The following is a 134,589-nucleotide window of genomic DNA, read 5'->3' as shown; positions in this document are numbered from 1 at the left end:
CTCGCCTGTGGCCAGGCTGAACCAGGGTGGCAACGCAGTGACTTTGTAGCTCCTTAGCCCATGATCGAGTAGCCAACCACCTTGGATACTGACATGAGATTCTTGGTGCTAAATCTCAGGCTTGTTTCAGGCAAACTAGGTGAGTTGGTCATCCTAAGCCATGCCCCACTCCCAGAGGCCTACCTTAAACAGGGCCACAGGGGTCCTCCCATGGAGCCCACAGTTCCCTTTAGACTATGCTCCAGGTTCCTGGGATTCCAGAGTCTCCGCACCAGCTGCTTTCCCAGTCTCTCCTTACTGCTGAAGTGGGGGTGGCCAGGGGGAGTGTGTATGGGGAGTGTATTCCTTGCCCACATGGGAAGACCTCCACAGCAGGAGCCAGGCCAAGGCTGAGAAGAGCAGGAGGGACCTGGGGACTTCTCTTCACACCTTGTCCTGGAGCTCACAAACTCCCAGCTCTACCTGCAAGCTGGACTCTTCCCCCTGGGCAGTGCAAAGGGCTTGAGGGCTCAGGCTGCTATTACAGACAACACCAGCAGGTGGCAGCACAGGAGCAAGTCCGACTGTCCTCTGCCTCTGTGTGGTTCTCACACTTTAGGAGGACCCGGATGACCTCAAGAGACAGTCTTCAACTCTCAAAAGTACTTGCGACACTGAGGCAGGAGAGTTGTAAGTTCGAGGCCAGCCTGGGAAAATTAGCAAGAAATTAAAAAAAATAAAAATTAAAAAATAAAAAGAGCTGGGGATATAGCTCAGTGGCACAGTGTTCCTGGATTCAGCTCAATCCCTGGTGCCATATATACACAAAGTACCAGCTCTCTTCAAAATACTCTCCTCATCTCACAGGAACGTGATGCTCTGTGGTTCACAGTGTGCTTACACAACTCCTCCTGCCAGTCACGACAGCCCTATTTTGAAGATGAAGACAAGACTTAGGCAAAAAGGATTCTTACAAGACCATGAGGCAGGACTCACCAAGCCTTCTAACTTAAGAGACACAGTTCTCACTTCCCCCAGGGGCCTCCCTTATCCTGGTCTGTGTTTCCTTGACTCTGGACACCAGCAAATAGTGACTGGGCTTCTTAGAAACTCCCCTACCCTTGACCTTCTATCCCTGACCAGAGACTCCCTTATCTCTTGGTTGTCTACTCCTGAAGTCCACACTGCAGGTCCCTCGGGGGGCTTCCATGACACCCTCTATCCTTTCTCTTCTGTCCTCTCAATCTTCAGCACAGCTGTCTACGATGGGCACTGTCATCATTCTCTCCATTCCATGACTGAGGAGACCGCTGTCACAGGGTGAGGAAGCTGCTCAAGATTGTCCCGGGCATATGGGAGGGAAGGGGGATTTGGACTCTGAGCCACAATTAATACCTGCTTCCCTGAGGTATGCTGGAGCCAGGTTGGGCTCTGGGAAAGGATCAGGAATGAGCCAGATGTCTCCCAGGAATCCCTGAGGCCATCTCAGACAGTGAAAGCCATGCACAGAACAAGAATTCAGGGCAGGCCGGGATGGGGGCTGGACCTAGAGGTGCAAACCCTGGGGGAGCCTCGAGGAAGGAGGAGAGATGGTGTCTGGAGCCTGGAGGCTTTTCGGAGGTGCTCACGGGGTGAGATATGAGGGAAGCATGGAGGCCAGAGCAAAGGTCAAGGGCCCAGAAATGGAGTGGGAAGGATGAAAACATATTAGGAGGAGCCAGAAGTATCAGGCTGAAAGAGAGCCCCCAATGCACCATGATGTGGTTGTCCTTTTCTAAGACATAGTGAGTCCCCGGCAATGTAAATGGCCTTTCTCACACCTGGATTTTAGTAACTCTTTCAGGAAACATCCTCCAGCAGGTTCTGGGAGTGTCTGCATGGGCACCCGGGGACAGGTGGAGCAGGTCCAGTCCTATGGAATATCCCCCTCTCCTCGTCCTGCCTTCCCCGGGCCAACCCCAGCCTCCCTCTGCACCTGGGCCTGCCAAGTTCTCAGAGTCTACCTCCTGAAGGCAGCCTGGCCAGGTGGGCTATCCCTTCCCATCAAGCCAAAAGGGGTCACGTGACCTTAGATGAGTTATATCCCCTCTCTGGGTTTCAGTTCCTCATTATAACAATTCCTTTGAAACTGTGGTCCTCAAGTATGGGAATGGGTCTGGCAGCGGCAGATTCTTCCTGGGAATTTTCTAAAAATAAAGATGTTTCAGACCCCATCCTCAGAGATGAGAATACATTAAGCTGGGCAGGAGTCCAGGCAGCCGTCGGTTCAGTAAGCCCCAGGTTAGGGAGTCCTGCCTAGACAGCATCGCTGTCCCGGTTCCCACAGTCACACAGGGAGCCAACCTCAGGCTCCCCACTTTCCCATCCTCTCCCTGAGTTGACTCAGCTAGATCAATATTGACCATCAGCCGCTCCCCGCCTCTAAACTCCTGCCAACCCAAGCCCAGAAGCTCTCTGAGACCCTGACCATGGTCAGCAAAGTCAAGGTCAAAGCAAAGCTTAGGGTTCAGATGGTTTTCCTTTTTTTAATATTTATTTTTAAATTATAGGTGGACACAATATCCTTATTTTATATTTATGTGGTGCTGAGGATCGAACCCAGAGCCTCACGCATGCTAGGTGAGCACTGCTACCTCTGAGCCACAATCCCAGCCCATCAGATGGTTTTCTTACTGTGGCCACTCCTATCTTGTGCTCCCCACCTCTCCCCCATCCCCACCCTGGTTCCTACTCGTTTGGCTTGGGCAGACCAGCTCACTGGGGAGACCACCAGAGCTCCTAATTTTTAAGCTTGTCCTGCCGGAGAAATTGAACTTCTTTCCCACCAGGTGGAGCCAATTCCAAATCCATCTCTGAAGAAGGAGGCGTTGCTCCCCTCCCCAGGTCTCAAGACGTGGTCCTTCCAGAAGGCTGAAGGGGTGGGTAGAGGCCAAGGGTCCATTTTGCTCACCTCTCTCCCCAAGCCATCAGTGGAGCCCACTGTTCCTGTTCAATCTGTTAGTTATATAAAAGGAGACACTGAAGCCCAGCTACAAGGAGCCTTGCCACAGTGCTGACAAACCCTGGGCCTTGCTTGTCGGTTCACTGGATCCAGGAACACCCATCCCTGACCTCCTTCTCCCTGGGCTGGTTGGAGGTGGGAGCTGAGCTTGTGTGTGTGTGTGTGTGTGTGTGTGTGTGTGTGTGTGTTTTACCTGTACAAGGAACAGCAGGCTAATGAGAACTATCCCACCAAGAGGGTTTCTACCTGCTAAGCTTTGCCTTTAAGCATGTTGATAAGCTTCTAAAATTATGTTGTGTGTCCAGTATTATCTCATTTAATCTCCTCAAGGGGATAACTATTCTCTCCACTTTACATCTGAGGATGCTGGGGTTCAGAGAGGTGAAGTAGCATATTTGGCTGGGCTGAGGAACCAGGATTTGGCTCTGACCAGCGGATGTCCAAATTCACTTTGGCTCCAGTTCCCTACAACTCCCTGGGGGTTGCAGCTCACAGATGCTGTGGACATTAGCGGGAAAAGGCTTTTTTCTCCCAAACGAGAAGTGATCCAGGATGGGGGTGCTGGAGGAGTCCAGAGGGGGCAGGCTGCTGCTCTGTCCTGTGGGAGGTGGCCAGGGCAGCAGGAAGTCAGGCGGAGATGAGCTGGGGGGGATGTTGGCTGAGGATCCTTGGCGGGCAGGCAGTTCTGGACGCCCTTCTAGGGCAGGACCAGCGTCAGCGAGGCCTCAGTCCCCAGAGGGAGTGGCCTGGAGCTAAAGGAGCCAAACTTTCCATGAGCCACCAGCAAAAAAATGAGTCTGGAAAGAATGGCCACCGCAGACCCTGAGGCTGCACAACCCGGGACACATGAGATTCAGAGGGGACTGCAACTGTCTTAACTCTTTGCTGGTTGCCCCCAGAGCCACCAGAGAACTGTGCTTGATTTTCCACTTCCTCGTGCAGAGGTGTGAGTGACAAGGGAAGTCCAGTCTCTGCTCTGGAAGAGTTGGTGGTGGGGCAGAGACCATGGACACAAATGGGTTCCTTCAATTAATAGATGTGTGTCTTATGCCACCAAGACCCAGGCCAGTGCAGAGGCCCAGAACATTATCCCGCCCCCTTATGAGATTGCTACCGAGGAGGAAAAGGAAAACTTTGAAGAAACGACAGTTTAGACAAGTGAAGTGACCCCCCCGCCTGGATTGCATGGCTCAGGAGGGAGGAGCTGGGAGTGGGCCTAGGTCTGTGGCTGGACCATCTGAGCCCTCTGCACAATCTCCTGCTGCCACCCTGGGCTCTGAGTTCCCAGGAACGTGATAAGAGTCTTAACCACACAGAAAGAAGATGCCTTGTCTCTGAAAGATGGGAGTGCCCTTTCCAGGCAAGGTTGGGCCATCGGGACTCACCAGATGTGGGGCTGAGTCAGACCCCCTGAAGATTCTAGGAGTCCACAGCTGGTTGGGAACTGAGGAAGTCTTATGGAAGAGGCGTCTTCAGGAGGTATCTAAAAGGATGGCTAGGATTTCAGTGGGTGGATGGGAAGACATGGGGACAGGGAGGAAGCAGGATCGCGTGGGTCTGCTTAGGGTATAGCGAGGACTTGAACCTGGTGAGGGTAGTGGAGGGGAGCCCAGAGGGTGGAGCCTGCAGAGGACCAAACACTAAGGTTACCAGTGTGACTCCTGGTGTCTGTTGACCCTCCTCTGACCTTGGGAATCTGGCTGTCCCTAATGGAGTGGTAAGGAGCCCCTCCCCCTCCTCTTCCCTTGTTCCCTCCCTATTTGCACTCTGAGATCAGAAGCTGCCAGTGATCGCAGATAGTTGAGTCTCCTCTCATTGTTTCCTGGAACCCAAGGAAATATTTACTTGAAAAGTCTTTGAGAAAAATGCAGGGCCCCGAAGCACCCTCTGCCACACTCAGGCAAGCATGCGTGCAGCCTCCCAACTTCAGGACCCATAGACACAGACACGGACTGAGCCAAGTAGATGACCACGTGGGGGTGGACAGTCCTGGCACATTCTCACGTGGGACCTCGGGCAAGTTCTGTCCTCTGGGCTCCTCACCCCCAAGTCTGCAGAGCAGTCAGCCTGCGGGAGAGGACTGGAGGTAGAATGGAGCCGTGCTCCTCGCCATCTTTTAAAGGAGTTGCCCACGGTTCAAATTGCGAAATTTCTTACAAAATCCCAGACTTAAAAAAAAAAAAAAAAAAAACAGGAGATCTGGTGGCCGAGACCCACACTTCTTAATAGAGGCCTGCTGCCTTCCCTACTGCTCCAGAGCCCCCCCACCCGCTCCTGTGTCTCCAACACCCACTAAGGGTCAGTTGCCAGTTCTTCTCCCACTTCTACCAATAACTTTTCTTTCTTGGGCTCCCTGACTGGCCCTCTGGGCCCTTGGGATGGCCACCTGCCAGGACATTCTAGGAATTCTACACTGGGGTCCTGCCACAGACAGAGCTGACATTTTCCCAGTCAGTTCCCTCCAGGGGCAGGGCCTGGGTGGGGTCTTTTGGGGTCACTAAAGGTCCTGGATGGATGGGACCTGGATGGGAACAGCTGGGAAATGGTGAGGGTGGCAGAGGGAGTGGAGGGGCAGGAAGAGCTGTCTGAGAGCATCGGAAATGGAAAAAGCAGGACAGAATAAGGACGGGGCCAGGGAAGGCCAGTACAGGAACCTTAGGCCCTGGGCTGGGATGGCACAGAGGGGAGGGGAGGGGAGAGGAGGGGAGAGGAGCTAAGGGGAGGTGGGAGGGGAAGCAGGTGGGACCCGAGTCTCCAAGACCCTCCAACCTCACGCCCTGGTGAGGAGTGCCTCCACGACCAGTGCTCACTCCTCAGACTGGGAACTATGAGCACCAGTGTCCCGACCAGGAGCCTGGCCCTGGCTGAGGGAAGAATGCCTGGTGAAGGCCATTCCCCATCCTCAGCCAGTTAGCAAACTGGAGCCAGGCCTGGTAGGGCACGCTTATAATCCCAGCAGCTTGGGAGACTAAAGCAGGAGGATAGAGATTTCAAAGACAGCCTCAGCAATGGTGAGACACTATGCAACTCAGTGAGACCCTGTCTCTAATAAAATACAAAACAAACAGGGCTGGAGATGTGGCTCAGTGGTTGAGTGCCCCTGAGTTCAATCCCCAGTACCCCTCCCCCTAAAAAAATTAGCAAATGGGTCTCCTTCCCCCACCTGGAGCCCTCATCAAAGAGGGATGGGAGGGGCCTGGCCCTTTGGAAAGGGAAATTTATTAATATCCCCAAAGCACAGCCCCTTCCTTTCCACCCCAATCAAAGCCTTGCAAACACCTGGGCCTCGCATTTGCAAGGCCTGCGGCCCTTTCATATGGCAAGGCCCTGCCTCCAGTGGGTGGGCAGACCAGGAGATTCTTCCCTGGGACCCCCTAGGCTCCTCCCAAGCCTGGTCTTCCAGATCCAGCCCTCACCTGCAGGAAGGGTAGAGGGGACGCTGCAGAGGGAAAGAAGGCAGCTGAGGAGGGTGACGCCTGCGAACCCTGGTCTGTGGCTCGCCCTATGTGGACCTCAGCTTGTCCATATGTGACATATGTAGTTTCTAAGGGCCCAGAGTTCATCTTCCTTCCTCAGCTCCCTGCTACTCCCACCACTGCCACAGAGAAGGGCAGAGCAAGAGTCAGAAGCCAGGAGAGCTGGGAAGGAGGCGGCTGAGCCTCAGTTTCCCCATCTGTCCAGCGGGAGTTGGAGCACCCTGTGCGGCCTGCCTCCCGCTCTCAGCAGTAAGGAGACACTGTAGGAGGATGACCTCATTTGGTATTTATTAACAATCAACCAAGAGAACACAGATGGGTGGGGAGATGCCAGGAGAGGCAGGGCACAAGGGCCCACCATAGCCCCCCCCCCCGGGGACACCTGCCACACCCTGGAGGTCCATGTGCTGGACACCAGCTCAGCAGGCCTGCGCATCTCATTTCTCAGGGACTCACAGCTCCAGGACTGCCCTCTGCCCTCATGCCTGCCCTGGAGCAGGATGGGTGGCATCAGGACCAGATGATCCTGTTGGGACCATCTCTGAGACCCTCGGTTGCCCTTGACATTCACAGCCAAGACCAATTTTCCAGCAGCGCCTGGAGCTGGAGGCGACGGTAGGGGCTGCCAGGATGGGGCAGAGGGGAGAGAAGCCCTGGATCCTAAGACCCCTGACTGAGACTACCTCCACAGCAGAGGCTGTTTGTCCTCCCTGGCACAGGGCACAAGGTCCACTGGGTGAAGGTATGGCCTCTCTGACAGCCTTCCTTTCCCCACCCCCACTCCAAGTCCTAATTCAGGCCACCAGCACCTCCGGCCGGCCCTCCACAGCCTCCCACTTGTACCCTGTCCCCTAACCAACCCTGAACAGGTCCAAAATGATATTCTGTATCATGCAAATCCCCTCCCACCCCCACCCGTCCCTCTCCTCTCTCCTTGCTATTCTTGGCTCTGACTTGAGCCCTCTTGGAACCTAACCCCCCAGCATCTCTGGGCACTCTTGGTTTTCAACCCAGCAGGCTGGCTTCCTCCTGACCCCACCAGGCAGCTCTGGCTGAGGCCCTCCCTTCTTTTTCCTCTCTGCAAACCTCCTCCTCCTCCAGGACCCTCGGCTCCCACCCCCTCAGGGAGCCTGCCTGCACACAGGAACCCACAGGGATCTTTCTCCTCACTTAATTTATTGACCTTTAACTCCCAGAGACTTGGGAGCTTCAAGTGCCTATGGCTGCCCTGAACCCCAGGTTCAAGTTCAGGTGTGTGAAAGTGTGGAAGGACAGCTTCTGGAGCAAAGGAGGATCTGGGCCCTGAACAAAATGGGAATGTGGTGCCCACTGCCCCAAGAGAAAGGGAGCAACCAGTTCAGAGGCTGGGGGCCAAGTCCTCTCGGCCATTTGACCTGGGGCCAGGCCCCACCCTTCTTGGCCTCAAATGTCCATCTGCAAAGTGAAGGCTGAACTGTCTTCTCACTTTGAAGGGTGTGTGTGTGTGTGTGTGTGTGTGTGTGTGTGTGTGTGTGTGTGTAGGGGGCTGGCCAGAGGGTTCAGGCAAGGCAGAGGTCACAGGAGAGACTTCAACTTGTCTTGGGGACACCAGCATCTCTGTAGCAATCTCCCGTAGCCTCTCAGAATCCCGGCAGTCACGGCTGCCTCTTGCAGCCCCCACAGAGGGCCTGTGTGGCCCCAGACAGGGCCTCCCGTCTGCCTGCCTTCTGTCTCACATCATGGACTCCTCCTCCTCGGCAATCTCTCGGTCCACCTCGATGGCCGTGTTCTCGAAGCTGGTGATGCCCCCGTACTTGCGCATGTGCACCATCAGTGGTTTGGGTGACTGGCTCCCAGCCAGCGTGGCCACGTACATGCCTGTCCGGTTCTCCTCCAGCGACGGGCCCCAGTCCATGGCTGGCCGGCTGGCCTGCTGGAGCCTCTGTGACAGAGCAGAGACAGCCGTGGAGGCACCAGTGGATGCTGAGTGCTTTCTGCAGCCAGGCAGCCAGCAAAGGCCTGACCAGTCACCTGGTTGAGTCCTTGCAACAACCCCAGGTGGAGGGGGCGCTCTACTACTTCCCCAAAGGAGTGATTCCATGTCTGAATGAGAACCCTGCTCTGCAGCTTACAAGCTGGGTAGCCTGCAGGTTCGGTCTGTAGCTTGGGAGTCAGGAGCTCTCATAGGGTCATTGTGAGGGCTTTGAGATGATGCATTTGGCAGAGTGCTGGGGACAGGGCAAGGCTATGCAGAATTTGGCTGCTATGATCACGGGGCAGGGTCCTCTCCTGAGCATCCCAAGGTGGATCCAGGAGAGGTCCCCTCCGGGTCCCTTCCTTTAAATGCTGAATCCAATGGGACTGGAGGTTTTAGGAAAAAGCCATGAGACAGGAGAAACAAGGTGGGGGTGACAGCTGGCCCTCGGGCCTCTCTCCGCCCTGACTCTAACTGTTCCCTCTCCGAGCCCCTGCTTCCATGGGAGGAGGGTGCTGCTGAGGTGATGACTAAGCCTGGACATTCCAGAGTACCTCCTTCCTGGACCACGTTCCCAGAGCCCTCTGCCTGCCCTGCCGGGGAGGAAAGCCCCACTCCCTCAGGGAAAGGGAGGCCGCTGACCGTAAGGGAAGCCACAGGCTGCAGGTCCTGGGGGAGATACTGTGTGTAATGCCCTTGGCCCAGGGCCTTGCACACTTGACTTTCCCAGCACGGTGACGCTTACTGAAAGGCAAGAACCCTGCTGCTCAGAAACCTGCAATGGCTTCTCCTCTCACTTTGAATAACAGCCAAAGTATTTACCATGGGGTCCGTCTCCTGTCCCATGAACCTTCCTGACCTTGGTGCCTGCCACTTTCCCTCCACTCCCTCTACTCCAGTGGCACCCACCTTCTCACAGTTTCCAGGGCTTTGCCCCCATCGCCCTAGAATGCTCTCCCCCTAAACACCCACATGTATTACTGTGTCCATTTCCCCAGTTCTCTCTGAACACCCTGGCTATTCCTGAAACTCTGGTTTCTGTTTTTTGTTTTGTGCTTGTTTTAAGTATAGCACTTACTACTACAGGGTGTGTTTAGTGACTGCCTCATCTCCCACCTTAGAACACAGGCACTTTGAGAGCAGGGATTTCATATGTTCCCAGCTGAACTCCAGCGCCCAGACCAAGTTCCTCCAGCTTAATGCTACTGACATTTTGGTCTGGAGAATTCCAGGGCTATGGTGGGGCTGCCCTGTGCCTGGAAGGGTGTTTAGCAGCATCATGGGTGTCTGCCCGCTTGATGACAGTAGCATGGCCTTGTCCCCCTCATCCCCTCCATCTCAACTGACAATGTCTTCAGATGTTGCCAAGTGCCCTCTGAGGACAAATCACCTTCTGTGGGAACTCCTGGTCTATCATTGAGCATTTGGCATATTCCAGCTAAGAGTTAGCTTATTTAATCTTTATAGTTTCCCCGTGAGAGGGGGTACTTACCCTTTACCCACACAGATGTCGTCTGAAAGTTAATGCTCAGAGAGGTCAGTTAAGTTGCCTGGTTTTGAACCCAGGCAGTCTGATGCCATCCTATGTGTTTTGAATATTCTGCTTTTCTGCCCCCACAATGCTGACTACCATAAGCTCACAGAATAGCTATTGCTGTCCTTATTTAAAGCTGGAGAAACTGAGGTTCAGAGAAGTGCAGTAACTTGCTTAGGATCATTCTTGCTGTGGGCAAATGGCAGAATCAGGATTCTGATCCTAAGGAGTCCATGCTGGAAGCCCTGGTCTCTGAAGGCAGCACTCTTGAGCTGGGCAGCGGCTCCTCTGCAGTGCTGACCGTCCCTCCCAGGGAGCCCCAGCAGGACGCATGCTCCACTGGGTTTGTGGGCAGCTTCTGTAGCAGGGAGGGCGGGAGGTGGTGGCTGCAGGGATCCCAGTGTTGCCAGGGGCCCATCAGCAGGGTTAAGGACCCTGGGCTTCCTGGGAGCTGAAGCCGGCACCAGAGCAGCCTCCCTGTGCAGACTCCCTGCAGACCACCCCTTTAGTAGCAAGGTGGTGGGGAGAAGGTCCTAAGGTTCAGAGAAGGGAAGGATTTGCTCATGTCACACAGCAATTGGAGGCAGAGCCTCTATGGTCTGAGGTGTGCGGCCACAACCTGTCTGCTGCTGAGGGGTGGAGGGCATGCACCTTCCTCCAGGTAGAGATATGGAGGTGAGCTGAGGGCAGCGGAAGGTCAGTGCAGTAGGGTGGCAGGGGGCAGTCTTGTGCTGGTAAACTGGCCCCAGGGAGAGGGAAGGTAGAGGGGGAGCGGGAGGGAATGGAAGGCCTACTTTGTAGCTGATTCTCTACCACTATGGAATCCTAGCTACTAATGGTTTAATAACAGGTACACACATCCCTGAATATTTAACCATTAGCTCTCATGGGACAGGACCAGCTGGCTCTATTGCTCTATTGCTGTAGGATAAGGTTAGGGAGGGGATAGGATGGGTGTAGGGAGGGTGGTCTCCAGGCTTTGTCTGGTCTCAGGCTCCCTCCAAGCTTAATTCGTGATGTCAGCCTCTGACCACCAGAGACTCTGAACCCACAGCCTCACAAGTGAAGGGCTCAGTGCATAGATGGTGCCCTGATGCTCAGAGCGGGGCAGGATCTGCTGTGCTCAAACAGCTCACCTGCTGGCCCATAGCAGGTCACGATTTCCCTCTTTGAAGGCCAGTTGACCTCTGTGCCCAACAGCTTGTACTCTCTCTGTTTTCTAGGTCTCTCCACAAAGCCCTGTCCATAGTCCTCACACCATCATTCTACCCCTGGCCACCTATGAGACACAGCAGGACTCTTGGTCACAGGAGAAGATGACAGCCCACCCTCTGGAGTCTCTCAGTTGTCTTTTGACTGAATTCCACATAAAAACTTGGGCTGGCCACCTGAATTTAAGCCCCATTCTCTGTTCCACTCATGGGGGGACCTTGGACTTGGACTGGTCCAGTTCCGTCCTCCAAGGCCCCTCTTGTTGTGAGGAGCCACAGAGCAGAACTTGAGCCCCTGAATCTGCCCGGTTCATGTGGGTCCCTGGATACGGTGTGGGGGCCAGTGTTTTCTGTTCTAGTGGAAGGCCCAGGGCAGGGCACAGGTCAGAAAGGCTGAAGGTGGACAGGGTGGTGCAGACTCACCTCCCAGAGAGAGCCCTCCTCTCGAAGCACAGCCACTAGCATGCCAGCTGGGATCATGAGGCAGGACAGCAGGCCCATGAGGATGCCCAGCAGCTCGGCCCAGGCGGGGAAGCGGTAGCTGCCATACTCTGAGGGCTGGTACTTGACGATGCTATACACCAGCAGGGCCTGCAGGATAGGTGACCTCCAGCATCACGGGGGCCTCAGGTGGGCCCCAGGGCTTGTGATGACCCAGTCTGAGCTACCTTAAAGCCTGAAATAAGCCAGCCCAGGACCATCCTAAGACCTGAGAGAGCTTAGCCCCAAGCCATGCAGTATCCTAAGTTATACCAGATCCTAAGATGGTCCATCTCTGAAGCCTTTGCAAGGTTGGGGCTAGCCCAGCTCCAAGCTGACCAACACACTAAGGCCGGGGACTGCCCAGTTCTGAAGCACAAGAAAGCAAGACCAAGAAAAGACCAAGAAAGCACAGTGCCAAGGCCCCAGCCCTGAGGCCCCAGGGCCTGGGAAAGTCCCACCCATTTTGCCAAAGAACTGTTGAGCTCAGCTCAGCTGAGCTATGAAAGTTGGGGGCCTTGCAGGGGAGCAAGGTCAGAATCTCATGCCCACCCTGCAGCCCTGCCATAGGCTCCACTCTGGGCCAGGGTGGCCCTACCAGACTGAGTTCACAGAGGGGACCCACGTGCTCAGCCTGGGGACCCCAGCCACCAACCCACCCCCCACCCACTCGTGGTTACCAGGAGTGTGGCTGGGGACAGGAACAGCCAACAGGCCCTGAAGTAGAGGCCCGGCTTGAAGCCCAGCATCATGTGGATGTCTCGGCAGAACCTCTGGATGCCTGCATGCGGGGGGAGGGGAGGAGGAGGAATGGCCCTACCCGTAGCCCGAGACTGCTAGAGCCCCTCCTCCACCCTAAAACCCCACCAGAAATCATGGCCTTTGGGGCCAGGGACCCAGGCAATAGGGGCCCCAGGTAGACTCCATTCTCCCACCTCAGGGAGCCTGGACTCTGCCTCCCCTGCCTTCTCACCATACACCCGGGTGACGGCGAGGCACGTGGTAATCACGACCACCATCAGTCCAAAGCTGGCACTGTAGTCATCCAGAAGGACCAGCCAGTACATGCCTCCCTGGAACACAAGGCACAGCTCCAGGGTCCCCACCAGCCCAGCCTCGCTCTCCGCTGCAGCCGCCTGTCCTGGCAGGAGTGAGCAAGAGGCTGCCGGGGGGGAGCCCGGTGACGCCGTGTGGCGTCTACCTGCCCAGCCCTGTACCAACAGCACCTCAGGGAGCCTCCCTGCTCTGTAGAAACCCCCCCCCCCCTTTACCAGTTAGGAGAAACAGGCCGAGGGAAGTGACGTCAACTGAGGTCACTCAAGCAGGAGTGAAGCGTGACCCAGGCCTTTCAGACTAGGACCCTCCATCACCAGGCCAAGCGACCTCCCTGGGGAGACCGGGCCTGGGAGGGACAGCTTCCTTCAAAAGGGGGATTCGTAGGTGGCTCAGTGACCACTCCTCCAGGCCACAGGTACCAGAGCCCAGCTCCCGCCATCCTCCCTGCCGTCCTACTCACGTCGGTGGTGAGGATCAGCCCCATCAGGTACATGGCCACACAAATGAGGCCCGAGAACACAGCTTTCTTGGGCCGCAGGTAGTACGGGAACTCGTCCGTCACAGCCGTCACGATGGTCTCCAGAAAGGCGAACTGGACGGTGGGGGCAGCAGGCTGGGGTCAGGGTTCTGCCTCCCCCACCCACACCCCAGCCCAGCCCAGGCACCAGGCTCACCTGGCTGTCCAAGCCGAGGGTCAGAAGCATGAAGAAGAAGAGGAAGGACCAGAAGGGGGACAGGGGCAGCATGGTCATGGCCTGTGGGTAGACCACAAAGGCCAGGCCGGGGCCTGGGCCAAGGGCACACGGGGTCAGCAGTTTGGGGCATGCCATGGCCCCCACATTCACACTCAAATACACACGATCACACACACGCATTTGGGCATGCTCATTTAGCTCAACTCAGAGACATACACTGAATGCACGCTTCCAACGCTGTCTTAACTCCTAGGACACGTTGTAGGTGCTCAATAATAACCTGACAGAATGAGGGTCTTGATAATGAGTGGATGGACAATCCCGGGATCCAAACATAAAACCTCATTAAAACATACAGTTAGTTTGTACCAAGAATCTCACTAACACACACTTTCACATCCACCAGCACCGCACACTGATCCACAAGATCATCCTCACCCTGATTCACTTACACACAGACATCTCACCCAGGAAGTGACTCATCTGGACAAACAAGGCAGGAAAGATAAGACAATCTCCTACAGAAACTCATTTATCTCCTGACACAGATTAATGTACACTCATTTGCACACCTATGCCTTTGCACCTGGACACCCAGAGATCAAGACATGTTCATTTGCATACACATTTGTACACACGTGTGCACACACACACACACACTCACACAGCATACCCATCCACAACCTCTCTGGTCACACGTATGCTCCCTGGCCCAGCCCCAGCTGTGGCCGACACGTGCGTTCACACTACATCTGGCAGCCTGCCCACCTGCTTTGGCTACTTGGTCCACAGGCACACCCAGTTCCTGAGACATGTAGCCCAGCACGGAGAAGATGGCGAAGCCAGCCAGGATGCTGGTGATGGCATTGCCCAGAGTGACGATGAAGGTGTCTCTGCCAGGAGAAGTCCGGGCACGGGCCAGGGTGAGCTGCAGCCACACCCTCTACCCCTGAGGCCCTCCCTGGCCCGCCACTCTCTTTCCTGCTTTGGCCGCAGGCTGTGGGGAAACTGCAGGCACTGACCTATAGATGTTCTGGTGAAATGTGTTGTAGGAGGCAAAGGTGAGGAGACCCCCGAAGCCCACACCCAGGGAGTAGAATATCTGAAGAGCAGCTTCGATCCACACCTGTGCGGGCAAAGGACAGAGGTGAAGGGCAGAGAGAAGGGGCTGGTTTACAGCGGTGTGCAGAGGCCCAGGAAGAGAAGCAAGGGACAAGGCTGGGCTGGGGGACAGGCATGGGGAAGAGCCAGCCCCACGACACGGGCCAGGAAAGACCCTGCTCCAACTTCCACTGTGGGGTGTGTGGGGCTCCTTTCCCTTCTCAGGGCCCCGGTTTCCCACCTAGCATATAGCTCACCTCTAAGCTTGGTTCAGTTGTAAAGGAAGGAGCACCTAACAGAGTTTGCAGTGGATTCATCTGACAATAAGCCCAGGTAACCCTTGACTTCCTGCCTAGAGTTAGAGGGACCTGGACTGAGTCCCAGCTTCCCCAATTAGTAGCTGTTCAGCCCCAGGAAGCCACATCGTCACCCTGAATTGCTGATCCCAGGGCAGGAAGGACTGCACCACTGCTCCAGAGCTCAATGCCAGGGCACAGTCAGGCACTGTCATGGCCAATAAATAATAAATGTTAGGTGCCGGAACCCTGTTGTTCTTGTCATTATTCCTAATGCCTTCTTCGGGTGTGGAGTTCATCAGCTCTGGGCTGGGATTCCCACTGTCACTCTCTATCTATGTAACTTTAAGCTTGTCACTAATTCTTGTGGACCCCAGTTTCTTCATCCATACAACGGGGAGAATAATGTCTACTTCAAAGGATTTTTTAAAGAATGATAAATGACACGAGTACATAGGAAGGGCCTGCTGCTGGGAGCTCCCCACTTGGAGGTCTCCTGCCCTCTGTTCCCCCACTCCCCTTGCTCTGCACCCCGCCCCGAGGACCTCACCTTGGAAGACAACAGGTGGTGGAACTGGGGGGTGAGATAGAACTGGATGCCCTTCCAGGCCCCAGGGAGGGTCACTCCGCGGACCAGCAGCATGAGCAGGATGAGGTAGGGGAATGTGGCCGTGAAATACACCACCTGAGAAGTGATCAGTGGGAAGCTGAAAGTGGGGGACCCCCAACCCCTCTTTATCCTGAGATCCTCATCAGAGACAATCTCCTTCCCAACCTTCAGGTGGCACAAGCCAGGAACCAGCCATTGTCCAGTGTGTCTCCTCCCTCCCTCCTGACACTCTCCATCTAACCATCAACTAAGTGCTGTCACCCTGCTCCCCAAGTCCACCCCAGGTCCATCTCCATTGTCGCCCCTGGTCCAGGCCAGCATCACTGGTGACAGAGCTCCTCCTCCCTGTGTCCACACACCTTGCCCCTGCAAACCCGCTCTGTGAGGTCATCACCCCCAAACTCCCCTCTGCCCTTCCTCTTCCCTCTCCCAGCCCTCCAGCCACTCCTTCCGTGAACCCTGTGTGAGAGCATCCCTCCCTGCCTTGGCCGTGACCTTGAGCACCCCTCCTCTCTTTCTATATGCTTCCTGCCCTGTCTTTTTTTATTAGCTCTGTTTCTTGGGGTCAGCACCCCTCAGCACTTAGCAGAGAGACAAGTTCTAATTTACAAATGACCGAGTGAGCAGCAGAAGGTTACCAAGTCCTTCGAAAATGGCTTCCTTGCCCCTCCATTCCCTACAGTGGACATCTGTGGCTTTGTCCCCCCAGCATCTAGTTTGTCCTCTTCAGGTAGCAGTACCCCAACTTTCACTAGTGGGGTGGACTCCATCCTCAGCACAGGCACCTACTCTCCCAGCCACAGAGATCTGCTCGGGTACTGGGACACAGCCCAGCCTACCCAGCAAGACTAAATTCTACAAGACACTGAGGGAAAGGTGAGACGTTCACCCAGAAGGTCAAGTCTAAGTCTACAGCTGCTGGGGCAACCTCGGGAAGAATAAAGCCTGAAGCCTAAAGGAAGACCACACAGGGCAATGCATTGCTGGGAGACCAGAAAAGCCAATTACTGATGACATTCATCAAACCCCTGGACCCAACTGTGCCTGAAGCACACCCTCTGGACTCCAACTGAGTGTAACATCTGGGGTCAGGTCACTGGCATCTCCAAGAGCCCTGATTCATATACCCACCCTCTGAGCACTCAACAAACTTGCTGGGCCCCTCCAGAGTGCCAAACCCAGGGTAAGAATGTCAACTTGAAAACCCTGTGGATGCTGCCCTCAGCAGGCTTCTGGTCTGGTAGAGTGGCCTTCCCCAGATGCCCCTCACTTCCACATCTGTCCTCAGCAGTGTCCCCAGCTCAACGCCTACCCCTCCCCTCTTCCCAGTGAAGCCTGTCCTTTCCCCAGCCTCAGGCCAGGCCCTGATTCCTCCAGAGTCCCCGCCCTGCCCCAGATCTCCGTTCCCCCGGGCTTCACCTTGCCCGAGGACTTCACACCCTTGAGGATACAGAGGAAGACGATGACCCAGGCCAGCAGCAGGCAGAGGCAGAGGTTCCAGCGGATCTCCCCAGGGCTGCCGATGCCCTGGCTGCCCTGGATGTGCAGGACATAGCGGCTGTGGAGACAAACAGCATCCTCTGTCATCCTGCCACACTCTACAAGCATGGGGCCAAGCTGTGTCCACCGTGCGAGGCCCCGTGCCTCTCCTCCCAGCCCCCTATCCTTTCCTGACCAGCCTGTCCCAGGAGGCTGGCCTCTGCTGGCCCCACATCAGGCTCCCTTCCTCTTCCACTTCCACTTGGGGTTGGCTGAGGGGAGGTGACAGCAGGAGGCTAATGGTGGAGAGGTGAGGGTGTGGACATTTGCACACACACATGCATACACACTCACACATGCACATGTGCCATCCAAGAGTCCAGCTGGGCCTATGTCCCTTTGAGCCATGGTTCTTGCTGGGCAGCCCTCGTCCAAGGCTCCTATTTCCCTTGATTCCCTCCCCTCGCCCTAGTTCAGGGCGGGCAGGTGCTCACCTGTTCCAGGTGCCCCATGTTTCCTTGTAGATTCCCTGACCCTCTGTGGAGCCCTTTTACTAAACCCCCTTCAGTGCCATCTGCCTCCTGCCCCCACCCATCTGATACAGTGGGCCATGGCATTGCCATGGAGACCCCTGGCAGCTGCCAGAGACACATCAGGTTCTTTGGCTTGTCCTTTCCTACGGGTCAGGCATGCTCTTCAGCAGGCACAGAACTTTGGGAGGCCTCGAAATGGAACAGTGAGATGGACCATGTTAGGGACTGACATATTTTAAGATATGAGGCCCATTTGGGAGAAATTCCTAAAAGCAGCTCCATGCAGAGGCAGGGATAGGGGTACCTCTGGCCAGCCAATACCCAGAGATCAGGCTACTCTAGAATGTTCCACGAGATTAGGAATCAGAAGTCCTGAGTGTCAATACTGCCTCTGCCATTAATTACTGAGCAAGCCTCTGGGCCTTGCTTCCTTGGCTATAAAATGGGGCACAGGGGCAGGCTGATAAGCAGCGATGTCCTTCTGATGGCCTGGCTCCCGGGGCTCACAAGGTGCCTGGCCCTGTGCTGATGGCTTTACACCATTTCCTTGTTTAAATCTCACAGCTGTCCTGCTCCATTATAGACCCGTCTCTCCTGTACAACTCATCTGACATGCTCTTTCCTGTGTATGCTTTTTGCCCTTTGATGTAACAGGTGCCCAATAAATACTTAGTAAAAAATGAATGAGTACATGAGTGGATAACATCCTATTAGCACTGTCACAAAGGAGGAAACAGACTCCAGAGTGTCACTGTTACTGTCATCACCAACATCATCATTATCACCAGGGAGCTTTTACTGAGCCTTGACTATCCACCACACTGGACTGCCTGATTTACGTGCAACGGCCTCGGGAATACCTACTATTATTGCCTTCATTCTAAAGACAAAGCGACGGGCACCAAGCACATTGCTCCAGGTCACACAGCCGGCAGGTGAAGGGCTGGCATTAGAGGCCAGAGTCCTCCCACACTAGCACCTGGACTCTGCCTTTGAGATGACACTGAGCCCCTTGGGGGTGCTGCTGTGTCCCCCCCCTCTTCTGCTGCCCTGCACGGTGTAGGGGCCCCTGGGCCGGTGGCCAGGCGGGGCTGCCTGACCTCCAGTACTCCTCGCTGGGGCTGACGGTGCTGGTGAGGTTGAGGGGCAGCGCCCCGTTGCCCTCCTTGGCGCCCCGGTGCTCCAGGCAGCGGCCTGTGTTCCACCAGTTGCCGCAGTGCTCCCAGGGCAGGGTGCTGGTGAGGGAGGCGAAGAGGTAGAAGAGGACGTAGGCGATGATCATGTTGTAGTAGATGGCCACCAGGCCCACGATGAGCAGCATGGCTGCGCCCGCACCTGCGGGGCAGAGAGGGGCCGCTGGGCCGCTGGGCCACGCCCTCTGCAGAACTCTGCAGCCAGGCCCAGTGGCCCTCTGGGAAGCTGTCACTGCCCAGGGCTTCACGTCCCTCTGCCTGGAGCTTAGCGGGTGCATAGAGCACCCTCCCCGCCTCCAGAGGCCCGGCCCAGGGACCACGGAGGCCTCACCTTTGAAGAGGGGGCTGATTTTCCAGACGGCCAGGGGTCCCAGGCTGGAGAACTGACCCAGGGAGAGCTCGAGGAAGAAGAGGGGGATGCCGCAGATGGCCAGCATGAGGAAGTAGGGCACCAGGAAGGCACCTGCAGGAAGGAAGGTGGGAGGGGCTGGGTGGGTCAGCGCCCCCCATGCCCAGCTCTAGCCACCCACCATGCCCCCGTGGTCAGACACCACCGGCTGGTGCATGCAGCACTGCTCCTGTGCACTGGGACTGTGCCCTCACAGGGCTGTTGTCTCTTCATCCCAGGCCACTGAGAGCACCCAGTGCCCAGAACAGGGCTGACGGGAGCAGACTCTGGACAATGAACCAGGGGATGAAGGGATTTTCTATAGAGTAAGTGTGAACTCCTCACGGCAGAAGTCAATGCTCTGCAGAATCTGGCCCCAGTCCTCCTGTCCCCTCTCCTCCACACCACCTCAGACACTCGTGGCTGCCACCTGTGGTTTCGTGGGCCAACATCCTTTCCCTTTTCTTCTCATATAGACAGCTTTCTCCTTCAGAGAACCGCCCACCACCATATGGCTCTGGAAGAGCTGCCGTCACACCAGCCAGCGCCTCTGCCCTCCCTCCCGCCCCACAGTGGGCACATTTCCCAAGCCTGGGCCATCAGAGATCTTCTCTGTAATGCTGTAGAGACTCATTCAGACAGAGCAGTTCTGGAAAGCTCTGGGGTGGCTAAACCTGGCCGAGGAGCTTCAGAGTCATTCCAGAGATGTCTCCACAGCAGCTCCCCCAACCACAGGGAGGAAGCCTGTCTCAGGAAAAAATGAGGTCAGCACACAGAGAGAAAGAGCAGGAAACAGAAGGGTAGAGGGGCAACTGCAGACACGGGAATTCTAAGAGTTTGGGAGGCCCCTCCAGGCACACATTCCTAGACACAGAAATGTATCTTTGCTTTGTTCATCTAGTTTTATGTGAATTTTTCTCATTTTATATCAAAAAACTTTCTTTTTTTTTTTTTGGTATTGGGGATTAAACCTAGGGGTGCTTAACCACTGAGCCCTATACCCAGTGCTTTTTATTTTATTTTTTTCCCAAGACAGGGTCTTACTAAATTGCTTAGGGCCTTGCTAAGTTGCTGAGGGTGGCCTCAAACTTGTGGCTTCAGTCTCCTAAATCACTGAAATTTGGGGCATGGGTTACCAAGCCTCGCTTTAAAAGTAGGACTGGCAGAGATGGTTGGCAATCCAGAGACCTAGTGGGAGCACATGATCCTGGAGAAAACAGTCTCGAGTTGGACTGTGGGCTCTGCTACTGTGGGACCTTGGGCAAAGAGTCTGGCCTCTCCAGCTCCCAACAGCCTCATCATTTCCATAGTGCCTACCCAGAAGGGGTTTGTTTGTTTGTTTGTTTGTTTTGTTTTGTTTTGTTTTTGTGGTGCTGGAGATTGGACCCAAAGCCTTTGCATGCGAGGCAAGCACTCTACCAACGAAGCTATATCCCCAGCCTCCACCAGGGTTGTCATCAGGGTTAAATAAGACAGGCACTTAGCCCAGGGACCTGGCGGAGGAGAATGGCGCAAACTTAGCTATTGTTAATGAGACTTAGAAGAGTAATATGATGGAGAAGCAGGGGCAGAAAGGAATTTTTTTTTTTTTTTTTTTTTTTGGTAATCTAGGAGAGACTGTGTTTGCATTCTGAGTGGAAGGAACCAGGAGAGGAAGAAATGTTGGAGATTTGAAAGGGGGAATGATTGACAGAGAAGGGCTCTGGAGGAGGAGAGGGGAGGGGGAAGAGATGGGAAGAATATCAAAAGCAGGTGGATTATTTACAGGCAGACACAGGCCTTTATCAGGAAGCCCAGGCAGCTCCCTCTGCCCATCATTCAAGGCCCAGTGGGTACTGAGCCTCAGGAAGACAGCAAAGTGGGTATCCATCCTGGGGATGGGAGGGATGAGAGAGGGGCATAGATGATGGAAAGGGACAGGGCAGAGTAAAGTCCCCCTCCCAGGCCAAGGTCTCCAGCAGTCAGTGGCTGAGACCACATTCTACCTCATTCTACCCTGAGCCTTGGCTGGTCACCCCTGATAGCCCTCCACAGCATGAGGCCCATACCTCCTCCATTGGTGTAGGCTCTATAGGGGAAGCGCCAGACATTGCCCAGGCCCACACAGTAGCCAATGCAGGACAGCAGGAAGTCCAGCTTGCCTGTCCAGTTCCCCCGGTCTGCAGCAAAGTCCACATCCAGGTCCACATCTCCCTGATCGCTGGGGGTCATCAACAGGTCTGGGGTGATGGGCTGCCAGTAAGACCAAAGCAGAAAGCGAGAGTGAGGCCAGGCTAGAGCTGTGACCCCATGACAAGAGTGTCGACTTGAGCAGGCAGAACGGAAAGACACTCTACCATCACACAACCCAGTGCTCTGTGTGGACTCACATGGTCACATGCAGGAGGGCCTCATGGCCTGGCAGGGTGGCTTGCGACACTAAGAATACTACCTGGTCCTGTCTTAGCTAACAAAAGTCAAATCAAGGGATGATCTTGGTTTTATTTTAATGTTGTTGCAGCCACCACTGGTGGTGGAGGTGGAGGTGGAGGTGGAGGTGGTGATGGTGGAGGTGATGGTGGTGTTGGTGACGGTGGAGGTGGTGATGGTGATGGAGGTGGTGATGGTAGAGGTAATGGTAATGGTGGTGGTGGAGGTGATGGTGGTGTTGGTGTTTGTGGAGGTGGTAATGGTGGTGGTGGAGGTGGTGGTTGTGGTAGAGATGGTGGTTGTGGTGGAGGTGGTAATGGTGGTGGTGGAGGTGGTGATGGTGGTGGTGGAGGTGGTGATGGTTGTGGAGGTGGTGATGGTGGAAATGATGGTAGTGATGCTGATAGTGATGGTGGAGGTGATGCTGATGGTGGTGATGGTGATGGAGGTGGTGATGGTGGAAGTGATGGTGGTAATGCTGATAGTGATGGTGGAGGTGATGCTGATGGTGGTGATGGTGGTGGTGATGGTGGAAGAGATGGTCTTACTAATGGTCACCAACTACTGGGCACTGCACTAAACATTTTACTCATGTCACCTGTTTTCTTTCTTAAAACAACTCTGAGTTGAGTACTCAACTAAGGGTCATTCCAAGCATGAGAAAAACTGAAGCTGAAGGTCTTTCCCTGGTTGGCTAGAGAGAGAGAACTAGGTCCTGAGCCCTGAGTTTCCTGGGATTAAGGGCCTTGTCTTTCCCCACTATACTAGAGTTTGTTTCCTTTCTAGGCACTTGACTAAGACAGACACAGACGTGTGGAGCATGTCCAGAGGGCAGATGGCCAGATGGAAGGGTATGCAGGAAAAGAGGTTATAGGGGGACAAAGGGAAGAAGCTGGGAGCCCTGAACACCGGAAGGTGGGACTTGGTGGGACGTGGGCTCCTTAAGGGAGGGACTAGACTTATGCCCTATGGTTCAAGGGGGCTTACTGAGGACTGTGGATTTTGGCTCTTGGGAAGGAAAAAGCTACTTAAGCCCTGATCTGTCTCAGAAAGTTGCAATCTTGCTGTCACAAGAGCAGATAAGAGCAGAGGAGAACAGAGGCCAGCTGTCTCTGACATCCCCTTCCATGACTCCAAGTGAGTGGAGAGGTCCACTGGGCATTCTCCCTTCTAGCTGGGCTGGGAGAGGTGGCCCGCCTCCAGCCACTTGGGATCCTGGACTCAAGTCATGCAAAGAGCCATAGCTGTAAGCACCTACAGGGAAGTCCAACAGTGCCAGGGTGACCATCTAAAATTCTAAGAGCAGTTCTCAGCCAGAGACCCAGGAATGGTCAGGAGAAAGGGCAGCCACATCTTGCCTGCCTTTGCAATGTACAGCTGTGTTGGAGGCCTATTAGTGAGCAATGTCAAGGTCTTCAGATAAGCAAAAGGAGCCCTCACCTCCTGCTGAGCCATGCTTTGGAGGAAAAGCAGAGTCAGGGGACTGTAATTCTAGTCCAAAATCTGTGCTAATACACAGAAGCCTTCTGAGCCACCGTTTCCCCTCTGGACAATGAGGGCATTAGATGGATCAGCATTTTCAGAAACATGTCCCTTGGGATGTTATAGGTATTCTGTGGAAAAAGCATTCTTGAACCAAAGAGGTTTGAGGAAAACTGGGGTTAACACAAAACAGGACATGTTTCTTTGCTATAGGAACTTTAACAAGTCAACATGCATAATGACTCCCAAATAGGGACTAGAATGAAGTATTTCCAAATTCTATTTCAGAAAAAATAGTCTCAAAGAGCAGCATGCTGGGATGTACTTGGGGAAACGTGAGTCTAGACAGTCTCAGTTCTGATGGTCCATGGCAAGATTCACCAGAGATTTTGCTGGAGCCACTTATAAAATCTGCAGGCCAGATCGGAGCCCAGCTTAGGGGCTCAGTACTTGCTATGGTCAGACCAGTTTCTTATTCTAAGATTGTCCATGCCAAGCAGGTGGTGACAGGGGAGGCTTTATGGGTATTGGTCATGTCATCATCGCTGGGGTCAAGATGATGCAAGGAGGACTGGGGCATGTGGTTCAGTGGCAGACAGCTGGCATAACAGGTGTGAGGCCCTGGGTTCCATTCCTAGCACCCCCCCCCCAAAAAAAATGGTGACAGAAAAGTAGAGATGTCATGAGAGCTGCAGGACCAGGGGTGTCTGGCTGCAGTGACAGAATTGGGCCGTGCATCAGGTGGTGGCAACACTGGATAACAGCTTGGGCTGACTCTCAGTGACAGTGGTGACCATAGTAGTAGTGATCTTATCTGAGGCTGGGCAGTGGTGATTAGCACAGCCTAGCATGATTAAAGGGGATGGTGACCATGACAATGACAAAGCTGCTTTTAAAATATCATTCTCCAAGGGTTGCTGGACTGGCGGTTCCTTAGCTGTGATCTGGGACAGGCTGAGGTGAGGGTGGCAGTTCCCACATGCACTTGAAACCCTCCCTTTCCAGAAGGCCGTCCTGGGGCTGGGAGAGCACCAGCTTTCTAGAACCTCTCACTCCCAGGTGGGCTCCTGGAGTGAGGCTGTAGCAGCCAGTAGGCAGGCCTATCACCTAGACCCCCCTGCCCCGTTCAGGCCAGCTGACAGGAGGTCCTGGTAATGAGACTCCTCTGATCCCTCCAGAGAAGCTGCCCTTTCCGTGCTCACAGAGCAGTCCCAGCTCTGTTTCCATGGAGACAGGAGTTCCAAGAGCAGGATGCTGACAGCTCGTCCCCCTCCTCCCCCAATCAGAGGGAAGCTTGTTCCTGCTCCAGGGCCAGGGGATGGGGTCCTCCAAAGCTGAGCCAATCAGGAGCCCACCTGCAGCCCCCTGCCTCACTGTGGGGTGAATCCCAGGAGGTTGGGACTGTTTGGGAGACAGAGGATAGGAACCAAAAAATGGGGCAGGGTCAGAAGCCACAAGAGTCATTTCACACTTCCACCTGTGTGGGCACTCAATCTTGAACCCCCCACCCCACCCCAAGATCATGCAGAAATGCAAACCTGCGTTGTCAGACCTCCGCCCTCTCTTTGAGGGATCAGCAAATGTAGGTCCCTCTGCAGGGACTGGGAGAGGCTGGACTGCCCAAGCCATGCTGTCCTCCCTCCTTCAGGACAGAGATAGACAATAGGAATCTGAAGTTCAAGTTCATCATTGTGTAGGGGAGGAAACCGAGTTTCAGGGAAGGGAAGTGATGAGCCCAAGGTCAGATATTTAAGTTAAAAGCAGAGCAAGACTAGGACCCAGGTCCTCTGACTCCCAGTCCAGTGTTCATCTCTGAAAGATGCTGGTGCTGATTCTAGCATTTTCTTATTCCCTGCTCTCTTCTGTTCAAGACCAAAAGGGACCCTGAGAGAAGGTGGCCCCAGAACTGCCCTATTGGTTCTAGGTTTCTTAGCCTACTGCCAGGTAAGCAATAAGCCTCACCTCTCTGGGCCTCGGTTGTCTTGTCTGTAAAATGGGGATGATAAGACCTCATTTCAGGAATCATTGGATGATTGAATGAAATCAGGTTAGCTAAGCTCTCAAAAAGAACTTCTCAGCACACGGCTGTTTACATAATGTGTGGCCTTGTGGCAGAGAGGGGTAGGGGCTCTTGTGGGAAGGAGAGTGGAAAAACAATGGGTACAGGTTCCAAATGACTCACTATAGGCCCCAAGAAGTCACTCAGGTTGGTCAATTAAAAAGACCCACCTACTGCTGAGGTTCTGAGTCTGGCGGTCCAGGGCAGAGCCCCTGAATGAGTGCGAGTTGGGCAGTAGGTGTGGAGAGGAGACAGGCTCCCTGATGTCTCCTCCCATTCACCTTCCCTCATGCCCACAGTGCCCTGTGTCCCCACCTCACATAGGGGAACAGAGGGCTTTAGTGTCTCTGAACCGGGGAAGGCCCAGCTTAGAGAATGGAGTAGTCCAAGTCACAGGGCAAGTGGCAGCTGCAGAAATAGTAACCCGGGATTCCGACTCCTTGGCTAGGGCTGGAACTATTAACTCCAAAGCCCGAAAGCCTCCCCCAGTGCCCCTCCCCACACCCATAAAACTTGGTGGGAGGTCCATCCCCACCCAGAAAGGTGGGGAGGGGCTGAGGTCTGTGGCCTCGGTCCCCACCCCAGCTCCCACCCTCCACCTCCACTGCCCATCCTCTTGGGCCTCCGATTCCCCCGCTTCCTGCCTCTGTTTCCCTTCAGCAGGACAGAGGGACAGCCTGCGGTCTCACAGGGAAACGTAAAGCTGCCAGGAAGAGGCAGGGGACAGGGAGGAGGCAGGTGGTGGCCCAAGGGCAGGAGCAGGCAGGAAAGAAGTGGGGCTGCTGGAGGCCGGCAGAGGCTGCTCCAGGGGAGTACCGAGACACCGCCAGGTTGATCCCCCACCCCGAAACCAGTCCCGCTCCGGGCTGGCTCGGCTTCTAGGGTCTTCTAGGGTCCGTTACCCTGCAATCAGAGGAGGCGGGCGCGGGGCAGGGGAGAGGCGGACGTGTGCCCCCCCCCCCCCACGGCTGCCCGCTCCCCGGCGCCACCTGGGGCTGCAGCCACCTGTTCGCGCGGCCCGGGCCCCGTGCGTCCCAGCCCCCTCCCTCCCCCGCGCCAGGGCCGACCCCGCCCCTCCCTGGGGTCCGGCTCGGCGGGGCCGGCGGGGCCGGCGGAGCCCCGCGCGGCCAGGCCACCTCCCACCCCATCTTGCCTCCGCTGCCGCCAGGCGGGCGGGCCCGCAGCCCCGGCTGAGGTGCGCCCGGCCCTCGCGCCCTACCTTGCGGAGGTGAGCTCCCTGGAGCTTCTTCATTTCGGAGGGCGGGTGCTGGGCTTGCGGGCTTGGCTTCTCAGGGTGCAGAGAGCGGGCGAGGCAGCGAAATCGTCCACCTGTCCGCCGGCCGCTGCGCCTTTGCCTGGCGGCTCCCGCGCACCGGCTGGGGTGGGCACCGGCACGGGCGCAGGCGCTGCCGTCTGACGGCTGCGGGTGTGGGGCGCCTGGCCGGGCGCTGCGAACCACTTGCCTCTCTCTGCGCAGCGCCCGAAGCTGGCGAGACACCCAGATAGACCCGCTGACCGAACGACGGCGGCTGGGGGATGCGGGCGCCCCCGCACGCAGAGCTGTGAATTGGAGGGGCCCGCGCCAGTGGGGAGGGGGAGTTTCCAGAGAAACCCTCGGCTTCAGCCACCACGGTCTCCTATGTGACCTTGAGAGAGTGACCTGCCCTCTCTGGGCCTCCCTTTCCTTCCTTGAGCAAGGAGGGAGGCAGATGATGCGCAGGGACACTTGACAGCCCAGTCTTGGGATCCAGCATCCCCCCTATCTGCTTTGGGAACTTACTTAAGTTCTCTGCTTCTGGAAAATGGGAACAAGAATCTCACTTCCCTTTCAGAAGTGGAGGAATTCACAGACACGGGAACCAGCTAGCGCAGGGCCTGGCACATCATATGTGCTCAGTTAACATGTATTGGCTGACTGTGGGTTGTTGGCATCCACCATTAGCAGATGTTTATCCAAATATCTAATCTGTCCATATTTATTGAGCATCTAAAATATGCCAGGTCCTGGCGGAGACATATTTTCCCAGCCTAGAAAGGCAGGCGTTCATCCTACTATTTACAGATGAGGAAACTGAAAGAGAGAGTTAAGTCCCTACTCCAGGTTCCAGAGCTAGTGCATGACACCAGGGACAGAGCCAGGCTTCATGGACCTTCTAGGCCAGTGGTGGTCCTTAGTACTCCTTTCCTTGGGGTGAAAATGAAATGGGAACATTTGAGTGAGGAAGAAGGACAGGTAAATGCCATGATATTGTTAGCACCAAGATCTCCGCCACTCAAGGAATGACCTTGAGAAGGTAATGACTTTGCATAAATGACATAAAAAGGTTATGAGTTTGTAAAATGAGCCAGCTGCCAGCCTGCTGGGGACTGACTTCTCAGGATGTTCAGGCAATCCTAGGAGCCTGTGGCTGGGGGTGGGAAATTCCTAGCTAGAGAGATCACATGTGTCCCTTTGCTGGGACTGAGCCTGGGTGTGCTAGGGGACAGCATGTACATTACACACCATGCCCCCACCACTTTCAAAGTGTCCCTGTTCAGACATTGATCATGCACATGGTTGCAGCCAACATGGGGGTGGGCGTCTGGGGAGAGGGAGGATAAGGTTCTGCCCTTAACCTGGGGCTTGAAAGGAGCTGGCCAGGGTTCAAGTCCTGGCATGGCTTGGGTGAAGGCTGCCTCTCCTCCCAGGCCTTGCTCAGCTGCTCTTGCCTTTGAGTATGGCCCACACAGGGCAGGCCAAGGTTCCCCAGACCCAGGAGAAAGGGTCCCCCCTACCCTCTGCCCCTTACCTGTATGAGGCCTAGGGGGCCATGAATGTGAAGAGAAGGAACAGTTATTGGGCCCTACTGTGTGGGTTATGATGAACTTTTACTTCAAGTATCCTTTTTTGGTGGTGGTGGGGTACTGGGGATTGATCCCAGGGTGTTCTATAATTCAGCTACATTTCCAGCCAAGTTGTGAGGCTGGTCTTGAACTTGCTTCAGATCTCTGAGTCACCGGGACTATAGGCAATGCCCCACCATACTCGGCACCAAAATCCAATTTTTAGTCTTTTCCAACAGCCTGAGAAGATAGGTTCATGCATCTCATTTTATACTTGAGGAAACTGACTCAAAGGAGGTAAATCATGTGCCCAAGGTCACAGAGAACACTGAATCTCTGTGCTTTGGAGATAAAGCCAGGAGGGCCACGGGCCATGCCTGGAGATAGGCCAAAGTCAGGTACCCCTGAATCCAAGGAGGCCCTGGCCCAGGGCTTGTCCCTAAGTCTCTTACAGGAGAAGCAGCAGCCTTGCAGAGCCTGTCTCCCTCCCGTTGGCATGGGGTTCCCCAGGCCTTTTGCAAGGTTAGAGAACCTTACGGATGGGGAGTAGCCAGAGACTGTTGACTTGGGAACCAAGGAAACTGACCTCTTTCTGACCCCTCTGAGCAGTACCGGGGGGAAGAGAGGTGATTGGGGCCCTGAAGTTAGCCTTCCTTGAATAAATACATCATGGGGTGACTATTGAGCTTTGGTGACAGTCGTTGGGGCTGTGGCATGCAAATGGTCAAATGGTCCATGCCTCTCAGATGGGGAAGCCAAGTCAGAGGGGGCAGGATTGGCAAAATCCCTCAGTAATGTAGAAACCAACTGAGTCATGTCTGGAATCTAGGAGTGTGGCCCACCCGGGGCCACACCCTCCAGGCCACACCTCTCTGCCACCTTCCCCCCAACACCTAAAACATCTTAAAGATGTTATCTGTATGAATCACCCTCCCACTGAAGTCCCAGTTTTATGATCATACAAGTAGCCAGGATTTAGTGACCAAATTACCACGTACAATTTCCTTATTGGAACTGGAACACCTCTTAGCCCTGGGGTGTCTGCAGGGTCTGACGGGACCTGTTACAACATCCCGGACTCTGGTGGAACTTGACTATTGCTGCCACAATATTCCCCTCCCCTGTGCCAGAGTGGGCTGGGGTATCACTGGGCAAAATCACTACCTAGGAATGCACTCAGGAAATATGTAGCGCCCCCCCCCCCCCCCGCCCTCCGCTGCTTCTCTCAGTATTTCTCCTGGTCTCACATCCAACCTGAAGTGCAATGAAGATGTGAGCTGATTTAAGGAAAGTGTTAGATGAAAATGTACTTCCTTTTATTATATAGGGAGATATTTTTAAATGCATATAAATAAACATTTTTAATTCGCCTAAACGATCAGATTTTATCACTGTGAGCATGTGTTTTGCTACACCAGGAGTGGGGACTGTGAAGAACGAGGTTCCAGACTGCTGGCCCATCTGGTGTGGTGCAGAGAAAGTGGTTCTGGAGCAGCCCCCCACCACGGGGCTGCCCTCCCCAGCTGCCCGGGGCTAGGCCTGCGTGGCTCTCTGCTGCTGCTTTCCTCAGAGATCCTGAGTCTTCCTGGGCCCCTCTTCCTCCTGTCCCTGCCCATCACAGTCACAGATGCGCACACACACGAGGGCTGCTGGAGAGCTCTTCACTCCCTCCCAACCCTCAGTCGCCCCTAGAGCTCAGCTGGGGCCTGCTCTGCTCAGTGCTCCTGGCTGTCAATGAAGACCATGGCTCTTCCACAAGCAAAGGTTCCATCCTGGGGTCGGGGGTCTGTGAACCCCTCAAATTGTATGCCAAACACAGTGTTGACATGCACAATTCTGACTTGTAAAAAGGCTGTGACCAGGGGCTGCGGATGTGGCTCAGTGGTAGAGCGCTTGCCTAGCACGTGTGAGGCACTGAGTTCGAACCTCAGCACCACATTAAATAAATAAATAAAATAAAGGTTTTTTTTTTTGTTGTTGTTGTTGTTTTTTTTTAAAAAAAGGCTGTGACCAGGCTGTGGGCCTTGCCAGGCCAGACCGAGACACGTGTATTTATGGATCCCAGGTCACCAGTACCAGCGTGGGGCCTGCCACCTGGAAGAAGGGGACATAAAATCACCATGTACAGTTTCCTTATTGGAAAGCTGGAACAGCTCTTAGCCCTGGGGTGTCTGCAGGGTCTGACGGGACCTGGGGGGGGGGGTCTTTCTCCTGAGCTGTTACAACACCCCGGACTCTGGTGGAACTCTTAGGTGACAGGAAACTGACAGGTACAAGGCAGCCCTTGGCACTCTTTGGAAGTCACCTTAGGTGGGAGTTTCCTTTTTCTTGGAACTCAAACGCCAATGGACAGGGGACACCAACCCCGCCTGTGGCCTACCCAACCTCCTGAGCAACTGCCACAGCTCACCCCACCTGCCAGGCCTGGCCACTGGCCTCCTGCCATGCAGAGGTCTTCTTGAGGTGGGGGCTAGGCTTGTCCTGCCTCAGATCTGCACAGCCACCATCTGTCCTCGGTGCTGGGGGGTGGGGATGGTTAGAACATCCGTCCAGCCCACAGGCCTTTCACACTAGGAGGTGACAGCCCCATCAGCAGGTGGCTAAACACAAGCACCTCCTACAGACAGCGGCCTGTGCTCCACCCAATCTAAGATCAGTGGCTTTCCCATTGGTCCCTGAGGAGGCTGAGGGCAGGGCGGCCGACTACCCTGCCTCAAGGATCAGTCACTCTGGGACCCGGGCCATCTGACCACAAGACCTGCTGCTCTACGCTGCGTCCCTCACAGGGACTGCCTGGTCCTCCAGTTCAGAGCGCCCATTCTCCAGAGCATGGGGAGTTCTGTAGGAGACAGGGAGGAGTTAGCAGGGGCTTCCTGGGAAGGGAGCCTTCGGAACACTGAATTAAGGACAATCCAAGGGAACTTTTGGCTGGGGGTCTTGTTGGAGACATCAGTGTGGCTCTCCCAGAGTGGTGAAATCTGCAGGATTTCCCCAATTTACTTGACCAGAGTCACTTATTTCTGGAAGACAAACTCCCTAGTTTTACAAGGGGAAACGGAAGTCCAGAGAAGGGAAGCAGTTACCCCAGAGTCACACAGCAAATGGCATTTAAAGATCAGAAAGCTAAATGTCATCATAGACGGCTACCTTTCCACCTGTCTCTCTCCCCTTCTTCTCGGGACCCTGGTCCTCTCCTCTGGTGCCATCTGGTTCTTGTGCCTTAGGCATCTACTGTCACTGATGGGGCCAGGGTTTCTCCTAGACCACCGGTAGGAGGAGAAAGAGAAGCACCTGCTGCTCTGTAGGGCCCGTGCCAGGATCAGGTCCACCTTGTGCATTGTCATCCTGGGCCCCAGGAGCAAAGGGCAATGCAAGCAGGCTGTGCACACGTTTTATGGCCTGGCCACCTCCCAGAACAGTAAACAGAGGGGCAGGCAGCTGGCACCAGAGCTCTCTGGGGAGAGAGCCCCAGGTAGCAGACTCCTGCCCACCTCTGGAAGGGACCTAAGGACAATGGCTTCTCCCTGAGTCAAAAAGACTTGGACTCTAAGTTCACATCCCTCAGGCCCACTTTCACTATTCTTCCCTTCTTGGCCTGACCTCGAGGTCTCAGTTCCAACCTTGCCTCCTCCAGGAAGCCCCCCAGGCCTTCCAGGATAAGCTAGGAGCTGACTCTGTTCCCTGGATGCTCTGAGTCCCGGGATGCCTGGAGCAGGGCTCTGATTGACTCTTATCCTTTTGTAATAGCGCCCTCCACGTACCTGGCAGGCTTCCCACTGGACTAGGAACGCCCGGGTGGCGAGGACTGTTTGCTTCTGGGGCCCAACCACAGCACATGGAGTGCCCAACAAGTGTCATCAGTTGAAAGAAAAACCTGAACTGAATGTGGCTTAAAAATTCAATAGACCGATAGACTGAGTCTGGCGATTCTGCTCACAGATGCACACAGACGTCTACGTGATCTCATAGACTTATTCTAACAGTGTCCTGTTTTGATCTTTTAGGAGTATTTTAAAGGTGACCTTGTTGTAGGCCTGCAGAACGGGAAGGGAATATGCTATTGTTAGTGAAGGGTGAGAACGATTCTTTAATTGTTTTTTCTTCAATGCTGTGTATAATAATTCTATTCATTTTTTTTTTAAGGAGGACAAAAATTTATTCTTGAAGCTGCATCCAAAAGATTCCAGTCTCTATATAACATCTGTCCAGCTGTGACCTTGGCTGGGTCCAGAGAAAGTCTCTGGCAGCTCCCTGGGGCCTGAATCCTGATGGACAGACAGCCTTGTGGAGTGGTAGGACCCCCCTGCAGGGTGCACTCGGCCCCCTTCTCCCCTGCAGGGCCCCTCTATCTGCAGGCCTCCCTGAGAGTGCTGGTGAGTGGACAAGGATGGCCACCAGGCCCAGGCCCTGGGGCTTTGTGTCAGCGTCCAGGCTGGGGAGGACTCAGGGCACACCACTGTGAGGCAGGCCGAGGTAAGGCTGAGGCAGGAGAGGTGAGTGCTGGTGAGCCACACAGCCTGCCTCTCATGTCCTGCTCTGCAAACCTGCCACCTTCTCTGGGCAAGAGACCCTTCTCCAGGTCAGTCTGGTCCCCACGGCGGCCTCCCACCTCACTCCTCACTTCACTCATTAAGACCATGAGGAGGAGGCGGGGCCTTGTCTTGCTCTGTCCCCAGCCCTCTGGGGCCTGAGACCTCCAGCGCTGGGCCCCGACTCCCCTGAGGTCTAGAATCGGGGACCAGCAGGCCACGAGCTCATGGCACACTCGGGCCAAGGGATGCAGGGAGCGGGTGGGTGACTTGTCCACGGTGACCCCAAAGGTCAGCAGCGGGGCTGGGACTCTAGGACCTCTTGGGCCCCACAGAAGCCCCATCCCTAGCACCTGAATGCCCAGGCCCCAGGCCACAAGCCTGGCAGGGCTAGGGCAGAAACTCCTCCTTGACAGGCATCGGGGAGGAGGCAGCGAGGAGGCCAGCACTGCTGGGGCACAGGCTGCCCAGGGGCGGTCCTGCGGGGGCAGAGGTGCCGTCCAGGGCCGGCGGCAGCTGGGGCGGTGGCTGCTGCTGCTGCTGCTGCTGCTGCTGCTTCTTGTTCACTTTGCGCTCCTTCGCCCGCCGGTTTTGGAACCAGATCTTCACCTGCAGGATCACAGAACAGGAGTCTACGGGCGATGGGTGCAGGAGACAGTGGCAGAGCGAGGAGAGAGGAAGACACAGGGCTGGCCCTTCTCCAGTGGTGTCTGTGGCCTGTCTCCTGCTCTTCTCCCTGTAGAACTAGCTCCCCCAGGCCACCTTCGTCTTCCTCCTCCAAGGCCCCCTCCGGGAGCCCTCCTGTTCCCCATGGCTGCTCCTTCCTAGAGGGCCTAACAGCACTGGCCATGGCCTGCTAGAGGGCACAGCTATTCAGCCAGAGGCTCCCCACTGAGGTGGCAGGAATATCAGGTTTCCTTGGGGCACCTGCTGGCAGCAGCTCAGGGTCAGCTGTGCTGTGACCACAGCCTGGACCCTTGGCCTCTCTGCTCTCCCCCTACTGAGCCCTGTAATCTGCTGCCAGGCTGAGGTGGGGGAACCCCTACACACCTGCCTTTCGGTGAGCCCCAGATTGGCGGCCAGCTCTGACTTCCGCCGGATGGTGATGTAGCGGCTGTAATGGAACTCCTTCTCCAGCTCCAGGCGCTGGTGGTCCGTGTAGACCACGCGGTACTTGTCCTTGGTCCGGGTCTTGCCTGAGAAGCAGGAGGACCAGGAGGGAAGGTAAGGGCGGGGGGCACCCACAAAAGGTGGGGCTGCTGTTGGGGCTGGGGCTTCTCTCAGGCCTCCTGACCCAGGGACCCGCTCTGACCACCAGCTCCACCAGCTCTAGACAGCATTTGCCAGCTGTGGCCACGCAAAGGACATTCCCAGGAGCTTGTAAAAGCACAACTTCTGGGCGCCCTGTTTAATCTGAGAGCCTGGGGGAAACTGTGTCTGACAACCCCCAAGTAGTTCCGATTCAGGGGTCCTCAGATCATGAGTTTGAACACCACAGATCCGAAGGGGACACCTGGCAGGCAAGGGTAGACTGAGGCTAAGATGTCAGCTGCTCCTTTCTCTTGTGCAAAAGAGGGCAGGGGAGGCCACCGTGGCTGGACGGGCAAGTTAAAAGGATTCAGAAACTGAGGAGTAGCTGGGCCGGGGCTCCCCAGTCCCCGCTGAACGCTGACCCCACACTCGGGCAGGAAGGACGGGCTTGCTGGGGACCTCAGGAGTCCCTGACCCTGGACAGCAAACCCTGAGCCGGGCTGCAGCAGGGTAGGGGCAGGCCCAGAGCAGCAGGGCTGCAGGTGACTCCTCAGGTTATCATCACCGAGCTCCTGCCTGGAGCCCTGTCCTGGGGTAGGCAGGGGACAAAATAAAGGAATCCCTGCCCTCAGGAAGCTCAGGTTCTAAGGGAGTAGGACCCACAAAAAGAAAGTAAATGTAGAAAACACTTGAAATGTGAATTGATAAGTATTTGGAGAAAAAGAAAGCAGAGAGGGAGGACTAAGAGGGAGGAGGCCTGAGAAGGGAGCTTCGCTGGAGCCCAGGAGTCCGAGGCCAGCCTGCAGAGCAAAGCCAGACTCAATCTCAAAAAAAAAAAAAAAAAGTTTTATTAAATATACTGGCTCATGAAGGCCTTACTGAGCAGGGGAATCTGAGCAAAGAGCTAAAGGAGAGAAGGGAAAGAGGCAAGCAGACATCTGGCAGAGGGACCAATAAGTGCAAAGGCCCTGGGGTGGGAGCATAGCTGCCACTTCACAGGTTTGAGGAACAGTGAGGAAGCTGGTGGGGTGGGATGGAGGAAGCAAGGGGAACAGGGGCAGGACACAAGGGGAGGGACTCTGGGTTTTACTGTGTCTGGGATGGGAGCCATTGCAGGGTTTTGAGCAGAGAAGACATGAAGTCTGATGTAGGTTTTCCCGTTCCCCTGGCTGCTGCGTAGTAAGCAGACTGTGGAGAGGAAGTGGCCGTGCAATAACCCAGGAGGGAAGAGGTGGTGGCTTGCTTCTAGATGGGGCTCAGCCAGGGCAAGGAGCTGGACTGAGGAGCATCTGGGCTTCACTTCAGGGCTGTCTTTGGGGCTGGGATTGGAGGTCTGGGGAGAATATTAAGAGTCCTGCTTGGCCTGGGCTGGGGGGGGGGGTGGCTGGCAAAATACCAGTTCCTCTGTAAGCAGCTGACCATGTGGCTATAAATAGGAGGTGCACCCCAGCACGCATGTGTCCTCCAGGGCCTGGTGGGTCTCAGAGCCACTGCGGGGCCCTGCCCACCTCACCCAGGGCCCCACGGCAGCCAGCCTTCACCTCCCTGCTTGCAGCCCTGGCCCTAGCCGTCCCTCGTGCCTCTGCACTGCCCACCCCCATCCTGGCTCTGCCCTCCACCAGGCCCACGCAGCTTGGCAGGATAGCCACCGGGCTCCTCGTGGGCCAATGGCTCCGTGGAGAGCGGGAGACAACAGATGTTCCTGGGCGGCTGTTCCCTGGGTTTTCTGCCAGAGCAGCAGAACCACACCGGACGCTTCCGGATCCCCTGACCTCAGTCTGCTGCCCAACAGAGCACGGGACAGCCTCGGCCCTCCGCCAGGTCTGCCCCAGGAAAGGGCCAAGGGAGTGGCTGCTGAGGCTGTGGCTCCAGATGGGGCCTCTCCTTAGTCTAGAAAATTCAACACTGTTTCCAAACAATTCTGCCTCATGCCACCACAACCAGGGCCCAGGAGGGCTCTGAAGCCTCTGCCCGCCTGCTGGGTTTGCTCAGCTGGAGCCGGAAGGAGTCCTGGGAGTTTAGTCTCCTTTTGTTTTTTACAGAGAAGAGACGAGTCCAGGATGGTCACATGGCAGCCAGAGGTCCAAATAAGAAGCCTGGCAAGTCTCTTTTTCATCCTGCCTGTGGCGTCAGGGTCCCTGGAGGCCCTAGTGAGCGCAGACCTGCCCAACACTGTGTCCCCTGCTCTAGGGCTCTGTCTCCTCCAGTGCATGTCTCTCCACCCCACCATATTCTGGGGCTGCTGAGCCTGCCGCACATTGTCCTAAGCATTGGCAATAGGAGTGTAAAGAGCAGACCACCCCCTCCAGGAAAGGAGGGGTCAGAGAAGTGTGGGGGGCCCCTGGGAGCCTGGCCTGTGCTGGGGTTGGATGGCAGCAACCGGGCCCTTTAAAACACCCAGAAAGCAAGCTGTAGTGGTGCACACTGTCATCCTGGGATTCAGGGGGCCGAGGCAGGAGGATGTCAAGTTTGAGGTCAGTCTCAATAAGACCCTCAGTGAGACCCTCAGTGACTTAAGGAAACCCTGTCTCAAAGTAAAAAATAAAAAGGTCCTGGGATGTAGCTCAGCGGCAGAGTGCCCCTGGGTTCCATCCCCCGTACAAACCAAACCAAACCAAACCACCCTAGAGGACTCCCAGCCACCCCCTGGAAGAGTGTGGGCCTGGGGAGGGATGGGGCTCCTTGCCCACCAGGACCTGGCCCTCAGCAGTTACAGGCGTCCTCTCTCTCTGCACCCAGCTCTCTCTCCTGTTCTTTCTGGTGGAAACAGGAATGCACAGGGCCATTTCACAGGCCAGGGAAGCAGGGGTCCACACAGGCTCTGGCTGAGGGCCATCCTGCCTGGTGGTGGTATGACCTCTGGCCCAGCTCTTCCAAGATGGAGGGGAGGCTTGAGATGCTGGCTGCATAGTTTCTCCTTGGTTCTGGCAAGGGTGCCAGTGGAGACCTAGTCCAAGGGCCTCAGCATCCGGGCATCCCATCTCTTACCCTGGAAGAGGGGCCAGCGGGCATAGGAACCCATTGGCCAGCCTCTATCTGGTCAAGCTGCTTGAAGCACATGGTTTTATTCCCAAGAAAAGGACTCTGCCAAAGAAAAATGTCAGATTCCTTATGTGGCCCAGAACCTGGGGAATCCCACTTGTCATCCAGGGAGGAAAGATAACTGGGTGCATCCGTGGAGAAGAGTCATAAGACGAAATCACAAAACTGCAAAAGTGCAACATGGAGCAGTTTCTAAGATATGTGGAAAAGCAAGACACAGATTGGTGCAAAAAAAAAAAAATATGTCACTGTTTTGTACAAAAGCGGGGGATACACAACACACACTGTTCATGTCTCCATACAGTTCTTTCCAATGAACCTATGAGAAGCCCAGTCACAGGGGCTGCTCCTTTGGGGAGAGGAGCTGGAGGAGGAAAGCCATTGGTGGAGGGAGACTCTGGGGTGTTGCAATGTTTACCATGTGCAGATGTGAACTGTACTTTCAATGACAGTCAGGAGACCTGGGCTCCGGTCCCAGCTCTAGATAGAACTAGGAACTGCACTTTGAATATGTCTCTCAACAATCCTTCCTGTCCCATCTTCTGAGCACCTGTGCTACCTCCAGAGCCCAGAGAGGAGGGGCCTGGGTGGTGCGTGAGAGCGACAGGGCAGGGAGAGGGCTCAGGATGAATGATTTACAGGAACCCAGGATACTGGGGCTAACGGGGAAGTCCAGGCTTCTCTAACAGGTGTCTGATGAGGGGCCAGCCTCTCCCAGCCACCTAACTAGTAACCCTTGGGACCGGATGCCTGTGTGGGTGGCGAGATGGCGGGGAGCCCCCAGCCCTTCAGGGGCAAGCAGAGGGTCGGGGTGGGAAGAACCTCGGATGGCTCTCTGCTCTGGTTTGGAATGCAAAGAATGGCTTATCTTTTCTGGGTGCAGTGGCACAGGCCTGTAATCCTAGCTGCTCGGGAGGCTGAGGCAGGAAGATGGCGAGTTCAAAGCCAGCCTCGGCAACAGTGAGGTGCTAAGCAATGCAGCGAGACCCTGTCTCTAAATAAAATATAAAATAGGGCTGGGGATGTGGCTCAGTGATCGAGTGGACCCTGAGTTCAATCCCTGGTACCAAAAAAACAAACAAAAAACAAAAACCAAAAAAAATCTCGTCCTATTCTGTAGACCGTGAGCACCCTACCTCCTATAGCATGCAAAGGGAAGGACCAGCAGCCTCTGAACTCCAGGGGAACTTTCTAGAAGCACAGATCCTGGCCCCGAAATTTGGAGTCAGCAAGGCTGGAATGGGCCTCTGGGCACTTAACCAGCTCTCCAGGTTCTGGTAGGGCTTCTTTGCACGAGCAGACCTCTGGTTGCATGAGGCATCTTCTCACTGGTAAGACAGCCTAGGAAAGTCTCCTCACTTCTCTGAGACTCATTTTCTGTATCTGTAAAATGGGGACAATTATTATTCTAATAATAGCCATCATGTCCCTGCACCAGGCACTTTGAATATGTCTCTCAACAACCTGTGGTGTTGTGTCACTGTCACATCTATTTACAGATGAGAAAGCTGAGGCTCAGAGAGGTCCACACGTCAAGGCAGGTGGGACTCAAAACTAGGTCTCAGAAGGGCTGGGGATGTGGCTCAAGCAGTAGTGCGCTTGCCTGGTATGCATGCGGCCCGGATTCAATCCTCAGCACCACATACAAACAAAGATGCTGTGTCCGCCAAAAACTAAAAAATAAATATTAAAATTCTCTCTCTCACTCTCTCTTTTAAAAAAAAAGAAAAGAAATAGCCTCAGAAATAGCGCTCAACCTCTCACATGGTGGAAGGTCTCCCGTAATGATCTCCAACTGAGGCGTAGAGGGGTGGTGCCTAGCACTGTGCCTGCCATGTAGCAGGTGCACCAGGAGGGCAGAGCCTACATTTCCAATATGGATGGGACAGCCATTTGGCAGGAATGTCAGGCACTGGATCTGTCCAAGGGATGGTGTGTTAGATGGGACTGCTTCATTGTTAAGGTGCCTTCCAACTTGGAAACACAAAGCTCCCAGTGTTTGTTGATTCTCTGATTATGTTTGTTATTATTGAATTCTGAGGCCCATTCCCCAGTCTCAGAGTCTAGACACCAGGCTTGCCCAGTTGGAGGACCAAGGGTAGGAGTCCTGGTGACTTGAAGTGGGCTCCCCCTATCTGGCCTGGGCCAGGCAAGGACAGAGTGTGGCTTCTGATCCAGAATGGGATGAGTGGCTCCAAGAAAAATCAAATGATGTCTGGGTCAGCACTTCCCTTGCCCTCTTCCTGCTGGGTGTGTGGCCTTGAGGGGTGACCAGCTCTGTCCTATGGTGTGTAAACCTCAAATCCAGTCCCAAATCCTCGGTGACCCCTCCCTGGGTGGTCCGGCCCCAAATGATTGTGCATCAGGATCCCACTCCAACGCTACACATTCATGCACAGGAGTTGGTTAAAGACGCATTCCACCAGGGTCCACCTGGGTCTGCTGACTCCTCATCTCCCTGCCATCTCTAATAAGCAACAGCTAGACTCAAGAGATCCTGGTCCTGGTTCTGCACCATTTGTCTGTCCTTGAATAAGTTCCCCTGTTCTTTGGGCCTCAGAGTCTCCTGTGTCCCAAAAGAGGGCTGGGGTGTCAGCTCCCAAGGGCCTATGTCCTCTAGTTCTGTGTAGCTCTGAGCCCTTCCTCAGAGACCAGACCCTCCTCATTGCCTATCACCCCAGCCAAGACCCAAGGGAGGGCACAGCCTGCATCTTGCAGCAGAGTGGAGCAGGAAGCATAGGGAGCTCATCAGTGTCCCTAGTGCCAGCCTGGGGACACAAGGAGAAAAGCCTGGGCCTTCCCTGGGAGGGAGCTAGGGAAGTGGGGGAAGAGCAGCCACAGACTCCTACTCCAAAGAGCCTTCCTTTTTCTAGATGAAGAAAGAGCTCCAGAGAGGTTCTCAGGTCACTTGCTGAGGTGACTGCAGAGCCAAAAGGCAAAGACAGAGGTGGGAAAGACAAAGGGCGCAGGGGGTGCTCCCAAGGGCCGACCTGCCCCAGGAGTCTGGGTACCTTCGCCTTCCTAGGTCTGGTAGAGACTAAGAAAGAGCCTGTGGCTTTGAGTGGGGAGCTTTTATTACTTGTCCCAGGCCTGCCACTGACGTGGGGTGCGACCTTGGCCACCTTCTTCTCCTCAACAGTTTGCAAAGAGAGAGCTTGACCCCTGTTAGGGCCCGTGGTGAGTTGGAGTGACGAGAACCCCCGGGGAATGGAGTGGGGAGGAAAAGAGATGGACTTAACCAAGAGGATGCTGGGCAGTTTCTGGAATATTTGGGGAGGGGGAAAGAAATTCAAATATGATGAGCAGACAAAGAAATTTAATATAAAACACAAGCCTGGGGGAGGTAATGGTGATGGGGTGCAGGAAGCCCAAAGTGGAGGTGCCTCATACCCTACTGAGGTTTGGGGAAGGCTGGGTGTACAAGGTGTCTCCAGGCCTTGCCTGAGGGGGCCAGAGAACTAGGGTGTGGTCCAGCCTGGTCCACTGAGCTGAAGGGCGTGTGTCTGAACATCCTTGGGTTTCCTCCCCACTGCCAGGGGCACAGAAAGGACCGGGAATACAGTCTGTGAATGGCAAAGAGCCAAGGATAAGAAAAGCAGAACTGAGCTATTTGCAGAAACGAATGTTGGAGGAATCCCTTGGGAAAGGGGAGGAATGTCGCCTGGTAGAGAGCCACAGGGCAAAGAACACGCTGGCCTAGGAGTGAGGAAACCTGGCTGGCCATCGGCCGGGCGTGTGATCTCCAATTTGGGTCTGTTTCCCCATCCGCACCACCCGCAGTTGAACCTCTGCTGCAGCTGACCCACCAGTTGGGTGATGAATGGATACTTTCTGGGGCCATGAGGCTTCCTGCTGGGCCCATAATTGGGTCCTGGCTGAGTGGACAGACCCAGGTTTCTGTATAATGGTTCCTCACTCAATCCCTGGAGGAGGGCTGAGGAGTGCGGGGAGAGAAGGGAGATGGCCAGGCTGATCTTCCGAGGGAGCCCAGCAACCCTGGCCAAGCCTCTCCTCCCACGTCTCCCTCCTGCCAGTCAGAGTTGTCTGTCTTTGCGCCCTTCCCTCCTGGGCCACCTGCAACCTTGACATCGTTGGCTGCTCTGTCTTCTTTATCAAGGCCCGCAGTTTGTCCTGGCTTGGGGAAACGGCAAAAGAAGGGACTTCAGAGTCGGAGATCTGAAGGTTCTAACCCAGGCTGGCCACATGCCTGTGATGTGTCCCCAAACAAAGCCACTGGACCTCGTTGAATTCCAGTCGATTTCTTTGGAAAAATGCAGGTGTGAGTGCCTCCTTTCCAAGGTGGTGATGGGATGCCAGGTGTGATCCTCTACTTGACAAGTAATTATTAATAAAAGCCAGTGTGACAATGAGGCAATGGCATTACCCTAGAGAGACCGTCGGCGGCTGAACAAGGAGGCCATCTGGAATGGATTACCACTCCAGGACCTCTTGAGAGGGACTTCCCTATGCTGCCCGATTCGCCACAGCCAGCCACATGTGGCTGTTTAATCCATTAAGTCCAAGTTTTCAATTTTGGAAATATGTTAATGAAGTGGACACAGGTGCATTAAAAGAAGTTGGCGATCTTAATCCAGAGCTTATGTATTTTGTTAATTAATGCCAATTAGTGCTATTATGACTGTTATAACGTATGACCTATTATATATTGTATTAAAGTTTTCATACATGTTTCCCAACTGGGACAATGGGACAAAATGCACCACACTGAAATAAACTCAATAAACAGTAAAATTGAGTTTCTTAGTCACATTAACTATATTCCAGGTGCTCAACTGCCACGCGTGGCTTGTGGGCACCTACTGGGCAGCTCAGATGTAGAGCACTTCCATCATGGCAGAAGGGTCTTCCGGACCCACTGCTAGACCCAGCTCCCACTGAGGCCGGGGCCATGCCGCAGCATGCACCCACCCAGACTGCGGTTGTCCCAGTGGTAGCAGGGGCTGGTCTTGCACCCACCACCCATTTGCATTCTTTGCATGTTTTCCCACAGGGCGCCCCAGCCCAGGATAGCCCAGGACTGGAAACAGCACCTGCATCCCTTCAAGTCTCCTCCCAGGCTGAGCCGCTTGCAGCCTCCTGGTCTGTTTCCTGGAGGGGTTCACAGGCCGCCCTCTTCTAGCCGGAGGTGAAGGCCCTGCTAACCCTCTGCAGGTGGTTCCGCAGGCTCTCTTTCAGCTGAAGTTCCAGGAGGGACTCTGCCCTTTCCTACCGCTGGCCAGCTATATGACCTTGGCAGACGTCCTCCTCAAGGGCCTTGGCTCCCGAATGCTCGTGAAGGTGGGGACCGTGGCACTGTGCTCACCACGTGCCTGACACACACGTTGACTATATGGTGAATTCTTACTGAATGCATGAAACAAACCTGCTACTTTTCCATCTCCCTCATCTTACCAAGGGATACGCCATCCCCAGTCACTAGGGCCAAGGGCCTAGTTGGCATTACTGAGGCCTGTCCCCCCTCATCCCCCACATCAAATCCACCAGCTGGTGGCCTCAGCCTCCAACGCACCCGTTCCCATCCACTTCACTGCTACCTGTCAGCAGCCACTAAGCTGATGGAGAAGTGTGCCGTCTGGGGTCTGAACTCCCGCGTTTGCCAAAGTGCCGAGCACCCAGTAGACACCAGCTCGTGTTACTGCGATGTTGACAGGTGCTCAGCCCTTATTTGCTATTCATCTCTTCCGTGGGGGGAGGGGAGACAAGTTAAAAACAAATGTACAAATGAAATAATTGTCACTTGTGATTCACAGTGTGGGGGACAGAGAACAGGGAGCCGAAAGCTACTGTACTGAGCTTGGTGAGGGGACACCTGGAAGGGCTGACATTGAAGCTGAGACCTGAAAGTTTAGCAGGAAGCTTCTGTGTCATAAGTGAAGAATATTCCAGAAACAGAGAACAGCATGTGCAAAGGCCCTCAGGCAGGGAGGAACAGAGTGAGGGGCTCAGGGGCAGCCTGTTGATGGATCCTGCTTGCCTTGTTCAGCTCTAATCCCCAGCACCCAGAAGAATCTACGGCATAGAAGAGAGTATTACTGCCTGCCTTCCTGAATGAATGAATGAGTGAATGAATGAATAAGAAGAGGGGCACCGATGAGGCTGGAGCCGCTGGATTCCCCCCAGGGAGGGGAATGGATTGACTTCGAGAACAACTTCGAGGCACTGGAGGATGCTGTGCACAGTGGCGACCTCCTGCCTGCTCCTTCTCCCTCTTGCTGCAGTGGGGTCTATGCCGGTGAGGGCTGAGGCTGGCACCGGGAGGCTTTAGCCTGTTGACAGCGATGGCCCTGGCTCCAGATGTCAACGCTGTTTCCAAATCCTAGCAGCTTCCAGACAGCAGCCTAAGAAGCCAGCCCACGAAGACAACTCCCTACCAACAAAACCAGCCCCTGCTGCTAACAAAGCTGTTTCGGACCTTTAGAATGATTCCTGAAGCTCTAAGCAGCAGTATCTGCCAAAGAGGGGCGGGCGGGAGGGGGGGGCATTCAACCAAAAAAAGCCTTCTGCCACCTTCTAACTGGGTCATTCCCCTTCCCAGCTACATCTGAGAGCCGAGGTGTCAAATGGAGCTTCTGCCTGGAGAAGCAGCTTTCAAGAGCCTGGCCCCTGCTGTGCCCCCCACCCCGGCCTCCCCCGCAGCCTCGCACGCTCATCCCCTGGCTGGCCTCCTTTTCCCCACCTGGGCTGGGAAGCACATGGGGGAGGTGGTGTTTTGTTTGACAGATGCTCTGTGGGCTTAGATTCTGGTGGAACTGGTGCCACCATCCTGTAGCTGAGTGAGCTTGGGCAGGCCACGTAACCTCCCTGAGCCTCAACCACCTCATCGGTAAAATGAGTCCAATAATAGATCCTTTCACGTCTTACGGTTGTTATGAGACTTAGGTGAGATCACCTGTGCAAAGCTCTTGTCACAACACCTGCACATGGCAAAGACTCAGCCCATGCCACCCATTAGCTTTATCAGGAGCTCCTACTATGTGCAAGACTGGGGGTGCTGGGACTGAAGGGGACTGGTCCTGGGGGGATATCAGTTGGCAGTTGGCAGGGATAAGTAAGAAGATGAGAGCAGACAGTCAGCAATGCATGTTGTTGACAGAGTGCTTGGAGAGGGGAGAATCAGGGAGGGCTTCCTGAAGGAGGTGGGCTTGGAGGAGGAGCAGCATTTGAACTGGCAAATATGCAGAGGAGGAAGGAGGGGCAGTGCAGGTTGGAGGATCAGACTGGAGAGGCAGCAAGTGTGAGGTGTGTACCTGTGTGCACCTGCCAAGGACTGGCAGAGGTGATCGTAAGTGCCCACGTACTGCAGCTGCCTACTGTGTATCAGGAACAGGGGTGTTCTTTACAGGCACCGTGGCTTCAAGGTTCAATCCTATCATTATCCTAATGTTACACTGGAAGAATCTCAGGCTCAGAGAAATGATCCAGGTTAGCTTGCCTGAGGCTATACAGCTTCTAAAAGAAATGCAATCCCAGACCTGAGACTCCCTAACTCTGGCTCTTACCTGTCCCCAGAGAACATCTCTGTTTCTAGGCAAACCAGTTGGGAGAATGCCTTCAGTACTGGGGTGGAGGCAGTTTTCAGGAGGGCTCTAAATATCAGAAATGGGGCTGTTTTTTTAATAATGAAGTGGCAATTCCACAGCAGTAGGTAGCCAGGGAATGCTCTTGAGCAGGGGTTGGGCCTGGACAAGGTCAGCCTCACAACTGGTTTGGAAACAGCTGAGGCATCCCTCAGAGGCTGGAGGTGGGAGGCCAGGTTGCAGCTGTGGCAATGGGCTAACGGGTGGGCCTGGAGTGAGTGGGCGGAAGAGTGTCCCTCCTCTCTGCCTGTGTCACTTTCCTCGTCTGAAAGCTGGTGGAGTTGGACCAGGACCTGAACTCTGCTGCTGCAACCGCCTCATCAACTGAGTGAACATCTGCCTGTCCTGTGAGAGCAGGCACCCCAACGGGCCACTAATGTGTGAAGCACTGTTTATCCACAAGGAATCAGGCTGAGCCCACGACAGAAGCATGACTATAACCCTCCTAATGAAAACACTGATATTTATAGAACCAAGAAGGAAGACAGAACAATAGCGCCCCTTGTATTTATCCCCATCCTGGCTACAGCAACACTCGGAGCTGACTAACATTTTGTTGAAGGATTGTAGCCTGACTGAAGCCCAACAGTCTCTCCCTGAAGGTCCCCATCTCTACCAACTGCTGAGACCAGAGTCTCAGTCCCAGCCTCGGTGACTGCAGCTCTGCAAGTCAGGCAGGAGCACTGTCCGAGTGGGCAGCCAGGCTCCACCATTCACCGGAACTGCTGGCTGGACAGCCATGGGTCCAATCCCCAGACGGTGACAGGAACCTACGTCAAAGCCAACATCTCACCTCTCCCCTGTTCTCTGGGATGCCTCGGAACTTTCCCTGTTCACTGGTGCAACACAATGCATGGAGCACTTACTAGATGCCATGAGTTGAGCTGGGTGCCCAGATATGGTAGCAAGTCAGAAAGACTCTGGGCCTCTTGGGAACAGAGAGCACACAAGCACACATCAAAATAGGCGAGTACACTGGCATTGGGTTAGTGCTCAGAAGGGAATACGCAGAAATCATCAGTGGATGTGGGGGGTCCACTCTGGGAATCACAGAGGTCCGCTCTGAGGAGGTGACCATTGAGCTGACACCTGAAGGGCGGTAAGTAGCCAGGTGTGCAAAGAACCTGGAAGGCAGAGCTTCCGGAAGAGGGAACAGCAGGTGCACAAGACCTGAAGTGGGACTTGGCAGGACTGAGGAGCGTCAAGAAGGCTGGAGAGCTGGAGCAGGGCAGCGGGGGGCGTGGTCTGGGCTGATTGGGAGGCATGCAGGGCCAGGTGCTGAAGCTGTGCAGCTCTGCGCACCTCAGGAGGGAGCATGGACTTCACTGTACATACAATGGAAATCCACAGAAGAAGTCTAAACTGACTCATCTGGACCTGTCCCAGCTCAGCCTCCACTTGTGTAAAACGAACACTTCTTGTCACCTCTGGACCGTGGTTTCCCCATCTGCACACCTGCTAACTGTCCAGTTTAGCTATTCTAGGAAGCTAGGTGCTCAGAAGGGGGACAGAAGGGGCTGACTGGTCAAGAAAATGGCAGGCTAAAGACCTGATGGTCAGTGTCATTGGGGTTTAAGGAGCCGGGGCCTGCAGTGTCCTTCCTTCAATTGTCCCAGACCACAGTGTTACCCAGGAGCCTCCTCCGGAAACCTGTGCTTTCATTGCTCAGAAGGAGAAACTGAGGCCAAAAAGTGGAGGGGCTTGGCCTTTCTTTTGTCCCAGCCCAACTCTGCCCCCAGGTCAGGAGCACTACCGAGAGTCACATACCTGCAGCAGTCAGCTGCAGCATCCAGCTTCCCAAAGTCAAGGTTCCTGTATCCTCAGCAGGATGGGTCTAACCTGGCTCCCGGGGAACAGCTCTCCTGGAGCCTCCGGAACCCAAGTCTCCCAAGCCTTTCCCTCTATCCTCTGAAAGCAGGCCTTACTAATGCCCCCACCTGCCTGCAGATAACAGTTTACAAATGACTTTTGTGACCACCAGTGGAGCGGGGCTCAGCTGCTCTTATGCCCAGAGACCAGGTGTTCTGTCTATCTCAGAGCCCAGAAGCTCTCCCAAGCTCCCTCCACGTCTCTGAACCCCACCAGCCCATACAGCAGATGGCCCCTCTCCAAGTCCCTGCCCATGGGGACCTTCCTCATCCACCTGCAAAGTCCCACTTGATCCGCAGGAAGCCACAAGTAGAAGAGAGAAAATGTGGGTTTCTTTCTCCAGACTTTCCAGCCACACACCTGCAAGATGCTGAGGGCAAGGCCCCCAATATCTCCCCTCCTGGAATATAATGTGGGGCTTTTCCTCTGGGATTTATAGACAAAGCTTCTGGGATGCTCTCTTTTTTCTCCAGGGAAAGATTTGTATTTTGCAGAGGAGTCTTTTTGTAACTTGAGGCGGGGTACAAACTGCTATTCAACCTTATTCCCCGCTCATTTCACAGACAGTAAAACTGAGACCCCCAAAGGGATGACTAATCTCTGAGAAGCTCTGTGTAGTAGAGTAAGGGTGCACAGGTGTGCTGCTCTGTCTACCGGGGTTCAAGTCCCAGTCCCGTAACATTCTATGGCTTTGGGCAAGTATTTAGTTGGTGACAAAGTTTCTTCCTCTTCAAAGCAAGAGTAAAAACAGTGCCCACTTCAATGTTCTAAGAGTTAAGTATTCCATATCGTTACCTGATATTACTTAATCAGTCACAGAGGTGATTGGCAGAGCGAGGTTGCCTGTACCTCCCTAGAGGCAGATAGGAATTTGGGACTTCCAAGAAGGGTATGATTGTAGCCAGAGCCTGCAGTGCTGATCAGGCGCTGCCCAGCGTCTGCCTAGCTTCTGCCCAGGGGGCAGGCTGGGTGTGTGTGGGAGATGGCAGTTGAGGAGAGAAGATAGGGGAAGTCCCAGGCTGCTCCCAGCTGGGGGAAGGGAAGTAGGGACTGGACATCAAAGGGTGGGCAGGCCAGCTTCCCGCCCCCAAAGCCAGGTGGCCTTTGTCAGGACAGGCCAGACACAATCTGGACAATGGGGTGTCCTGTTCACTTTCCGGCCAACAGGAGTCACTACTGAGCCAAGTCCCAGTCTGTTACATGACAAAGGGGGTACCCATAAAGATCAGGCCACCCCTCATTAAAGCTGAGCCTTTGTCCTGCCCCCTCCCCTGCTTTTGAAGAGGGTGGATCAGAGAGGCCTGCCTGGGGGCAGGAGGTTCACAGGCTCAGAGCCAAACAGTAGCCACCTTCCCCACAGCATCTACCTCCCCTCCCCCAGGGTCAAGAGTTCAGGGAGGGCCCTGGGGAGGTTAGGTAGGGACCCCAGCTCCAAACTAGTGAGAGAGACTCTTTGCCAGCCAAAAGATACGACCCAATCTCTTCTCTGTAAAATAGGGGGCTCAGTCCTGGAAAGGAAGTGACCTGCCCACTCTCGCAGGGTCCACCGCCAGGTTTGCCGCCTCTGCTGGAGCTAGGACAGGAGTGGAAGAAGCCCAGGAAGATCACCAGGGCCAGACCCCCTAGGAGTGCCGGGATAGGAGTCTGAGGACCTGCCTTCTAGTTCCGCCTTGCACAAGCACAGGCACGTCTCCTCACTTCGCGGGATTTCAGCTTCCCTGTCTATGCAGAAAGAGGGTTGGGGTGGGCTCCCCAGGGCTCCTGCTGGCTGAGATTCAGCGGGAAGACACAACAGCCCTCCAGGGAGAGAGTGATCAGAGGCCACGCTCTCGGCAACCCGAGCCCGGCCAGGGCAGAGGTCAAACTAGGGGCAGCGTGGGCCGCGCAGAGCACCTGCCAGTGCCCCGGGAGTAGTCGCGCGGCGCAGGGCGAGGGGAGGTGTCCTTACCGCTGCCACCACTGCCTCCAGCCGCCACGCTGCGCCGCATCCACTCGTAGGGGGTCCGCCTCTGTGCTCCTGGCGAGGACGGGGCGCCCGGGCCGCCGATGGGCTGAGCCAGGAGGCCCGGGCCGGGCCCAGGGGGCGCGGGTACCGTGCTAAAGTCCGGAGGGGGTCCGAATGCCAGCGGGGCTGGGCTGGCGGCGGGGGCCGCGGGCCCGGGGCCATAGGCTACGGCCCAGTCGTCCTTGGGCGCAGCGAATGGCGCGCCCCAGGCCGTAGGGGGCGCGGGGGTCGGCTCCACGTGAGTGTAGCTGGCGAAGTCGGGGTACTGCGAGGACGCGGGGGGCGGGCCCGGGGGGCCATAGGCTTGCGGACCCAGGCCGAGACTCGGGGGCCTGGCGGGACCGGGATACACGGGAGAGTCCTTGTCCAGCACATAGCCCACGTACATGGTGGCCGCGGGGCCCCCCGCGCATACTGGGCCCTGGAGCCGCCGCTGCCGGCCGCCCCGACGACCAGCGACTGCTCACCTGAACTCGCCGGCCCTGCCGCCCCGCCCGCCCCACCCAGGCCTTTTATAGCTCCGGGCCGCCCGCGGCCCCAGCCGAGGCGGGTTTGCATTTCAAAGCTGGGGGAAGCCTCCGGGCCGCGAATCAAAGGGGGAAACCCGTCGGGGGCGAGGGGTTCAAAAGGAGACAAATTGCCGCCCCAAGCGGGAGGTGGACTGGCCAGGGCCTGGAGGGGGTTGGGGACGAGGGGCGAGGCGCTGCGTGTGGGAATTGCCTGCTAAGCGGTGGACCTGGTGGGCGGAACACCGTCCTGTCCTTTCGGTGGCCACAGGGGCCTCCCCATGATTCGCAGTGAACAGGTGGAGAAACTGGCTCTCAGGAGCAAGGGGACTTTAGCTTCACCTGGCATGCGACACACACTCCGCAGTGACCAACCAGTTTGGGGTGAGGGCAAGCAATGCTGACTTCAAACAGGGACTTAACAGGGCGGTCTGCAAGGTAGCCCGTGATCTTTTGGGGGAGGGAAGAGGGGTCACGACCCTTGGAGTCTGGGATGAAAGCTGTGGATGTTTTCCTCCGGGGAATGCACATATGCACATACATGAGGCTGCATAGTATTGGGGGTTTCACTTGGTTCCTGGAGAAACTTCTCAAAGGTGTGGGGAGGGGGTCTTCTGGGGAGGAAGTCCTGGGAAACTTTGATGACCCTCTACCCTTTTATCATGGTTATTGAGACATTTCAAACATACATAAAAGTAGAATAGTCTAATGACCAGCTTGTATAATGCTCACTGTGTAGGCAACGGGCCACCTTCAATGGTGATCAAGATTGGTCACACTTACTTCATCTACTCCTCCCTTTTTCCTAAAGTATTTTAAAACAAATTCCAGACATCATGTCATTTAATGCTGACATACTTCAGTTAGCAGTTGCTTTGTAGGGATCAGGATCATTTGAGAGCTGGGGCCCCTGCGTATTTTAATGTATCATACCTGCTCTCCCACCCAATCCAGCCCTGCGAACACTTCCCAGCTCTCTCAGAGGGGTGTTTGTGAAGCTGAGGCAGCATGAATGATCTTTGAGTTGGGGGCAAGAGTGAAGGATTTGGGGAAGGATTCATGAAGGACAGGGTTCTGGATCAGAAAGCCTAGGGGAGAAGGGGGTTCCTCCCTATAGGGCTCAGGGTCAAGGAGCTGTGCAGAAGAGCCCTGTAGAGTTTGATCCTCTGACATTTCCTGGGGGAAAACCTAGGTGTGCAGAGATGTGTGGCCCCCAGAAGGAGAGCAGAATCAGCCTCTTATCTGTTGAACCTTTCTCTCTCTTAGGTCACCACATTAGCCAGGGCTGCTCAGCCAGATGATGATGGGTCAAGGTCAGGATACAACTTGCAGGGTCCAGTGCATAATGAAAACACAAGGTGCAGGAGCCAGCCAGATGGATGAAGTAGAGCAGAAGAAGTGACCTTCTGCAAGCTCACCTAGAGTGGCATGGACCTTGACCTGCTGCTGGACATGTCCTACTGGATGCACATCCAGCTGTATAGCATGTAGCAGCCAGGGTCCCTAAACCAAGGGCAGCGTAGAAAGCAGCTGCAGCACCTGCTCAAGACCAAAGAAGGAGGGTCCACCCATAGAGAAGCCGTAGGTAGTGAAGATGCACCTGTGGGACAAGATCATCCTGCTGGGGTGGTGAGCAGGGGCATTGGCATCTGCAACACAAGACCTTCAACCAAGTGCAGATCCAGCCAAGAATCAGCTACTACCTGGGTGAATTTCTCCACCACCGACAAGCCCGTGAAGCACAGCCACCCTGGCAGCAGGCTACCCACTCCTTCAGCTTCATCCCCCTTAACGTAGCCTGCTGGTTCATAAAGGCTCACACAACCAAAGAGAGAAAGAAAGTTTTCTGTTCAAAACTTATCTAGAATCTCAAGACGGCAACAGCAGAACATTTCAACCAGGGCCACGAAGTAGACCCTGGTCAGAAGCTCACTCTTAGACATAACAGTGAGTCAGGGCTCCCCTTACTGCTCAGAGAAGGTCTTCCCATGGTATGGGTGGAAGCACTGAGGTCCCAAAAGGAAAGTGGTAGAGCCCAGGTTTCCACAGCACAGTGAAGGCTGCTTTTAGAAGGGAAGGGCCTGTCTGGGTTGTTGCTGGACACAGATGAGCACAGGACACAGCATTGGCTGCCTCAGCGGGGAAGGCCCCAGGTTTCCAGGTCAGGAAGTGGGGACACGCTGGTGAAATGGTTCTCAGAAGTCATCTGGAGCTCTGGGCTGCACTCGGGGGCCCAACCTTTCAAGAGGTCAGTGAGAATCAAGACGAGAGAAGCCGGAGAGGACTGAACTCACTCTGAGCTGGAATAATGAGGACTGCTGGGACTGGAGGAAGAGAAGGCCTGGCAGGAGGGCTGCGGCTGGGCACAGGCAGGGCACAGCTGGGACTTGAGAGAGAGAGCGCTGCCGACTCAGATCCCTACCTACCCATTAGGTTCTATGAGGGGCTGTCCATCATGAGATGGGTATGGCAGAGAGTGAACTCTCCATATGGAAGGGACACAAGTGACTGCTGGGAGTCTCCAGTTAGGGATACCTGTTCTGGGGAAGGGAGGGTTGGTGCCCTCCAATTCCAAGACTAGGCTAAATCAGACCTAAATGGTAGGCGTGGTTGGGAAGAGGTATAGGAACTCATGTATTCATTCGACGCATACGTATTGCCACATCCCTCTGCTGACACTGTGTTCAGCACTGAATGAGTGCCCCCTCAGGGGGGTGTGTGTGGGGGGAGCAAGTAGGAACCTAATGATCATAGTAAAAACAAAATAACATCTTGGCGAGAGCCAGAAAGAGGGAATCAGAGAAGTCTTGAAGGAAGCAGTGCTGTGTGAGTCAGGCCCCTGGTGAGTGGGGAAGGACGTTGTGGCAGAGGGGCAGTCTACACGGAAGCCCTGAGGGCTGAGGGGACCAGGTTCCCCTAGTACTGAAAGACCAGTCTTGAGTGGTGGGTGTGGGAGTTGAGTCTGAGCCCAAGAACAGTGGGAAACTGGGGCAGGGTTCAGAGTGACGGAAGTATAGCCAGGACTCAGGTGATGGCTGAGAGATGGGCCCAAGAGGCAGGGGACTTTCTAAGCAAACAAAGGACTGTGTTCCTGATCAGGGAGAGGGTAGAGCCAGGGATCCCTGGAACTTGGGGAGTCACCAGCACTGTGCCCGCCCTAGGCTCTGCAGACACATGCTGAGAGGGGCTGCGGCCATTCCTGCGGATTTCTCCCTCTTTGACTTTCTGACCCCTAGCTCCATGCCTTTTCACCTCTCTGAGGTGGCATATCGGCGCTAGCATAATAACCACAGCAATCTCACCGCTATTTATTGAGCATTTTCTAAGTGCCAGGCATCGTGCCAAGCCCTCGGCATGCATCACCTTGATTCATAATTCCCCCAGCCCAGGGAGGTAGGATTGTTATCACCATTCTGCAGAAAAAGAAGCTGCAGCTCAGAGGGGTGAACTCACCCACCCGAGGCCACACAGCAAGTCAATGCCCTATCTGGAAGCTTTTCTTTCCTGCTTAGGTGAGCTGGCCTATAGGATAGTGAGGATGGTAGGCCTGTGTAGGCCTCCCCACCCCCAACTTGTTAGCTGGAGTTTGCCTAAGCAAATAGCTGGTTCCTCTTCCTCCTCTGGCTTCTTCATGCAAAAGAGCCTCTGCTTTCCCCTGCCTTTACCCCTAGGGGGACCCCCCAACCAGTGTCGTCAACAATTCTCAGTTGACATCCCCGGTTCCTCCTCCCAAGGACACTCTAACCTTGTTTAAAAGTCACATTCTGAAATTGCAGGTCCTCCCCCACCTTGGCCTTTGACCTACCATATGACCTTGAGCCCTTGGGCCTAGGCTCCCCATGTTCCCACTGGGGACTGGTAGCCTCCGGCGGCAGGGCAGCCCTGGTGCTGTGCCTGAGTGCAGAAGCCCCCACGTGTCCTGGCCCTGTAGGCAGCCTCTTCCTCTCTGACAGCCCCTTATCTCTGGGAGTGGCTCTTTATGGGACCCCTCCTTCCCCTGGCTCCCTGGGTGGGCCCCTCATCCCCCTGGAAGCTCTCCCTCCAGGCTGCTCTCACACACCCAGCCAGGGCCTCCTGGGGTGGGGTGCACAGATGACGGCCTCATAAAGATCTTAGCGATAAAGCGCTAGGAAGCACACGTCTGTGGGTTCGATTCCCAACAACCCTTCCCCCAATATGAGTGACAACTTGGTTTTTAATTGGGTTTACAGCCCTGGAATCTAGGCTTAATAGAAGAACCCAGGACCAGCCTCAGGCCCACAGTGCACCCACCTCCATCCAGCCTCTGGAAACTCTCTAACCTCAGTTCAAGGGCTTTGAACTGGGGGCCAGGTCCAGCCAAGCACAACCTCGCTTGTCACCTTCCTCTCAAAGTCGGCTTCTACCTCAGAAGCCAGAATAGCAATTCTGCCCTTCCTACCTCCAGGGGGCAGATGTGAGCCCCGGAGTGGGCGGTGGGGCTCCTGGGAAGCCTCTTTTTTTAAAAAATATTTATTTATTAGTTATTGGCGGACACAACATCTTTGTTTGTATGTGGTGCTGGAGGATCGAACCCGGGCTGCACGCATGCCAGGCGAGCGCGCTACCGATTGAGCCACATCCCCAGCCCCCCTGGGAAGCCTCTTTACCTTCAGGCCTGCCCTCCTCCCAACCCCTTCCCTCTCCTCCTTCCCCCTCCAGAGGCTGGATGTGCCACCTGCTGGCACTCTAGAGTACTACAGGAGGAACCAGCCCTTGTAGCCAGGTGTCTGATGGCTGAAGCCACTGATTCTTCTCTGGGGGGAACAGAGGCATGGGAAAGGGAGGCATTCCCGGGGGACGCAGACGCATAGGGAGCAGAAGCGATTCTAAAATCAGGGCCTGGAGCAGACTGCCCTCATGAGAAGGAGCACTGTGTTTGACCTGTGGTGCAGAGAGATACACAGATCAGGGAAGAAACAAAGGTCACATAGCGAGTTAGTGGTCAAAGCACGGGCTGGGACTGAGAAGTCCCAATTTCCTGTCGGGATGCACTGTTGTGGCCTCTTGGAGGGACGAAGAACTGGGGGCAGAGGTGGAGTGAGATTCAGTTCACAGTTGCCCACGCCCGCACCCTGCCTGGCTCCCACTCCCTTAGCCCTTCCTCTGCAGTGTGCCACAGTTGCCTACCTTCATCCCCACCCCATCTTCCATCTCATCACCTCATCTCAGGTGTCTTGGTGACACCTGAGGCTCATCCTTTGTTTAAACTTCTGCAGTGACTCTTGTGGAACCTCAGAATAAAAGCCATGCTCCCTCAGGCCTGCAGGCCTTCATGGCTGGCCCCTGGCTCCCTTTCCAACCTCAGAGGCCTCAGCCATTCCTTTCCCTCTGTTCAAGCACACCACGCTCTCTCTAGCCTCTAAATTTTTGCAAATGCCATTCCCTGTGCCGCAAACACTGTTCCCACTTGCTTGGTGCATAACCTTTCACCCTCAGGTCTCAGTTGACAAGTTTCTTCTCCAGAGAAGCGTTTGTCTCCCTGAACGAGAGTCCCGCCTGTGCAGCCCATTGCTCCCTGTCCCTTTCATTGTGCTCAATGATTCAATACTATTAATGTTTGTTTTCCTTGGTGTTTGCTTTTGAGCCCTAGGAGGGTAGGTGGACAGGGCGCACAATTGGTGCTCAATTAACTTCTGTAGACATGGATGGGTGGTGAGAGAGTTAGAGTAAGAGGACCCATCTGAGACCTACTGTGTGCCCTCAAACAGGTTCTTGTCCTCTCTGGACCCTAGGAGCCAGTGAGCCCAATGAAAAAGAAATATGTGGTTTTCCAGGGCGCTGCTGTTGTGGTGATCTTTGAAACATCTCTGTGTGCCAGAAGGACACAACCCAGTCCCTGTGGTCCTGGGGCACTGAAATGGAGACCAGCCAGGGGTTTGGAGTGAGGCCCAGTGAGTCGTGTCTTGAAACCCTCATTTCCTGGGATCCCTGAAAGCCTCGATGGCTGTAGTCTAGTTAAATAAGAGGAGTCCTAGGGATCCTGAGTGGATAGTAACCCAAGGTCCCCAAAAGTTCCTTTGCCCACTGTGGTGGCTACCAAATAAATGTCCAGAAGTTTTGGAAATTCCTACTCTGCCTCTCTGGCTCTCCATCTGCAAGCACAAGGACCTGGCTTCTCTGCTCCTATTGTACAGGGCAGAAGGATGCTGAGCTGGGGGCCAAGGGACCTGTGTTTCAGGGCCACCTTCTCTGTGAACCTTACGCAAGCCCCCTCCATTCTCTGGGCCTCAGTCACCATGCCTGTACAATGGACAACTCTCAGGTCCTCCTGGCCCTGGCAGCCAAGATGACTGTCGATGCCTGGGACATGTGTGCTGCTTCCCCACACCCCACCCCTGCCTGGGGAGCCGGGAGCTGCTCCGGGAGCGTGGGAGAGCCAGATGTGGTGGCCGCTGGCTCAGCCTGTGTGAGTGCTGAGCTGGCCCACTGGGAATGCTCCCCCTGGAGCTCCCTTTCCGGCCCCTGACCCCCATCCGACTGAGAGCCGCTGCTTCCGGCTCTGACAGGCGTGGGTGGGGTCTTAGGAGGGGGGTCTGCTCATCCTGGTTCCCTCCTTCAGGGAAGAGCATGCGTCCAGACAAAAGCCTGGCTGCAGCCCCAGCCTGTGGCTGACACTGCACGGCATGAAGCCTGGCACAGTCGCTTCCATCACTGACCTCGGCCATGTCGGCCCTAACGTGACATGAGCAGGCTGGACAGGCTTCCCTCAGGCACTGACCACGTGGGGACAGCACCTCCCCACACACCTGAGGATCAGCTGCCTTGGTGGAGCCCTCTCATTCTTGCTCTAGGGCTTGCACAAAACACCGTGCACACGGCTCCCTCAGGCCTGTCCACCCCTGCCAGGTGTGCACATGTGTCTGCTTGAACACTTGAAAGTACTGAGGCTCAGCGAATTCGGAGACTTGGTTGTTGCACAGCTAGAAGTTGGCAGAGCTGGGCTCAAACTGCCTACATCAGAGCTCAGGGTCTTAACCCTTGAGGGTGCCGCCATGCCAGGGGAAAGGAAGCGGAGTCCTAAGGCCCAGAGCCCCTCTGCATGATGTCTCAGTCACCCCAGCAGGACTCCCCACACTGAGTCCACACTCCCAGCTGAGTCCAACCTTTCCTGGGACAGGCGTGTCTGAGGCTGGACCTGGCTCCCGGTATCTGGGTAGTTGAGAGAGTGCTCACGGCCTATTCTGCTCCCAGTGGGGCTGGGGGCCCTGTTGACCTCCCCAGCATGATGTTACTATACTGCCCAGGTACCCTGTCCATTGCCCACCGTTTCAGAGCACTCAAGGGGACTCTGAGGCCCAGAGGCATGCTGCGATGGGAGGCTGCCTGCAGAAGGGAAGCTCCATGTTGCAGGGACCACACTTTGGACACTGCACTAGGCCTTCCAGGGACAGTACAAATCTTAAGAATTTCTTAAATGCTCTTAAGAATCTGTCCTTGGGCTGGGGCTGTAGCGCAGTGGCAGAGGGCTTGCTTAGCATGAGTGAGGCACTGGGTTCGATCCTCAGCACCACATAAAAATGAACAAATAAAATCTATTTGGGGGGATGTGGCTCAAGCGGTAGCGCGCTCGCCTGGCATGCGTGCGGCCAGGGTTCGATCCTCAGCACCACATACCAACAAAGATGTTGTGTCCGCCGAGAACTAAAAAATAAAATATTAAAAATTCTCTCTCGCTCTCTCTCTCTCTCTCTCTCCTCTCTCACTCTCTTTGAAAAAAAAAATCTATTTGGTATTCTGTCCATCTACAACTACAAAAAAATTAAAGAAAAAAAAAAAAGAATCTGTCCTTAAATTAACCCAGTTTTCCAGAGGAAGAAACAGAGGCTCAAGCATTTAAATGACTTGCACAAGGTCATACAGCTTGAACCTGGAGAAGCTGGGATTTGAACCCAGGCTTTTCTCTGGCTCCAGAAACTGCCCTCAGTCATGACATTTCTGTCTCAGCATCCCGGCCTTAGTGAGCACTCTGTGGTATTCTGTGGAGCTCTGCATCTCCCACCCACATCTCAGAGGAGAGGAGGAGGAACAGCCCTGGTGCCCACCAAGGGTTAATGGTGGTAGGGGCTAAGTGTTTCCAGATGGGCCAGTCGGATGGCTGGGCTGGCCGGAAACCGGCGGCAGCCAACTTCCCCAGGGAGCTACCATCAACCACCCCCTCCCCTCTGTGCTGCATCTCTGGCCCCCAGCTGTCCCCTGCCCTGGGGTCCACCAGCCTCTTCTTCCTAGCCAGAGTCTAACTCTAAGAGAGTTTGCAGACAGATCATCCCAAAGGCCTCCCATAATAGCAAGCCCTGCCTGTTATGGACAGATGGGGAAACCAAGGCTCAAGCAGAACAAGAGACCAAGGTCTTTCAACAAGGCCTTGCTCCAGAATAGCTTCCTTAGGAAATAAGGGGTGGAAACTCCTCTTTGCTTCCCCAAAGCTATCCTGGTTGCAGCAATTGGTCCAAGGGTTTGGAGGTAAGCAGACAAGGACGCTAGGAGGAGAGTTATACATTTCTTCTCTTTCTGCTCCTTCCTCCCTTCCCCACTCTTCTTTCCTTCCCCCTCCTCTGTTCTTCTCTTTCTTTTTGCAATCTAGGGAACTGAGCTCAGAGAATTGTAAATTTCCAATGCAATCTTTGGGCACAAGAATCCTGTGCAAGTCTGACCCTGTGGTCTGTGGGATCACCCCATGTTCCCCTCTGACCACCAAACCCTGGACCAGGTCCCCTTTCCTGGGTGACTCATTACCCTACCCATGGCCTGATCCAGTCTGAGAGCCCCTCTCCCATGTGGTCCAGCTCAGATGCTCTGCTGGGCAATTTCTACTGGGATAAAACCAAGAAGTGATTGCAAGATAAACTACTGTGGCTGGCATGGAATCTCAGCTCAAGGGAATCTCAGCTCTGCTCTGTGAACAGGGGCCTGGATGGGACTGGGGAGGAACAGGGGGCAGGCAGAAGTGCAGAGGGCAGAGAGGAAGGAGGGCAGAGCCAGGGTCTACGTGTGTGAATTGGGACTCCTTCTTTTCCCCTCTGGGACTCAGTTTCCCCATATGTACGTAATAGGGGCAGGAGGTGACTTAGCTCTATCCTTTAAGTCCCTTTAAGATGATGCTCTTGGCTGTGAGGCCTGGGAGTCTGCAACCAGAGACATCTAATCGGAGGAGGGGAGGGTATAAGAAAAGAACCAGCCGGGAGCCTGAGGTTTGGCAGCCCTGCGGGGGAAGGAGGGTAAGGATGGAAAAGGAGCATAACAGATACTCAGAATGTCTTGTTGAGTGACTGAAAGCAAGAGCCACAGGGTAACCCAGGAAGATGGCAGAGCTGGAGCGCCTGACTGTGCTGGGGTGTGGGTCTTAGGATGACCTGCATCCCTTCCACCCTGTGATGCACCAGGTCTGCTTCTTCTGTTGTTCTGTGAGCTCAGGAAGGTCTTGGGGTGTCTCTGGGCCTCAGTTTCCTTGCTATAAACAGGGCAAATAATCCCTTCCTGGTTCCAGGGTCTTTGAGATGCTGAAGGGAATATGCCTGAAGATCTGGGGAAACGTGATGACCTTGGGCAAGTTGTTCTCTCTGTGCCAGTTCTCTGGATTCTTCTAAAGAGTGACTGATCATCTTGGAGGGTGTTTCTACCTCTTCCAAGTCCCCTCTTCTCAGAAATGCACCTCAGTTAGCTGTCCCTCTGAGTGCACTCTCAGCCCCTGTCCTCTAGCTGGGTACTGCTTGCCTAGTGGCCTTGTCTTGCGCTGTATCCCCCCACCCAACACTGTTTAGCACACAGTGAGAGCTCAGTATGCTTGTTCAATGAATGAACGTCCCCTGAAGCAGCCATGTACAGCATCAGAGCTTCCTTTACAGATGGGGAAACTGAGGCACAGAGAAAGGGCACTCCCAGGTGCCCTTGCCATCGCAAGGGGAGGCTGCCACCAGAGGCAGGCACCAGGCAGTGAAGCTGGGCTACTCTTTAATAAAAGTGACTCAGTGGCTGGCGTGGGCTGCGGAATTTCTAAACATCCCCTCACATCCTGAGAGAGCAGGCGACGGGAGGGAGCAAGCAGAGGGAAAAGAGGAAGAAAAACAAGAAACTTGGGGAAAAAGAAAGAGGGAGAAAAAAAAAAAGCCTGAAATTGAAAACAGACGCACGCGTCCACCCTCCCGGCCCCACCGCCCCCCTTCTCCCAGCTGGGCCAATCAGAGGCGGCCCTGCAGCCTTTCCCCCAAAGTGGGGGGGCAGGGAAGCCCACAGTGGTGAGAACTCAGGGGGCTGCCCGCGGTGGCAGTCCCTGCCCACCTAGCTGGGACCCTAGATCGTTCTGTAAGCAACTTGGAGCCAGAGAGGAGGAGACCAACAGGGAGGAGAGAGCCAGGCCCCTCAGACCAGCCACCCGGCAGCAGCCTGTGCCCAGCGGACACCGCCGCCGGCCAGACTCAGGGCGGCCCCTCCTGGCAACTCTGCTCCTCCCTAAGGATGCTTTGGGAGTGAGGCGAGGCCGCCCGCTCCTCACCCGTGCAGCACCCCCTCCCGCTCTCCTGCGTCTCAGGGAGCTTGCAAGGCTCCTGCCTGCCCTTCAACCCAGCTGTTGCCCATCTCAGGTCCAGCAAAGTCTTTCTGATACCTGGGAGAGGGCAGTAAGGCGGACTTCCTGGAGGGGGTGACAGCCCACAGCCTGGGACCCTGCCCACAACAGAAGCCATGAGCAGAGAGGTAAGTGAGGGAGAGGGGAGACCCCCAACCCCATGCCCTGTCCCCTTGTCCCAGCCAGTGCCTCTTTGGGTAGATAAAAAAGAATGGAAAATATTTTTAACAAAACCAGATGGGCAGAGGCTGGGTGGCTGCGGGCGATGTCAGGGCTAGAGGAGTCAGGTCTCTCCTCCCCACCCGAGGCAGGCGATGCTGCCCCCTGCCCTCTTCAAGACAACAGCCCCCAGAGACTCTGGATGCCCAGCAGGGCCTCTGATGTCCATCACAGTCTATGGTGTGTGTGTGAGTGTGAGGGAACAGAGAGGGGCAGGGGTGGGGAATTGGGAGGTGGCACTCAGGATACCTAGAAAGAGACTTAGAAAGGTACGGGGACCTCAGGGACTAGTCTCTGTCCCTTGGCCCAAGCTTTGATCCTAAGAATTAGCCTGGCTCTAGGCCAGTCAGCCGCCAGGCAACCTTTGGGGATTTAAATGGATTTGCAAATTTTCCAGATTCCTAAGTCGTCCTTCTAAAGCCCCAGCCGCTGGGAAAGTTCTGAGTCTGAAGGGGCCTCAGCAACTGGCCTAGCGCAGGCCCAGCAGTCCTGACCCAGCTGTCAGATCTGGAGGCTCCTCTTTGAAGAAGGGCAGCCTCTCACTCTCTTCCTCCTTCTGGACTCTGCCCCTTCTCAGATCCATCATAAAACAGGGGTCGGACAGGCCACCTCCCTGCCCAGAGCCCATCTGTGGCTCTCCAATGCCTGTAGGAAGCCCCACCTCCTAACAGTGGCTGCTACTGATTGACACTTACTGCATGCCAGGCCTGTGCCCAGTACTCTGAGAATATCTCCTGTGATGCTCACCAGAGCAGGGACTGTATTTCCTCTGCTCTACACATGAGCAGCCACGCAGCAGCACACAACTGTAGCCACACAGCTAGTAAGTGGCAGACCCTGAGGAGACAGGAACCTTCTCCTACCCTGTTACTCCAATCAGGCTATCTATTGATTGATTGATTGATTGTTCTAGGGGTTGAACTTGGGGCTCGCACTCTACGACTGAGCTACCTTCCCAGTCATTTGTAATTTTTATTTGGATCTTGCTAAGTTGCCCAAGCTGGCCTAGAACTTGAGATCCTCCCGCCTCAGCCTTCTGAGTAGCTGGGATGACAGGTGTGTGCCGCTACACCCAGCTCAGTCAGATCCCGGACCATTCAGAAGGAATTGGCACTAACCTGTCTGCGGGCATCTGCCCTCCTCCTCCTCCCCCAAGGCCCTGCTGCTCCACCTCTTCCCGGCAGCATTCCTGGTTCCTCCAGGGCCCTGCCCTGCACTTGGAGCTGGAGCCTGGTTGCTGTTTATATCCTGTTTGCACATCAGCTTTTTCAGACTCCAGGTTTGGCTGTCCTGTGTCCCTAGTAACCTTCTGGTCAGGCCTCCTGCCTTCCTTCCAGAGTTATCAGGTAGCTTCTCCAGATGGCATTTCTTTATCACAAGCAGGAAGGAGTGTCTCTGCCGGCCTCTGCCACCCCCAGAATTCACAGAGGGCTCTAACAAATGTTCTGAGGTCACACAGTCCTGCCCTATCTCCAGGCAGGAGACCCTAAAGCCACAACAGCATTGGGGGACCTATCAACAGCACCCACCACAAAGCCTGTACCACACCTACCTTAGAATCCTCATAGCAAGGCTCTGAAATTGGTGGCTACTACACCCATTTTTTCAGATGAGAAAACTGAGGTTTAGAGAGGTTAAATGATTTTCCAGGTCATTCAGTGAGAAGAGTTGGTTTGTCTGAACCCAAAGGCTTAACCCCAGCGCAGTGCAGGGAGCCCCTGGTCAGCAGGTAGTCCTTCACGCTCCCCAGAGGCCGCCCCTGGCTTCAGCACCTGCCCCGGCTCAAAGTGCAGCCTCTGGTCTGACTGCTGCAAGGTCTGCCCAGTCCCTGGCTTGGTTCTGAGAGAAGAAGGAGGCATCTGGTCGGACAGCAGTTATCAGGCAGCCCTCCCTCCTCTGTGGGAGAAGAGCTGGGCTGGTAATTGCCCACAGATGTGGGCAGGCAGCAGCAAGCACTGTGCATTCCGAGTCAGGAGCCCGGGGCTCACCCTGGCTCAACTGACATCCTCGGAGTAGTCTGCCCCAAACCCCTGTGTCCCCTCTCTGGCTGCTTTCCTATCTGGGAGGTAGTGGACACTGCCAATGAATACCAATAAGCTTGGGCTCCAGATGATTGTGCCCTTACCTCATTTGGCTTCTGGCTGAATGGGTGACCATGGGCCAGTGCTTTGCCTCTTTGGGCCTCAGTTTCCTCCTCTGTGAGCAACAGGGAAGTTTGTGGGCTCCAGGTGGTCACAGCGTAGGTGAGGTGCTTCACCCAGTTCCTGCACTTTGTGGGATGGTCCTGGGGCTGCTGACAAGAGAGGGCTGCTCTCTCCGCCTCCTGCACACGACTGCTTGGCTATGTTAAGGATGGTAGCCCACAATGACCCCTGCTCATAGAACAGACTGGACACCATGTACACTCTGAAGGCTTGCTTTGTCCTCTTGGTACCTTATGCAGTACCTGGGACCGCTTCAGGGCCATAGGAAGGGACTCTGGGTGTTTTGCTCAGGACAGGCTATGAAGTATGTTGGAGAGGGAGGGAGGAATGAGGGGACCCCTAGACAGCCCTGAGTCCCCCTCCATTTCCTACAGATGCTTCAGAACCATGTGGGCAGTGGGTCTTTGGGATGAAGTTGTTTTTACAGTCCTCCCTATCAGGGGCGAGGGGAGGGAGGGTCAAGGGTCTCCATCTCTTCTAAGGGTCAGAGCTTTGACAGCTAGAGTGCAGTGTACGCAGGAGGAGCCAGCTACATGCATTTTAATTGTGTTTGTGACCATTACCTCACAGGTCACCGCTGTGTTCCTCAGCACTTACTTAGAACATGCCTGGCAATTAGTAAGCTCATAATTAATATTTGCTGGACTAATTTGATTATTATAACGACCTCTGGGAGTCAATATAAACACTCTCCATTTTACTGATGAAGAAATGCCCAGAAAAGTTAAGTCAATTACCCAGAAACACACAGCTCAGAAGTGGAGGAGCAGGGATTTGCGTGTAAACATTTCTGACTCTAGAAACTTGTGACACGAGGCTGGGTGGGGCTCTGGACCGGGCATAGACTCTGAGGACCCGCCTTAGCTGTGGGGGCCCCCTCAGCATTCCACTGGGGGTCATCAACCCTGGAAGGCCATGTGACCTTGGGCAAGTCGGTCCCTCTCTGGGCCTCAGTCTTCTCATAAGTCAAACAAGGAGCATGACCCAGACCATCACCAAGCTCCCTCCCAGCCCCAGAACAATTCCAGGATTCTAAGCCACGCTGGCCCGGATCAGCAGCAGCACAAGCTCCGCAGTGTATGCGGAGATCATGCATATTTAACTTCAAAATGAAAGGGTTTTTTTTCCCCTTACCCTTTGTCTACACATTACAGAAAGAGGTCAGGATCAATGGCCACTAATGGAAAATCCTAACCTGCAATACGAGGAGGAACTTTCTAACAATTGCAGGGGCCCCTTAATGCATTTGGTTTCCCAGAGAGCTTGGAGGACATGTTCCTGCAGAGTCCACATGCTCGTTTCCCTGGGACACTAAGAGCCACAGAAGTCTGGGAGGTAGGCCTGTTAGAGGCTAGGTGGATGACCTTTAGGGTCAGTGGACTCCAGGAGGTGACAGCATGGGTGCGGTGCTCAGCCCAGCTCCTGCACTTGGTGGAGTGGTCCTGGGGCTACTGACAAACCCCATCGGCCCACATTTCAAGAGAAAGTAAGGCTTTAACCCAAATCGGTTATGGGCTCCAGAGGTGACAGAAGGAGTGGACACAGAGACCCAGCCCTGTTGGGAGTAGGTGTGGAACTGACACAATTTTTGCTTCCAGTGCACAAGTCCACTTCGTGTCCCTCTCTAGCCTTCAGGTTCAGAGCATCCAGAAAAGAATGTCCTGAACCCCCAACCCTCGCTCCAGTGCTCCACCCACTCAGGGGCTTTCTGGGGTACCCCGCCCCAGCCTGGTGCAGGACTTTGAAAATCAAAGTGTACTGCTTTCACTGCATTAATACCCTCGCTTCTCCTGCTTCCGATCAGGCTGTTTGATGTCTCAGGTGCCCGAACCTTTCATCTGCGGGAGGTACGAGCTCCTCCGCCCTATGATGGAGAGGGCTGTCCCTTGGGAAGGCCAGAGGGTCAGGAAGTTCCTGAATGTCAAAGAGATGAAAAGGACTTTTGGGGTCACGTGGTTTGACTTCCCTGGGTCCAGGAAGGAGAAGGGATGCGCTACAGGCCGTGTAGGCCGAGGATGATGGCCAAGCCTGGGTCCTATCTTCCCTTTGCTGTATCGTCACCACCCCCTAAAGACCTAATATGTCGTCCAGTGCTCAGCTTCTGGTCTCCCTGGGGGAAGTTAAGGGATCGATTTGGACTGAAGGGAAGTAAAGCCATCTTGACGAAGGTTGGGAACCCCCGTGGGGTAGTTTTCTGGGCCAGGAACCGTTGGTCACATCACTTCTCCATTCTGGCCAGGGTTTCCTCTTAAAGAGGAGGGAGGGCAAGGGAGAAGTGCAAGGGCTCCAGGGGTCCAGCCAACTTTGCCTTCAGCTCCCAAGAGTCCCTTCCAGACTCTCAGGGCTGCTTTACCACACTCTGTTGCTTACTTCTCTTTCCTGGAAAGTGAACCCTCAAGAGCTGTGATCCCACCTGCGTCTGAGCCTAAGTGGACATGGAGGGGCAGAGAATTCCAGTCCTCCCTGGAGGGACAGGGCTCTCTATAAACACGTCACAGGAGCCTGGCCTCTCTTAACCCAGGGCACTGGACTTGAGGTAAAGGATTAGCCTTGACCCCATGGACTGTGGGCGACTCCATCTGGCCTGTACTGGGTTCCTTATCAACTGCCAGCCCGAGATCCATCTGCTGAATGCATAGTGCAGCCGTGGGTAGAGAAGGAGAGGCACTGGGAGATGGCTGGATGGAGGGATGGACAGACGGACAGATGGTTTTCACTTTCGTCCAGGGAGCAGGGTGACTTCATGAGCATTCAGCTTCATCAGGGCCCCATGTTTAGAAGAACGTGCACTTGGTTTAAGGCTCAGCGGTCACTGTCTTGTCATTCTTAATATTTTTCAACCAGGATGCTTGTTTTTTTTGTTTTTTTTTTTTTTTTTTGCACTTGCCCCGGAAGTAATGTAGTTGGTCTTGCCAGGGGCTTCAGGCTGGGTTTGTGGGGCCTCATCCTGGGAATTGGCCTCCCTGACTCCCTGCCCCTATCCCAATCCATAGCCTCCCACAAAATGCCAACCCACTTATGTCACTGTCCTGAGGGGGGCTCCCCACCCCCATAGTGCTTGGTGTTACAGCTTGATCCCAGTAGAGGCTAGGTGCCCACCATTATCACCAATGCCCTGAAAAGTTGGCTTCACAGTGTCTCCAGGGCAAAGCCAAAATCCTCACCTAGCACCCCAAACCTTTCCCAAAGGTTAGCTTCCTTCCCTGCCCCTCATCTACCTCTTTGCTGAAGAACCCCAATCTCTGGTCTAACTGATCTCTCTACCAAATTCTCTCAGATGCCCAACCACTCCTGCCTCCCTGGACTGCTCACACGGAGTCCTATGTTACGCCCCACACTGGCATCATCTGCCAAACAGCTCAACTGAACCCTAGAGGCCTAGCTCAAGGCCATCTCCCTCAGGAAGCCCTACTCTCTTTCTCTACTGAACTAATTAGACAATTGCTGTAGTATTTACTGAGCACCTATTATGTGTTGAGGGCTCTTTGTCATCTCTACTCCTCACAGCAGTGGAAAAGGAGGTCTCTTATGCCATCTTGTAGGAAACTGAGACTCAGAGAAGTTAAACTCAGGAAGTCACACAGGAACAAGACAGAAGAACTAGACTTAGGCCCAGGAGACTAGACCTGCTGCTCCCAGCCTGGCTGAGCTCCCGTGCCATTTTTCTGCCCTGGGTGGCATCAGGCAGAGTCCATTAGATTCAAGGTCCCATGTGTCTGTTCTGCCTCAATCAGCCTGTCCCATTTCCTTCACCACTGCCTGCCCATCCCAGTTTCCCAGCCTAGTGAATCCTGGGTTAGTAGGGGCAGCTGAGGCCCCTGGCCTGAGGTCTAGAAGAGCCCATTCTACACAGCCATTTGATCACCCATGCTCTGTAAGCATCTATTGAGCACCTACTGTAGGCTTAATCTCATATTAGGAACATGGAGCTATCTCAGATAATTGTTAGGTATATTTCCTGATTTGTGGGGAATCAAATCGAGGGACTAAGACAAAGGTATAGGAAAGTTGGCAGACAGTGGACTGAGAGTCCTCAAATCTGGCTTCTGGTCCTAGGCTGGCCACCGAGTGTGTCCTTCCTTGCTGAACTAGGAAGTGAACTAGTGAACGAGTTCCCAGTGAACTAGGAAGGGATGCTGCTGCCAACGTCAATACAAACAGCAGCTACCCCTTCCTGAGAGCCCCTCTGGGAGAGTTTTCCTGGGCCATCTCATGTGTCACATGCATGCCTTGTTGGTGAGCCTGGCCTGGTGGGGTCTCAGCGGTGTGCTGACTAAGTGAATGACTGATTCTCCCGTGAGCGAATGAATAAGAAGAAGATGGCCTCGGGCTTTGCAGAGGGCGGTGGGCCAGGCCCCGTCCTGCACATTTGCTTGTATTAACTCCATCAAGAGCCTTGACAGCTCAAAGGCAAGTCAGAGACGGAGTCTCAGAGAGGCTAAGGAACAGTGAGTGGGAGAATCAGAGGGTGAAGACTGAAGAAGGGGGTAGGAGAAGAGATGCGGAGAAAGCGAGAGGTCACCGAGACGTGGAAGTTTCCCTTCCTCCTGCTCGGCGGCCTGGGAGGGCTCTGAGGGGAATCTCAATGTTCCATAATTGGCACCGACTAATGGCAGGTTTCCTCATTAGCCAGCTACCCCTGCCTGATTTGCAGGCTCTGGTCTGGTGGGGGAAGGCTGCGTGCTGGTGGGTCAGTATGAGTAGGCCCCGGGGCCAGCCTGCCCCCTGGCCACTTGGCTCTGAGAAAGCATTCTATTTGTGGCCCCCAGCCCGGCTCATGGCTGATCCCAGGCTGGCAGCAGCCCGAGGAACAGAAGGTTTGCTTGTCTGCGCCTGCCGCACCCCCCTCCCCGCCTCAGCCTGGGACCCCTCTCGGGGGCTCCTTTGGCTGCCAGGGCCTGGTGCTCTCTGTTGCCATGGCACCAGCCGGAGATGAGGCTCTGGAGGGTAGGGGGGCAGGGAGGGCAGCCAAGGGATGGTGAAGGCTGCAACTCTGCAGCCCCAGAGGCCTGGAGCTCAGAGTGGGGCAGAGGGGTGCTGGGGCCTCAGGGGCAGCCTGTGGCAGAGCTGACTGCCTGGAAGCTCCACCTCAGATGCCCTAGGGACAGGGATGATAGAGGCTGTCGTCCACAAGGACCCCTCTCCTCAACCCTATACGCTTACCTTTTGCAGAAGGATTCTGATTTCTCGCCCTATGTTGGCTTCTAAATTACTGGGCAACCTGAAGCAGGACCCCTGGACACACTGCCCCTCAGTGAGGGCAGGAACAAGCCCCTGCTGTGGGAGATCCTCCTGTCCATGGGGGCCTGGCTTCTATACAGACCTTGTCAGGGTGAGCTCCATGTGGGAATGTTTCTCTGTGGATGGAGTTTTCTCTGGCAGGTGATGGGTAGTCTCGCTTTTTGGGGTAGATTCATTTTTTGTTGTTGTTGTTGTTGTTGTTTGGGGGGGAGTGTACAGGGATTGAACTCAGAGGCACTGAACCACTAAGCCACATCCACAGCCATATTTTTTATTTTGAGACAGAGTCTCAATAAGTTGCTTAGGGCCTTGCTAAGTTGATGAGGCTGACTTTGAACTTGCCATCCTCCTGCCTCAGTCTCCGAAACCTCTGGGATTACAGGTGTGCACCACCGTGCTTGGCTTGCATTCAGTTTTAGGCTCAGACCCACCTCAGTTGCTCATAGTTCCTCTGCTTGTTGGACAAGTGACTTGGTTCCCCTCTAAGGGATGTTATAAGGATGAAATAAAATCCCTAGATCATCCCATTTAGCAGACTGCCTGCTCCAAATTAATAGGGGCTTTTGTTTGTTTTCAGATTGGGGAGTATTAGAAGAGTGAGTGGAAAGAAAGATAACCTGGGATAAGGGTAGAGAAGCTGGGGGACAGAAACAGGACCAAGAGGTAGAAGACACAAGAAAACAGATTGTGCTCAGTGAAATAAAAACATTCTCTGACAGTCTGATCTCTGAGGACCTGAGCTGCCCCAGAATGGAGGGGGCCAATTGGTGAGGTAGTGAGATCCCTTTCAGGGGAGGTGTGCAATTGCAGAGAGGGTGGGCAGACACGACTAGGGCTATGCATGGCCCCTTCCATCCCTAAAATTGTAGGTCTCTATGAAAAATGTAGCATAGTTTCCTCCTCTAACTATCAGCTTCCCTCAGCTCAAAAAGAGTGTGAAGGAATGAAAGAAATCCAGAGACAGGGTGAAAGAACAGGCTGGCGACTGCTTAAACATGTCTCCCTCTGGCTGGCTGGTTGTCCCCTCTGCTGGGCTCCGGTTCATCGGGTCCTGCCTGAGAGAGGTGGTCACGTAGGTGTTGAGCCTGTGTGCTGGGTGGTCAGTCTGCTCAGGATTGAACACTGGAGCCATTATGGCAGGCTCGGTGATCTTGGGCAAGTGATATGATCTCTCTGGGCCTCAGTTTCCTCATCTCTAAGTCAAGGAAGCAGCACCATGCCATGGGATTGTTTTGAGGATTAAGTGAGATAATTCACACAGAGTTTAGCCCAGGTGATGGGTGATAAGTCCTAAGTCAGAGGTAGCTATTATTCTTCTTGTTATTTTCAAGGCCATTTAAGTCCCTATTTCTTTTGAAAGGCCTAATGAGGCAGGGCCCAAAGGAGCTTCAGGAGACTGGGCAGGGCCAGGTCCTATGGCCCAGAGCAGATCAGGGCTGTGGGGGCTCAGCAGGGGAAGCCTGTAAGGCGCCTGTAGGAGACAGGAAGTGCTTGCTGGGCAGGCAGGCAGCAGGCAGGGGCAGGCAGGGGCCTCTCTCCCTCTCTGACCTCCTTCCCAGGCTGGTTCCCAGCCTGCACAGGGACCCGGGCTCCCTCCCTTGGGCCCCCAGAGGCCACGAGGCACACACTGAGCGCTTTCCCACGCACCGTTCCAAGTAGCCGCCAGCATCCTCCCTGCCCCCAGCACACACTTGGATGGGTGAGGGGGTGTGCGCCGCAGCAGGGGGCTCGGCTGGGGGACCAGTCTGTTCTTTATCAGCCGAGCTCCGTTCCAGACAGATGTTTTATTTTATTTTGGACTTCCAGAAAATAGGTCATTTCTTTCCACTGTGTCCCTGGGGAGGCCTCCCAGGAGAGGAGCACAGAATGAGTGACTTGGGCCCTGGGGAGCTGGGAGGGCACCGCCTTCTCTTGGGTCATGACAGACTATGGCAGGGCCAGGGCCTGATGGCTCCTACAGGAGGGGCTATGAAGCAGGCCTTTACCCTAGAGCCGCAGAGGCTCTAGGGAGCGAGAGTGTTCCTCTGGCTGGAGTGTGAGTTCAGGTGGGTGCGGGCAGGTTGGAAGTGAGGGGCCAGCAAGGAGTGCTCAGAGTAGCCAGGTCTGTGCTGGGGGAATCGAAATGGAGGTCCATGAAACCCACCCTGTGCTTCTATCCACGGGGAGCTCCACAGCTAGAGCCCATGAAAGCCCCAACCTGGTCATTTGTGCTGTTTTGTTCAGGGGTGCTGTTAGGAAGGCCCCGGGTCTAAAAGCAGCATGGCATAGAGTTACACTTGGGGGTCAGCCCCCGTAACTGTGGTTTGAGCTGGGTTGCTCACTCACTTTGGCCCTCAGTGTGGTCCTGAGGCTTGGGGAGACCCACTGTGTAGGGGTGGCACGCTGAGCCGTCTTCAACAGATAAAAGAGGAGCACAGGATGGAGGAGGGCAGTTGGGAGCCTCCCTTTCTTACCAGGTTTCTCCCTGACACTTGTAATTAGGTCCCCATGCTCCGGACCCCGCCATCCTCCCTGCCTCCCAGGACGGGGCTCACTGACCCATACTGCAAGACCACACCCACGTCTCAGCCCTTTGGGGAAGGCCACATGGGCCAGACTTTCTGCCAAGTCCAGGCTGTGCTGCTGTCACCCTCATCTTCTTCAGCTGCTGGCAGAGGACTTACTCCCTGGCTCCGGAGTGAGTCCCACACGCTCCCAGGCCTAAGACTGGCTGCCTTCTCTGAGCTGAGTCATGACATCCTGGCTGGGGCCCCTCCCCAGCACCCCCCTCCTCCCCACGGCACACAGCTGCCTTCCAGAGCGGGGTCCTGAGAGTTGCAAGAGTCAGCCCCCAAAGTTGTACAGATGGGGAAACTAAGGCCCAGGGAGGGGCAGGACTATAACACAAGTGACAACAGAACTGGGACAAGAACCCAGGTTCCCATATTCCCACCGTGAAGTTTGTCCTGGGGGCTATGAAGTGTCACTGGTGTGGAGGAGAGAGGACAAGGCTCCTGGTCAGAAGACTGGAATCAGTGTCCCACTTCTACTGGAGCTTAGCTGGCAACCTTCTCTGAATCTCTATCACCAATCTCTGTCTGGCTGGGATACTGCGGGGACACTTCTGAGTAATAGTACTACTCAGAGGGAAGAGCAGCAGCCAGAGTCTGACCCCGGGTCCTTGATCCACTAGCCTCAGTATCTCCAGCTGGACAACAGGGCCCAGGAAGGGGTTTGGATCAGATAGATGATCTCTGAGAGCTGTGGAGTCCTGACATTCCAAGACTCTGACACCATGACCCATGGCCAGGCCTCCTCCTCCCTCGGGCATCTTGCTTATTCAGAGCATCCCTGGCCTGAGTCTGCCTGCCCCAAGCAAGCGCCCCCTCCCCTGCAGCCGGGCTTTCTCCTGGTCTGCTCTCTGCCTTCAGGCTGAGCGTTCCTCTGTCCACCCAGTGCCGACAGGATCCTCCACATTCTCAACCAGCTCAGTGGCAACTCTCAATCCTGCTCTTTGGTCTCATTCTCGTCTCAGAAAATGGCATCATCTCCCCAGCACACACACACTCCTGTTCCCGAGTATTTCAAACCAGAAACAGGGATGCAGGCTCCCCGCAGGAACTTATCTCTCCAGCTCCACAACATCAACCACAGTCCTGCTGATTCTCAGCGAAATCCCTCCCCACTCCATCTGTTCCCACCAGTGCCCACCCACTCTCTACCCAGCCCCAACCAGACAAGCGCCGTGATCACAGAAGCAGCACGGTGGCGTGGCATGGAGCACGGAGACACAGTTCCATTTTCGCTCTACCCTCCTTGGGTCTGGATTCCTAGACAAATTTCTAAGGTTTTCTCTGCCTCAGTTTCTTCACCTTTAAAATGAAAATAATTACTGTCTCTATCTCAGAGTTGACTGAGGATTAAATGAGCCTATATATATCAAGGGCTCAGCACTACACAACATCCCGGGGCTTTCTGGCTTATCTGTAAGGATGTGATTTCAGGGGTGCTTGGGACCCATGTGCACGTAGTTTTGCACTGTCACGTATGCTGGGTACATGGGTGATCTGTTAGGCATGGTGCATCTCCAGTGGGCATGTTGGAGAGCACACAGGCAGCAGTCAGTGCTGTGGTAGGAACCCTGTGACATGTGTTTTATACGGGCATGCACATGGTGAGCGCCTGCATGTGTTTTAGGAGCGTGTGAGCGAGTGCGTAGGCAGCCATCTGTGCTCTGTGCATGTGCTCACCCCGTGTGGGGCCCCCTCCCCTGCCTGCTTATGTCGTGGGAGCCTCAGGACCCCGAGGGAGGGAAGCCGCTGCTGGCGGATGTGGCCAAGATGGACTGGATTTATTTAGATTAAGGCGGTGGGAAAGGGGTGGGGAGTTGTGTGTGCTTGGAGGAGGGAAGGCTGGGGCTGCCACTGATTCCCCGAACGTGCTGTCCTGGACTTGGGACCCTCAGTCCATTCCCCTAAGGGACCTCCATTTCACTGAGGAGCTGGGCGGTGACCCTATCTTTGGACCTGTGTCTCTCTAACCTTGCACAGAGGGATCCTTAGGGCTTCCTGACACACAGCACATCTCTCTGGGCACAGTGTTTGCTTAAGGACCCTGCCCCTTTCTGCTCCAGGGAACTCCCAGCAGGACCGTGTGGTAGGTGGTGGTGGTGGTGGTGGTGGTGGTGGTGGGTGCCCGCTCCCTGATGACGATGGCCGTGCTGTTCTAGAGTTTGTAGGAAGGAAGGCTGGCACTGAAAATGTCCTATGTGGCTCTTACCTGGAGCAGAGCCCCTTTCTCTGAAGGGAAGTTGTCATAGGCAAAATGCCACCCCAAGTCAGCTGCCTGTCCTAAGACCACAGCAGCCTCTGGGAAGCACAAAATGGTCCACAGGCATTGAGTGGACAACTGGCAGGGTCCAGAATCATTCCGATGGTCCAAGGTCATGTCTGGATGCCCTGATCCCCATTGTGGTACATCCAACCTCTGGATCTCTAGCTCGCTGTCCCTGTGTCTTTCCTCATTCCACTGCAAGGTTCCATATCCCCAGTTCATCTGGCTAGAAGTCCACTGAAAGACTGTGTGTAAATCCTAATTGTATAGATGGGAACACTGAGGCCCAGAGAAGGAAACAACTTGTCAAAGTCCATACAGCAAGTCAGTGACCAAATGGTCAGAGTCATCTGATGCACTGAGTGATATGGGTTTATCTATTCTCATGTGACTCTGTCCTTAGGAGTGTAGCCCTCCCTTCTGACCAGCCCCACTTTCTTGAGAATAATGGTGACCAGAACCTTCTCTTTGACCAGTCAAAAAGGCAGGGCTTAAAATAGGGACAGCTCTTTGAGCTGATCTATCCAAACTTCTCCGTGGACAAACAGGGAAACAGTCCCAGAGAAGGCTGGGGACCAGCTCAGTCTTATAGAAGTTTCAAATCTTGTGAGGTGAGTCAAAATGCTCCTTTCATAGAGTCCAACCAGTCCACGACTCCTGAAGTGTCTACATTCTCCCAAAGCATCTCCGCTTTCCCTGAGCTCATCTCTTCCTCCCTATCCTCTTCCCACAGCCTGGATCCTCTTTTTGCTCTGTGACTAGGTCATGATTCTGTGCCTCTCTGGGCCTCTGCTGCCTATTCAAGAAGAGTCTCTCCTAGCTTAGTCTCAGAGACTCTAAGCCACGCCCAGCCCCAGGCCCAGCACGAGAGGGCCTGAGGGGAGAGAAGAGAGTGCCATATCAGAGCAGAGTCAGGGGCTGCATGCCATGAGGTCCCAGCCCACACGGCCAACCCAGCCTTCTAGAGCCAGGCCAGCCCCCTTTCAGTGACCTCCCATCTCCTGGCCAACCGGCCAAATTCCTCCTTTAGAATAATAAACAGTGTGGCCAGCCGGGGAGGCTGGGAGAGGAGGGGCAGGGAGGCTGAGATGACCCCCTCCCCCAACCTGGGCTGCTAATGATTTTCTTTGGCCCAGATCTCTGGCAGGAAGGGGGAACCAGGGGGGACCCCTGAGGGGCAGATGGGCCCCTGTGGGGGCTGTTGCTCTGCCTGGGCACTGCTCTTTCCTGCCCAAAGAGGCCTGGTGTCCAGCTAAGGGCTGGCACAGGAGGGGTGGGCATGGGGGCGCTGCAGAGGGGTATCAGGAGGGCTGGGCTTTGACCTGGAGCAATTTAGAGAGGGGAGAGGAAGACCAGAGGGGACTCAGGCAAGCTTCTCTGAAGGGAGGGGAGGAGGAGGAGAAACACTGATTTCCTCTTGGGAAAATTGAGACTGGGGTCCACAGCTGAGGCCCTGGTCTCTGTATCTCCCTTAAACTGTGCATGCAGCCCTGGTAGGTGGTACCCTTGCCTTCATTCCACTTTGAGAGCCGGAGACTCAGCCCAAAGAGATAGCCATGGCTCAAGGGGCAGTGCTGAGGGGAGCTCAAACCCTTCTCCCCAGCTCTGGACTGGAAACTAGAAAGCCTGAGATGGTGAGGTGGGGGCAGGTTGGGCGTGGCCAGAGCGGGCAGCCACTCAGAAAGTAAGTCTGCAGCCTCACAGCATCAGGAGGCGCCTTGTTGCTTTATCACATGGTCCCTTCCCACATTTCTTGCCCTGTGACTCCCATCTACCTCTGGCCTACTTCCTGTCAGGCTGCAGACAGAACCATGCATACCTGGCTATGGGTGACTATTTGGGATCCAAGGTATGACAGGCTGCTAAGGGAAGGGACCGAGAAAGTTCCACCCAACCTCAATTGTCTCTCTGGGCCTGGCTTCTGTCCCCTAGCTTCTGTCCCCGGGCTCTAGTGCAGGCTGTTCCTCTGCATCTCCTGCTCTCTCTCTCCCATGTCTTTGTCTCTGTTTCTTCCAGCTCTCTGTCTCCCTCTTGGACAGGACCTTCTGTGGAATCTTGGGCAAACTTCTTTCCTTCTCAGAGCCTTGGTTTCCCCATTTGGACACCGGATGTGGAGGTGGGGAGCTTGGCTTCAGGGGTCTGCAAGCACCTTCGAAGCCTGCTAATTTCCATGGGGCCTCTTCTGGGGCTGGCCCCTGGCCCTTCTCCCCTGGGCCTCCCTGTGCTGCTGCGGGCTGAGGAGAGGGGGCCAGGCCCACCCCCCCACATTCCACAGCCCTGACTCCCCCGCTTCCCTTCCCACAGCCGCCTCCATTTCCTGTTGTGCTTGTGGAGCTTGGGAGTTCTCTGGGTTCTGGCTTCCCCCCTCCTTCTCCTCCAGGCCTTTCATCACACTTTCCCAAATATTTGTCCTGGCAGATAAGAGCCTGGTATTGGAACTGTCACTCAGAGGACGGGTTGTCAGAGATGGCGGGTCCCTGGATACTATCCAGCTCAACCTCCCCACCCTCACTGTCATGCAGGGAAACTAAGGCCCAGAGAGGCATAGGACCCAGCCAAGGCCACACGAGGGTCAGAAAAAAAGGGACAGGGCCTGGGGTCATGAGTGCCCTCTCAGACTTGGGACAGGTGGCTTTTGACTTCAGCCCCACGGACATGGAGAGCTCAGGCGAGGGTTTTACTGTGTAGGAACCAGAGGGGCCCTGGCACCGCCTCTGCCCACTCCGGGTCCTGACTCCTGTTTTACTCTACAGGACATCATGCAGCTTCCAGGTGTGACGCCAGCTCTGGTCCTCAGAGGTAAGTAGGCCGGGGCAGGGGTAGGGGCCCCAGAAAGGCCCTATCCCTGGGAGGCTGTGTGCTAGCATAAGGACACAAGTCCAGAAAAACTGCAGTGCTCTTGAGCCTGGATTTCCTACATTTCCTGAGGTCTATATAGATGCCCCATCAGCCGCCCACCCATAGCTCCGAGACCTTCAGTGAACCCCTTCTGTCCAAAATGATCACATCAAATTCTTTCCTTAGCCCTCCATACACCCCTCACCCTTTAGCAGTCACCCTGGCTTCCCATTTCTCCTCCGTCTGGCTGGATATGTGCCTTCAGCTCTCCAGGGGTGGGTCCGGTGACTGTTAGAGGGACTGGCTGCCTGACTGCCCACCTATCTGGGCCCCCTCTGGATTTTCATCCCCAGGAAGCATGGGAGTGTGGCTTACAAAATCCTTCCCCAGAAGATGTCATGGGGCAAGGGTGGGGGTGGGAGAACCAATTGCTGGACACAAGCACACACCCCCCATCCCAGCCCCTTGCAGCCCCCAACTTCACTCTAATTTACCTGAGTACCTCCTGCTCACCTTCTTCCAAGCAGGGCCACCTCTGGGCTTCATGGGAACCTAGGGAGCTGAGGGCAGCAGGGGGAAGAGGCCCAGAAAGTGACCTGGGAAGCAATGCAGGAACTGGAGGCCTGGGAATTGCTTCCCAAGGATTTCCTGACTCCTTCCCTGCCCGCTGCCTGAATGCATTACTGCTGGAGAACTCAGAGGCTGGGTTGAAAGGGACTGAGATAAAGGTCAGGAGTACCTGGGGGCCTGGTGTTGGGTGAGCAGGCTCTAGAACCATGGGCAGTGGGTTCCAGTCTGTGTTGGAAATGGAGATGTGTTTTTCATGGACTTGGGGGCTGTGCACACATGCCTCTGGGCAGCCCAAGGAGGCGTGCTGAGGCCCCTGTGCCTTGACATCTGATGTCTTCTCTCCAGGCCAGTTGCTGTTGCTGCCCATGCTGTTGCTGCTAGGTCCACAGACCTCCCAGGGCCTGACCATCATGCCCCCGGGGCCAGAGCTTGTACTTAATCTCTCAAGTACCTTTGTTCTGACCTGCCTGGGTTCAGCTCCAGTGGTGTGGGAACGGCTATCTCAGGTGCCTCAGCAGAAAGTGTCCAGGACCCAGGAGGGCACCTTCTCCAGCATGCTAACCCTGGCCAATGTCACTGGAGGTGACACAGGAGAGTACTTTTGTACCTACAACAGCTCCCTTGGGCGGGAGCCCAGTGAGCGGAAGCGGCTCTACATCTTTGTGCCCGGTAAGGGTTCCCACCTGCATGGCCACTCATTTACTGAAGGTATCAGGAGAAGTTCAAGAGATTGCTTGATTGGCACCATGAAATGCAGCCATTCTAGAAATGCAGACGAATCATGAACTCTAGTTCAACAGGGTGTTCATTTCCACACATTGGCCTGAATATCAGTCTGCTCCTTGTCAGCCAACCCCATTACTGCCTCCCAAGAACTCTGTATTCTTAGCTGGTTGCTGTCTGTTCCCCCTTGGCCCCCATGTCTCATCTTCCCTGTTCTCCAAGCTCCAGGTACCAGCCATACTCCAACTTGTGGGCTGTCTGCTTTCTTACCCTGGTACTGTCAATATCAAATGTTAGAGCTGGAATGGGCTCTGAGCATCTGTCTCTTATGCTACTATGTTTTTGCTACTGTAAAATAGTACCTGAGATTGGGTAATTTATAATGAACATAAATGTCCTGGCTAACAATTTTGGAAGATGGGAAATTTTATATCAAGGGAATCAGCATCTGACAAGGACTTCTTTTATATCATCTCATCAAAAAATGCAGAAAGGCAAGAGAGAGCCAGAGGGCACTGAACTTGCCCCCCCTACCTTTTATTTGATATGAGGGATTGAACCCAGGGATGCTTAACCATTGAGACACATTCCCAGCCCTTTTTATTTTTTTTATTTTGAGACAGGGTCTCGCCAAGTTGCTGAGGGTCTTGCTAAATTATTGAGATTGGCCTTGAACTTTCAATCCACCTGCCTCACCTCCCAAGTCACTGGATTACAGGCATGTGCCACCATGCCTGGCAAACTTACCCTTTTTTAGTGGCATCCACCTCAACCATTGAGCCCTCTTGGGGTTAAAAAGGCAATGGAATTTCAATGAATTTTGGAGCAGACCAACATTTAAACCATAGTGCCATCCTTCTCCTGTATTGGGGAAACTGAGGGCCAAAGAGTGGAAGAGATTTACTCAAAGTCATACAGCAATTCATGGGATCGCCAGACACCCAGGTCCCCTGACCCTCACTCATTCTTGGCTCCACTCCTTGTAGATCCCTCCATGGGCTTCCTCCCTATGGAGCCCGAGGACCTATTCATCTTTCTCACGGAAATAACTGAGACCACAATTCCATGCCGAGTGACAGACCCCCAGCTAGTGGTGACACTGCATGAGAAGAAAGAGGACATTCCGCTGCCTATCCCCTATGACCACCAACGAGGCTTCTCTGGTACCTTTGAGGACAAGACCTACATCTGCCGAACCACCATTGGGGAGAGGGAAGTGGATTCCGATGCCTATTACGTCTACAGCCTCCAGGGTGAGTCCCCTTTTTGGCTTGATTTTCAGCAGAGGCAAGTATAACCCTTCACAGAAGAATAGCCCTTTACAGTTTGCAAAGTATATAACTCTATTTTTCATTTGTTTTCACTGTAACCTTTGAAGGGAGGTAGTGTTTCTCCTATTTTACAGGTGAAGAAACTGAGGCTTCTATTGAGGATGGAGTTTTCCCACAGTCAGGGGACACATCAGTGGTGAACTGGGCTGTGTAACTAGATGGGCAAAGGCACAGGCTTTGGAGCCAACTGAGTTGGAATCCAAGCTCAGCCACTTCCCATCTGAATGACTTTGCACAATGCCCATAATCCCTTGAACCTGCTTCTTCCTTCATAAAAGAGGGTGATAATTACTGCCCACGTTATGGGATTATTGTGGAAGTTAAATAAAACAAAAAATAGAAGTTACAGGGCACAATAGGAGTGCTCAGTAAATTTCTCCTCTACTTAGATCACCAGAGGATACTTTAATTTCTAGACTGTTACCCCTTCTAGAGTGTAAGTGCCACAAGGACAAAGGTTTTGTCTGTTGTATTCATTGTTGTAGCCCCAGTGCCTAAAATAAATATTTGGCATATAGCAGGCATTCAATAAATATTTTTTTGAATGGATGAATTTTCCATCAGTCAATGCTTCACTCTGTATACCCCTACCCCATGCCCAAGTTGAAGTACTGGTGGCTGGTGTGATTTCCCCAGCCCTAAGCCCCTCTCTTTCCTCCAGTTTCCTCCATCAATGTCTCAGTGAATGCAGTGCAGACTGTGGTTCGCCAGGGTGAGAACATTACCATCATGTGCATTGTGACGGGGAATGAGGTGGTCAATTTTGAGTGGACCTACCCCCGCATGGAGGTAATGCTGGGCCACGGTTGGGGGAGGGACCAGGCAAGGATGGATAGCTCAGCCTGCAGACTGACTTCTCATGGACCCCTGCTTATTTAGAGAACCTGCCCCACTTGTTCCTGCAGAGTGGGCGCCTCGTAGAGCCAGTGACAGATTTCCTCTTTGATGTGCCCTCCCACATTCGCTCCATCCTGCACATCCCCAGTGCTGAGCTGGATGACTCAGGGACCTACATCTGCAATGTGTCAGAGAGTGTGAATGACCATCGAGATGAAAAGGCCATCAATGTCACTGTGGTCGGTGGGTGCCTTGGAATCAGTTCCTAACCCCTGTCTGAACTGGACCCAGAGCCTGGCACAGCCCTAGGGTACAATCAACCATTTTCCAGTTCAGCACTAGACTCTGTGCCAGTCAAAGCCCCAATTCTGGGGTTAAATCCAAACCAAAGTGCAGTGTCAGCTTGATTCAACCCTAATCCAAAAGTAGACTTTCTGCTTAGCCAGAACCCTAGCCTCAATCTGATCTCTAATCCCAAACGCATCACAGGCCTGGGCAGCCCCATCTGCAAATTCAACCTTGGCCCTGGTTTGAGACTCCAATGTACCTCAGTTACAAAACCAAACCGAACAAGAGAACTACAACTGCAGTCTCAACCTCAAAACTGGCTCCAACACTAATATCAGAGCCAAATTCGTTCTCAGCCCCAACTTCAACCCTAGTCCTTCACTGAATGACTTCCTAAAGCCTGAAGCCTCTGCCCCAGAAGTCTAGGCTCCTTTGCAGTTCAGCTGATGCCCCTCCTCCAGGAGCTCCGCCCCTGGGACGTGCAACCCCATTGGTGCCTGGGAATAGCCCCGCCCCCAGGGTCGGCCCCTAATAGTTGTACCTTGCAGAGAGCGGCTACGTGCGGCTTCTGGGAGACTTGGGCGCTATACAAATTGCTGAGCTGCACAGGAGTCGGACACTACAAGTGGTGTTCGAAGCCTACCCGCCACCCACTGTGCTGTGGTTCAAGGACAACCGCACTCTGGGCGATTCCAGCGCCGGGGAGATCGCCCTGTCCACGCGCAATGTGTCTGAGACCCGGTAAGCAGCTGCTACCCACTCCATTTTTTGAAGTTTTGGAGCTACCAAGCAGCCCACAGACCCACGACAAACCTAGGTCCACCTTTCCTGAGAGTCTACTGCGTGCCAGGATTGGTGCCAGACACTGGGATACTGCAGGGACCGGGGCAGAATTTCAGTATGCCCAGGGTCTCTGAGTCAGTGGGGGAAACAGAAACAGGATTACCAAAAGACAGTGCCAGGAGGGCCACTCACTGCCACCTGTGATGTCCCCAAGGCTGGAGATTAACAGAGAAACGATAAATTAGAATAAAACATGTTAGGCTCCTCCTGTGGAGGGAGAGGGAATCATGCACCCCCCCCCCAACCTCCCAATCCTTCTGTCCCCTTCTTGGTTTAGTGGAATTGCTTATAACTGGGGACTCAGGAGACTAGGTTTGAGTCCTGGTTCTGACAGTGTGACCTTGGCAAGCCCCTCTCCTCCCTGGGCTTTGTTTTCCCTGTCTGTATAAAGAAGGTGGGAGGTGGGGGAGTTCTTCCAGCTCTGACAGTGAGTGGATTTCCTGGCCTGTATGATTTCCTAGGTATGTATCGGAACTGACGCTGGTGCGGGTGAAGGTGGCAGAGGCTGGCTACTATACCATGCGGGCCTTCCATGAGGATGCTGAGGCCCAGCTTTCCTTCAAGCTGCAGGTCAATGGTGAGGACCACCTCAGTCCCCTCTTCCCTTCTTCCCTGTCCCCATTTCCTCTTCCTGTACTGTCCTCCCACCCATAGGAGGGGCTGGAGAGGGATCTGGAACTAAGGAAGCTGAGTTCACGACCATTGACCTGCTGTGTCCCTTCTTTGGACCTCATTTTCCCCAAATGTAAAAGGAGGCCATCAGGCTAGACTGGTGTTTTCCAAAACCTTGTGCATTCATGTCCCAATGGCATGATTTTTCCTTCTCATAGTCCATTTATATGATACTACTAATCCAGTAGATATTTATTAAGCAATTACAATATGCTTCTCTGTTGGAAGTTCTTAAGGCCTTGCCTTTGGGGGAAGACAAACATGTAACAGAAGGACACGAAATCCCAGCACATAACACAGATGAGAAGGTAATAGGCGCTATTGGAAGGGGGAAAAAAGAAGGGTAGGGAAGATTGAGAGAGCAGTGCACAGGGGGCTGGTGAGGTACACTTTTAAATATTGTAATCAGTATTGACCTTGTTTGCTTTGGCTGGATTGAGGAAGTGACATTTGTGTAAAGACTTGAAGAAGATGAGGGCATTAGCCAAGTGGATATTTGGGAAGATGGCACCCCTGGCAGTGCAAGGGCCAGAACAATGCCAGAAAGTCCTGTGGCCAGAAGAGGGAGAGAGGAAGAGTGGCAGGGGATCAGGTCAGAACAGAGATGGGGTAGGGGCGAGGAGAGGGCAGATGTGTAGGTGCCTGTGGGTCTGGTACAACTTTGACTCTTACTGTGACCTAAATGAAAAGTCATTGCAGGGACTTGAGTGTAGGAATGCCATGGGAATGACTTCATGTTTTGTCAATTAGCTTTCTAAAAATAAACATATTTTGAAAGGCAAAATTGAACCTCTCAATTGTAGATGGAAAATCAGCATCACATGTCATAAATATCAGGCAACCACTAAAATCAACTCCAAGAAAACAAGACAAATGTTATTCAATCCAGTTTCATGAATTGGGCTGCCCAGGGCTCTGAGCTTGAGGCCTGTTCTCTCTCTTTGTTAAAATGAAGGTGAGCAAGTCTCAGAGAGGTGTTAGGTACAGATAGCCCCCTACTGAGACTTTCCCTTTGAAGTAGCCCAGGGGGAGATCCACCAGCTTCCTCCAAGGGATTCCTCGTATTTAGTGTTCACCTGAGGTCTGCAGCCCTCACCCTGATGGAGGCTCTGGGCCAGGTCTCCCTGAGGTCTATTTTCACCTCCCACCTTCCTCCTGATCCTGGACTTTCCCCCATGCAGTCCCTGTCCGTGTGCTGGAGCTGAGCGAGAGTCACCCTGCCAACGGGGAGCAGACAGTCCGCTGTCGGGGCCGAGGCATGCCCCAGCCAAATATCACCTGGTCTACCTGCAGAGACCTCAAAAGGTGAGCAGATCCTGGACCTTAGTCTCCTAGGGTACCCCAGCAGGCTAAAAGGACCCAATGGAACTCACTAGTCTGCCCTTTCCTCTTTCACATTGCTCCAGACTGGAGCCACACCCTAGAAGACCATTCCATCACCTCCTTGGAGATGCTCTGCATGATCTAAATTGTCTCTTTCTTACCTTGACACCTGGGCTATCCTCTGCTCAGTTCAGTGGAGGGTCTGTGCCCAGAAAGACCTTACCCACCCAGTAGATGTTCCTCTGACTAGGGCTCATGGTGGTTCAGTGGCTAGAGGCAGGGTTGAGTTGAGGTTCTGATTCTATCTCAACACACTGTCACTTTGGTGGTCAAAATGAGGAGTGGATTTTGCAATCCAGGGATCTCAATTCTGGAACAGAGGCGCCACCTACTGATCAGTTTAGAGAATCACTGGAGGAACCCGCTTAGGACCAGGCAGCTGGTCACAGGAACTGGACATGCACTTCTCCACTATGCGGTGCTGTCTGCTTTTGGCCTCAGTCTCCACGTCTGCAGAAAGGTGAGGCTGCAAGTCGATCCTGGTCTTTTTGGATAGGTGTCCACGCGAGCTGCCGCCCACACCGCTGGGGAACAGTTCCGAGGAGGAAAGCCAGTTGGAGACTAATGTGACATACTGGGCGGAGGAGCAGGAATATGAGGTGGTGAGCACGCTGCGCCTGCGCCACGTGGATCAGCCACTGTCGGTGCGCTGCATGCTGCACAACCCACTGGGCCAGGATGTGCAGGAGGTTACCGTGGTGCCGCATTGTGAGTCTCCCCAGCTCACCCCCACCTTGACCCTGCCATAGTTGGGGATTGAGCCCATGCCCCCTCAACAGGCCAAGTCAGCATACCCCTAGGTACACGGGAGCTTTGTGAAATCCATCAGAATATGTTTCTCTGCACCATACACAATACATAATGGGCACACGTGTACAAACACGAGTGTAGAAACCATGGTTTGAGCAGCACAGTCTGCTTCTACAGAGAGAATGTAAACTGCATGTTGGAAGCCCTGACCATGAGCAGGCCTGATCCCAGGGCACAGGTGCAAACTCTCTACGTGTATACTTGTAAACTTTGTGCTGAAGAATGCCTAAGCCCAGATACACGAATAAAGCTAGAGTATATGTCTGTAAGCATGTGTCCAAGCATGCATGAAGCTTGTCTCTGTGTGTAAACCCACAGAATATATGTTTATAAGCCATGTACAGCATGCCCAATTCCAAGGCCTGTGTATAAAACCCCGTACATGGGTACAAAAAATACATGTGAAATTCCTGTGCATGTGTCAAGTGTCATAGTGCATGTCTGTAAGCATGTCATTGCAGCACACTTTTCTGGAAAAATGTGTGAGCACAATACCTGAACACATATGCCTGCTGTACAGTGCATATATCTTAGAAGGGACACCTACATGCACAAATCTTGCACATGTGAACAGTCCTAGCAGTGCACAGATGTGTTTGCATGTCTAGCTGCCCATTCTTGTGTATGTGTGCCCTTGTATGAATGCACTTCATTCATTCACCTTTCTTCTTCAATAAATAGTTATGAGGGCCCAACTTCTTGAGGTCAGAGGATCAGCTTTGATGTCCTCCTAGTGCCTAAGATCAGGGGACAAGGTGGTGGGAATAAGCAATCTTGGGATCACCACCCTGGGGAGAAAGCCTGGAGGGCGAAGAGGCCAGCTGTAGGATTGAGGAAATATTCTGGGAAAAAGTCCTTTGGGTCAAACCTGAGGGGTGACTTTAAAATAGCCTGGTGAGCGGAAGTGTTCCAGTCAGAAGGAGGGGACTGGACAAGAGCCTGGAGGCAGGGCAGGTTCTAAGAAAGTAAAGGAATTCAGGCTGCCTGGAGCAGGGAGTGCATGTGAATTTTGGGGTATGGGGTGGGGAGAAAAAGAGGAAGGAAGTGGGAAGGAGTGGAGCTATTGGGGTAGGCAGACTCCAGAGCAAGCAGGGATCAGAGGTGCACATAAGGCTTGGTGCACACTTGTGTGCTGAGGCAGGCTTAGTGACCTGGTACGTGTGCGTGTCTTTTGAGCATACCGGCCTCTTGTACCTGCCCTATGAGTGTGGGTGGGTTTTTTAAAATATCCTATCGCATCAACACTCCTGTGCACGTACACACGTGCCTGAGCAGGTGGGTACCTGGGTAGACAGTGTGGACATCCTGACCTGCACATCAGCTCTGAGTGAAGGCAGAAGTACACCTGCAGAGGCAGATGTCACGTATCCTAACCCCGGGGACTGAGATGGCTGTATGGCAGCTCCTCTTTACTCAGAGGTCTTCCTGGAGGATGCAGGCTTTTTTCTCAGACCCTGGATGTGTGAGACTGCTGGAGAGAGGGAGCAGAAGAGAGGTGTGGGTCTGTGACCCTGAGGAGGATATGAGGAAGGACTGGGCTCCCTGGGGATGAGAGAAGGGCAGGAAGGGGACAGAGGAGGAAGAACCAAATTCCCAAAGGACACTTGGGTAGCCAGTGGGGCAGGACAGGGGAGATGAAGGTCTGGCTGGGGTGGCCAGGGAGGGAAGAGGCTGAGGTCTTGGGTAAGAGTAGGCACAGGCACCTCGGGGCCTTGCTAGCCCTATTAACTGCCATCACTGTCCACTCCTAGATGGGCTCTGGGGTGGAAAAGGGTGGTTGGTGGTGGGGAGCAGGCTCCTTGTTGAGTCTGAATTCATCTGGCTGTGCTGGCTCAGCCTGTGACTCCCTCAGTGGAAGGTCATGGTGTCCATTGGCCACTTGGTCAGGCGTGGAACTTAGAGCTCTGACCTGCTGTGACGCCCAACAAGGGCGCAGCCCTCAGGGGCTCCTAGTCTCATAGGAGACCCAGGCAATGGATAGGAACCCAGAAAAGGGTTTGCACCCAGCCTAGAGCTGGGGCAGAAATGCAATACTAACCCTGGAGGGGCCGAAGACACTAGGGGTGGTGACTGAGGGGTGGAGGTTCATAAGAGAGGCTGAAGATGTGGCCCAGAGCAAGAGGCTGAGGATCTGACATCTTAGGCCATAGAGGACGTGGGACCTCTGTCTGGGCACAATGGGTAGGAAGGGATTTTGATGGCTGCCGTGGGAGAGGGGAGAGCAGCTACCCAGTTCCCTGCTGGCTCATGACCTGCTCTGGTCTCTGTCCCCAGCCCTTCCCTTCAAGGTAGTGGTGATCTCAGCCATCCTGGCCTTGGTGGTTCTCACAATCATCTCCCTCATCATCCTCATCATGCTCTGGCAGAAGGTGAGTCCCATTCTGGCCTAGCAAGTAGGGTACCCTGGGTTTGCATGTCTCCACCCCATGCTGCAGGATGTGGCCATAGGTGGGCCCAGCATGGAGCTCAGGGTCTCTGAGCTGCCTCCACTGGCAGCAGCTTGGGCTCACAGGCGTGATCCAAGCTATCCAGGATCCCCTGGTCTTGCTCTGCTCTAACTTCATGTCCAGCTTGTCCCTGTCACCCATGGAGACTCCTATGGATGCGTTCAGATCCTCTCAACTAGTCTATAATTGCAATGTTATGTCCTGAGATTTAACCACTTTATAATTCCAAAATGTTAAGATTCCCAAATTAGGATTACTGTCCCCCTGGATTCTATCATTCTGAGTTCAATCCTATGAATTCGGCACCTTATTCAACATTCAATAAGTTCCATCCTTCTGCGATTCCCTCTGGGACGACCTCATGTCGGGAGGGACATGTCCAGGCTGCCTGCTCCTCCACTCCCACCTGAGGAGCAGCAGAGGCTCCAAGAGAGGCAGCTGAGGTGGTTCTGATGAGCCAGGCCCCTGACTGTCAGCTGCTCCTCAGCCTGTCACACCCCGATGGCTCCTCTGCCACCCCCTCCTCCCACTGGAGCCCCTGGGTACCTAACCCTGAGCCCATGAAGGCCTTGACTTGCTGTGCCACTTAGTTTGGCCCTGCCCCTCTTGGGCCTCAGGGCCTACTGCCTCCTTGGCCCTCTGAGTCTGAACCTAGTGAGTTCAAGTGCAGAGAGCCTGTCTGATGCTCCGGTCCTGGTCCTGCAGAAGCCACGCTATGAGATTCGATGGAAGGTGATTGAGTCTGTGAGCTCTGATGGCCATGAGTACATCTATGTGGACCCCATGCAGCTGCCCTACGATTCCACCTGGGAACTGCCACGGGACCAGCTTGTGCTTGGTCAGTCCTGGGAAGCCCCACCTGGCAGTTTGGGGACTTGAAGTGGAGGCCAGCCTCTCTTGGGTCTGGTCTCAGCCTGGTCATGACAAGCTATGGGACCTGGGGCTGGTATCTTGCCTTCCCCACCCCTCAGTCTCCTCCTCTGCAAAATGAGGTCAAGAGGAGCCCCAGGGACTCCCCAGCTTTGAGTCCTGTGAGCCTGAGACTTGAGATAGGACCCTCCATGGCAGGAAGCACGAGGACAGGTCTGGTGCCAGCCTGTGCTTCATCTAGTTAGGGAGCTGAAGGGGTGTGGGGAGCTGTGTTCCCATGGGGAGGAGGAAGGCATGTAGGACTCAAGCTGGGGCAGAGAGCAGGCAGGACTTTGAGGAGACACCAGGAAAGACTGGGGATCAGTATGGAGCCTTTTGGGGGGAGCACATTAAGTCCAGAGGGATTTGAGGGATGTATAGGTTGACCTAAGAGAGTGGCTCTTCCCCACCCCTGGGTGGGAAAGGGGAGTACAGGTTCCTGGTGGTCTAGGAACTGAGAGATCCTCTCTTCCCAGGACGCACCCTTGGCTCTGGGGCCTTTGGGCAGGTGGTGGAGGCCACGGCTCATGGCCTGAGCCATTCCCAGGCCACCATGAAAGTGGCTGTCAAGATGCTGAAATGTGAGTCCTGGGTGCCTGCTCCTCCCTCACACGGGCCCCACATCCCCTGTTCCTTCTGTCCTCTCCCCAAGCATTCAGCCTCTCCCAGAGTCACTGGTTTTGAAGTGCTGGACACAAGCACTGGGGTCACACCAGGAGAGGGTCCTCCTGGCCCCTGCTCCCTCCCTCTTTCCCTGCCCGGGTGGGGCACACTCCCCTGCACAGGGCCTGTGGTCTTACAGTGGCACGGGTGGGGCACAGGAGCCTGAGTAGCTCCCATGGGGCCTCTAAGAAGCCTCAGTGACCAGCTGAGTCCTTTCCCTGCAGCCACAGCCCGCAGCAGTGAGAAGCAAGCCCTCATGTCAGAGCTGAAGATCATGAGCCACCTGGGGCCCCACCTGAACGTGGTCAACCTGCTGGGGGCCTGCACCCAGGGAGGTAGGAGAGCCACCCCAGGACTCTGGGGAAACACCCACTGGCTGCCCAGGCTGCCCCGACTCCTGCTTCACCTGTGAATAGCAGGACAGTGCAGTGGGGCACCACACCCTCCCGCCCAGCACTCTCCCTTCACAGTCCTAGATGGGAGTGGGACTTAGGAGCCCTCAGAGTCACATCTTCATGGCCAAAGGACTCCTCAGGCTTCCAGTTCTGGGAGTTTCCAAGTCAAAGTGACCTTGGACATTCTTGTATTTTTACAATACGTTTTGAAAATGGGGATAAATAACAATTCATGTTATATTGAGAAGAATCTTGTTACCTGCCACCCCTTCCCTCAAGACCATCAGTGAGATAACTGGGAACTGCTTCTTCTGATCACAGGAGAAAGTCCCTCTGCCCAACTGTGTTTATTTGAAGATCTCGTTGCAAAAAAAAAAAAAAAAAAAAAAAAGAAGAAGAAGAAATGGCCGTTTATAACTGCTTTAGAGAGATTTGGGATTTTCCTCAGGATTGTGCAATCAAATCAAAATACAAAACTGTGTTTCACACATAGACCAGTTCACATCTGCAATCATCACTCATTTCAAAAGTTATTTTATTTTATTTTTTCTTTCTTTTTGGTACTGGGGATTGAACCCAGGGTCACTTTGCTACTGAGTTTCCTCTGCAGCCCTTTTTATTTATTTATTTATTTATTTTTAAATTTTGAGACATTTGCTAAGTTGCTGAGGATCTCACCAAGTTGCCGAGACTGGCTTTGAACTCCTGATCCTCCTTCTTCAGCCTCCAGAGTAGCTGCGATTACAGGGGTGCTCCACTGTGCCTGGCACTCATTTCAAAAGTTTTGTTTTTATCAATATCTGCACTGTCTACTTGTTGACTTTGAGTAAAAGCATTCAATTTGAACATAACCAGTAAACTGCTAATGGGGAGCACTTTCTTCTCCCTCTTTACATATACCAGGTACCAAAATAAGCTTTAGAGTGAAAACAGCAGTTATGTCCTTGTCAGGGACCATGTTTGGTCTCATTAGTCCTTGTGACAGTCCTTTGATGGGGGGGGGGGTGTTAGTTCACAGATGGGGGAGGGGAGGCCCAGGGAGGTTAGTGTCTATTGCCTGCAGTCAGAGGCAGGAAGAGGACCCAGGTGTGCCAGGCACCTACCCTCAGCTGTCATGCCCACCACCTCTCCCACATTCAGCCTGTTTATTATGGGGCCCTCATGGGAAGCCTGAGGGCCCCTGGGGCCTGTGCCCACCACCCTCCCCTGCAGGCCCCATCTACATCATCACCGAGTACTGCCGCTATGGGGACCTGGTGGACTACCTGCACCGCAACAAGCACAGCTTCCTGCAGCACCACTCGGACAAGCACCGCCCACCCAGTGCTGAGCTCTACAGCAACGCCCTGCCCACGGGGCTCCCTCTGCCCAGGTAGGAGGAGGCAGGCGCCTGCACAGCCCCTTTGCCCTTGCTCCTGCAGGGGGGCAGCTGGGGCCCTGGGGAGGGGGCAGAGTCACTCCTGGAGCTGGGGTTCTTTCTCAAGTCAGCCCTCCATGGACCAGGGAAGGCCAGTAGTGATGGGGATAGTGCTGGGCTCTGCTGTCCCCTGCTACTGCCCCAGTGTGCCAGGTCCTGTGCTTGAGCCCTCTGCAGATGGGACCCCTGACCCCACAGCTCTGTGTCCAGGGTGTCGTGGTCTCCTGCCCCAGGGACACTGTGGGCAGAGGCAATCGTGGGCTGAGAGCTGGGCCTCCCGAGGTGCACTGTGGGCCCTGCTCCCCCTGCGGCCTCCCCATTCCCTCTACACACACCCCGATGCCCCTCACAGCTCAACTCCTGGTTTCAATGTTTCTGAAAAGAGCAGCTCTCAGTTCCTTTGCTGATTACAAAGACAAGGACAAGGGTAACTTAGATCAGCGTCTGAGACATTGGCATCCGCCCTTCCTCGCCAGCATTGACCTATTTCCTAGCCGTCTTTAGGCTGCCCACGCAGACACACCTGTGGACAGCCCGCAGCCCTTTGGGGAGCGAGGTCGAAGGCAGAGATATCAAGGCGATGCCCTGCTGCCCACCCTGGGTCACGGCCGGGCACCTGCCGGGGTAGCTGGTGTGCAGGAAGGCCCAAAGAGGCCTCTGCACACGCCCATCCTGTGCCCCTTGTCCTGGGTATTGTAATCTCCTCTGGTATGAGCTCTCTGAGGACACTGACTGGGTCTTAGGTCACCGTGGCAGCCCCAGCACCAAGCTCAGGGCCACAGAGGTTACTCAAGGGACTGGATCTGTGGTCACTTGTGTTGAAACACACTGAAGGGCGAGGGGTGCATGAGTGAAAGAAGAAATCCATGAGCGACAGGGCCTCAGGGGTCCCCAGGGTGAGCATGGGGTATGAGGGGGAAGGAAAGAGGAAGCCAGTAACCTTCCTGTTGTGTTCCTCTTACTCCCCAGCCCCGTGTCCCTGACTGGGGAGAGCGATGGTGGCTACATGGACATGAGCAAGGATGAGTCAGTGGACTACGTGCCCATGCTGGACATGAAAGGAGACGTCAAATACGCAGACATTGAATCCTCCAACTACATGGCCCCTTATGATAACTACGTCCCCTCTGGTGGGTGGATGCAGAGTGCTCAGACCTGCCCAGGCTCACACCCATGCAGAGATACATTCTTTTCAAAGCCCTTCACACTCCCAGCCTTGCAGCAATCCTGGAGGACGATAGCCTTGTGCCCATTTCATAGATGTGGAAATTGAGCTTGGCCCCCTGCCCAAAGCTGCTGTATAGGGGGCCCTCAATATGAAGCCCTGTTTATGAGTCTAGAGGCATGAACACAGCCCTCAGGGAGAGTAAAAGCTCAGGTGGGGTTAGGCACACCTCCTGGAACCTGCAGAAAAGTGATCAGCTCTGAACTGGCCCCAGGCTGATCTAGTGTTCCTAAGAAACAGGGCTAAACCTTTTTTTAGTTATTTGGTAGTACTGGGCACTCTACCTATATTCCCAGTTTTGGAGGTCTTTTTTGGTTTTGGGACAGGGTTTCAATAATTTTCTGAAGGTCTTGCTAAGTTGCTGAGACTGCCTTTGAACTTGTGATCTTCCTGCCTCGGCCTCCCAAAAAATGGGATCACAGGCGTGTGCCACCATACCCAGCCTAAACTTTTTTTCTGGCCGTTGAGGACACTGGTGATGTAGGAGAAGTTTAGGCTAGACATGAAGAACCATCCTTTCAGGCGAGACCTAGAAGATCCAGAGCCACCTGCCTTGGACATTCAGCCCCACAAGCCAAAAGACAGGATCCTCTGGGCCACTGGGGTACATGAGATGACCTGTGACTCTCTGCTCTCCCCCAGCTCCTGAGAGGACTTGTCGGGCCACTTTGATCAACGAGTCCCCAGTGCTTAGCTACACAGACCTTGTGGGCTTCAGCTACCAGGTGGCCAATGGCATGGAGTTCCTGGCCTCTAAGAATGTAGGTGTGGTCATCATGGGGCAGGGTGGGGCTGTGGGTCCTCCAGATGGCCAGAGTCCTCCAAAAAACAACTACCTCTCCTCTGGGGGTGGGAAGACTGAGGACCCTCCACCTGGACGTTTTCCCCAAACCCTCATCACGGAGGGCTTCCCACAATTCTCCTAAGGTGTCCTCTGCTCTCTTCCCTGACGCAGTGTGTTCATCGGGACCTGGCAGCCAGGAATGTGCTCATCTGTGAGGGCAAGCTGGTCAAGATCTGTGACTTTGGCCTGGCTCGAGACATCATGCGGGACTCAAACTACATCTCCAAAGGCAGTGTGAGTACCTACCACCCTGGGGATGGTGACCATGCACCTCTGACCCCAGGATCAGGTTCCCCCTCCTGATCAGCATGGCTTTAGTGCTTAGGAGCTCAGCACGGGGCTCCTCGTGGCTGGTCCTGCTCAGTTAGATGGTCAGTGCCTGCCAGCTGTGTGCACAAGGACAAGAGAGGAGCCACTAGCTGCACCTGGAGTAGGAAAAGGCAAATAATCCCAGGTCCACACGGCACAGCTGGGGCTGAGGGACCAGCTGCACTGGCCAGGGATGGGCAGGAAAGGGGTGTGCAGATCAAATCTGTTGTCCCAGGAGTGATGGGCAGAGGAAGAAACCCAAGTGACACGGTAAAACAGTAGCTCACAGGCAGTAGTGGGATTGGCTTGGATAAAATGTGACCATCCTGCTTCCCACCCATCTTCCTGCTTCCTGTGAACCCCAGAGGTGGAGGGGCTCTAGAGCCCAGGGACCAAAGGTAGCCAGGATGAAAACTGGGAGGTGGCTTGGAATGTCCCTTGTCCCTCCACCCCTCTTCTTAGACCCAGGGCTTTTCCCCAGGGACAGGGGCTGCTGTGTCCTTAGCTAATTAGGAGGGAAGACTCCCTGCTGCTGTGGCCAGGAATGGGGTGGGCATGGGAGCTGTGCAGACCCTGGAGGAGGAGGGGGAAGCAGCTGGCAGTGGAGCTGCTGGACCTCCTCGCGTCCAGGTGCAGAGTGGGCTGGGAACTGGCCACTGGCCCCTCTGTGCACTCAGCACTGCTCCTGCCCCCACAGACCTTCCTACCTCTGAAGTGGATGGCCCCAGAGAGCATCTTCAACAGCCTCTACACCACCCTGAGCGATGTGTGGTCCTTCGGGATCCTGCTCTGGGAGATCTTCACATTAGGTGCGCTGCCCCTTGCTCCCTCAGGGGCACAGCATTCCCTTCCCTCCATCTCCCATCTGGTAGGGCTGTGGGCAGGGTGTTGGGACATGGGTCAGGGGACCTGTGGCGAGTGCTCTGCTCCTTTCTCCCACTGTGCTGCTCTGGCAAGACCCTTGCCCTCTCTGGACCTCTTTACCCCTCTATCCGAGGATCAAGAGGCACCTGTTTGGCTCTGGTGTTCCCAGGTTCTCTGTCCTGAGGAGTGCTGTGTCTCCTGGGAGCCCAGGAAGGGCCTCCATTTCCCAATGCCAAGGACACTGCACCCTCCTCCACCAGGACCAGCGTGCCTGTCTCTCTGCAGTGGAAGGGGGCACCCTGCTCCTTGTCACACCCCTGAGCCTGTGTATCCCTGTCTTCTCCACAGGTGGCACCCCTTACCCGGAGCTGCCCATGAACGAGCAGTTCTACAATGCCATCAAGCGCGGTTACCGCATGGCGCAGCCGGCTCACGCCTCTGCTGAGATGTGAGTGGAGCCTCGTGCCCTGGGGGGGATTTCCTGGATGAGACAGTGGACATGTAGCTCTACCAGCTTCAGCCAAAGAGTTCTCAGCTCAGAGATCCAGAAAAGTCTGCTACACCTGGCTCTGGCTGTTCGTGTGCTCAGGAATCCCTTCTGCCCTGGGCTCTCTTGTCTCTGTGCCAGCCTCACTCTTAGGCTGGCACTGCCCACATGGCTGCCACAGTGCCAGCCGATGACTTGCACTGCCAAAGCCCCAGAGCTGACCTCTGTGGCTCAGCTGGGGTGGCATGCCATCAGAACTCACCTCTGGACAGAGAAGATGAAACCCCTCTGGGCTACACCTGGGTCATGTGCTCACCACCATGTCCGACCCCACAGAGCCAGTGGTGGGTGGTGCTGGCTGCCACACCTCCCGACACCCTGGTCCTTGCTCCTCTTGCTCTGAGAGGCAGTGGCTCCAGCTCCCAGCACCACCCGCCCCCACCAGAGCCAGGGGGCCTGACCCTCTCTGCCCCTCCCCAGCTACGAGATCATGCAGAAGTGCTGGGAGGAGAAGTTTGAGGTTCGGCCCCCCTTCTCCCAGCTGGTGCTGCTCCTGGAGAGGCTGCTTGGCGAGGGCTACAGAAAGGTATGTGGAGCAGGGTGGGGGTGGGGCACATGCTCCATCAGTTCAGACCCTGGGTCCCGGGCTCAGAGTGCTGTGCTGGCATTTGGGGAACAGCCTCCTCTGCTCTGGGCCTCAGTTTCTCTGCTGATCCCAGGACGGGGTGGGTGGAGGCTGAGGTTATTCCAGCAGCTCCAAGAAGGGACACTGACTGGTGACACAGGAGGAGGGGCTATGACCTCTGCCCACTTCTGGGGCTCCTTCAGAGGTGTGAACGACCCAGGCCACATGGCTTCCAAACCCAAGCCCTCACACCCTGCTGTAGGCTGCTCAGAGGCAAATGGGGCCTCCTGGGGGCCTAACCCCTGCCCCGCCTGGTGAGAGGGGAGACACATCTCTTTGGCACAGGCACAGCCTTGTCCTCAGCTCCACTTCTCATCCCCTTGGGGTTGTCCTGGGGTGACTGAGATGGCAAGGAGTTGTCATCATCTCATAGAAAGGGACACCAAGGCCCCACTGGGGGGTCAAGTTGGAATGAGAGCGGGAACTGCCTCCTCCAGGTGAGGGCGAGTGAGGGTTGGAGTGCTGGTTCCGTCAGTGCCACTCCATGGGTGGTCCTGAGCCCACCTGGTCTTGATAGATCCCAGGTGGGAGGCAGCTCAGCTGTGTGGCGTTGGGCACAGCCTCTCACTCTCTGAGCACCCTCTGCCTTCCCTACTCAAGGTGGGAGAGGCTGGGTCAGATCTGCCTGGGCGAGTCCCATCTGACCATTTATGCCCCTCCCATGCTCCTTCCCCACGGAGCAGAAGTACCAGCAGGTGGACGAGGAGTTTCTCAGGAGTGACCACCCAGCCATCCTGAGGTCCCAAGCCCGCTTCCCTGGATTCCACAGCCTCCGATCTCCCCTGGACACCAGCTCTGTCCTCTACACTGCCGTGCAGCCCAGCGAGGGTGACAACGACTATATCATCCCCCTGCCTGACCCCAAACCAGAGGCTGCTGATGAGGGTCTGCTGGACGGTTCCCCCAGCCTCGCCAGGTAGCCACCCTGGCTGGGACCTGGGGCTATGGTTTGCACAGAGTGTGGGTGTGTCTGTGTCAGGCTTGACCCAGCAGCCAGTTCCCTGGGGTGAGGACTTATTCCTACAGGTGAACAGAGGGCAGAACAGGGCTCTCTTGACCTTTGAGCCCTCAGGTGGGAGGGGCAGGCTGCATAGAAAAAGGATGGGCAGGCCTATCTGAAAGGGAGCGCCTTCCTTGAGGGGAATCCCACAGTTGTCCTCTCTAGGCCCTGTCCTAGCCCCACGGGGAAGGAGGGAACCTACTGAGTGTCCCCAGCATGCTGAGGAGTGACCACCTGTGGGGTCCCAGCCAGCCTTAGGCTGTGCTCCATGCTTAGCCCTGTGCCCAGGGGGCCCTGCAGCCTGGCTTTAGGAGGCAGAGGTGGCCCAAGGTCAACCCAGAATGCAGACTGGGAGGGAGACTCATGTGCTCTTCTGTCTTAGGGTGGGGAGGGGTTTCAGTCCAGGGAGGGCTTTGGAGGGAGGTCGGCTGGAGTCTGGACTTGATGTTCAGAGAGCATCTGCCTCCACTAGAGAGATGGCTCCCTGGAGGCCAGAGCCACCCACCCCAAACAAGATCCAGCCCCAGGGGAGGTGGCAGGAGTCCTAGGCTGGGCTCTAGCTCCAACTCTGCCACCATGAGCCCTGGGCAGGCTTTGTCCTGTGACCCTCAGTTTCTCCACATGTGCTGACAGTGCACAGGCCCCTAGAGATGCTAAAGGCCCTTTTCATCTGTCAGTGAGACTAACATTCCAAGACCTGGGTAGACAGGGCAGGATTCAGCCCTGAGTTCCAACAGCTTGCGGTGTGAATGCTGGCCCTGTTTTATGCCCTTGGACAGCTGCTACACCTCTCTGAACCTCAGTTTCCTCTTCTATTAAATAAAAACAGTAAAAGTCCTTCTATTAGGGTCTTGCTTGAGGATTAAGTGGGATAATGTCTCAGAATACAGAGGATGGAGATGCTGGGAAATTGGAATTGAAGTGTGGGGCCAGCTTGGCCTGCTCCAGCGTCCCAGCCCCTGCACACGCCCACGGTGTGAGGTAGGGCAATGACATGAGCTCTCTGAGCTGCGCTTATCTCCTGGCTCAGGCCTTATGGGGTCTTTACAGGATTCAACGAGCAGAAGTGTGCAAAGCTGGGTTCACAGAAATCCCTCAGCGCTGTTACTGTCCTGCTGTGGCCCAGCCCTCACCCACTTGCCTTCTTCCCCCAGCTCCACCCTGAATGAAGCCAACACCTCCTCTACCATCTCCTGTGACAGTCCTCTCGACCCCCAGGAAGAACCAGAGCCAGAACCCCTGCCCCATCCCCAGGGGGACTCCCAGATGGAGCTGGAGCCACCAATGGATGCAGGCTGCCCTGGGCCTCGGGCCGAAGCAGAGGACAGCTTTCTGTAGGGGCTGGCCCCCACCCCGTGCCACCAGAAGCTCCCCTTCTGCCACCAGGCCACAGCCCCCAGGCCTGGCATCCTGTGAGCCATGCTGCTCCTGCCAGCTGTCCCATGTGGAAGGCTCTGTCCCTGCCACACTGCTCCCCAAGCCCTGGGGATAGCTCAGGAGGCCAGAGAACTGCAGGACCATGCCCAGCCTCTGCCTCTGGGAGGCCATGTGACTGAGCCAGGGTCCCTCCCAGGGGACCCAGTTTCCCAATGCACAAGATGAGACATTGAACTTGGTAGTTCACAGTCTACCTGGGAGTCTCCCTGGCTGACAAATGGGGAGGCTGGAATCTGGGGGAGCTTCCTGGGGCTGTGAGGGGGTCAGTAACCTCTCTCTGTTCAGCCAGCTGCCCCTCAAGGCGTCGCAAGCTTGTCCCCACACTTCCATCTGCCCAGGAGCTGGGGAAGAAACCCTGGCACCCCTGGCTCCTGGCTGAGCTGAGCCTGCCCTGGCCAGTGTTGCTTCACTCTGAAGCCACCTCCCCTGACACCAGTCTCTGCTTTCCCAGGCCCTAGCAGGTCTGGGGCCAGCCATGCTTAATTAATGCTGTAATTGTTGCTGGGACTGAACCAAGTACAGCACTCCCCAGCCTGTAGACCCAGCCCAGGACACTCGGGGCACACTGGCTCTGGACAGTGCCCATATCTTCCAGGCCCCTTGTGTTCTGAGGCTTTTTCTCATCGTCCCTGGTTACAGGCCCAGTGGATCCTGCATCTGAAACAAATGTGTTGATGTGCCAGCATTATGTCCACATGTGCACACCAGTAGGTGGCCCTGACTCTGCATTGGATCTGCTGTGACCTTGGAGGAATCCCTTGCCCTCTCTGGGCCCATTTTCCCCTTTGAAGAGTGAGCAAGTGGGACTCATTCACTCTGAGTGCCCTGTCAACACTAATAATCCAGAATATTCCTGGGGTTTGCATGCTTGTCCAGATGAAGCAAGGTCAAGTACCCTAAACTTCCTAGTTGGGGGGCTGCTGGCCTCTGGGGAGATTCCAAATGGCATATCACAGTCCGGGCATTCAGGTACGTGACCCTTCCTCAGCCCCAAATGCAGCTGTGATGACCTTGGCTTGGAGTGACAGTCCTTGCCTGGAAAGCCCCCAGCAGCTGCTCCAGTGACACAGGAGGACCACGAGACCCCCTTGAGGACCCACGATGAACTCTGGAGATATCCTGGGCAAGGGGGCAGGGAGGGAAGTCATTACCTCATGCAGCCCAACACTGCCCCCAAGGTATTTGCAACAGACAGAATGGACAGTAAGGACGATTGTGTCCCATGAAGAACAAGAGCCTCACTATTTGTGCACCCCAGGCAAGGAGCACAAGAGGTGGGCACTTTGGGGGTTTCCTCCTTAACTGCCGGCTGCTCCATCCTGGAGGGAGTACCTGGTGGAGTAGGGTCTTGTCACTGCCCAGGTGATACCTCACCGCCCTGAAACCAGTGGGCATTGGCCATTACAGGGCAGTGAGGGATATGGTCACTTCGCCCAGGAGGGGGAGGGCTGGCCAGGGGATAAGGCGAGGTCAGCCCTCCTGGACACAGTCACCAAGCTAGTTGGTGTCTCCCAACCTGAGGGCCCCAGAGACTCCCCAAGGAGAGAGGGGGAGTCAGTCTTCACTACGGTACCAAAGATATAATCACCTACGTTTACAAGTATTTTTAGGACTCACATTAACTCACATGTATACATCAAAGTGCTATTTTGTATGCTGTTCAGTTTTCCTATCTGTGTACTTTTTTTTAAGGGAAAGATTTTAATATTAAACCGGGTGCTTCCACTCACCGACTCTGGTCTCTCTTGGGTTTGGGTGTGGGTATGGAGTGAGTGGCAGTCAGAGCTCATCCCGACAGATCCCTTCAGCTCTGGTCTCCTTTCCCTCTTCTCAAAAGGGGATTTTCATTTCTCCCACTCCTTCCTAGTGGCTGGGTGACCTTGACCTTGGACTTGGTTTCTCAATATGAGCTGAGGAGGCTCCTCTTCCTCTGTTGTGCCTGAGCAAGCCTGGGTAGGAGAACTTGGAGCCCACAGGCCTGCTCAGAGGCTCCAGCCCTGGGGAGCCCAAGCCCTTCCTGCTTCCCCTTCCCCCACCTTTGGCTTTGGCTATTAAGCTGGGGCACTGTCTGCCCCCCTGCACTCTGCCCGTGGGCCTGATGAGGCTCCTGTGGCTGGTGAGGGGCATCGGCAGAGCCCGGATTCCAGGTTGGGTGAGTCATGATTGGGACCCAGGCAGAAGCAAGGCAGACAGAGCATGCAAGGGCCCCAGACAGGAATAGGAAGAAGGTAGGGGAAAGAAAAGAGGAAGACGAGAGAGGAAGGAAGGAGAGTGTGGCTAGGGAGAGGCCAGGGGACGGCATGGGGCACCATGCTGTGGCTCTGAGGCAGAGTCTAGCCAGGCGGGACAGTGGGACACAGACCACAGGCTGCAGAGACTCACTGCTGCAGTACCTCAGTGGCTGTGGGCTGGAATGAGGGGGGCGTCCTGGTCCCTCTGGCCACCCCAGTGCTGGCCATCAGCTCCACTGTGTGGTCGTGCCTATTAGCCACTGGTTGCACAGTACCAGGGCAACAGAGCCACTGGGGCAGAGGGCAGACCAAGGGTCCCAGGCCAGGACAGTGGTCCCTTGCCCTCCACCTGTACTGCCCGAGAGGATCCCTTGAGATGGAACTTGGTTTTAGCTTGAGGCTGATCATTTCTACACTGTGTCCTCAGGCCAGCGTCCCCTGTCTCTGAGCAGAGGATGGGCATCTCTGCTTGGACCTGGGGGAAGGGTGCCTTGTTTTGGAGCTGCAGGTCTCCCTGGACTGTCTCCAGTAGTCTGTGGCTGTGGCTGTGGTTGCAAGTGGGCAGAGGACAGGATTGTGGCCAGCTCTGACTCACGGCCCTGCAGCCAACTCAGGGGCAGCTGAGTCGTGTCAGAGAAAACCCCACCAGTGAGGGTCTGGACATACCAAGCCCCCACTTCTGGGGTCCTGGCTCTACAGCACACCCAGAACTCAAGACCTCTTCTCTCCTGGCTGTGGCAGTAGTTGATTAAGGCAAAACCTGGATCCACCCTAGAAAGAGTAAACAACCCACATTCCAGAAGGGATTGTCTCTGCTCATGGGAAAGCCTGTTTGCAGGTCAGGAGACTCCAGGCCCCATCCCTCCTGGGACCTTGGGTGGGTCACACCACATCAGAGCCCAGTTCCCTTGTGGCTAATGGAAAAAAACAAGGCCACAGAGAGGAGGCAGATAAAAGTCTGGCTGCCATTAGCCAGTAGGTGGTGCTCGGGGGCTGTCTGGTGCTTCATTCATTTTTCTTATTTCTCCCTCATCAATCCTAGGAACCTAGTACAGGTACAGATGAGAGAGGAGATTGCAATATGACTTGCCCGGGATCATTTGGACAGTGTGTCTGGGTAGGGAGGGAGCCTGGGCCTGGCTGCCTTGCAGATTGGATCTCAGGGAGCTAAGGTGCCCACCCAAGGGGGCAGAGCCAGGGATCTGAGAGGCTGGGCTCCAAATCCTGACTTCTGACTCATATCTTTCTAGTGCCATATGTCCCTAAAGGAAAGCACAGAAAAGCCTGTTTGAGAGAGAGGAGCCAGGTGAATGTGAGGGCTGGGTGAAAATAAGAAAACATAATTTGGGAGAGGGCCCTGTGCAGAGCAGGTGCAGGGGGCCGAGGTGACCTGATTAGCCCCTGCTTGGTCCTTCCCAGGGCAGATGGGCGAGGTGGAATTTTCCTCCCAGACAGATGAGCCACTCGGACTACACATTGCTTCCACCACCCACTGTCTGCCTGGGTCCTTCTTCCTGGAAAAAGAGGGAAAGACTGAAAGAGTTTGTTCTGCTGGGCCCTGAGCTGCAGCCCATGAGGGGCCTCCAGCCCCATTAATGTCCCTTCTCTGAAATAGGACCCTGTCTCTCCAAGGCCTCTGTGACCTGAGTCCATTCTCCAGTTTTACAATAATGAATTTATAACAGTGTCTACAGAGCACATGCCCCAAACCCATTAGCAGAGTAGGTTAACACAGAAAGAGAACACTTTCCTTTGGTAACATTGTAAATGCGTTCTTTCTTTAGTCAGAGACTCTGTGTAGGAATTTATGTTATGGAAATTCTGTTTAAACTGCTAAGAGTTTAGTTTTCATTTTTCTTTTTATTTTCAGTTTTTCCTATTTTTAAAAATTTATTTATTCTAATTCATTATATATGACAGCAGAGTGCATTTTAATTCATAGTACACATATAGAGTACACTTTTTCATGTCTCTGTACACAAAGTAGAGTCATCATTTATATCTTCATACATGTACTTAGGGTAATGATATTCATCTCATTCCACTATCTTTCCTACGCCCCTGTCTCCTCCCTTCCTCTCCCTCCACTTTACCCTATTTAACGTTCCTCCATTTCTCCCATGCTCCCTCCAACATACCCATTATGCATCAGCATCCTCATATCAGAGAAAACATTCAGCATTTGTTTTTTTGGGATTGGCTTACTTAGCATAATATTCTCAAATTCCATCCATTTACCTGCAAATGCCATGATTTTATTCTCTTTTATTGCTGAGTAATATTCCAATGTGTATATATGCCACATATTTTTTATCCATTCATCTACTGAAGGGCATCTAGGTTAGTTCCACAGTTTAGCTACTGTGAATTGTGTTGCTATGGATATTAATGTGACTGACTCCCTATAGTATGCTGTTGCCAGTGTCTCGGCTGGCACTGAATCACAAGCCACCACACAGCTTTGTAGATTCAAACAGCAGTTCTTTATTCCCGAACTCACACCGGCCTCCACACAAACACGTTCTGGTGAAAATCTCCAATATGCCGCCGTCCCCAAATCCTACTCCACGAGGCTTTTTCCAAATCCCATTTGAATCTCACGAGAACTCAACGGGAACAAGCAGCGGGAACACCCTAATCCCAGCAGCAATAATCTTCAACTTCACACTTCCTAAAACCCCTATTGTCTTAAACTGGGAAACGCCTTAAACCCGGAACACCCTAAACACAAGGACCGGGATACTTCCTCAAACCTGCAGGATACTTCCTCAAACCTGGATCCACCCTCGATCACCTTGAGCAGGGTCATCTTACTAAAGCATACATGCAATGTCCCATTGAATGTCCTCTAAGAAGCATGGGGTACGCTGGCAAGGAGATTTTGATGCGTCATACCTACTTGGCAATGGCCCTCAGCATGCTGTTTTTAAGTTCTTTGGGTATAAACTGAGGAGTGGGATAGCTGAGTCAAATGGTGGTTCCATTCCAAGTTGGTTTTCCCCACTCACATGCATACTAATATTTGTATTTGCATCTAATTAAATTACAGTTGTTTTTAAAACTGCCATTACTATTCTTCAACTTTGTTTTCTACTTAACAGTACATTATAAACACACTCACAGGACAGTGGCACATACAGATACTAATTTATCCATTTTGAGAGTTGCACCCATTTAAAATTAACATGCCTGTGCCATAGATTAGCTCCCCGATCCCCCCTCTACAAATGGAAATCAACATTGTTTTCAATTCTTAGAGTTATGAATTATGCTGAAATGACCCTGGTCTGAAAGTGTGTCTGTATTTTCACATTTATGTGTTTGTACCCACAATATGAATTTCTAGACATAGAGATGCTGAGAGAATAAACACTTGGAAGTGCTAGTGGAGTGATTTTTTTGTATCCCTTTAAATACAAAAAATCATGGTGCTTCTCAGAGGCCAAGAAAATCAAACCTGAAAACAACATTGTTTAACACTAGGAAGTTGCCCTGTTCTTCTGGAGGGAGTCTGGAACCCCTGAGGTTTGTTGTGAAAGCCCCCAAGCATCTGAGAGAGAGAAGTAAAGAGAGATGTGCAGCCAGGAGTGGTGGCACACCCCTGTCATCCCAGGAACTCAGGAGGTTGATGCAGACAGATCACAAGTTGGAGGCCAGCCTTAGCAATTTTGTAAGGCCCTAAGCAATTCAGTGAGACCCTGTCTCAAAATCTAAAATGAAAAGGGGTGAGGGTGGGAGTGTAGCTCAGTGGTAAATGCCCCTGGTTCAATTCTAGGAACCAATAAAAATAACAATAAAATCAATTAAACAAATAAAAAAATCCCACTGCTCCGGGCCATGGGGAGTCCCTCAGCTCAGAACATCATCTGCCTCAGCTCCCTCAGGGCCTGGTGAGGGGACCTTGGGTGCCTACCCACATCCCCTGCACCATACCTTCTCCCAATCTCAGCTCTTCCCTCCACTGGCTCTGGGGCCTTGGGCAAGTGATATTCTCTTTGAGCCTTGTTTTCCTCATCAACAAAATGGACATAATTAGTAGGGCCAGCCACATGGGTTGAGGATTAAATGTCATAAACATGCTGAGGCATGGTGCCCGGTGTATAAACAATATCCAGAAAATGTTAGATCTCCAAATGCCCTTTTCCCAGAAGGGCAGAGCCCCTTCCTAAAGGGCTTTGGGATACAGCATTCATTTATTGACTCTTTCATTCCTCATACTTTAAAAAAAAAATTTTTTTGTAGTTGTAGATGAACACAATATCTTTATTTTTATTTATTTTTATGTAGTGCTGAGGATCAAACCCAGGGCCTCACCCATGCGAGGCAAGTGATCTACCACTGAGCTACAGCCCCAGCTCCCATTCCTTATACTTTTAAATTTGGTGGGTCAGGGTGGTCAGCTACTCAACAAGCACAGGAGGAAACCAATCCTCAGTGGCTGTGTGATGTGACCTGGGAAATGACTGAACTTCTCAGAACCTCAGTTTCCTCTTCAATAAAGCCATGGTATTACCTGAACCCACCTCTAGAGTTGAGGATTCAATGAGAGGACTCCAAAGAGCACGTGTCACACTGCCTGACCCAGAGTGAGGGCCTGAGAAGCCTTCAGGGCCTCCACACTGGCAAAGTGCTGGACAGGAGGGGAGTGCAGGAGGCCTGGGGGGCAAGGGAAGGCCCCTGCCCAGCTGGCAGGGACAGGGAGGCTTCCTGGAGGGAGAGTCTGGGAGCCATAGGAGTTAATTGGCAGGAACAGCTTCCGCTCATCTCGGGGAAGACACAGGTCCTGCAGAGGTGGCCTCCACTCCCCTGGCCAATCCCCCCCCCCCCCCCGCGCCTGCTTCTCCCAGACACACTCCACCAGACAGAGTCTCCCCGCTCTGGGGTCAGGGACCTGGTGGGAGCTGCATCACAGCTGGCAGCCTGGGCCAAGAGCAGACTCCCACTGCACACAAGTTAGGGGGCCTCCCAGTTTCTTAAAGCCACCGGGGGGGCTTTCAGGGGCAGTGGCCTCAGTGGTGAGCAAGGAAGAGTCCCCCAGGAAGCTGGACACAGTGCAGCTGCCCCTCCTAACTCGGCAGGCCTGGAGTCCCGGAATCTGCCTGTATCAGGCCCTCCTGCCACTTTGCAGCTGGGGTCCCTGGATTGTTCTTGGAGACACACCCTCTAGAGTCCTCGGGTCCCTGAGACCCTGTGGGGGTCAGTCAGACCTTTGCACAGACCTCGTCCCCTCCTGCTCCCTCCTCCTGTCCATTCCTTCTCACTGGCCACAGGGAGCCCTGCTTTCTCCCCTCTGCTGCCCTCCTGCTTCTTCAAGGCCAGCTCCAAAGCCACTGCTCTGGGGCCCTTTCAGACTCACCTCCCTGTGTCCCCCACCCCTTAGGGGCTCTCATCCAAATGTGCCAGACTACAAGACGCTCTGCTGCCTGGATGAGCCTGCACATGGTTGCAGGTGTGATGAGGGGGAGGGGGACCAGATGTGCATGGACACCCTGTCCAGGAGGATGGCTAAGGGACCTGAGTGGGGCCTGAAGCATGGTGCCTCCAGGGCCCACAGGGGCTGCCTCCACCTGCTGCAGCCTGATGGGGACAAGGAGCAGGGCTTCTGGAGGTCCACCCTGTGGCAGCAGGAGGACAGGCAGTGCCGGGGAGAGGCGGGTCCTGCCCCTGATGGGGAAGCATGTGCCCACAGCTTTCCAGCAACAGGAGGCACAAGGGGGATGTCAGGATCCGTGAGGGGTGCAGGACGTGCTGTTGGCCAGATCTCCTGAGCCCTAGGGAGTGGAGACCCCCAGCCTGGGCCTAAGGCCCTGACCATCTGCTTGTGGCTCTTAGTGTTCCCCTAAGTAGCTGTGTGACCCCAGATAAGTCAGTCACCTTCCCCGACCTTCTTTTCGTTATCTCTCTGGTAGAGATACTATGCACCTCCATGAATCCTTGTGACCCAGGCTGATATGAGAAAGTGGTAATGAAAGTGCACTGTAAACAATAAACACTCAGCCTTCCTTAGCAGGACACTACTACAGGGTGACCAGAACCCTGACAGAATAGGTTCTGTTCAAGGAACCATCTGGGAAGTGAAAAGTCTGAACTAATTGGTAAGAAATAGACAGAGCCAGAAATTAGATAAAAAGGGGAGTGCTTGATAGGTCTTCCAGTACTGTAGGAGTGGAACTGAACAATGAATAAGGGCCCGAGTCTTTATTTTAGGGGGAGCACATCAAAGGCAGGGGTAAGGTTTCAGCGGGAGGAGTCTTGCTTCTTGATGTGGCAGGGGTCATGGAGTTAACAGGTTGATTGGCATTTTTGGCCAGCTACAGCCATCTCTGAGGGGGGTGTGGCTCCAGCGTGTCACCCCATCTCCAATGCTGTGCTGAACTTGTGATGGAGCTGGGTAGGAAGCCACACGAACCAGGTGTACCCAAATCAGCAGGGTTGCTGCTGGGAGTTCCTGACACCAGGCTTTCCTGTCTAAGGGCTTCAACATCGTTTTAGTTCCCGCACAGTTCAGATGGCTTCCTGCAGGGCACAGAACCCAGAAGACATCAATGAAAAGACCACAGGTTGGACCACACACAATGGCAGACACCTCCGTGGGAATAAAGACACCAAAGGAACATTTAAAGGGAAGTGGCAGGCTGGGGGGACACTGTTTCAGCTTTTATGGGGGACGCTGTTTCAGCTTTTATGACAATAGGGTTCTCAAATACAGTGCCTGACAAATTAGTAAAAAATGAAAATTGGACAAAGGATAATGTAGAAATATACCAATAGACAACAAATACAAATACAAGGGTCATCTTACCATAATCCAGGAAGTCTCACACTGAAAACAGTGAACTTCCATCTGTTTCCAGCAGACTGGGAAGTGTTGATGCTGCTTTTGGGGCACTAGGGTGAACCCAGGGCCTCACACGTGCAGGCAGGGCAAGGGCTCCACCCCTGGGTTCCACCCCCAGGCCTGGGAAAATTTTCTAAATACCCAAAATATTCGCTGCCAACAAGAATGTAGTGATGCTGGGTTTCCCACGCACCTTCTGGGGGTGCACGTCCACGCGGGCATTTTCAGGGCACAGTTGAACAGTATCTCCACGGATTTCAGGACCTACCCTTTGACCCGCCATCTCTCTGCTGAAATGGATCCTGCTCTAAGGACTGCCCATGGGCCCAAAGGCTCCTGTGCAGCGAGGTTCACAGCAGAGAAAAGTCAGAGGGAACTCAAGTGTCCATGCTTAGAGGAACCGAGAGGCAGATGGCGGTCCCTTCATATGGGAGACCAATACAGCCATTTCACAAAGTAGATCTCTGTGCACTGACTTGGAAAGGTTTCTAAGGTGTGTTGTTAAGTGACGAGACTCAAACTCCAATGTAACAAATAGTTTATGACATTATTTTTTATTTATTTTTTTTAAAGGTATTTATTGAGTATCTGAAATATGTACATCTTAGTAAGCCACACAGTATAAAACCCAAGTAAAGCAGAATACTCTTTTTTTTTTTTTTTAAAGAGAGAGTGAGAGAGAGAGAGAGAGAGAGAGAGAGAGAGAATTTCCCAACATTTATTTTCTAGTTCTCGGCGGACACAACATCTTTGTTGGTATGTGGTGCTGAGGATTGAACCCGGGCCGCACGCATGCCAGGCGAGCGTGCTACCGCTTGAGCCACATCCCCAGCCCATGACATTATTTTTTAAAGTCATGGAGGATGGAGTGGGGAATGGACGTAGTATAGACACAGGCAAATATTAGGAGGAATGGGCTATAACTGGAATAAGTGTTTGGGGGAGCTTCCAGTTTGGGGGACTCTATCCCTCTTAATGGATGGAAGTCTCACATTGAGCACTGGTGTTACAAAAAATAAAAAATAAAGGAGGCACAAAGGATGGGAAGGGATGGGGGTCCCACCACACCCGGGGTCCCATGACTGCTACTGGCCCACTAAGGGAACTACTGGGTGCCCCTGCTGTCCATGTCTTTCCAGAAGCCCTTCTTTCTCTTCCCTGCCTCTGCTTGGCACAACCCAGCTTCCCTGGACCTCGTCCTTGCCCAGCTCACAGGTGGCTTTGGTTCATAGCAGATATACAGCCCCACAAAACACAGTGGGTATCCCAGTGAGCATGGATCCCTCCATGTCGGTGACATTCAGCTCTTAGAGGAGGTGGTGGGTTTGTAGGGCTCACTCATGCATCTACAGAGCAACTAGAGACTGCTCTGGGTGGGGCGGGGACACCTTAGCCACACTGGGCACCTGGGCATGTCATGATGTTAGGAACACAAGAAGCCAAAGGGGTGTTGGGGGCAGAGGGGAGAAGAAGGGAAGGAAAACCATACAGTGTCTCTTGAGGTCTACACTTAGAACCGGCCCCTCCTCCTTTCCATCTCATTCTATTGTCCAAAGAAAGCCAATCTGCCAAGCCCAGATTCAAGAGGCAGAGAGATGATTCCATCTTTTATTCTAAGGGGAACTGCCAAGTTACATGGCCAAGAGCTTGACTGCTGGAAAGAGTGAAAAATTGGCATTGATGCAATTTTCTTCAAGCACCATAAAGAGGGAAAAGACAATCCAGAGAATGGGACAAGTTTGTCACCATGTAACAATAGCACCCATTTGATATTTTACTCATTCCCTTATTTTATGCTACACTATTGCAGAAAACAATACTTTTACTGGTCCATTCCATTATTAATGGATATTCAAGTTGTTTCTAGGTTGAGGCTATAAAGACAAATTCTGCCAGGTGTCTTGGTGCATGTGGGCACACATTTCTGCTGCATGTATGTCTGCCAGGGAGAAGAATTGGTTGAATCATGGGATATACACATTTTCACTTTAGGTAAATAATGCTAAACTCTTTCCCCAAACACTTATATCAATTAATACCCTCACCAGCAGTGTATGAGATTTCCTGCTGTTCCACATTCTAGACAACATTTGGTGAGGGAGTTGATCACTGTCTATGTAGTTAGGCAGGAAATTAATTGTACTTTAAAAAATAACAATGGTAAACCAATGATCTCAAGTCCTCTTACTGGAAAGACAGATGTGTCCTTACTCCTGTTAATCATTTATCAAGATCCTGTATACATAGATCTGTTTCTAAGTTCTTTATTTTGTATCAACAGTCTATTTTTCTGTGAATCAACATAAATTATTTTAATCATAACACCTTTATATTATTTCTTGCTAACTAGAAGAGAAATACTTCCTATTTTTAATTTTATTCAAAATTGTCTTGGTTATTCTTGGTTCTCTACATTTTCCCATTTGCTTTATCAGAGTTTAATTTACATACTATACCCTTTTGAGTCTATAGTTTTGCTCCCTTTTTTTGATAATGCAAATTAAAGAGACTTTACCACTGACCTATATCCCAGGCCTTTTGATTGTTTAATTTTTTAAATTTTTATTGTTTAGTTTTCGGTGGATACAACATCTTTATTTTATTTGTATGTGGTGCTGAGGATCGAACCCAGTGCCCTGCACATGCCAGGCGAGCACACTATGGCTTGAGCCACATCCCTAGCCCCTTGATTGTTTAATTTTAAGACACGGTCTCACTAAGTTGCTTAGAGCCCCACTAAGTTGCTGAGTCTGGCTTTGAATTAATTATTCTTCTGCTTCAACCTCCCAAGTTTCTGGGATTAGAGGTGTGCTCCTCTGCACCTGGCTATCAGTTCTGCTACTTTTGACAAAAATGTATAGCCATGTTATATTGTCACTATCCAGATACACAATTCCCTAACTAAAACAGTTCCCCTGTTGTGCTGGGGCTGTAGCTTAGTGGTAGAGAACCATGCTGGCTCCCCATCCCCTAAAGGAACCCCTCACCTACAAAGGCTTACATTCCTTACCCCCTGTCACCTTTTATCTCTACAGGTTTCCCTGGTGGAAGGTCCCAGTCTTACTTTCCACACGTGCTCACTTGTGAACACTGCTACTCTCCTCCCTGCTCCTCAGGATCCTTCCACTTCGTCTCCTCTTACCCATTCATGCACTGAAACTCCGGAGGAGCTTCTTCCACATCCCTCCCACATACAGGAAGGCCTCTTGCTCCAGCAAACATACACATGGTTCCCAGATGGCTCCTCCCTCATTCAGGGGGGAGTTGGTCGGGCAGGGTGTGCTATAGTCTCTCTAACCTCCGCTGTGGAAGCGGCTCCCCTCCCCAATAATACCTCCAATCAGCAGGCTGAACTTGTGGCCCTCATCAGAGCCTTCACTTTGGCAAAGGGAGCCTCCCTCAATGTCTACACAGACTCTAAATACTCTCTCTCCCACTCTGCTATTTGGAAGGACTGCGGATTCCTTACCATCAAGGGAACTTCAACTACTGAAGCCCCCTTTATCTCCAATCTTCTTCAGGCCTCGAAGCCTCCCCCTGCCATGGGAACTGAAGGATGGCAGCTAAGTAACACCTTCTCCAGTGGGCGCTGCCTTTCCTGATCTCTCTCCTTGTTATAGGCCTTTTTTTCCAGTGCTGGCCTCCTACATCATTAGATTTAGTCAAGACCAGATTCAAAGATCTCTAACCAGACCATGAACCAACTTCTAGGGTCAGCATCGTCCGGCACATCCTGACCATCACCATTGCCTCAATGACACCCCACGCCCCTAACAAGGGTCCAGATGCTGCCCTTTCCTACCAGGAAGAAGCTACAGAGATTGATCTATGCCCCTGTCTTCTTAAGGGGCCCAATAACAAATAAAAAAGGGGGGAAGTAAGGTCCTTGATTAGCATCTGGATGGCCATCTTAAGTGACAGGCACCATTTTGAGAAAATTTTCACTTTCCCGCCCAAGGGCATTTCTGAGAAAGACTCACCACTCCCTCATACCAACCTAACTCTTCACTGTCCGAATTAGGCATTAGGACCCATCGGCTCGGCTTGAATCTCTGAGCCTGCCCCATAAAAGTCCTGAACCCCAAGCCTGTTTTGCCTGTCTCCGTCTGATTAATAAATAAAGGAGAGATGGCCTTTATTTGTCAGCTCTGACAAACAAGCTCTCGTGTGTATCTCTGTCTGGTCTCCTTCTTTCATTTCTCACTGCCTGTCTCCTGGTTCCTTGCTTTCCTTTCAGAGGGGAAGGGAACTGACGCAGGCATTGGCTTTTCACCATAACATTTTTATAATTTCATTTCACAAATAGGTCTGATTTTTCCTCACCCTGAAGCCATGCTGCTCTAGGTTCACACCAGAGGTGGTTCTCCATCTCATGGTAAAGGAAATCAGGGGAACTGCACAGACCTAACCCGAGGACATCACTAAAATCAAAGGGATAGATATTCAAATATTTCATGTAAAATAACAATTAGATAGGAGAGAAGATAATATTAATGGGCACAAGGCACCGACCGTGAACCAGGAGCTTGCCCTGCTCTCCCATAAGGACACAAGCCCACTGAATGAGCAGCCCACCTTCCTTTCCTTATGAGGGCAAAAGTGCTACTGAACCAGCTGCCCACCCTCCTCTCCTTCTAAAGACATAAGTCCCATTGAAACAACAGCTTGCCCTACTCCCTTATGACCCCATCTTAGGTAATTACATCATACTATTGCCACTTCTGAAAAAAAAAAGGCCTATTCCTATGTGCAGGATTAGAACCTGTACAAGAGCTCTGAGAGATATAATTAAACCAAACTTGCTCTACTCCTATTTTTCTAACTGTTTTTATCCATAGGTTTTGAATTTTGACATACGACATTCCTACATCCATCCATATAATCATCTGACATCCTGAGCTTATCAGTGAAGCGCATATCTTTAGTGGGTATGGTCTTGCCAAGTCCTGATGCCCATGACCCAATAACCCTTCACTTGGTCACCTCTTAACAATTCTACCAGTCAATATCAGCACCCTGGGGACAAAGCTGCCAATACACGAGCCCTCTGTGGGGGAAGGAGGGGGTCACTATTTCCTTAATAAGCTGTTGATGTCTTCAGGCTCTGTCATAATTAATATTCCATTTAATATTTGATTTTGAAAATTTGTCTCTTATTTCCTTCATTGATGTTGTTAAAAATTTGTGGACTTTCTTATTCATCTCAATCAAGCAGCTCTATCTCCCTGATTTCTTCCTTTGTCTCTATTTTCAATCTAATTAATCTCTGCTCTGATCTTCATTAAATCTTTCTTCTGCTTGATTTTGGTTTATTTGTTCCTGAAACCCACACCCCACTAATACCCAAGACGTCCCAGGTGGTAAAAATTATTGTTAACTTGTGCCTACTCCTCATTTCTAATGTGGTATTAATGCTATTGATTTCCAAGTACTGCTTTAGATGTGTTCTGCAAATTTTTAAATATTGTTTTTCATTAGTTCAGTGTCTATTTTATTTCCCTTTGAACTTCCTAGATTATTATAGATTATTTCGAATTTTGCAAGGTTTTGGAGACTTTCTTTTATCTTACTGTTTCCTAGTTTGAGTCCTTTGTTGTGAAAGAACACACTGAGTAATTTCATTTCTTTTATTTTTTTTTGAAATGATGTGTCATTTATTTAGAGCAGCTCATGTCAATTAGAGTTTTAGCCATTCCCCAGCACTTGCCTGTTACAATTTCTGAATACATGTAGGTTAATCTGCCAAATATTTTCAGGTATCAAACATAACCCTGCTGATCCATTTTTGTTCATTCTTTTAGGTTAACAGTTCACTTATTAATTATTTGGATTGCCATTCTTAAAATTATGAACATCAATGACAAACACAAGAGCAGATTATAATGCCATAAAAATCCCGCTTGAAGCAAATGCGAATCCAGTCAAATAAGATGCGAAATCACTAAGCCAGAGCTTTCCCATATGCCTATCAACCTTTCAAAATGGTCAAAACTGACTATACTGTTCACTTAAATTATTAGCTTAAAAAAATAGAGTGGAGGACGCAGTTCAGTGGTAGGTAACTTTGCTTTATGGCATGGGATATGGTTTATATTTACTTTTTATTTTTTTCCTTTTGTGAGTTGTGGAGACTGATATTTACTTGTTTAAAAATTAAAATTTGTATACGGATTCAATGGACTTGTCATTGAAAAGTCTAAACAATTTTTAATAACTTTGGGCTTTGGAAGACCTCATCGTATGTACATTTTAGGTATTCCATTCCTTTTTTTTTCCCCCAAATAATTGGTGTCTAAAGGACTAGAGCAGCTCACTCACATAGTGATACTATATCAAAATGCTCTGTTCCCTAAGACATTGTAGAGCACACTCTTAACACCCCTGGTATTGAGGGGAAGGAAGGGTCTATCATGATTTCCCCATAGGGTCCTCATCACATTTCTCATTAGAAGCCGGTTTCAGAGGTCTCAGTTTGTGGTCAGCTGGCTCCTTTCCTTGGGGCTCAAGGTGAAGCAGGACACCAGGAAACACAGCCATAAGGATCTTCTTTAGTGTGTATTTAAAGAACTCTTATCCTCAATACCCTCGAGGTCACAAGGTAAGAAAGATTTTCTTTCTTTCTTGTAGTAGTTGTATAATTTTACTTTTTTGGTCATGAATCCACTTACAGATAATTTTTGAGTAGGCTTTAGTGCACAGATCAAGGATTTTCAGTCTTTTTTTTCTTTGTATATAGATATTCAATTGTTCCCACACTCTTTTTTGGGAAAGACTGTCTTTTCTTCCTTGGATTATCTTTGCACCTCCAGCAAGAACCAGTTGACACACACAGGATGGTCTGTTCACGGGCTCTGTGCTGCTCCGCTGCTGTGCATGTGTGTCCTCTCCCCAGGACCATGCAGCAACTTTCTAGAATCCAGAACCCAATACTATCAGTCTTTCCAGTTTGTCCTTCTCTTCCAAAATAGTTTGGCTATTCTTGTTCTTTCATGTGTCTATAAAGAAATAAATGTAGGGGATAGGGATGTGGCTCAACTGGTAGTATGTATGCTCTCCTGGTATACGTGAGGCACTGGGTTTGATCCTCAACACCACATAAAAATAAAATAAAGATGTTGTGTCCACTGAAACCTGAAAAATAAATATTAAAAAATTCTCTCTCTCTTTTTCTTAAAAAAAAGAAATGTAAACCAACTTGCTAATTACCACTACACAAAATTTTTACTTCTGCAGGGAATTTGATTGGAATTTTGTTGAATCTATAAACCAATATGCAGAGAATTGACAACTTAACAATATCAAGCTTTCCAATCCATAAACCTCAAGTATATCGTACTATTTGTTATTTGGTTTTTCAATTTCTTTCTTCAATGTTTTGTCCATTATATGCAGATGTTGCACATATTTAGTAAGATTTATGTCTAAGTATTTCATAGGTTTTTTTTTTTAGTGTTATTATAAACAATTCTTTGTGAGGTTTTTTTGCGGGGGAGGGGCATGGGTAGTGGGGATGAAATCAGTGGTGTTCTAACACTGAGATTAATCCCAGCCCTTTTTTACTTCTAATTGTGATACAAAGTCTTGCTTAGTTGTCAAGGTTGGACTTGAACTTGCCATCTTTTCTCCTGAGTTGCTGGGATCACAGACTTATGCCACCATGCCTGTATTTAAAATGATCCTTTACAAAGATATATTTCAGCTTTAATTTATTTTTATATTTTGGTCTTATAGCCTATGATCTTGCTAAACTTCCTTTTCAGTTCATGTATGTTTTGTAGGGGTTTTGTTTTTGGAATTTTCTATAGACAACCATAGTTTTTTTTCCTTCTTTTTAAATCTGTATGTCTTTTATTTTTCTTGTCTTGCTATAGTATCGGGGGTTCCCAGTACAATATGGAGGAGGAGAACAGACATTCTAGCCGTGTAATTCATCTTAGGGGGAAAGCATTCAGTCTTTTTATTTTTTATTTATATATGACAGCACAATGCATTACAATTCTTATTACACGTTAGAGTACAATTTTTATATCTCTGATAGCATTCAGTCTTTGCCAGCAAACATAATGCCAGCTGTATGCATTTCTGTATGCAAATGCTCTTTATCTCATTGAGCTCATTTCCTACAGCTTCTACTTTGTGGAGAGTTTTTATCAGAAATTTACATGTGTCAGTCATGTTTTCATCATTGTGTCAAAGACACGTGACATGAACAACTTAAGAGGAGGAGAGACCAGGGCTCATCAGCTCCGAGTTCTCAGTGGATGGTCTGCTGGCTCCATTGCTGTGGGTCTATGAAGAGGCAGAGCATGATGGCAGAGAGGACATGGTGGGGCAGAATTGCTCAGCTCACTGAGGGCAGAAAGCAAGGAGAGAGGGTGGAAAGGGCTAGGGACGAGGAACAGACCCCAAGGGCATGTCTCCAAGGACCCACTCCCTTTGCTCAGGGCCTACCTCTCACAGCCTGCACCTCTGAACATTGCTGCCCTGGGAACCCAGCCTTCCCCACAGGAGACTTGGGGGCACAATCCAGATGCAAACCTAAGAGACGTCAGTGTTGTCAAAACATTTTTTTCTGTATCTATTGTGGTACTTATATATTTTTTTCTTTATCTTGTTGATATGGTAAATTACATTGCTTGATTTTTGCATGTTGAACCCACCTTTAATTCCTATAATAAATACCACTTGGACCTGATGTGTTGACCTTTTTGTATATTCCTGGATTGCACTGGTTTCTCACCATAACATTTTTATAATGAAACTCTTTTGTTCAGAATATTTAAAACCATGTTTGTGAAGGATCTTAGTGTATAACTTTATTTTCTTGTGATGTCCTTGTGCGTTTATATCAGGACAGTACTTGTTTCATACAATGAGTGGGGAAAAAATATCTTCTATTCTTTATTCTGAAACAATCTGTGTGAAATTCATATTATCTGATTCTTGCTTGTGGGTAGAATTTTCCAGTCAAGCCATCTGGTCCTGGAAGTTTCTTTCAGTTTGTTTGTTATGGTACTGGGAGTTGAACCTGGAGTGCTCTACCACTGAGCTACGCCCCAGAATTTTTTAGTTTTTATTTTATACAGGGTTTTACTACATTGCTGAGGCTTTCTTCAAACTTGGCCTAAGCTTCCCCAGTCACTGGGATTATGAAATGTCCCCCATGCCTGGCTTATGTTTATTATTAGGGTATTAACTACAAGTTGAATCATTTGAAGAAAATATATGGAACTGTTCTTGTTATCTAATTCTTCCTGAATATGCTTTGGCAGTTTGTCTCTTTCAGTGATTTGTTCATTTGTCTAATTTGCTGAATTTTTGGTCATAGACTAGTTCATAAGTGTCGCCTATTATCCTTTTATGGCCATTCTCTCATTCCTGATAGTTGTTTTTTGCAGTACTGGGGATTGAACTCAGGGCCTAGAGCATGGTAGGCAAGCACTCTACCACTGAGTTACGTCTCCAGGTCATTCCTGATAGTTGTAATTTGTGTATTTCCTGTTTTATCTTATTGGTCAATTTATTAATTTTTTTCAATTAATACCTTTTGGTTTTGGTCATTTTTCTCTATTTTGTTCTGGGTTTCATTCATTTCTGCTTTTAACTTTTTTCCCCCTTCCTTATGATTGCTTTTCTTTTTTTTTTCTTGCAATGGTGGTCTACTGGCACTGAATTCTCTCTTTTTATTTATTTAAAGTCTTTATCCCTCTTTTTTGTTCATTTGGTTTTCTAAATAAAATTCACAAAATGAAATGTAGTGTCATTTAGTACATTTACAATGTTGTACAATTATCACCTCTATCTAGTTCCAAGATATTTTCCTCACCCCTATAGAAAACCTCATAATTATTAAGACATCACCTTCCATTTTCTTTCCTGTAACCCCTGGAAATCTTTAGTTCACCATCTGTCCCTGTAGATCGACATCTCCAGGGTATTCCTTATAAACAGTATTATAGATATCTAATACCTTGTGTCTGGCTTCTTTAACAAAGCACAATGTTTTCAAGGTTCACTCATATTGCAGCAGGTGTCAGTAGTTTAATCTTTTTTATGGTTAAGTAATATTCCATTGTACAGGTACACCACATTTTGTTTATCTGTTTGTCACCAGTCTTTACCTCTTCCCTACTGTGTATAGTGCTTCTTATGGTTTAGATATAAGTTTTTCCTGAAAAAGCTCATGTGTTAAACAATGCAGGAATATAATGTTCAGAGGTGAAATTATTAGAATATGAGAGCTCTACCCTAATTGGTAGATTAATCCATTTTATGGATTAATAATTAAATGGATGACTGGGTGGTAACTGTAGGCAGATGGGGCATGGCTGGAGGAGGTCACCTGGGGCATGCCCTTAGGAGTTGTATTTGTCCCCAGCTCATTGCTTTCTCTCCCTCTGCTTCCTGGCTTCCAGGAGCTGAGAAGGTTCCTTCCACCACGCCATTCTGCCATGATGTTCTGACTCATCTTGGGCCCAAAGCAATGGAATTGGCCAACAGTGGAATGAGGCCACTTAAACTATGAGCCCCAAATAAGCATTTTCTCCTTTAAGTTGTTCTTGTGAGGCAGCAATGAAAACCTGACTAGCACAATGCTACATTGAATATTCTTTTTTGTGTATGTGTTGTGCTGGGGATTGAACTCAGGACTCTGTGCATGTGAGGCAAGCACTCTACCAACTGAGCTATATCACCAGCCCCTGCATTGAACATTCAATGCAAACCTTTGTTTGAGTCCCTATGGTTACACCTAGGAGCAGAACTGCTGGGTCATATGGTAAATCTATGTTTAACTTTTTGGGAAACCATCCAACCAATTACCACAGCAGCTGCAGCATTTTACATTTCTACAAGCAATGCACAAGTGTTCCAGCTTTTTCCTTTATCATCTCCAATACTTGTTATTTTCTGATTTTTTAAAAATTTGGCCAACCTAGTAAATGTGATGTTATCTCTCATTGTGGCTTTGGTTTGCAATTCCCTAGTAACTAATGATGTTTAGTATCTTTCCATGTAGTGTTGATCATTTCTATGTCTTCTCTGGAGAAATGAGTATTCAAATTTTTGTCCATTTTTAAATCAAATTGTTTGACTTTTTGTTCTTGAATTGTACAAGATGCTATCAGTTACATTCCATTCAACATCTATATAGAGAGATCTATAATATAAAAGTATGTAGAGATATAGATACTGATATAGATACACATATTCTGGATACTTAGCCTTTATTAGATATATGATTCCCAAATATTTTCTTGTGTCCTGTGTTATCTTTTTATTCTCTCAACAGTGTTCTTTGATATATACCAATATTTAATTTTGATAAATTCTAATTTATCTATTTTTTTCTTTTCTTAGCTCCATGTTTGATGTTACAGCTAAGAAGTCATCTACTAGTTCAAGGTCTTGAATATGATCTGTGATTTATTCTAAGAGTTTTATAGTTTTAGCTGTTATATTCATCCCTTTGATTTTTTTTCAGTTAATTTTTCTATATGGTGCAAAGTAATGGTTGAACTTTATTCTTTTGCATTTGGATGCCCAGTGTACTTAGTACCATTTATTGGAAAAAAATTCTTTTATCATTAAATGGTCTTGCCACCCTTGTTGAGAATCCATTGACCATAGTTGTGAGGGCTTATTTTTCGACTCTCAATTTGATTCCATTGGTCTCTATATTTAATTTTATTTCAGTACTATGCAGTGTTGGTTTCTGTGGTTTGTAGTAACTTTTGAAACTGGGAAGTGTAACTCTTTCAATTTTGTTCTTCTTTTTCAAGATTGTTTTGATTATGCAAACTCTCTTGAAATTCTGTATGAATTTGAAAATCAGCTTTTCCCTTTCAGCAAAAAATGACTAGTGGAATTTTGATCAGGATTTCGTTGAATCTGTAGATCACTTTGGGAGTGTTGCCAATCCATGAAAACAAAATGTCTTCACGAATTAAGATCTTAATTTCTTTCAGTCACATTTTGTGCTTTGTCAGTGTATAAGTCTTGCCTCCCTTGATTAACTTTGTCCCAAATATTTTATTCTTCTTGATGTTATCACCAATAAGAATCATATTCTTCATTTCCTTTTAGGGGAGGATTCAAGATGGCAGATTAGAGGAAGCCTGCATTCCTAGTCACTCCAAGGCTCAGGATTCAAGCAGCAGGATTATTGTTTCCCAATGAGGTGAGTGAAAGAGGGATTTCACTAAGCTCCAATATTGGATAATCAGAGTGTCTTAGAGACTCAGAAATGTGGGTACATTAAGAAAGAAGGAAGACTGCATCAGAACCAGGGCAATTGTGGCAGCAGCGATAGTGAGGCTGGTTCACCTCAGAGGGAGGGAGAACACAGAGGAAAACACAGCAGACAGTTCAGAATGGAAAAACAAGATCTGAGAAGCAGCGCAACCTAACTGATCCAGAGGCTGCACAGGGCGCTCGCTGGTGCCTGAGAAGGGCTCGACTCTCAACTGGGTGAAGATCCAAGGTGGGAGCTCTCTTAAGGGAGCCACAGCCGCAGTTGCTGCTGGAGCCTGGAGATCAAAGCCAACACTGCCACACTGTCCAGGCAAGCCCCTACCGTGTGGCCTAGAGTGTATCCAGCAGAGGGTGAATGAGAAGACTGCAGCTGGGGATGGGGGTGGGGGGACTCCAGTTGGAAAAGTGAAGGGGAGCCCAACTGGCTTCTCCTTCAAGTCTGCTGAGTCATGTGACCAGGTGAAGTTGGTAAGAAATGTGACCAGGCGGGTGTGAATACCCCCAGGGACTAAGCCTGGGAGGGGTGTGTTCACGGCAGTAGAACACAGTGGAACAGTGGAATATTGGGCTCCCGACCCCATGAGTAGAATTCTTGGGAGGCTTCTGAGATCCAGATTCTTGACAGAGATCAACAACTACCAGGCTCTAGAGGTGTATTGATCTAACCTTTCCAGAGCACACACCACACAGCAAAGCCCCTGAGGCCTGATTAGACCTGAGCCCCACTTGCAGGAACTCCACTCATAAAACTCTGCTGAGGCCCTACCCTGGGAGTGCATCGATTTGGTCTGTGCAGACAAACTGACAGTACATCCCACTCCGTCCTACCTCATCCTGGTAGGAAGAGAAGCTGAGAATTAATTCAAACAGCTTTGGACTTGGGCCACTCCACCTGGCAGCTCAGAGAGCAACACAAAATGACGAAGGCTTTAACAGCCCTCAGCCCTTGCTTTGCTCTCAGTACATAGCTCAAGAAGAAACTCAAAGAAAGATAGTCAGACATCGACAGGGACCTTTCATTCTAGCTGACTATTTTGACCACCTCAGTGGAAACAATTCCTTCATTTATTCATGGAAGAATCTTTGTCGTGTGTGTGTGTGTGTGTGTGTGTGTGTGTGTGTGTGTGTTCTTGCTGTGTTGATTGATTCAAGGACATATATATGTTTCTTCTCCTTCTCCTTCTCTTCTGCTTCTCCTCCTCCTTTTTTTTTTAAATAAACGTAGTTCTTTTCCCATGCTTTGACTTTTGAGGTGTAGGATATGGGGTTGTATATTTTGGATTTGTTTTGTATTGTTTTCATTTGTTTCTCTCTTTTCTTCTTTTGCTAACAGCCAGATTCTGTGATTCTCTCTTTCTCATTCCCTTTTACTGTTTCTCCTACTTTCCCCCTGCCTCATAACCATCACCCTCTACATGTCTTCTGCATTCTCCTTTTGCAGTTTTTGAAATTGTAAACTATTTTCTACCTTCCTGTCACATTTTCTTTTCTCTTACTTAATTGTATTTTACCATCTTTTAAAACAAAATGGTTTATATACTCCTGCCCCCACCGCCAATGCTGTTGTAAATATTACTTCTGTGGAAGAAATAACATTTAACACCTATCTTTTGCTTTAATGTCAGATCCACTTTATGGTTACTTATTGTTTTGGCTGTTGGCAGTTACTGACTCCAACACCTCTGGGTTTTTGTGGCAATTAACAGTGTAGATGTCCTTAAACGAACAAGTTGTTCGTTTTAAAGCTATATGTTGTTTTCATTGGCTGTAGCTATTGTTTTCCCTTATTCTGTAAGGTGTTGGGAAACTACAGGGACACTAAAAGTTCATAGGTAGAGACTCTTCTACTGAACTAAACTCAATCAAAAGCCATTGCACCTTGCTCCACACACAACTTAATGACAATCAATTTTCAGCTATACCTTAATTCAAAGAATAGAAGAGACAAAAGCTCAAACTAATGACCAGGCCCCAAGTAGAAATGACTAGAGATGGGCCCCAGATCCCACCTATGGACATCCACTGCTAAGGCAAAAACAGAGAGAATACATAATGGAGTTTTATTCAGCCATAAAGAAAAATTAAATTATGTCATTTGCAGGAAAATGGATGGAACCAGAGACCATTATGTTAAGCGAATTAAGTTGAACCCAGAAGGTCAAGGGTTGAATGTTTTCTCTCATATGCGGAAGCTGGAGAGGAAAAAGCAAAAGAAAGGTGGGTGCAGATCTCATAAAAATCATAGGGAGATCAGTAGAGGAAAGAGACCAAGGGGTGGCCAGAGGGAAGTGCTGTGGAGTGACAGTGGCCAAATGATATTACTATATTGTGTGCAAGTAGGAATATGTAACAACAAATATCATCATTATGTTACCAATCAAAACTGAGGAAGAAAAAAAGAATTTAAAAAATTCCTTATTGTATTGTTGCTAGTATATAGATTTAGGATTGAGTTTTCATTGTTGATCTTGTATTCTGCAGCATTGCTATATTCACTTATTAGCTCTAATTGTTTATTTTTGTGAATCCTTTAGGGTTTTTCTATATATCAGATCTTGTCATCTATGAATAGAGATCATTTTACTTCTTTTCAAATTTGGATGTCTTTTATTTCTTTTTCTTCCTGATTTCTCTGGTCAGAACTTCCATTACAATATTGAATAAAAGTGGTGATAGTTGACATCTATGATCTAAGGAGAAAGCCTTCAGTGTTTTACCATTGAGTTAGGTTTGCTTTTCAAAAGTGCCCTTAATCATTTGAGAGTGTTCCCTCTCATAACTACTTTGAGATATATATATATATATATATATATATATCTCACATATATGTATATGTTTGTATATATATCTAAATATATAGTATAATATATTAATATATAGTATATAATATATATTATATGTAGTATATATAATATATACATTTATATATATGTATATTTAAAAAATTTTTTTTGGTTGTTGATGAACCTTTATTTTATTCATTTATTTATATGTGGTGCTGAGAATTGAACCCAGTGCCTCACACATGCAAGGCAAGCCCTCTACCACTGAGCCACAACCCCAGACCAGTATATATATATATACATTTATATATATTAATCACAAAGACACATTGGATTTTGATAAAGGCTTTCTCTGCATCAATTGAGATGATCATGTAGTATTTTTCATTCTGTTAATGTGATATATTACATTGATTTTTGCATGTTGAACCATCCTTGCATTCTGGCATAAATTCCACTTGGTCATTGTGCATGCTCTGTGTAATCCTTTGAATATGCTCTTCAATTTGGCTTGATAATATTTTGTTGGAATTTTTGCATCTATATCCACCTATCTATATTGTTCTGTGTTTTTCTTGAAATGAACAGCCCCCCACCCAGGGCTCGCCCCCGACAGTTGTGCAGCTTCTGGGAGAGCTGGGTGCTATACAAATTGCTGAGTTGCACAGAAGCTGGACACTACAAGTAGTGTTGGAAGCCTACCTGCCACCCACTGTGCTGTGGTTCAAGGACAACAGCACACTGGGTGATTGCAGCACCAGCGAGATTGTCCTGTCCACACACAGTGTGTCCCAGACCAGGTGAGCACTGCTACTCCATTTTTTTAAGTTTTGCAGCTACCATGCAGTCAACAGACACTGACAAACCTAGGTCCACATTCCAGAGAGTCTACTAGATGCTAGGATCAGTGCCAGACCCTGGGATACTTCAGGAAGCGGGGCAGAATTTCAATGTGCCTAGGGTCTCTGAGTCAGTGGGGGGAAACAGACAGTAGTTAGAGGATCGCTCAGATATTGTCTTGAGATGTGTGGAGCCAGCAGGTGGCAGCCAAAAGAAAAAGGGCAGAATTACTGGTCAGAAGGGCTGCTCATTGCCACCTGTGATGTCCCTAAGGCTGGAGATTAGCAGACAGAGAAGTGATAAATTAGGATAATACATAATAGGGAATCATGCCCCGCCACTTCCTAATCCTTCTGTCCCCTTCTTGGCTTAGTGGAACTGCTTACAAGTGGGGACTCAGGAAACTAAATTTGAGTCCTGGTTCAGACAGTGTAACCTTGGCAAGCCCCTCTCCTCCCTGGGCTTTATTTTCCCTGTCTGTATAAAAAAGGTGGGAGGTGGGGGAGTTCTTCCAGCTCTGACAGTGAGTGGATTTCCTGGCCTGTATGATTTCCTAGGTATGTATCGGAACTGACGCTGGTGCGGGTGAAGGAGGCAGAGGCTGGCTACTATACCATGCGGGCCTTCCATGAGGATGCTGAGGCCCAGCTTTCCTTCAAGCTGCAGGTCAATGGTGAGGGCCACCTCAGGCCCCTCTTCCCTTCTTCTTTCCTGTCCCCATTCCCTCTTCCTGCTGTGTCCACCCTACCATATGAGAAGCTGGAGAGGGATCTGGAACTGAGATGGCTGGTTTTGAGTAGAAAGGACCTGCCATGTCCCTCATGGGCCTCAGTTTACCCAGCTGTAAGGGGAGGCCATCAGGCTAGACTGGAGTTTCCCAAAACCTTGTGCATTCATGTCCCAATGGCATGATTTTTCCTTTTCACAGTCCTTTTATATGGAACTACTAATTCAGTAGATATTTATTAAGCAACCACAATATGCTACACTGCTCGAATTCCTTAAGGCCTTGTTGTTGGGGGAGGACAAATATTTAACAGAAGGAGACAAGGTCAGAGCAGAGATGGGGCTGGGTCGAGGAGAGGGCCGATGTATAGGTGCCTGTGGGTCTGGTACAACCTGACTCTTATTGTGACCTAAATGAAAAATCATTGCAGGGACTTAAGCTTTGGAATGCCATGGGAATGTGTGGAGAACGGTGATTTGAATCATGGTCCTCTGACTGCTTCAAGACTATGCTGCACCGGGAGCTTCCTGTGCAAAACTGCAGGTCAAGATTGTCAAGTTGCTATGGTGATAGCTGGCCTGGGGAGGCTGCCTGTAAAGGCACAGAGCTATATCATTCGGGACCTTCTACACCACTCCTGGGGATAGAGAATTCTGAGCATAACCAGATAACCCTAATATCACGCCAGTCCTGAGTCCTTCCGATTGCCTGCTTTGCTGAAATTTCCCACAAATATTTGTTTGCTGAAATCTATAAAATAAATGTGTTGTACAAGCTCTGAGCCATTCCTTCCATCAGAGAGTGTTGTCTCACCTAATCCCAGCTTTTTCTCTCTTTTTGTGTATCTGTCATTTCTTTATCCCCCAGAGCCCCTCACCAGTGTTTTCTGAAATAATAGCTGTGACTGAGAGATGAGGTTACAGCAGTAATGACTTCATGTTTTGTCATTTAGCTTCCTAAAAATATATTTTGAAAGACAAAATTGAACCTCTCAATTGTAGATGGAAAATCAGCATCACATGTCATAAATATCAGGCAACCACTAAAATCAACTCCAAGAAAACAAGAAAGACAAATGTTATTCAATCCAGTTTCATGAATTGGGCTGCCCAGGGCTCTGAGCTTGAGGCCTGTTCTCTCTTTGTTAAAATGAAGGTGAGCAAGTCTCAGAGAGGTGTTAGGGACAGATAGCCCCCTACTGAGACTTTCCCTTTGAAGTAGCCCAGGGGGAGATCCACCAGCTTCCTCTAAGGGATTCCTGGAATTTAGTGTTCACCTGAGGTCTTCAGCCCTCACCCTGAGGGAGGCTCTGGGCCAGGTCTCCCTGAGGTCTATTTTCACCTCCCACCTTCCTCCTAATCCTGGACCTTCCCCCATGCAGTCCCTGTCCATGTGCTGGAGCTGAGCGAGAGTCACCCTGCCAACGGGGAGCAGACAGTCCGCTGTCGGGGCCGAGGCATGCCCCAGCCAAATATCACCTGGTCTACCTGCAGAGACCTCAAAAGGTAAGCAGATCCTGGACCTTAGTCTCCTAAGGTATCCCAGCAGGCTAGAAGGACCCAATGGAACTCACTAGTCTGCCCTTTCCTCTTTCACATTGCTCCAGACTAGAGCCACACCCTAGAAGACCATTCCATCACCTCCTTGGAGATGCTCTGCATGACTTAAATTGTCTCTTTCTTACCTTGACACCTGGGCTATCCTCTGCTCAGTACAGTGAAGGGTCTGTGCTCAGAAAGACCTTACCCACCCAGTAGATGTTCTGGTCCTCTGACTAGGGCTCATGGTGGTTCAGTGGCTAGAGGCAGGGTTGAGTTGAGGTTCTGTCTGTGTGACCTTAGTCAAAATGAGGAGTAGATTTTGCCATCTAGGGTTCTAGATCCTAGAAAGAGGTCATTACCTGCTGATCAGTCTAGAGAATCACTGGAGGAATCCACGTAGGTCCAGGCAGCTGGTCATAGGAGCTTGACATGCACTTCTCCACTGCGCGGTGCTTTTGGCCTCAGTCTCCACCTCTACAGAAAGGTGAGGCTGCAGGTCGATCCTGGTCTCTTGGAATAGGTGTCCTCGAGAGCTGCCGCCCACACCGCTGAGGAACAGTTCCAACGAGGGAGGAAAGCAAGTTGGAAACTCATGTGACATACTGTACCACATGGATCAGCCACTGTCCATGTGCTGTATGCTGCACAACCCGCTGGGCCAGGATGTGCAGGAGGTTACCGTGGTGCCGCATTGTAAGTCTCCCCAGCTCACCCCCACCTTGATCCTGCCATACTTGGGGACCCAGCCCATGCCCCCTTAGCGAGCCAAGTCAGCATACCCCTAGGTACACAGGAACTTTGTGAAATCCATCAGAATATGTTTCTCTGCACCATACACAATACATAATGGGCACACGTGTACAAACTCAAGTGTAGAAACCATGGTTTGAGCAGCGCAGTCTGCTTCTACAGAGAGAATGTAAGTTGGATGAACTTGAGCAGGCCTCATCCCAGGACACAGGTGTAAACTTTCTGTGTGTAGATTTGTAAACTTTGTGCTGAAGAATGCCTAATCCCAGATACACAAATAAAGGTACAGTATATGTCTGTAAGCATGTGTTCAAGCATGCATGAAGCTTGTCTCTGTGTGTAAACCCACAGAATATATATTTATAAGCCATGGACATAAGCATGCCCAGCTTCCATGCTCATGTATAAATCCCCATACATGGATACAAATAATACATGTGCAATTCCTGTGCATATGTGTCAAGTGTTATAGTGCGTGTCTGTAGGCATGTCATTGCAGCATACCATTCTTGAAAAATGTGCAAGCACATTACTTGAACACATATGCTTGCTGTACAGTGCATATATCTTAGAAGGGACACCTACATGCACAAATCTATGCATATGTGCAGTCCTAGCTGTGCACAGATGTGTTTGCATGTCTAGTTGCCCATTTTTGTGTGTGCATGCATTTGTATGAACATAACTCATTCATTTCCTCATTATCTTATTCGATGAATAGTTACAGGGACCCAAATTCTCGAGGCCAAAGGACCAGCCTTGATGCCTTCCTAGTGCCTATAGTCCAAAGACCAGGGGACAACATGGAGGGACTAAGCACTTTTCTCCTGGACACCCTGAGGAGAAAGACTGAGGGAGAAGAGGTCAGCTATGGGATTGAGGTAATGTCCTGGGGAAAAGTCCTATAGGTCAAACCTGAAAGATGAATTTAAGTTAACCTGGTAAGGAAGAGTGTTCCAGTCAGAGGAATGACTTGTGTGAGCAGGGTGGGTTATAAGAATGTAAAGGAATTCAAGCTGCCAGGAGCATGCAGTGTGTGAACACAGGCATTATCATGAGGCACTCCTCAAACACCCAGACCCCGAAATACTGACCATAATGTTTGATATGGGTTATGATCTATGCAAGACCTGGGTGTCCCTGGCCAAGAGAAAGTTCAATGTGGCCATTGCTACCTACCTCCTACTTCAGCACCAGAAAAACCAGGGGCAGGGTTTCATGTTCCAGGGGAAGCCTGTTCCTCCCATGGTTAAGCCTTAGCCATGCTCCCTGGATCCTTCCAATTCCCCTGTCCTCCCAATAAGGAGCCCCAGTGAGCCTGCCCTTCGCACCTTCTCCTTGCCCTGTGAGCTTCTTCTGCCTGAGGAGGCCAAACACTTAGGGCAGAAGCACATCAGGACGGCCAGCCAGCCACCTATTCACTTCCACTTCCCGCCTGCAAGAACCCCCACACCTGGGTTAGCCTCCCAGTCTGACTCTGGGCGACTCCACGCCAGCAGAAAGCTCTGGAAGAGGGTAACTAGGGGGAATGCTACCTGTGTCCGACAACTGTGCTGTTGCATACCACGTGTCAGCAATGGGGTGGCTCCAATGTAAGAGCAGAAACCTGCCAGATTCATGAAGTGAGGCTGCAATGAAGGGGAGAGCTGACCAGACAACACCATGTGTTGAGAGGACCCTGTTCTCTGTGGATCTGATCACCTTGCCTGGGCCTCAGTCATGTGGACTCTGAACAGCTGCAGGAGAAGATGTGCCAACCACCTCAGGTGTCTCTGCACGGGTTCCAGCCCAGAGCACTTCTGCATCCACCTGGACATCAGGAGTCTCCTCTGCCCCCACCTGCAGAAGACATCAGAGGTGGCTCCCCTGGGACACTCCCCCTGCCCTGTTCCTCTGTCCTTTCTCCCATCCTCCTGAGGTGTTTCTTAATAGTTTTTATTTTTTCAGACAAAGTGTGTAGTAAAATCATAGTTATATAAAAAAATCCTTATGATCTATAAAGGAAAATAGATTTTGATAAATTAGACTTAATTAAAATTTAATGTTTCGGGGCTGGGGATGTGGCTCAAGCGGTAGCGCGCTCGCCTGGCATGTGTGCGGCCCGGGTTCGATCCTCAGCACCACATACCAACAAAGATGTTGTGTCCGCCGAGAACTAAAAAATAAATATTAAAAATTCTCTCTCTCTCTCTCTCTCTCTCTCTCTCTCTCTCTCTCTCTCTCCTCTCTCACTCTCTCTTTAAAAATAAAAATTAAAAAAAAATAAAATTTAATGTTTCTATTCTTGGAGGGAGATGATTAAAAGTCAAACCACAGAGCAGTACAAAATGTATTTTCATGTATCTTATAAAAGACTTACAGCCAGAATATGTAAAGAAATTTTAAAATTCAATAGAATAATAATTCAATAAAAATGGGAAAACCTTTTGAATGAAGATAACATACTGATGGCAAATATGTACATCAGTAGATGTTCAATATCAGAGATCGATCTAAGATGGCGACTGTGGAACCGGAAACCACCCCTACTCCTAATCCCCCACCTACAGAAGAGGAGAAAACAGAATCTAATCAGGAGGTTGCTAACCCAGAGCACTATATAAAACATCCTCTACAGAACAGATGGGCACTCTGGTTTTTTAAAAATGATAAAAGTAAAACTTGGCAAGCAAACCTTTGACTGATCTCTAAGTTTGATACTGTTGAAGACTTTTGGGCTCTATACAACCAGATCCCAGTTGTCTAGTAATTTAATGCCTGGCTGTGACTACTCATTTTTTAAGGATGGTATTGAGCCTATGTGGGAAGATGAGAAAAACAAATGGGGCGGAAGATGGCTCATTACATTGAAAAAAACAGCAGAGACGAAGTAACCTTGATCGTTTTTGGCTAGAGACACTGCAGTGCCTTATTGGAGAATCTTTTGATGACTACAATGATGATGTATGTGGAGTCCTTGTTAATGTTAGAGCTAAAGGTGATAAGATAGCAATATGGACTACTGAATGTGAAAACAGAGACGCTGTTACACATATAGGGAGAGTATACAAGGAAAGGTTAGGACTTCCTCCAGAGATAGTGATTGGTTATCAGTCCCATGCAGACACAGCTACTAAGAGCAGCTCCACCACTAAAAATAGGTTTGTTGTTTAAGAGGACACCTTCTGAGTATTCTCATAGGAGACTGCGTCAAGCAATCGAGATTTGGGAGCTGAACCAAAGCCTCTTCAAAAGCAGAGTGGACTACATTTAAATTTGATTCCATCTAAATGTTACTCAGGTATAAGAGAAGTCTCATTCACCTTTGTCTTATACTTCTGTGTTCATTTTTTAAAATTTTTATTATAGTGTACACTATCCCAATCAAAGAATTACAGTCCACATTATCCCCAGAATCCATAAATGTGTTCCTGGCCCATTCTGTATTAGCTTCGTAGAATTACCATTACAAACAAGTTTTACCCATCCACAATATTCAAAAGAACTTGCGTTTCTATACCTTAATAGGAAAAAAGATTGAGTTTATGTTCCATTGTATGCAGGGGCATATTTTGCTGGTTTGAAAGAGTATGATGCATACAGTTTTCTAGCAATTTTCTTTGTTTCTTTTGACAGCATTATCTTTGCTGTACTCTTGCTGATGGCTGCTAGATTTTAATTTATTTGTTTCCCTACTTGATAACATTAGTGATTCTGATTTCAGTTTTCCATTTGTTTTGCTTTTGTTTTTTTCCTCATGTAACATTGGTGAAGGATCCAGGAATATGACACAAAGGTGGAATAAACATTAATTTTTATGCAAATAAATAGATGTTCAACATCAATATTTATTTAGGGAAATAAAATTAAAATCAAAGTGGAATACCACCACATCGTTAGAAAAGAAAAAAAATGGCAATTTTAAGTTTTTAAAAATATCAGTTTCTAGAACGTTCTCTATATTTGGCTAACGGAGATGCATAACGTACCCCCAAAAAATCTATTTGTCAGTTTCTTGTGAATTTAGAAAACACATATAATCCAGTATCCTAGGTATCCCAGGTTAAATGGAAATTTATGTTCACACAAAGCCTCTACATAAATGTTTTATTTGTGATCACCTCAATCTGGTAACAATTCAAATGTCTCTTAGCTGTCGAATGGATAAGCAAACCATGGTATGTTCATACTGTGAAATGTTTCTCAGCATGAAATGGAACAAACTTCTGATATAAACAATAACATGGATGAAAATCAAATACTTTATGCTGAAGGAAAGAAACCAGATTCAAAAGGCTTCATAGTACATGATTCCACTCATATGGCTTCTGGAAAAGAGAAGGCAGACCACTGGATGCCTCTCTACTGGAGGTAGAGAGTCGAGGTAGACTTCAGAGAATCCCAGGGGAATTGTTTCTTTGGAGTGCTGGCACATTGAACCCAGGCCCTTGTGCAGGATAGGCAAGCTCTCTACCACTAAGCTGCAGCCCTAGCACAACTGGGGAACTGTGTATCTGGATTATGAGACCATATTGTAACTATATATGTTTGTCAGAAGTAGCAGAACTGATAGCCAGGTGCAGAGTTGCACACCTGTAATCCCAGAAACTTGGGAGGCTGAGGCAGGAGGATTGCTAATTCAAGGCCAGACTAAGCAACTTAGTGAGGTCCTGTCTCAAAATAAAAAAGAAAAACACCTAGGACGCAGGTCAGTGGTAAAGCAAACTTTGGTTCAATTCCAAATACAAAAAAAAAAAAAAAAAAAAGAAGTAGAAGAAACTAACAGAATTATAAACTCTGAAGGGTATATTTTGTAGTGTAAAACTTAAAACTTAATAAAATGAATGGAAAAAATGTAAAGAGCAAAGAATAACCAAGACAATTCTTGAAGAAAATGAAAAATGGGAAGTATTTCTGCAGTAGATATCAGGAAATATTATAAAAATTATATGGTTAAAATAATTTATATTGATTCACAGAAAAATAGACTGTTGATACAAAATAAAAAACTTAGAAACAGATCTATGTTTATAGGATCTTGATAAATGATAGAAGAAGGTGGGGAAACGTCTGTCTTTCTGATAAGAGGACATGAGATCACTGGTTTACCATGGTACTTTTTAAAGCACGATTTATTTCTGCCTAACAACACATACAGAGATCCACTCAAATCCCTTACCAAATGCTGTCTAGAATATAGAACAACCAGAAATCAAGAACACTGCTGCTGAGGATATAAATTGATACAAGTGTTTGGGGAAAGAGTTTAGCATTATTCACCTGAAATGAAAATGTGCATATCCCAACCAGTTCCAGTCCCTGGCAGGGACACATGCAGCAGAAATGTGTGTCCACATGCACCAAGACACCTGGCAGCATTTGTCGTTGTAGCCCCAAACTAGAACTGACCTGAATTTTCATTCATCATGGATCAGTAAAAAGTGCTGTTTTCTATTATATTGCAGCATAAAACAAGTAAATATCAAATGACTGCTTTGGTTACATGGTAGCAAACCTGTCCCATTCTCTGGGTTGCCCTTTCCCTCTTTATGGTGTCTGAAGAAAATTGCATTCATGGCCCCAGTTTTTCAGTGTCTCCAGCACTCGATCTCTAGACCATGTGACTGAGTGTCCCCCTTAGAATAAAAGGTGGAATCAATCTCTATGCCTCTTGAATCTGGGTTTCGCCTGTAACTCTCTGCTGAGGGAGGCTGAGCGTTTATTGTTTGCCGTGCACTTTCATAACCACTTTCTCCTCTCTACCTGGGTCACAGGGACTCGTGGAGGTGCACAGTGTCTCCAAGGAAGAGATAATGAAAAGAAGGTCAGGGAAGGTGAGTGACTTCTCTGGGGTCACACAGCTACTTAGGGGAACACTAAGAGTCACAAGCAGATGGTCAGGGCCTCAGGCCCAGGCTGGGGGTCTCCACTCCCTACCGCTCAGGAGATCTGGCCAACAGCATGTCCTGCACCCCTCACGGATCCTGACGTCCCCCTTGTGCCTCCTGTTGCTGGAAAGCTGTGGGCACATGTTTCCCCATCAGGGGCAGGACCCGCCTCTCATGGCACTGCCTGTCCTCCTGCTGCCACAGGGTGGACCTCCAGAAGCCCTGCTCCCTGTCCCCATCAGGCTGTAGCAGGTGGAGGCAGCCCCTGTGGGCCCTGGAGGCACCATGCTTCAGGCCACACTCAGGTCCCTTAGCCATCCTCCTGGACAGGGTGTCCATGCACATCTGGTCCCCCTCCCCCTCATCACACCTGCAGCCATGTGCAGGCTCATCCAGGCAGCAGAGCGTCTTGTAGTCTGGCACATTTGGGTGAGTACCCCTAAGGGGTGGGGGACACAGGGAGGTGAGTCTGAAAGGGCCCCAGAGCAGTGGCTTTGGAGCTGGCCTTGAAGAAGCAGGAGGGCAGCAGGGGAGAGAAATCAGGGCTCCCTGTGGCCAGTGAGAAGGAATGGACAGGAAGTGGGAGCAGGAGGGGACAAGGTCTGTGCAAAGGTCCCTGATGAGCTGGGTGCTCAGGCTTCATGTTGGCCACAGGATCTCAGGGACCCGAGGACTCTAGAGGGTGTGTCTCCAAGAACAATCTAGGGACCCCAGCTGCAAAGTGGCAGGAGGGCCTGATACAGGCAGATTCCTGGACTCCAGGCCTGCCGAGTTAGGAGGGGCAGCTGCACTGTGTCCAGCTTCCTGGGGGACTCTTCCTTGCTCACCACTGAGGCCACTGCCCCTGAAAGCCCCTGGGTGGCTTTAAGAAACTGGGAGGCCCCCTAACTCGTGTGCAGTGGGAGTCTGCTCTAGGCCCAGGCTGCCAGCTGTGATGCAGCTCCCACCAGGTCCCTGACCCCAGAGCGGGGAGACTCTGTCTGGTGGAGTCTCTGTCTGGGAGAAGCATGGGGGTGGCTGGCCAGGGAAGTGGAGGCCACCTCTGCAGGACCTGTGTCTTCCCCGAGATGAGCGGAAGCTGCTCCTGCCAGTTAACTCCTATGGCTCCCAGACTCTCCCTCCAGGAAGCCTCCCTGTCCCTGCCAGCTGGGCAGGGGCCTTCCCTTTCCCCCCAGGCCTCCTGCACTCCCCTCCTGTCCAGCACTTTGCCAGTGTGGAGGCCCTGAAGGCTTATCAGGCCCTCACTCTGGGTCAGGCAGTGTGACACGTGCTCTTTGGAGTCCTCTCATTGAATCTCAACTGTAGAGGTGGGTCCAGGTAATACCATGGTTTTGTTGAAGAAGAAACTGAGGTTCTGATAAGTTCAGTCATTTCCCAGATCACATCACACAGCCAGTGAGGATTGGTTTCCTCCTGTGCTTGTTGAGTAGTTGACCACCCTGACCCACCAAATTTAGAAGTATTGAATGAGTCAATGAATGAATGCTGTATCCCAAAGCCCTTGAGCAGGAAGCACGAAGGGGCTCTGCCTTTCTTGGAAAAGGGCATTTGGAGATGTCACATTTTCTGGGTGTTGTCTTTACACCCGGCACCAAGCCTTAGCATGTTTATGACGTTTAAGCCTCAACCCAAGAGGCTGCTCCTGATTATGTCCATTTTGCTGATGAGGAAACAAGGCTCAAAGAGGATGTTAGGTCACTTGTCCAAGGCCCCAGAGCCAGTGGGGGCAGAGCTGAGGTTGGAAGCAGGCAGCCAGACTGCAGAACCTGTTAGTCACCCCCATGCCACCTGAGGTGGCCTTGGGTATTCCCAGTGGTTGTATGCTGACTGACAGTGGATTGGGGTGGAAGAGCCCTGGGACTCAGGGGGGAAAGCCCTGGCTGAGGGAGCCACGTGCTGCTGCCAGGAGGATGACATGACGACAGGAACCGCAGGTTGACATCAGTCCTTCCTGTGGCAGAGGCACTTTGAGAGGGTTCGCATGGCAGCCCACGGATGAGGAAAGCCTGACGCAAGTGTGTGGGCGATCTCAGGCTTCTGCACACAGGGACAGCACAGTCCTCCCCTCCCTGTCTGACTCCTGGTTCCTGGCTCCTCCAGACACAGGATGGTGGACTTCTGAGCCCCTACCCCATGCCCATGACCTGGGACCCTCCTGACTTGGACTTCCCCACCAGGGAGTGGAGGGGGCCCAAGCCAGAAGCCTGGCACCCAGCATCCTGGCAGTTTGGCAGCTCCCTGCCAGGGCCTGCAAGACCCTCCTGGTCTTCTTCATGCCTCTTCCCCACCGCCATGTCAGCAGGTGGGAGGTCAATGACTGACTGCCAGATGCATGTGTCCATGCATCCACTGGGGGATGAGTGGAGAGAGGGCAGAAGGAGTCCTCCACACTCTGAAACGGAGTCATCTCATAATACTTCATACCTGGGGCCTTGATCTGGGCCCAGGAAGGCCCAGGTGCAGGGCTCTCCATGGTGCAGGGCCTGGTGATGTCCAGGCATGACTGGAATGGCATGAGGACAGCCTGGGCATCTCTGCCTCAGAGGTGATGCCTGTGTTTCTGGTGGAACCAGGAGGATCCCTCGGTGGAGTTGCAGAAGCTCCTGGCACTGCAGAGGCAGTAAAGGAAGGTTCTATATGAGCAGAGAAGTAGTTGGGAGGCACCAGGAGGACAGAATGTTCCAGCAAGGAGAAATGGCATGGAGAGGCCTGGCAGCAAGAGAGTCCACAGTGCATCAGAGGCTCAGGGTGCTGAGCAGACATGAAGGCCCCCAAGAGCACAAAGGATATCAGAGGTTGGAGGAACCGTGGCCCACACAGAGAGGATGAGTCTTGGAGGGCAGATGTGGTGAGGCTGCAGGAGAGGCTGGACCCAGGTGAGGGAGGGTCCTGAAGACCACCGGAGGACCTTGTTGGACCATGGGGAGCCACCAAAGGTGACTGAGCAAGGGACAGCCAAGGTCATCATTATGCTTTAGGCAGATCACTACTAACAAAGAGAAGCTCAAATGTGGACATTTCCATCTTGTTTCTTCAGAGAGGAAACAGGACTCTGACAATCTGTGATTTTCCCAAAATTTTGCTACTTCCCCACATTCGTGATGTTTCTAGTTCCTTGTAGTGATCAGCCACAAACCCTAAAGCCAGAAGGAGGCCGTGGAGTGGCAAAGTTTAGTTGGGGCAACCAGCAAGGGGCAGCCTGCTGGGAGGCTTCTCAGGAGCAGGCGGAGCCCTGAGGTGGGGTAGGGAGTTGCTGTGGATGGTGCAGGGCTCCTTCAGTGATGTCCCTGAGGCCCTGCCCCTGGCCGGGGTCTCCTCCCCTGGCTCTGAGGCACATATTGCTCTGAGCTGTGGACACTCCCCGAGGCCCAGAGCAGCCCCAGGTCTGCAGCCCTATTCTGAGGCAGAGCCCCACCTAAAGCAGGTGGCAGCACCTTGACCCCAGGCTCCGCCTGCTGTCTCCACCTGGGTCACCTCAGACCCGGGGACTCACCCTTAAGTGGCACCCCCTTTCTCCACTGAAAAGTCTTAACTGGACTTCTCCAGAAATCTTCATCATGGCTGATTTTAGGACTGTCAGCAAAAGAGTCTCTGCAAAAGAGTTCAATGTAGATAAACTTCCTATTTTCGTGTCGCCCTTTTTACTTGGCCACTGGCCAGGAAGATACCAGCGCTCCAGGTGCTGGACACCCCCTTACTAGTTTTTCACAAATGTTTATCCAGTATAGTAGTTTGTAGAAATGTGCAAACAAGGCCTCTGGCCTTGAGCTGGGCTTCACAGAGATGTCTACATTCCTAAGATAAGTTACCAATTGGGCTCCATGGTCACAGCTGGCAGGGGGAGGAAAGGTAGGGGAGAAGAAGCTCTCCCGTTCTCAGCTGCTGTCCTTGAAGGGTTAACTTGCCCAGAACAGTGAAAGAAAAAGCTGCTTCTATGTAAACTTCTGCAGACTGTGAACTTCTGAGCCCCTTCCCTTACATGTTGGGATAATGTTCTGAAACTACCTGAACTCGGGGTTCAGGGGATTAATTGATTACTGCCTCAATCCGGCTGGGCACAGAAACACAAGCCGCTCATACAGGAAACAAAGCTTTATTTTTAAAAAGGCCGCCAGTCCCCGTGTGCGCCCTGCTAACAAGCCGGTCGACACACGTGTGTCTCCACCGGAATCGGGGGCCTGGACCTCCCCCGGAAATTCCCTCCTACTATCCTTCCCCAACTAATGGGAACTCTCCGGGAGTCCCGGTAACATGAGTCCCGTAACGGGCCAAGGTGAACAGCAGGAGTCCAATTTCCATATGAATGTAAAGCTTAACATAATCATATCATCTCAATGGCTAGCTGGCAGTCACCTAAACCAAAGGTGCCATGTATCATAATACTTTTGCTGTGGCTCCTAGCATCTGCCAGATTACAGCAAAAGCTGTGCCCTCTGAACCTGGCTGCAGCCAAATAAAACTGTTTCCTGCTATCTTCGGTGCCTTGCCTCATTTGTCCCTACAACAACCCCACACAGGCACTGGACGGCGACACTCCCTGAGGGAGATAGTGGCAAGGCCATCAGCCTGCGTGGACCATGAGCTCTGAGCCTCAGCTTCCTCGTCCAGGCTGGCCTTCCCTCAGTCCTCTCCCAGGATTATGGTGACGAGAGGGACCCCAACAGGGATGTGCTCCCACACCCTGAGCTGGGTGTTCCCTCTGGGCCTGCAGATGGTTCAGTGGAGCTGGGCCCTGGGCTGTAGAGCACTGAATGGCACAGCAGGGCAGTTCTGCCTGGTTAAGGGTCCTGGGCCAATTGTCATGGCAGGGAAGTCTCTGCTGCCGTACTTCTCTCTCTAGATTTGTTTTGGTTAATTTTTTACCACTGAGCAACACCCCTAGCCCCATCCCCTTTTATTTTAGATTTTGAGACTGGGTCTCACTGAGTTGCTTAGAACCTCACTATATGGCTGAGACTGGCCTCCAACTTGTAATCCTCCTGCCTCAACCTCCAGATTTCCTGGTATCACAGGTTTCCTGGTGCCCTTGGGTGGGCACCCTAGCTCTTGGCTGCACATCTCTCTTTACTTCTCTCTCTCAGATGTTTGGGGACTTTTACAACAAACCTCAGAGGTTCCAGACTCCCTCCAGAAGAATAGGGCAACTTCCTAGTGTTAAACAATGTTGTTTTCAGGTTTGATTTTCTTAGTCTATGAGAGTACTATGATTTTTTGTATTTAAAGGGAACTTTTAGACTCCACTAGCACTTCAAATGTTTATTCTCTCTATTCAGCATCTCCGTGTCTAGAAATTGATTCTATGGGTACAAACAGGTAAAGGTGAAAATATAAACATATTTTCAGACCAGGGTCATTGCATCATAATTCATAACTTTAAGAATTTGAAAACAATGCAAATGTCCATCAGTAGGGGACCAGGTAACTAATCTATGGCTAAATGGGTGCATCTCTCAAAATGGATAAATGAGAATCTGTATATGTCACTGTCCTGTGAGTGTGTCCATAATGTACTGTTAAGTAGAAAACAAAGTCACGGAATAGCAGTGATAGTTTTAAAAACAACTATAATTCAATTACATGCAAATACAAATATTAATATGCATGTGAGTAGGGGAAACCTAGAAAACTAAAACTGAACTATTAGCAGTTTAAACAGAATTTTCATAAGAGAAATTCCTATACAGAGTCGCTGACTAAAGAAAGAACGCATTTACAATGTTACCAGAGTCTAAAATACAAAAAAACACACACAGGAAAGTGTTCTGTGTTACCTACTCTGCTAATGGGTTTGGGGCGTGTGTTCTGTAGACACTGTTATAAATTCATTATTGTAAAACTGGAGAATGGACTCAGGTCACAGAGGCCTTGGAGAGACAGGGTCCTAATTCAGAGAAGGGACATTAATGGGGCTGGAGGCCCCTCGTGGGCTGCAGCTCAGGGCCCAGCAGAACAAACTCTTTCAGTCTTTCCCTCTTTTTCCAGGAAGAAGGACCCAGGCGGACAGTGGGTGGTGGAAGCAATGTGTAGTCCGAGTGGCTCATCTGTCTGGGAGGAAAATTCCAGCTTGCCCATCTGCCCTGGGAAGGACCAGGCAGGGGCTGACCCAGGTCACCTCAGCCCCCTGCACCTGCTCTGCACAGGGCTCTGAGGTCCAAGCCCTCTCCCA

The 134,589-nt window shown here is 52.0% G+C and overlaps 3 protein-coding genes and 2 pseudogenes across 4 annotated transcripts; 3 read left to right on the top strand and 2 right to left on the bottom strand.

Annotated features, from left to right (window-relative positions):
- Positions 1–8,167: 8,167 nt before the first annotated feature.
- Slc6a7 (solute carrier family 6 member 7) lies at positions 8,168–26,188 on the bottom strand. Its single transcript, XM_026414658.2, has 14 exons — positions 26,156–26,188; positions 21,035–21,218; positions 18,930–19,061; positions 18,506–18,740; positions 16,813–16,951; positions 15,334–15,468; positions 14,409–14,512; positions 14,155–14,279; positions 13,366–13,478; positions 13,152–13,283; positions 12,609–12,708; positions 12,316–12,416; positions 11,579–11,746; positions 8,168–8,377 (listed from the first exon to the last, which is right to left on the bottom strand). The coding sequence occupies exons 1-14, from the start codon at positions 26,186–26,188 to the stop codon at positions 8,168–8,170; spliced, it is 1,911 nt and encodes a 636-aa protein (XP_026270443.1).
- Positions 26,189–32,678: 6,490 nt separating this feature from the next.
- Positions 32,679–48,441, bottom strand: Cdx1 (caudal type homeobox 1). Its single transcript, XM_026414663.2, has 3 exons — positions 47,997–48,441; positions 33,339–33,484; positions 32,679–32,897 (listed from the first exon to the last, which is right to left on the bottom strand). The coding sequence occupies exons 1-3, from the start codon at positions 48,439–48,441 to the stop codon at positions 32,679–32,681; spliced, it is 810 nt and encodes a 269-aa protein (XP_026270448.2).
- A 1,493-nt stretch (positions 48,442–49,934) lies between these two features.
- Positions 49,935–53,299, top strand: LOC113201103 (small ribosomal subunit protein uS19 pseudogene; annotated as a pseudogene).
- A 5,532-nt stretch (positions 53,300–58,831) lies between these two features.
- Pdgfrb (platelet derived growth factor receptor beta) lies at positions 58,832–96,324 on the top strand. 2 transcript variants are annotated; one of them, XM_077801097.1, is made up of 23 exons: positions 58,832–59,269; positions 74,371–74,416; positions 75,371–75,694; positions 76,735–77,001; positions 77,741–77,868; positions 77,985–78,159; positions 78,753–78,945; positions 79,509–79,624; positions 80,901–81,024; positions 81,599–81,810; positions 84,187–84,281; positions 85,065–85,197; positions 85,745–85,849; positions 86,156–86,266; positions 87,539–87,698; positions 88,713–88,873; positions 89,611–89,729; positions 89,924–90,046; positions 90,819–90,930; positions 91,334–91,433; positions 91,953–92,058; positions 92,841–93,073; positions 94,312–96,324. In XM_077801097.1, the coding sequence occupies exons 1-23, from the start codon at positions 59,258–59,260 to the stop codon at positions 94,493–94,495; spliced, it is 3,339 nt and encodes a 1,112-aa protein (XP_077657223.1). In that variant the 5' UTR covers positions 58,832–59,257; the 3' UTR covers positions 94,496–96,324. The 2 variants fall into 2 exon arrangements, with proteins under 2 accessions (XP_077657223.1, XP_077657224.1); XM_077801098.1 differs by lacking the exons at positions 58,832–59,269; positions 74,371–74,416; positions 75,371–75,694 and having other exon boundaries at positions 76,888–77,035.
- A 28,722-nt stretch (positions 96,325–125,046) lies between these two features.
- On the top strand, positions 125,047–125,709 carry LOC144253986 (eukaryotic translation initiation factor 4E pseudogene; annotated as a pseudogene).
- The last annotated feature ends 8,880 nt before the right edge of the window (positions 125,710–134,589 follow it).

The sequence above is a fragment of the Urocitellus parryii genome, chromosome 1 (assembly GCF_045843805.1).
Source record: "Urocitellus parryii isolate mUroPar1 chromosome 1, mUroPar1.hap1, whole genome shotgun sequence".
NCBI lineage: Eukaryota > Metazoa > Chordata > Mammalia > Rodentia > Sciuridae > Urocitellus > Urocitellus parryii.
The sequence above is the reverse complement of the archived record's forward strand: the minus strand, read 5'-3'. Positions and strand labels throughout refer to the sequence as shown.

Coding starts and splice junctions, on each gene's coding strand:
- Pdgfrb (XM_077801097.1), top strand. Junction 78,946..79,508: donor CGCAATGTGTCTGAGACCCG/GTAAGCAGCTGC, acceptor ATGATTTCCTAG/GTATGTATCGGAACTGACGC. Junction 87,699..88,712: donor ACGGGGCTCCCTCTGCCCAG/GTAGGAGGAGGC, acceptor CTTACTCCCCAG/CCCCGTGTCCCTGACTGGGG.
- Cdx1 (XM_026414663.2), bottom strand. CDS start 48,441: ATGTACGTGGGCTATGTGCTGGACAAGGACTCTCCCGTGTATCCCGGT. Junction 33,485..47,996: donor TGGAGGCAGTGGTGGCAGCG/GTAAGGACACCT, acceptor CCTGCTTCTCAG/GCAAGACCCGGACCAAGGAC. Junction 32,898..33,338: donor TGGGGCTCACCGAAAGGCAG/GTGTGTAGGGGT, acceptor GTGATCCTGCAG/GTGAAGATCTGGTTCCAAAA.
- Slc6a7 (XM_026414658.2), bottom strand. CDS start 26,188: ATGAAGAAGCTCCAGGGAGCTCACCTCCGCAAG. Junction 18,741..18,929: donor AATCAGCCCCCTCTTCAAAG/GTGAGGCCTCCG, acceptor TCTGCCCCGCAG/GTGCGGGCGCAGCCATGCTG. Junction 15,469..16,812: donor GTGTGAAGTCCTCGGGCAAG/GTGAAGCCCGGG, acceptor ATCACTTCTCAG/GTGGTGTATTTCACGGCCAC.